Here is a 141,889-nt window from a genome sequence, read left to right as displayed (position 1 = left end):
GATTCGGAAAGATAGACAAGAAGGGAAAGGAGGTGGAGTAGCTCTGTTAATAAAGGATGATATCAGGGCAGTTGTGAGAGACAATATTGGCTCGAATGAACAAAATGTTGAATCATTGTGAGTGGAGATTAGAGATTGTAAGGGGAAAAAGTCACTGGTGGGCGTAGTTTATAAGCCCCCAAATAATAACTTCACGGTGGGGCGGACAATAACCAAGGGAATAATAGAGGCATGTGAAAAAGGAACGGCAGTAATCATGGGGGATTTTAACCTACATATCGATTGGTCAAATCAAATCGCACGGGGTAGCCTTGAGGAGGAATTCATAGAATGCATACAGGATTGTTTCTTAGAACAGTATGTTACAGAACCTACAAGGGAGCAAGCTATCTTAGATCTGGTCCTGTGTAATAAGACAGGAATAATAAACGATCTCCTTGTAAAAGATCCTCTCGGAATGAGTGATGACAGTATGGTTGAATTTGTAATACAGATTGAGGGTGAGAAAGTAGTGTCTCAAATGAGCGTACTACGCTTAAACAAAGGGGACTACAGTGGGATGAGGGCAGAATTGGCTAAAGTAGACTGGGAACACAGACTAAACGGTGGCACAAATGAGGAACAGTGGTGGACTTTTAAGGAGCTCTTTCATAGTGCTCAACAAAAATATATTCCAATGAAAAAGAAGGGCGGTAAGAGAAGGGATAACCAGCCGTGGATAACCAAGGAAATAAAGGAGAGTATCAAATTAAAAACCAATGCGTATAAGGTGGCCAAGGTTAGTGGGAAACTAGAAGATTGGGAAGATTTTAAACGACAGCAAAGAATGACTAAGAAAGCAATAAAGAAAGGAAAGATGGATTACGAAGGTAAACTTGCGCAAAACATAAAAACGGATAGTAAAAGCTTTTACAGATATATAAAACGGAAAAGAGTGACTAAAGTAAATGTTGGTCCCTTAGAAGATGAGAAGGGGGATTTAATAATGGGAAATGTGGAAATGGCTGAGACCTTAAACAATTATTTTGCTTCGATCTTCACAGTGGAAGACACAAAAACCATGCCAAAAATTGCTGGTCACAGGAATGTGGGAAGGGAGTACCTTGAGACAATCACTATCACTAGGAGGGTAGTGCTGGACAGGCTAATGGGACTCAAGGTAGACAAGTCCCCTGGTCCAGATGAAATGCATCCCAGGGTATTAAAAGAGATGGCGGAAGTTATAGCAGATGCATTCGTTATAATCTACCAAAATTCTCTGGACTCTGGGGAGTTACCAGCGGATTGGAAAGCAGCTAATGTAACGCCTCTGTTTAAAAAAGGGGGCAGACAAAAGACAGGTAACTATAGGCCGGTTAGTTTAACATCTGTAGTGGGGAAAATGCTTGAAGCAGTTTTGGTCACCTTACTTAAGGAAGGATATATTAGCTTTGGAGGGGGTACAGAGACGATTCACTAGGCTGATTCCGGAGATGAGGGGGTTACCTTATGATGATAGATTGAATAGACTGGGTCTTTACTTGTTGGAGTTCAGAAGGATGAGGGGTGATCTTATAGAAACATTTAAAATAATGAAAGGGATAGACAAGATAGAGGCAGAGAGGTTGTTTCCACTGGTCGGTGAGACTAGAACTAGGGGACACAGCCTCAAAATACGGGGGAGCCAATTTAAAACCAAGTTGAGAAGGAATTTCTTCTCCCAGAGGGTTGTGAATCTGTGGAATTCTCTGCCCAAGGAAGCAGTTGAGGCTAGCTCATTGAATGTATTCAAATCACAGATAGATAGATTTTTAACCAATAAGGGAATTAAGGGTTATGGGGAGCAGGCGGGTAAGTGGAGCTGAGTCCACGGCCAGATCAGTCATGATCTTTTTGAATGGCGGAGCAGGCTCGAGGGTAGATGGCCTACTCCTATTCCTAATTCTTATGTTCTTATGTTCTAACAAGGGAAATTAGGGATAGTGTTAAATCCAAGGAAGAGGCATATAAATTGGCCAAAAAAGCAGCAAACCTGAGGACTGGGAGAAATTTAGAATTCAGCAGAGGAGGACTAAGAGTTTAATTAGGAGGGGGAAAATAGAGTATGAGAGTAAGCTTGCAGGGAACATAAAAACTGACTGCAAAAGCTTCTATAGATATGTGAAGAAAAAAAGATTAGTGAAGACTAATGTAGGTCCCTTGCAGTCAGAATCAGGTGAATTCATAATGGAGAACAAGGAAATGGCAGATAAATTCAATAAATATTTTGGTTCTGTCTTCACTAAGGAAAACACAAATAACCTCCCGGAAATACGAGGAGACCGACGGTCTAGTGAGAAGGAGAAACTGAGGGAACTGAGGGAAAACCTTATTAGTCAGGAAATGGTGTTAGGGAAATTGATGGGATTGAAGGCCGATAAATCACCAGGGCCTGATAGTCTGCATCCCAGAGTACTTCAGGAAGTGGTGTTCGAAATAGTACATATGTTGGTGGTCATTTTCTAACATTCCATGGACTCTGGATCAGTTCCTATGGACTGGAGGGTAGCTAATGTAACCCCACTTGTTAAAAAAGGAGGGAGAGAGAAAACAAAATTATAGACCGGTTAGCCTGACATCAGTAGTGGGGAAAATGTTGGAATCAATTATTAAAGATGAAATAGCAGCGCATTTGGAAAGCAGTGACAGGATCGGTCCAAGTCAGCATGGATTTATCTTCTGGAATTTTTTGAGGATGCAACTAGTGGAGTGGACAAGGGAGAACCAGTGGATATGGTGTATTTGGACTTTCAATGGGCTTTTGACAAGGCCCCACACAAGAGATTAGTGTGCAAAATTAAAGCACATGGTATTGGGGGTAATGTATTGACGTGGAAAGAGAACTGGTTGGCAGACAGGAAGCAGAGAGTCGGGATAAATGGGTCCTTTTCAGAATGGCAGGCAGTGACTAGTGGAGTGCCACAGGGCTCAGTGCTGGGACCTTAGCTCTTTACAATATACATTAACAATTTAGATGAAGGAATTGAGTGTAATAGCTCCAAGTTTGCAGATGACACTAAACTAGATGGCGGTGTGAGCTGTGAGGAGGATGCTAAGATGCTGCAGGGTGACTTGGACAGGTTAGGTGAGTGGACAAATGCATGGCAGATGCAATATAATGTGGATAAATGTGGGGTTATCCATTTTGGGGGCAAAAACACGAAGGCAGAATATTATCTGGATGGCTGCAGATTAGGAAAAGGGGAGGTGCAACGAGACCTGGGTGTCATGGTTCATCAGTCATTGAAAGTGGGCATGCAGGTACAGTAGGCGGTGAAGAAGGCAAATGGTATGTTGGCCTTCATAGCTAGGGGATTTGAGTATAGGAGCAGGGAGGTCTTACTGTAGTTGTACAGGGCCTTAGTGAGGCCTCACCTGGAATATTGTGTTCAGTTTGGTTTCCTAATCTGAGGAAGGACGTTCTTGCTATTGAGGGAGTGCAGCGAAGGTTCACCAGACTGATTCCAGGGATGGCTGGGCTGTCATTTGAGGAGAGACTGGATCAACTCGGCCTTTATACACTGGAGTTTAAAAGGATGAGAGGGGATCTCATAGAAAAGTATAAGATTCTGACAGGACTGGACAGGTTAGATGCGGGAAGAATGTTCCCGATGTTGGGGAAGTCCAGACCAGGGGATATAGTCTTAGGATAAGGGGTAGGCCATTTAGGACAGAGATGAGGAGAAACTTCTTCACTCAGAGAGTTGTTAACCTGTGGACTTCCCTGCCGCAGAGAGTTGTTGATGCCAGATCATTAGATATATTCAAGAGGGAGTTAGATATGGCCCTTACGGCTAAGGGGATCAAGGAGTATGGAGAGAAAGCAGGAAAGGGGTACTGAGGGAATGATCAACCATGATCTTATTGAATGATGGTGCAGGCTCAAAGGGCCGAATGTCCTACTCCTGCACCTATTTTCTATATTTCTATGTTTCACACCTCCCTTCAGCTGCCAGGTTGCCCGAGGCCCAGGAAACCCGGCCAGCAGTCATTAAAAATAAAAGTTGAGTTAAAATGGAGGCACGCGGCCTCCTTAAAATATTTTAAAGACATTCCTGCCTCCTGGAGGCGGGTTGGTCATCTGCCCTACGACTTGCCTCTGTTACAACTGGAAGCAGGTGGGTTGCAGGCCGGTTGCCCATTTTTACATTTTTAACCCTCTACCCACCCTGGGGATTAAAATCACCCCTAGTGTTTCCACTTGTGAAGGTGTCCAAAATGAGGAGCCATAAATATAAGAAAGTCACAAATAAATGCCATAAGGAATTCAGGAGAACTTTTATCACCCAGAGACTGGTTAGAATTTGGAACTCGCCACCACAAGGAATAGTTGAAGCGAATCGCATAGATGCATTTAAGGGGAAGCTAGATAAAGAACATAAGAGATAGGAGCAGGAGTAGGCCATACGGCCCCTTGAGCCTGCTCCGCCATTCAATAAGATCATGGCTGATTCTGATCTTGGCCTCAACTCTACTTACCTGCCTGTTCCCCATAACCGTTGACTCCCCTGTAGTTCAAAAATCTGTCTGTCTCCGCCTTGAATATATTCAAAACTTGAGGGAGAAAGAAATAAAGCGATATGTTGATGGGGTTAGATGAAGTAAGTTGGGAGGAGGTTCGCGTGGAGCATAAATACCGGCATAGATCAGTTGGGCCCAATGTGCTGTAAATTTCTATGTCATTCTATGTAATCCTTGTGGGATCTGGGGAGCATATCAGCCACAGCGGGAGTTAAAATCAACCCTGCTCTGTTTTTGCAGAATTTTCTGGGTTTTTTAAAAATATATTCAGTGACAAGGTAAAGAAAAAGAACACAAAAGTGTAAACCTTTTTCTGAAATTGTTTCCAGTCGAGATTTTTATTTTGTAAATTTACAATTGTCGGACCCTTTGATATAATTCACAATCATAATTTATTTCAAAGGTTTTTCTTTCGTTTGCGAGAGATTCATCCTGTTTTCATCCTGCGTTAAATTCCATGGCAATTGTGTCATGATGCGACGTTCAAAGGTTGCCCCCTAGAACTGCTCTCTGATGGCACTACACAGAGACTGGGACAAACTGGCAGCATAAATACTGCCAGCAATTATCATCATCATAGGCAGTCCCTCATAGCGAGGATGACTTGCTTCCACGCCGAAAAGGGAAGAATTCACAGGTGTTTCAATGAAGGACCTAATATTCCGGATCCCGAACTACATGTTGAAGTGTGGAAGATGCCTGTGCGTGGATTTTTTTTAACGTGGGGTGGCCGTTTCACCCCAGCCACCAAACGTGCTTGACAGAGCTAGGTCTTGGTCCAGTGGCAAGGATTAGCCAAGACGACTGGAGACCTGCTCTGCTGCACGGGCCTAGTGCGCGCACATATCGCAGTGTGGGCTGGCCCGTGCTGCCCCTGGGCCCTCGCCTCTCCTGGGCCCCGATCACATCCCTCTACGAACTCTTGCCGCTCCTGCGCCCCGCTCGCGCCACTCCTGCTGTACCTGCACGCACTGCAGTCAGCCGTCACCCTCCTGCAGCAGCACATTGCCCCCTCTAATGGCCCCGGCCTGCTGATGGTCTTGCAGGGAGCAACGTGCGGCGGCCCGGCCCGGAAATCGGCACGGTGCTGGCAGCAATTAGCACAGGTGGTCGCTACGTCCAAACCCTCCGAGCCACAAAGGTAAAAGTACCTTTAGAGGATACACGGTGGGTACCCATTATATTTATTCAATGGACAGGCTTGATGAATAATGACACCGCTGATCTTGCTACGTTTGTCATGTCTGTAACCTCACATAACTGTAACCTTTATGTAACAACACTGTACACTGTATACACCTGAGAAATGCACACCTTGACCACAGGGGGTGAACTTGTGGGAGACACTCCTCACCTGGTTATCCAGGTATATAAAGGGAGGTCCCACACAGGGTCATCACTTCTTGGTCCTGTGAATAAAGGTACAGGTCACAGAGTGACCTTGTCTCCAGTATGTGCCTCGTGTTGATTTGCTGTAGTGTGTAAGGACACAACATTTGGCGACGAGAAACGGGAATCAACGACTCAAGAGAACAGCCACCGGTAGCACGGAGGAACAGGTCTGTGTTGGTGAGGACTGGGACGATTTTGTTGAGAGGCTCCAGCAGAGCTTTGTCACGAAGGACTGGCTAGGAGCGGCAGCGGCTGACAAGCGAAGGGCGCATATACTGACCAGCTGTAGACCTAAGACATATGCGCTGATGAAAGACCTGCTCGCACCCGAGAAGCCGGCAGACAAGACCTTCGAGGAGCTCAGCAAACTGATCGGTGAGCACCTCAAACCAGCGAGTAGTATACACATGGCCTGACACCGATTCTACACGCACCGACGTCGGGAAGGGCAGAACATACCGGACTTCATTGTGAACCGTCGGCACTTGGCCTGCCTCGGTAAGTTCACAGACACCTGCAGGGGGGAGATGTAACGGGATTTCTTCATTGAGGGCATTGGTCATGCTGCGATTTTTAGGAAGCTAATTGAGACCAAGGACTTGACCTTGGAAGCAGCGGCATTGATGGCTCAAACCTTCATGGCAGGGGAGGAGGAAACCAAGATCATATACGCACGCACCTCTGCTCCCAACGTGGCGATGGAGCAGGGAGTTAACATTGTAAACGCGACTCGGAACCCCACAGGCAGGCAAGGGCAATTCGACACCACCCAGGCAGTAACAGACTCTAGGATGGGCCCGCAACAGAGACAATGGCAGGTTGAATGGACATTTACACCATCACAAGGGACAATATGTCCTGGGATGGGACCATTGACGCCCACAAACAGAGTGCTCAAGAGTAATCAAAGAGACAATCAGAGAGGAATGCCTGGTAACAGCTCTTTTGTTCACAACAATCTCAGCTCATGCTGGAGGTGCGGGGCAAACAAGCTGCAAAGACCTGCCGGTTTCAACAATTCATCTGTAGAAATTGTAACTTGAGAGGACATTTAGCCAGGATGTGCAGGAAGCCCGCAGCGAGGCTGGTTTATGAAGTGGATGAACCACAAGAGGGGTCTGCAAGGCAGGGGTATGCCTGGGACACAGCAATGGATGCTGAAGTTCAGCGGGTCCAGGTGGCAAACATCCACAGCTCATACACAAAAATGCCACCTATGATGATGAAAGTCTTATTAAACGGCATCCCGGTACGCACGGAGCTGGACACAGGGGCCAGCCAGTCACTTATGAATGTCCAACAATTCGAGAAACTGTGGCCACGCAGAGCTAGCAGACCCAAACTAGAATGCATTGACACGCAATTACGGACGTACACCAAAGAGATCATCCCAGTGCTAGGCAGTGCAATGTTGGTGGTCACACATAATGGATCTTAGAACCGGCTGCCACTCTGGATTGTCCCGGGAAATGGTCCCGCACTTTTGGGGAGGAGCTGGCTAGCCGAGATGAACTGGAAATGGGGGGATGTGCACGCCATTTCATCTGTGGAGCGAAGTTCATGCTCACAGGTCCTACTAATGTTCGAGTCATTATTTCAACCTGGCGTCGGGACTTTCAAAGGCACCAAAGTAAGGATACGCATCACTCCGGACGCCACACCAGTGCACCACAAAGTCAGAGCTGTGCCATATGTGATGCGGGAGAAAATTGAGAGTGAGTTGGACAGGTTGCTAAGAGAAGGCATAATTTCGCCCGTTGAATTCAGCGACTGGGCAAGCCCCATCGTCCCTGTCCTAAAAACGGATGGCTCGGTCAGGATCTGTGGCGACTACAAGGCCACCATCAACCAAGTGTCCCTTCAGGACCAATACCCGCTTCCGAGAGCAGATGATCTTTTTGCCATGCTGACAGGTGGCAAGCTGTTCACCAAGTTGGACCTCACTTCGGCCTACGCGACCCAGGAACTGGCCGAAGAATCCAAGCTACTGACCACCATCACCACGCACAAGGGGCTGTTTGTCTACAACAGGTGTCCGTTTGGCATTCGTTCAGCAGCCGCTATCTTTCAAAGGAAGATGGAAAGCCTGCTAAAATCCATCCCCGGAACAATCGTATTTCAGGACGACATCCTTATTATCACGGGTCAAGACACCGAGGAACACCTCCACAACCTGGAGGAAATGCTACGCCGACTGGATCGGGTAGGCCTGCGACTAAAGAAGTCCAAGTGTGTATTTTTGGCCCCAGAGGTCGCGTTTTTGGGCAGGAGGGTTGCCGTAGACGGGATCTGGCCCACCGAATCCAAAACGGAGGCGATACGTCGCATGCCCAGGCCCGGCAACACATCAGAGTTGTGTTAATTTGTGGGACTATTGAACTATTTCGGGAACGATCTACCAAATTTAAGTACATTGCTGGAGCCGCTACACATGCTCCTGCGTAAGAGTTGCGATTGGTTTTGGGGAGACTGTCAGGAACGGGCTTTCAATCGGGTGTGGAACCTGCTTTTTCTAATAAGTTATTGACCCTGTACGACCCCTATAAGAAATTGGTTTTGACATGCGATGCATCATCCAATGGGGTTGGGTGCATGTTGCAGCAGAGTAATGATGAGGGCCAACTCCAACCTGTGGCTTATGCCTCCAGGTCGCTCTCCCAAGCAGAAAGGGGGTATGGGATGGTTGAAAAGGAAGCACTCGCATGCACCAGTATCTTTTTGGCAGACGGTTCAAGTTAGAAACAGATCACAAGCCGTTACCATCCCTGTTGTCCGACAGCAAAGCTGTCAATGCCAATGCATCAGCTTGCATACTGCGATGGGCTCTCACGCTCGCTGCGTATGACTACACCATACTGCACTGGCCAGGCACCAAGAATTGCACTGACGCGCTCAGCAGGCTTCCACTGACCACCACTGAGGGGGCAGCGGAGCAAAACGCAGAGATGGTCATGGCTGTTGATGCCTTTGACAGCGCAGGCTCCCCCATCACAGCCCATCAGGTCAAAACCTGGACAAACAGAGATCCCCTCCTATCTCTGATTAAGAAATGTGTCCTGACCGGGGATTGGGCGCACGCACACGGAGCATGCCCTGAACAGGTCAGACCGTTTCACAGACGGATGGCTGAACTCTCCATCCAAGCCGACTGCCTACTATGGGGCAGCTGGATAGTCATGCCCCAGAGGGGAAGGGAAGCAATCATCAGGGAACTCCACAGCGAGCACCCAGGCATCGTGCTCATGAAGGCCATTGCCCGGTCACATGTATGGTGGCCGGGAATTGATGCAGACCTGGAACATTGTCTTCGCACTGCACGATGTGTGCCCAGCTGGGCAATGCCCCCAGGGAGGCCCCACTCAGCCCATAGCCCTGGCCCACCAAGCCATGGTCACGTATTCACGTAGACTACGCGGGCCCGTTCATGGGAAAAATGTTCCTCATTGTTGTTGATGCATACTCGAAATGGATCGAGTGCATCATATTGAATTTGTGCACGACATCCACCACAGTGGAGAGTCTGTGTACGGTCTTTGCGACCCACGGCTTGCCGAACATCCTAGTTAGCGACAACGGCCCATGTTTCACTCGCTATGAATTCTGGGAGTTCATGTCGGGTAATGGCATCAAACATGTCAGGACAGCGCTGTTCAAGCCGGTTTCCAATGGCCAGGCGGAACGCGGTCCAAATCATAAAACAGGGCATGCTCCGGATTCAAGGACCCTCCCTTCAATACCGTCTATCGCGCCTCCTGCTGGCCTACAGGTCCCGACCGCACCCACTCATGGGAGTCCCGCCAGCAGAATTACTCTTGAAACGTACACTAAAAATTCGGCTGTCCCTCATTCATCCAGTCTTGTCAGACCTTGTTGAGGGCAAGCGCCAGTCCCAAAATGAGTGCTACGACCGTAACTCAAAGGGGAGATGGATAGAAATCGATGACCCTGAATTCGTTCTTTATCACGCTGTGGGGCTCAAGTGACTCGAGGGTACTGTAATTGGTAAAGAGGGGAATAGGGTCACAGTGGTCAGACTCAACAATGGGCAGATATGCCGCAAGCATCTGGACCAAGTAAAAAAAAGGTTCAGCATGGACACTGAAGAACCTGAGGAAAATCATGAGATGCTGCCCACACCACTGCCAGTGAACGAGCAACACGAACCGTCAGCAGCATGCACAATCCCTGCGGCCAGCCCGGATGAGCCGGAATCACCACAGGTGACAAAGACGCATGCCAAGGCTCAACAACCAGAGCCCCAACTGCGGCGCTCCACAAGAGAGCGTCGACCGCCTGAAAGACTCAATCTTTGACCAAAAGACGTTGGGGGGAGGTGATGTCATGTTTGTAACCCTCACATAACTGTAACCTTTACGTAACAACACTGTACACTGTATACACCTGAGAAATGCACACCTTGACCACAGGGGTGAACTTGTGGGAGACACGCCTCACCTGGTCATCCAGGTATATAAAGGGAGGTCCCACGCAGGGTCATCACTTCTTGGTCCTGTGAATAAAGGTACAGGTCACAGAGTGACCTTGTCTCGAGTATGTGCCTCGTGTTGATTTGCTGTAGTGTGTAAAGACACAACAACCACCATGTCCAGATTTTTGACTCTGTCTAATGGCTATTCATAAGAACACAAGAATTAGGAACAGAAGTAAGCCATACGGCCCCTCGAGCCTGCTCCACCATTTAATAAGATCATGGCTGATCTGATCATGGACTCAGCTCCACTTCCCTGCCCGCTCATCCCCTTATCGGTTAAGAAACTGTCTATTTCTGTCTTAAATTTATTCAATGTCCCAACTTCCACAGCTCTCTGAGGCAGCGAATTCCACAGATTTACAACCCTCTGGGAGAAGAAATTTCTCCTCATCTCTGTTTTAAATGGGCGGCCCGTTATTCTAAGACCGTGCCGTCTAGTTTTAGTCTTCCCCCATCAGTGGAAACATCCTCCCTGAATCCATCTTGTCACTTTGGTTTCTGCTGTTCTGTCATGGCTACAAAAGTCAATGCATCAATTTTACTTTGGAATTATTATAAAGCACTTGAACCTGTACATGCCGGATGTGATGTAATAATGAAAGAAAAAGAAAAAGAAAGACTTGCATTTATATAGCACCTTTCACGACCACCGGACATCTCAAAGAGCTTTGCAGCTAATGAAGTGCTTTTTGAGTGTAGTCACTGTTGTAATGTGGGAAACATTATTGTATGTAATGTGGGATATGTCATTGTATTGTGTTGAATGATTATTGAAGCTTCTGCAAGTTGGGAAGTGCAGAATTACTTGCAGCTAGTAGACTTCGACAGGAACACAGCAATAGGAGTAGGCCATTCAGCTTTTCAAGCCTTTTCCGACATTGAATTAGATTGTGGCTGATTTGCATCTTAACTCCATTTACCCGCCTTGGTTCCAGATCCCTTAATATCCTTGCCTAACAAGTTCAACAGCTGTTTGGGGGAGAGAGTTCTATATTTGCACTATCCTTTGTGTGAAGAAGTGCTTCCTGAAAGGCCTAGCTCTAATTTGAAGGTTATGCCTCCTTGTTCTGGGCTCCCCCAGCAGAGGAAACAATCTCGCTCTATCTACCCTATCAAATCCTTTAATCATCTTAAATCATCTTAAATTGCAGTTCACGAACAGCTGAATAATCAAACGCTGACTTGTACAATATAGTGCATCAATGTAATGCACTGCAGCCAGTGCATGTCAAAATGTCCCATGGAAATCACTCTCGTGGAGTTACCTGATAGGCTGAACAAAGCTACTCCTGCTGTATGATGAATTCCCAGTAAACAGTTGCTATCATCTTTCCTAGACAGGTTCATTTATCTTCATTAAACCAGCCACAGAGGATGTTTCTAATATATTCTCCATTCCTAGTAAACAAGTGAAGCAATGGAATAGCACTTCACCCTTAAAATGAAGGCATTTATTCACAGCTACACTCACGACCCTGCAAAAAGGAAATAGCATATTGAGAGAGGACTCTGGCCTCTCTAAGGTATAAAAGCTAAAAGTGAAGATCTATTCCTCCAGTTTTCACTACAACCAAATGTATTAAAAGAAAGACTTGCATTTATATAGCTCCCTTCACGTCCACCGCAATGTAAGAAACGCGGCAGCCACTTTGCGCACTGTAAGTTCCCACAAACATCAATGTGATGATGACCAGATAATCTGTTTTTGTTATGTTGATTGAGGGATAAATATTGGTCGGGACACTGGCGATAACTACCCTGCTCTTCTTTGAAATAATGCTATGGGATCTTTTACATCCACCTGAGAGATCAGACAGGGCCTCGGTTTAATAGCTCATCCGAAAGACAGCACCTCCGACCATGCAGCACTGGAGTGTCAGCCTTGATTTTTGTGTTCAAGTGTCTGAAGTGGGACTTGAACCAATAACCGTCTGACGCAGAGAGCAAAGGTGCTACCCACTGAGCCACTGCTGACACTCAACAAATGTTACATATTTTCAACTCCATTTTTATTGGTCATCAGTGCAAACAAATAGACAGCTTAAACTGTATAAATAGCACCACTGACCACCCTATCATCTTCCCCCTGTTCAGACCCTGGTCTACTTCCCCAAGCCTTGGTGGTAAGCTTTGTGAAATAAACGGGAAAGGGGAACCGAAAGGGGAAGCTACACATCTTACCCTAACAAATAGGTCAAAGGCCGCACTATTGTTGGCAGTAACATGGCTGTTGGTTATCATATGCAAATAATTTTCATTGATATATATAGAATCATAGATTGTAGCAGCACAGAAAGCAGCTATTCAACCCATCGAGTCTGCACTGGTGTTTTCCCCCATGTAAACCTTCGAGTTTAGTATACATCAATATTTAATTGGCATCCTTGTGGCCAATATTTATCCCTCAACGCACGTCATTATAGCAGATTATCTGGTAACTCTTTGTGGGAGCTTGCTGTGTGCAGGTTGGTGCCACGATTCCTACATTACAACGGTAACTAAATTTTAAACGTACTTCATTGGCTGTGAAGCACCTTGGGACATCCTGAGGTGCTATATAAATGCAAATTCTTTCTCTTTTCCCCTTTAACCTAGTCTCTTGCTTGCTTTCATAGCTTTTATTTTGCTTCTAGCAACTAGACAATTTCCTTTAAAAGTACTTTTGCTCATTGTTGCAATGACAGTTTATGGTGGAGAATTCCACAGTTTAAATGCTCTCCGCAGAAAGAAATTCTAACCTCCCCTTTAATTCTTTTAGTGTTTGTCTCAAATTTGTGCCCTCTTCTTAACATATTACCAACCAGGGGTTAGCACTGGGTCCATTATTGTTCCGGTATCTCTGGGGCCGGCGTTCAACCGGCCGAAGGGATTCCGGGGCCGGCAATTAACCGGCCGAAGGGACTCCGGAGCTGGCGACTAACTGGCCGAAGGGACTCCGGGGCCGGCGATTAACCGGCTGGAGGGACTCCGGGGCCAGCGATTAACCGGCCGAATGGATTCCGGGACCGGCGATTAACCAGCCGAAGAGACTCCGGGATTAGCGACTAACTGGCCGAAGGGACTCCGGGGCCGGCGATTAACCGGCTGGAGGTACTCCGGGGCCAGCGATTAACCGGCCGAATGGATTCCGGGACCGGCGATTAACCAGCCGAAGAGACTCCGGGATTAGCGACTAACTGGCCGAAGGGACTCCGGGGCCGGCGATTAACCGGCTGGAGGTACTCCGGGGCCAGCGATTAACCGGCCGAATGGATTCCGGGGCCGGCAATTAACCGGCCGAAGGGACTCCGGAGCTGGCGACTAACTGGCCGAAGGGACTCCGGGGCCGGCGATTAACCGGCTGGAGGGACTCCGGGGCCAGCGATTAACCGGCCGAATGGATTCCGGGGCCGGCAATTAACCGGCCGAAGGGACTCCGGAGCTGGCGACTAACTGGCCGAAGGGACTCCGGGGCCGGCGATTAACCGGCTGGAGGGACTCCGGGGCCAGCGATTAACCGGCCGAATGGATTCCGGGACCGGCGATTAACCAGCCGAAGAGACTCCGGGATTAGCGACTAACTGGCCGAAGGGACTCCGGGGCCGGCGATTAACCGGCTGGAGGTACTCCGGGGCCAGCGATTAACCGGCCGAATGGATTCCGGAACCGGCGATTAACCAGCCGAAGAGACTCCGGGATTAGCGACTAACCGGTCGAAGGGACTCCGGGGCCGGCGATTAACCGGCTGAAGGGACTCCGGGGCTGGCAACGGGATAAATGGGTCCTTTTCGGGTTGGAAATCAGTGGTTAGTGGTGTGCCACAGGGGTCGGTGCTGGGACCACGACTGTTTACAATATACATAGATGACCTGGAAGAGGGGACAGAGTGTAGTGTAACAAAATTTGCAGATGACACAAAGATTAGTGGGAAAGCGGATTGTGTAGAGGACACAGAGAGGCTGCAAAGAGATTTAGATAGGTTAAGCGAATGGGCTAAGGTTTGGCAGATGGAATACAATGTCGGAAAATGTGAGGTCATCCACCTTGGAAAAAAAAACATTAAAAGGGAATATTATTTGAATGGGGAGAAATTACAACATGCTGCGGTGCAGAGGGACCTGGGGGTCCTTGTGCATGAAACTCTTTTGAGTTTATCTGTGAAAACATAAAACATTAAACGGTGCCACCCGACCTGGGTGACACTCCAGACATTTACAAGGCCCTTTTTTTTTTCCCCCTTTTTTGTGTTTTTTTTTGTGTGTTTTTTTTTTTTTTTTTTTTTTTTTTTTTTTTTTTTTTTTTTTTTTTTGGCACTAAAATCACAATTTTTCCCCAGTGCCCCCTATAAAAGGGAAGGGGACACTAAAAGCACCGGCAATTAAGACAAATTAACTTTAAAACGTAAAATCAAATTAAAATTTGGTTGCCGGGCGTGATGATGCACTCCAGTCCCTCCGGTGCCCACCTCTCGCGGAAGGCCGCGAGCGTACCGGTGGACACCGCGTGCTCCATCTCCAAGGACACCCTGGACCGGATGTAAGAGCGGAAGAGAGGCAGGCAGTCAGGTTGAACGACCCCCTCGACCGCCCGCTGCCTGGACCGGCTGATGGCACCCTTGGCCGTGCCCAGGAGCAGTCCTACGAGGAGGCCTTCGGACCTACCCGCTCCCCTCCGCACAGGGTGCCCAAAGATCAGGAGAGTGGGACTGAAGTGCAGCCAGAATTTCAGGAGCAGCCCCTTCAAATAGTGGAACAGGGGCTGCAACCTCGTGCATTCAATAAAAACATGGAACACGGACTCCTCCAGACCGCAGAAATTGCAGGCGGCCTGGGAGTCCGTGAACCGGCTTAAAAATTTATTGCACGGCACTGCTCCGTGCACCACCCTCCAGGCCAAGTCCCCGATGAATAGTGGGAGGACCCCTGCGTAGAGTGCCCTCCATCGGGGACCCCCGCCTCCTCCGGACGGCAAGATGGTACGCCATGGCGTGTCCGGACGGCCGGCGAGGATGGCAAAGTTGAGGGTGTGCAGGAGCAGCCCGTACAGGAAACCCCTCCGCGCGGAACTGAAAGGCACGGAGGGGATTTCCCCGAGGCGGCTCAAGTTGTGAGGCGCCGGCCCCCGAGGGAGGTTCCGGGGTTTGGCGCCGATGAGGAATTCCGTCCGGACGGGGGTCAGTTCGGACGGGATCTCCCCACGTGCTTGAGCCTCCTCGATACACCTAACGGAGTCAGGGCCCAGAGCTGTTTTTAGCGACTCGATGGCATCGGCCGCGCGGCGGACGTTGGCAGAATTTAGGCGCCGCGCCAGCGTGACTGGCGCCATCCAGCCCGCTCCTCCGCCATCGAGCAGGTCCCTGACCCTGGTCACCTCACCAGCCACAGCCCTCTCTTCCGACCGCCACATAAAACCTCGGCCGTGGAGGTACGGATTCCCGAGCAGCGGCTCCTGCAGGACGGCCGCCACTCCAGCCGGTGGAGAGCTGCGCTTGGTGGAGACTTTGTTCCAGACCCTGATGAGTTCCCTGTAAAAGACAGGCAGCTCCCGGAGGGCGGTCCTGGCACCCCCCAAGTTCACAAACAGGAGCTGCGTGTCATAATTGAGGTCGAGCTGCTGGCGGAAGAAATACCTCGCCAGAGCACACCACCTAGGAGGGGGCTCGACGTAAAGGTATCTCTGCAGGGTCTGAAGACGGAAAGTCGCGAGCTGGGCGCTGACGCACACCAACGACTGACCGCCCTCCTCAAGCGGGAGACTCAAGACCGCGACAGAGACCCAGTGCTTCCTGTTGTTCCAGAAGAAGTCCACCAGCTTCTTCTGTATCTTGGCGACAAACGCAGGGGGAGGGGTCAAAGTGACCAGCCGGTACCACAGCATTGCGGCCACCAGCTGGTTTATGACTAGCGCTCGACCCCTGTAGGACAGCACTCGGAGCAGTCCTGTCCAGCGCCCTAGGCGAGCGGTGACCTTGGCCTCCAGCTCCTGCCAGTTCGCCGGCCAGGCTTCCTCGTCGGGGCTAAGGTAGACTCCCAGATAGAGGAGATGGGTCGTGCTCCAGGCAAAAGGCCTGAGCTCCTCCGGCAGGGAGTCCACCCGCCACTGACCCACCAGGAGTCCGGAACATTTCTCCCAGTTGATCCTGGCGGAGGACGCGGCCGAGTAAATCTCCTGGCACTCACGCATCCTCCGCAGGTCAGCGGGATCCTCTACCGCGAGGAGCACGTCATCGGCGTAAGCCGAGAGGACGACCTCCACGCCCGGCCCTTGCAGAGCCAGTCCCGTCAACCTCGTCCGCAAGAGGCGCAGGAAAGGCTCCACGCAAACAGCGTATAACTGGCCGGACATGGGGCATCCCTGGCGCACCCCTCTCCTAAAGCGAAGGGGCGCCGTCAAGGACCCGTTAACCTTAATCAGACACTCCGCGGCGGCGTACAAAAGTCGGATCCGGGCGACGAAATGCGTCCCGAACCCGAAAGCGCGCAGAGTTCCGAGCAGATAGTCGTGATCCACCCTGTCGAACGCCTTCTCTTGGTCGAGGGATAGGAAGGCGACCGACAGACCAGCCTCCTGGGAGCAATGGATGAGGTCCCGGACCAGATGGATGTTGTCGTGGATTGTCCGGCCCGGGACCGTGTATGACTGGTCGGGGTGGATCATGTGGTCCAGCACGGCACCAAGGCGAGCAGACATCGCCCTGGCGAAGATTTTGTAGTCCGTGCTGAGGAGGGAGACCGGGCGCCAGTTCTTAAGGAGGCGGAGATCGCCCTTCTTAGGCAGCAGGACGATGACTGCCCTGCGCCAAGAGAGGGGCATCTCCCCGGTCGCCAGACTTTCCCCCAGGACCCGCGCGTAGTCGCTCCCCAGGACGTCCCAGAACGCCCTGTGGAACTCCACGGTCAGCCCGTCCAGCCCCGGGGATTTTCCCCTCGAGAGCCGGGCGAGGGCACCGGTCAGCTCCGCCAGGCTTAGCGGAGCTTCCAGATTTTCGGCGCCCTCCGGGCTGACCTTCGGCAGGTCCTCCCACAAAACTCTACGCGCTTCCTCGCTGGACGGATCCGGAGAGAACAGAGCCCCGTAATATTCACGGACCCTGTTGTTGACGCCCTCCGGATCCGAGACGAGAGAGCCGTCGTCGGCCAGCAGCGTCAAGAGCTGCTTACGGACACTCTGCCTTTTTTCCAGCGAGTAGAAGAAGGGGGAGCCGCGGTCCAGATCCCGCAGGAACCGGATCCGCGACCTCACGAACGCGCCTCGGGACCCGACGAGCTGCAGGTCCTTCAGCGCGGCCTTCTTCGCTTCGTACACCGTCCGCAGGGCCGGGTCCTGGACGACTTGACCGAGACGGGCTTCCAGGTCGAGCACCTCTTTTTCTAGGCGCCCGACTCTGGCCGCCCGCCTCTTGGTCGACCCCCTCGCGTACTCTTGACAGAAGACGCGGACGTGAGCCTTGCCCACGTCCCACCATAGCCTCAAGGAGGGGAAGCCCCCCTGCTTCCTTCTCCAGTCGGACCAGAATCGACGGAACGAGTCCTGGAACCGCACGTCCTCCAGCAGCCGGTTGTTAAAGTGCCAGTACGCGGACCCCGTCCTCGCGCGGAGCGAAGCGAGCTCCGCCCACACCAGGTGGTGGTCCGAACACGGCACCGGCCGCATGGAGGCCGCCGGGACGCAGGAAACGTACGCCCGAGACACGTAAAGGCGGTCGACTCTAGACCATCCAACTCCAGGCCTCACCCAAGTAAAGGCGCTGGAGTCGGGGTGGAGATTTCGCCAGACGTCCACCAAGTCGAAGGACCCGACCAGGTCCCTCAACTTCTCCATCGCCGTCATGCACTGCGGGGCACCGGAGCGGTCCCTCGCCTCGAGGGTGCAGTTAAAATCCCCCCCGAGGACAATGCAGTCGCCGACGTCGACGGAGCCAAGAAGAGCGGACACCTCTTCAAAGAAGCGCGTCTGCTGCGGGCCGGGATGAGGGGCGTACACGTTCACGAGATGGAGCGGCACGTCCCCCAGGCGAACCGTTACGTGCAGCAAGCGGCCTGGCACGGGCTCCTCGACCCCCAAGATCTCCGGCTGAAAATGCGGGCCCAGCAAGATGGCCACCCCACTAGAAATGGCGGTGAGGTGGCTCATGCGGACCTCTCCTTGCCATTCCAGGAGCCACGTGGCTTCGTCTCCCGGAACGGTGTGGGTTTCTTGCAGGAAGCACACCGCATATTTCCCCTCCCGCAGGAGCGAAAAATTGTCAAATCTACGGCGTGCCCCTCTGCCGCCGTTGATGTTGAGGCTGGCTATGGTTATCTTCATGGCAAAAGCATAGTGCAACCTCTACCTTAACCTATTGTGGGGGAGGGAGCGGAGTCTTTTGTTGAACTCCGCTCCCTCCGCAGCCCAGCGAGGAGTCCCTCGAGCTCGCGCAGCTCAAGGTGCTGCTCCTTTGTCAAGGGCCCGCCCGCGGCCAAGGTTTTAACGGCGGCGCGGACGGACCCCTTGATCAGCTCCGGCTCGGACCATTTTTCCAGGGCCAGTCGGGCTTGGTCGCGGCGACCCCGGCTCTGGGCCAAAAAGTCCCGGAGTTCCTTTGCAGGAACGAGGAGGGCCTCAGCGGCGGCCGCGAGCAGATCCACCGCCTCCCTGGCGGTGGTCTCTAGGTCTTCACCCGCGTCCCCCACCGAGTCCCCGTCCTCCTCCGGGAGGTGGCCGCCAGCAGCCGGCCCATCGACCGCACAAGGTACGGCAAATGAACCGGCCGCTCCAACCGGCCCTGGCACTGCCCCGATCCCACCCCCAGGATCGTCGGCAGAGGAGTCCCCACTGGGCTCTTTTAAAAATGGTGCTGGGTCGGGAAATGACAGCGGAAGGGGTTCCCCCTCCGCCCCAGGAACCGGAGAACAAGGAGAGACCCGGCCATAGGAAATCCCCAGGCCCTCCAAGTGCTCCAGCTCCAAAGTAAGGGGCGAGGGTGGGTGTTCCTCCCCCTCCCCGCTGCCACCCCCCGGCCCAGCATCTACAGTGTCATAATTATTTAATTGTTTTTCTGCCGGGTCGAGCGACTCCCGGGGGAAGTTGGATAATAGCTGGGCGGGCTCAGGTTCGGCCTTTTCGGCCTCGCCCGCCTCAGTCCCCGGGACGCCCGGCCCGGCGGCTACGCATTCCTCCGCGGTCCCCACGCCCCCCACGACAGGCAGATCTTCCACTCCATCCCCGGGAGGCAGAGGCTGGGCAGCCTCAACTGTCTCACCCTCCCCGGGGAAAGACTCCTCGCGCCTGCAGCGCAATTTGGGGGCGCTGGTGGGGGACGCGGGACACGCGGCGGGCACCGCCTCCTCCGCGGAGGGATGTTGTTCCCCCTCCGCCTCATTGGGGCGGTGCCTCTTTTTGTTCCTGGGGGCGCGCGGAGTCAGGGAGACCTCCATGTCTGCCGAGGCCTCCCGCTCCGCCCCCCCCTTTTCCTTTTCTTGCCCGCGCCTGGGCCCCTCTGTGGTGGTATTCAAGGGCCCGGGCACGGGCTCGGGGCACCCCGCGCTCGCCGGTGACTGGGTTGGGCTGAGCGCGGTGGTCAGACTTTCCGGCGCACCGAGGGGACCCGCCTCTAGATGTTTCTCCTTCTTCCGCGCCTTCTTTCCGCTCGGACGCTCTCCCTCCCCCCCGCCGGAGGCCCTGAAAACAAAGGCCTCCGACGATGCCCGCGCACCCATGGCTCCCGGCACGCGGACGCAACTAGGGGGAGGGGTGGCGGCAGCGCCAGCCTTGGCCGCCTTCGGTGGTTTGGCGGCCTTGGGGGCGGGGCAGTTCTTGCGAACATGCCCCACCTCCCTGCAGGCATGGCACCGCACGCCGTCCGACGTCCAGAAGACGCGGTAGGCAGTCCCCTCGTGCACCACGTTAAAATCTCCCTCCGTCGTGTCCTCCCGCGCCAGCCGGACAAAGAGCTGGCGGCGGAAGGAGAACACGTGGCGCAGGCTGCTCTCCCTGAGGCCGAGCGGTATGGGGTTGATCCCTGACCTTACCTCCCCCAGTTGTTGTAGGTGAGGGAGGAGGAGCTCAGCGGGAACAAAGGGCGGGACGTTCGACACGATGACCCTCTGCGCGGTGGCCTCGAGAGGATCCACCGGCAGGAACGTCCCGCCCACCGTGAGCCCCTTTTCGAGGGCCAGGGACACCGCCCGCTCCGACCCCAGGAAGAAAACAGCCTTCCCAGACATCTTGGAGGCTGCGACAATGGCCGAGGGGCCGACTACCCCAGCCATCGCCCGCACGCACTCCTCAATGCTCATTGTGGGGTGAGTGTAGCTCTTGACCCCGTGTTTTCTAGTAATTAATCTAAATGGTGGCAGGGCAGCGGGTGGCGCAGGAGGTGCTGTGGAAGCGGTTGCCACCTGCGCATACGTCCTTGTTGGCCCTGCCACCGGCGTGGATGGGGTCGCCATCACGGGGTCCCTTTAAGGGCTACACCCACCCCAAAGTCACAGGCCTTAATGGTCTTTAATGGCCTCTTATGTTCACTGAGCAGAGGAGCCCTTAACGAGGCACCTCTCCCCTCGTTGACAATTGGGGAGAGGCCTTGCTCCCTCTGCTCAGTTGTCTTAATTGGTTTTTTTTTTAAAATTTGGAAGGAAAGGGTTCTCAGAGAGAGAGGGGAGAAACAGAGTAGCAGAGAAAAGAGAGAGGGGGGTGGGAAGGGGGGGGGGCTGCGAGGGCAGGTCTCTCCTCGCAGCTGTGGGTGGGTGCACTCCCCAGATGGCAAAACACAAAAGTCTTTGAGGTGGTCTTCAGGTGGGGGGAGAAGATGTCTTCACCTGGGGTAGCTGGAGCCACCAGGCACTCCTAACGATCTTTAATTGGGTGATTAATAACAATCTTCAGCCTGGTAGCTCCAGCTATCCCAGGCTAGGCAAATGTGGGGGGTGGGGGGGTTCCAATTGTGGGGGGGGCCTAGTTGTAAGCACAGCCCCCACGCACACTACCACACACACACACACCCCCCGCGATGTTCCGGCCCTCAGTGGTCTTCTTTCCTCCCCCCACCGATACAACAAAGTCTGTTTGGGGAAATGCACCCACACCCACCTGTAGAGTAGTTGAGTCTCCCTCCTTCCACACTGACTGGATGTTGTTGGTCTTTTCCCCCTCTCTCCAACTCCTTGCAGAAATGATAAAGTTGTTCTAAGTTTTCTGTTCTCCTCCTCTCCCTCTGGATAGAAGTTGGTGTTGAAGCCCCTTCCTTCCTTCTCTTCCTGGGCTGGTCTCAGGGCTCCCCAGGCAGGAGCTCAAGTTGCTAGCAGCTCCACTCACTGCTCACAGCTCCAACTGAGCAGGACACGCCTCCACTGCTGCACAATTGGTCCTTGTGCTTGAAACTCTTTTGAGTTTATCTGTGAAAACATAAAACATTAAACGGTGCCACCCGACCTGGGTGACACTCCAGACATTTACAAGGCCCATTTTTTTTTTTTTTTTCCCCCTTTTTTGTGTTTTTTTTTTGTGTTTTTTCTTTTTTTTTTTTGTTTTTTTTTTGGGCACTAAAATCACAATTTTTCCCCAGTGCCCCCTATAAAAGGGAAGGGGACACTAAAAGCACCGGCAATTAAAACAAATTAACTTTAAAACGTAAAATCAAATTAAAATTTGGTTGCCGGGCGTGATGATGCACTCCAGTCCCTCCGGTGCCCACCTCTCGCGGAAGGCCGCGAGCGTACCGGTGGACACCGCGTGCTCCATCTCCAAGGACACCCTGGACCGGATGTAAGAGCGGAAGAGAGGCAGGCAGTCAGGTTGAACGACCCCCTCGACCGCCCGCTGCCTGGACCGGCTGATGGCACCCTTGGCCGTGCCCAGGAGCAGTCCTACGAGGAGGCCTTCGGACCTACCCGCTCCCCTCCGCACAGGGTGCCCAAAGATCAGGAGAGTGGGACTGAAGTGCAGCCAGAATTTCAGGAGCAGCCCCTTCAAATAATGGAACAGGGGCTGCAACCTTGTGCACTCAATAAAAACATGGAACACGGACTCCTCCAGACCGCAGAAATTGCAGGCGGCCTGGGAGTCCGTGAACCGGCTTAAAAATTTGTTGCACGGCACTGCTCCGTGCACCACCCTCCAGGCCAAGTCCCCGATGAATAGTGGGAGGACCCCTGCGTAGAGTGCCCTCCATCGGGGACCCCCGCCTCCTCCGGACGGCAAGATGGTGCGCCATGGCGTGTCCGGACGGCCGGCGAGGATGGCAAAGTTGAGGGTGTGCAGGAGCAGCCCGTACAGGAAACCCCTCCGCGCGGAACTGAAAGGCACGGAGGGGATTTCCCCGAGGCGGCTCAAGTTGTGAGGCGCCGGCCCCCGAGGGAGGTTCCGGGGTTTGGCGCCGATGAGGAATTCCGTCCGGACGGGGGTCAGTTCGGACGGGATCTCCCCACGTGCTTGAGCCTCCTCGATACACCTAACGGAGTCAGGGCCCAGAGCTGTTTTTAGCGACTCGATGGCATCGGCCGCGTGGCGGACGTTGGCAGAATTTAGGCGCCGCGCCAGCGTGACTGGCGCCATCCAGCCCGCTCCTCCGCCATCGAGCAGGTCCCTGACCCTGGTCACCTCACCAGCCACAGCCCTCTCTTCCGACCGCCACATGAAGCCTCGGCCGTGGAGGTACGGATTCCCGAGCAGCGGCTCCTGCAGGACGGCCGCCACTCCAGCCGGCGGAGAGCTGCGCTTGGTGGAGACTTTGTTCCAGACCCTGATGAGTTCCCTGTAAAAGACAGGCAGCTCCCGGAGGGCGGTCCTGGCACCCCCCAAGTTCACAAACAGGAGCTGCGTGTCATAATTGAGGTCGAGCTGCTGGCGGAAGAAATACCTCGCCAGAGCACACCACCTAGGAGGGGGCTCGACGTAAAGGTATCTCTGCAGGGTCTGAAGACGGAAAGTCGCGAGCTGGGCGCTGACGCACACCAACGACTGACCGCCCTCCTCAAGCGGGAGACTCAAGACCGCGACAGAGACCCAGTGCTTCCTGTTGTTCCAGAAGAAGTCCACCAGCTTCTTCTGTATCTTGGCGACAAACGCAGGGGGAGGGGTCAAAGTGACCAGCCGGTACCACAGCATTGCGGCCACCAGCTGGTTTATGACTAGCGCTCGACCCCTGTAGGACAGCACTCGGAGCAGTCCTGTCCAGCGCCCTAGGCGAGCGGCGACCTTGGCCTCCAGCTCCTGCCAGTTCGCCGGCCAGGCTTCCTCGTCGGGGCTAAGGTAGACTCCCAGATAGAGGAGATGGGTCGTGCTCCAGGCAAAAGGCCTGAGCTCCTCCGGCAGGGAGTCCACCCGCCACTGACCCACCAGGAGTCCGGAACATTTCTCCCAGTTGATCCTGGCGGAGGACGCGGCCGAGTAAATCTCCTGGCACTCACGCATCCTCCGCAGGTCAGCGGGATCCTCTACCGCGAGGAGCACGTCATCGGCGTAAGCCGAGAGGACGACCTCCACGCCCGGCCCTTGCAGAGCCAGTCCCGTCAACCTCGTCCGCAAGAGGCGCAGGAAAGGCTCCACGCAAACAGCGTATAACTGGCCGGACATGGGGCATCCCTGGCGCACCCCTCTCCTAAAGCGAAGGGGCGCCGTCAAGGACCCGTTAACCTTAATCAGACACTCCGCGGCGGCGTACAAAAGTCGGATCCGGGCGACGAAATGCGTCCCGAACCCGAAAGCGCGCAGAGTTCCGAGCAGATAGTCGTGATCCACCCTGTCGAACGCCTTCTCTTGGTCGAGGGATAGGAAGGCGACCGACAGACCAGCCTCCTGGGAGCAATGGATGAGGTCCCGGACCAGATGGATGTTGTCGTGGATTGTCCGGCCCGGGACCGTGTATGACTGGTCGGGGTGGATCATGTGGTCCAGCACGGCACCAAGGCGAGCAGACATCGCCCTGGCGAAGATTTTGTAGTCCGTGCTGAGGAGGGAGACCGGGCGCCAGTTCTTAAGGAGGCGGAGATCGCCCTTCTTAGGCAGCAGGACGATGACTGCCCTGCGCCAAGAGAGGGGCATCTCCCCGGTCGCCAGACTTTCCCCCAGGACCCGCGCGTAGTCGCTCCCCAGGACGTCCCAGAACGCCCTGTGGAACTCCACGGTCAGCCCGTCCAGCCCCGGGGATTTTCCCCTCGAGAGCCGGGCGAGGGCACCGGTCAGCTCCGCCAGGCTTAGCGGAGCTTCCAGATTTTCGGCGCCCTCCGGGCTGACCTTCGGCAGGTCCTCCCACAAAACTCTACGCGCTTCCTCGCTGGACGGATCCGGAGAGAACAGAGCCCCGTAATATTCACGGACCCTGTTGTTGACGCCCTCCGGATCCGAGACGAGAGAGCCGTCGTCGGCCAGCAGCGTCAAGAGCTGCTTACGGACACTCTGCCTTTTTTCCAGCGAGTAGAAGAAGGGGGAGCCGCGGTCCAGATCCCGCAGGAACCGGATCCGCGACCTCACGAACGCGCCTCGGGACCCGACGAGCTGCAGGTCCTTCAGCGCGGCCTTCTTCGCTTCGTACACCGTCCGCAGGGCCGGGTCCTGGACGACTTGACCGAGACGGGCTTCCAGGTCGAGCACCTCTTTTTCTAGGCGCCCGACTCTGGCCGCCCGCCTCTTGGTCGACCCCCTCGCGTACTCTTGACAGAAGACGCGGACGTGAGCCTTGCCCACGTCCCACCATAGCCTCAAGGAGGGGAAGCCCCCCTGCTTCCTTCTCCAGTCGGACCAGAATCGACGGAACGAGTCCTGGAACCGCACGTCCTCCAGCAGCCGGTTGTTAAAGTGCCAGTACGCGGACCCCGTCCTCGCGCGGAGCGAAGCGAGCTCCGCCCACACCAGGTGGTGGTCCGAACACGGCACCGGCCGCATGGAGGCCGCCGGGACGCAGGAAACGTACGCCCGAGACACGTAAAGGCGGTCGACTCTAGACCATCCAACTCCAGGCCTCACCCAAGTAAAGGCGCTGGAGTCGGGGTGGAGATTTCGCCAGACGTCCACCAAGTCGAAGGACCCGACCAGGTCCCTCAACTTCTCCATCGCCGTCATGCACTGCGGGGCACCGGAGCGGTCCCTCGCCTCGAGGGTGCAGTTAAAATCCCCCCCGAGGACAATGCAGTCGCCGACGTCGACGGAGCCAAGAAGAGCGGACACCTCTTCAAAGAAGCGCGTCTGCTGCGGGCCGGGATGAGGGGCGTACACGTTCACGAGATGGAGCGGCACGTCCCCCAGGCGAACCGTTACGTGCAGCAAGCGGCCTGGCACGGGCTCCTCGACCCCCAAGATCTCCGGCTGAAAATGCGGGCCCAGCAAGATGGCCACCCCACTAGAAATGGCGGTGAGGTGGCTCATGCGGACCTCTCCTTGCCATTCCAGGAGCCACGTGGCTTCGTCTCCCGGAACGGTGTGGGTTTCTTGCAGGAAGCACACCGCATATTTCCCCTCCCGCAGGAGCGAAAAATTGTCAAATCTACGGCGTGCCCCTCTGCCGCCGTTGATGTTGAGGCTGGCTATGGTTATCTTCATGGCAAAAGCATAGTGCAACCTCTACCTTAACCTATTGTGGGGGAGGGAGCGGAGTCTTTTGTTGAACTCCGCTCCCTCCGCAGCCCAGCGAGGAGTCCCTCGAGCTCGCGCAGCTCAAGGTGCTGCTCCTTTGTCAAGGGCCCGCCCGCGGCCAAGGTTTTAACGGCGGCGCGGACGGACCCCTTGATCAGCTCCGGCTCGGACCATTTTTCCAGGGCCAGTCGGGCTTGGTCGCGGCGACCCCGGCTCTGGGCCAAAAAGTCCCGGAGTTCCTTTGCAGGAACGAGGAGGGCCTCAGCGGCGGCCGCGAGCAGATCCACCGCCTCCCTGGCGGTGGTCTCTAGGTCTTCACCCGCGTCCCCCACCGAGTCCCCGTCCTCCTCCGGGAGGTGGCCGCCAGCAGCCGGCCCATCGACCGCACAAGGTACGGCAAATGAACCGGCCGCTCCAACCGGCCCTGGCACTGCCCCGATCCCACCCCCAGGATCGTCGGCAGAGGAGTCCCCACTGGGCTCTTTTAAAAATGGTGCTGGGTCGGGAAATGACAGCGGAAGGGGTTCCCCCTCCGCCCCAGGAACCGGAGAACAAGGAGAGACCCGGCCATAGGAAATCCCCAGGCCCTCCAAGTGCTCCAGCTCCAAAGTAAGGGGCGAGGGTGGGTGTTCCTCCCCCTCCCCGCTGCCACCCCCCGGCCCAGCATCTACAGTGTCATAATTATTTAATTGTTTTTCTGCCGGGTCGAGCGACTCCCGGGGGAAGTTGGATAATAGCTGGGCGGGCTCAGGTTCGGCCTTTTCGGCCTCGCCCGCCTCAGTCCCCGGGACGCCCGGCCCGGCGGCTACGCATTCCTCCGCGGTCCCCACGCCCCCCACGACAGGCAGATCTTCCACTCCATCCCCGGGAGGCAGAGGCTGGGCAGCCTCAACTGTCTCACCCTCCCCGGGGAAAGACTCCTCGCGCCTGCAGCGCAATTTGGGGGCACTGGTGGGGGACGCGGGACACGCGGCGGGCACCGCCTCCTCCGCGGAGGGATGTTGTTCCCCCTCCGCCTCATTGGGGCGGTGCCTCTTTTTGTTCCTGGGGGCGCGCGGAGTCAGGGAGACCTCCATGTCTGCCGAGGCCTCCCGCTCCGCCCCCCCCTTTTCCTTTTCTTGCCCGCGCCTGGGCCCCTCTGTGGTGGTATTCAAGGGCCCGGGCACGGGCTCGGGGCACCCCGCGCTCGCCGGTGACTGGGTTGGGCTGAGCGCGGTGGTCAGACTTTCCGGCGCACCGAGGGGACCCGCCTCTAGATGTTTCTCCTTCTTCCGCGCCTTCTTTCCGCTCGGACGCTCTCCCTCCCCCCCGCCGGAGGCCCTGAAAACAAAGGCCTCCGACGATGCCCGCGCACCCATGGCTCCCGGCACGCGGACGCAACTAGGGGGAGGGGTGGCGGCAGCGCCAGCCTTGGCCGCCTTCGGTGGTTTGGCGGCCTTGGGGGCGGGGCAGTTCTTGCGAACATGCCCCACCTCCCTGCAGGCATGGCACCGCACGCCGTCCGACGTCCAGAAGACGCGGTAGGCAGTCCCCTCGTGCACCACGTTAAAATCTCCCTCCGTCGTGTCCTCCCGCGCCAGCCGGACAAAGAGCTGGCGGCGGAAGGAGAACACGTGGCGCAGGCTGCTCTCCCTGAGGCCGAGCGGTATGGGGTTGATCCCTGACCTTACCTCCCCCAGTTGTTGTAGGTGAGGGAGGAGGAGCTCAGCGGGAACAAAGGGCGGGACGTTCGACACGATGACCCTCTGCGCGGTGGCCTCGAGAGGATCCACCGGCAGGAACGTCCCGCCCACCGTGAGCCCCTTTTCGAGGGCCAGGGACACCGCCCGCTCCGACCCCAGGAAGAAAACAGCCTTCCCAGACATCTTGGAGGCTGCGACAATGGCCGAGGGGCCGACTACCCCAGCCATCGCCCGCACGCACTCCTCAATGCTCATTGTGGGGTGAGTGTAGCTCTTGACCCCGTGTTTTCTAGTAATTAATCTAAATGGTGGCAGGGCAGCGGGTGGCGCAGGAGGTGCTGTGGAAGCGGTTGCCACCTGCGCATACGTCCTTGTTGGCCCTGCCACCGGCGTGGATGGGGTCGCCATCACGGGGTCCCTTTAAGGGCTACACCCACCCCAAAGTCACAGGCCTTAATGGTCTTTAATGGCCTCTTATGTTCACTGAGCAGAGGAGCCCTTAACGAGGCACCTCTCCCCTCGTTGACAATTGGGGAGAGGCCTTGCTCCCTCTGCTCAGTTGTCTTAATTGGTTTTTTTTTTAAAATTTGGAAGGAAAGGGTTCTCAGAGAGAGAGGGGAGAAACAGAGTAGCAGAGAAAAGAGAGAGGGGGGTGGGAAGGGGGGGGGGCTGCGAGGGCAGGTCTCTCCTCGCAGCTGTGGGTGGGTGCACTCCCCAGATGGCAAAACACAAAAGTCTTTGAGGTGGTCTTCAGGTGGGGGGAGAAGATGTCTTCACCTGGGGTAGCTGGAGCCACCAGGCACTCCTAACGATCTTTAATTGGGTGATTAATAACAATCTTCAGCCTGGTAGCTCCAGCTATCCCAGGCTAGGCAAATGTGGGGGGTGGGGGGGTTCCAATTGTGGGGGGGGCCTAGTTGTAAGCACAGCCCCCACGCACACTACCACACACACACACACCCCCCGCGATGTTCCGGCCCTCAGTGGTCTTCTTTCCTCCCCCCACCGATACAACAAAGTCTGTTTGGGGAAATGCACCCACACCCACCTGTAGAGTAGTTGAGTCTCCCTCCTTCCACACTGACTGGATGTTGTTGGTCTTTTCCCCCTCTCTCCAACTCCTTGCAGAAATGATAAAGTTGTTCTAAGTTTTCTGTTCTCCTCCTCTCCCTCTGGATAGAAGTTGGTGTTGAAGCCCCTTCCTTCCTTCTCTTCCTGGGCTGGTCTCAGGGCTCCCCAGGCAGGAGCTCAAGTTGCTAGCAGCTCCACTCACTGCTCACAGCTCCAACTGAGCAGGACACGCCTCCACTGCTGCACAATTGGTCCTTGTGCTTGAAACTCTTTTGAGTTTATCTGTGAAAACATAAAACATTAAACGGTGCCACCCGACCTGGGTGACACTCCAGACATTTACAAGGCCCTTTTTTCCTTTTTTTGTTTTTTTTTTGTTTTTTTTTGTGTTTTTTGTTTTTTTTTTTGGTTTTTTTTTTGGGCACTAAAATCACAATTTCTCCGGTGCCCCCTATAAAAGGGAAGGGGACACTAAAAGCACCGGCAATTAAAACAAATTAAACTTTAAAACGTAAAATCAAATTAAAATTTGGTTGCCGGGCGTGATGATGCACTCCAGTCCCTCCGGTGCCCACCTCTCGCGGAAGGCCGCGAGCGTACCGGTGGACACCGCGTGCTCCATCTCCAAGGACACCCTGGACCGGATGTAAGAGCGGAAGAGAGGCAGGCAGTCAGGTTGAACGACCCCCTCGACCGCCCGCTGCCTGGACCGGCTGATGGCACCCTTGGCCGTGCCCAGGAGCAGTCCTACGAGGAGGCCTTCGGACCTACCCGCTCCCCTCCGCACAGGGTGCCCAAAGATCAGGAGAGTGGGACTGAAGTGCAGCCAGAATTTCAGGAGCAGCCCCTTCAAATAATAAAACAGGGGCTGCAACCTCGTGCATTCCATAAAAACATGGAACACGGACTCCTCCAGACCGCAGAAATTGCAGGCGGCCTGGGAGTCCGTGAACCGGCTTAAAAATTTGTTGCACGGCACTGCTCCGTGCACCACCCTCCAGGCCAAGTCCCCGATGAATAGTGGGAGGACCCCTGCGTAGAGGGCCCTCCATCGGGGACCCCCGCCTCCTCCGGACGGCAAGATGGTACGCCATGGCGTGTCCGGACGGCCGGCGAGGATGGCAAAGTTGAGGGTGTGCAGGAGCAGCCCGTACAGGAAACCCCTCCGCGCGGAACTGAAAGGCACGGAGGGGATTTCCCCGAGGCGGCTCAAGTTGTGAGGCGCCGGCCCCCGAGGGAGGTTCCGGGGTTTGGCGCCGATGAGGAATTCCGTCCGGACGGGGGTCAGTTCGGACGGGATCTCCCCACGTGCTTGAGCCTCCTCGATACACCTAACGGAGTCAGGGCCCAGAGCTGTTTTTAGCGACTCGATGGCATCGGCCGCGCGGCGGACGTTGGCAGAATTTAGGCGCCGCGCCAGCGTGACTGGCGCCATCCAGCCCGCTCCTCCGCCATCGAGCAGGTCCCTGACCCTGGTCACCTCACCAGCCACAGCCCTCTCTTCCGACCGCCACATGAAGCCTCGGCCGTGGAGGTACGGATTCCCGAGCAGCGGCTCCTGCAGGACGGCCGCCACTCCAGCCGGCGGAGAGCTGCGCTTGGTGGAGACTTTGTTCCAGACCCTGATGAGTTCCCTGTAAAAGACAGGCAGCTCCCGGAGGGCGGTCCTGGCACCCCCCAAGTTCACAAACAGGAGCTGCGTGTCATAATTGAGGTCGAGCTGCTGGCGGAAGAAATACCTCGCCAGAGCACACCACCTAGGAGGGGGCTCGACGTAAAGGTATCTCTGCAGGGTCTGAAGACGGAAAGTCGCGAGCTGGGCGCTGACGCACACCAACGACTGACCGCCCTCCTCAAGCGGGAGACTCAAGACCGCGACAGAGACCCAGTGCTTCCTGTTGTTCCAGAAGAAGTCCACCAGCTTCTTCTGTATCTTGGCGACAAACGCAGGGGGAGGGGTCAAAGTGACCAGCCGGTACCACAGCATTGCGGCCACCAGCTGGTTTATGACTAGCGCTCGACCCCTGTAGGACAGCACTCGGAGCAGTCCTGTCCAGCGCCCTAGGCGAGCGGCGACCTTGGCCTCCAGCTCCTGCCAGTTCGCCGGCCAGGCTTCCTCGTCGGGGCTAAGGTAGACTCCCAGATAGAGGAGATGGGTCGTGCTCCAGGCAAAAGGCCTGAGCTCCTCCGGCAGGGAGTCCACCCGCCACTGACCCACCAGGAGTCCGGAACATTTCTCCCAGTTGATCCTGGCGGAGGACGCGGCCGAGTAAATCTCCTGGCACTCACGCATCCTCCGCAGGTCAGCGGGATCCTCTACCGCGAGGAGCACGTCATCGGCGTAAGCCGAGAGGACGACCTCCACGCCCGGCCCTTGCAGAGCCAGTCCCGTCAACCTCGTCCGCAAGAGGCGCAGGAAAGGCTCCACGCAAACGGCGTATAACTGGCCGGACATGGGGCATCCCTGGCGTACCCCTCTCCTAAAGCGAAGGGGCGCCGTCAAGGACCCGTTAACCTTAATCAGACACTCCGCGGCGGCGTACAAAAGTCGGATCCGGGCGACGAAATGCGTCCCGAACCCGAAAGCGCGCAGAGTTCCGAGCAGATAGTCGTGATCCACCCTGTCGAACGCCTTCTCTTGGTCGAGGGATAGGAAGGCGACCGACAGACCAGCCTCCTGGGAGCAATGGATGAGGTCCCGGACCAGATGGATGTTGTCGTGGATTGTCCGGCCCGGGACCGTGTATGACTGGTCGGGGTGGATCATGTGGTCCAGCACGGCACCAAGGCGAGCAGACATCGCCCTGGCGAAGATTTTGTAGTCCGTGCTGAGGAGGGAGACCGGGCGCCAGTTCTTAAGGAGGCGGAGATCGCCCTTCTTAGGCAGCAGGACGATGACTGCCCTGCGCCAAGAGAGGGGCATCTCCCCGGTCGCCAGACTTTCCCCCAGGACCCGCGCGTAGTCGCCCCCCAGGACGTCCCAGAACGCCCTGTGGAACTCCACGGTCAGCCCGTCCAGCCCCGGGGATTTTCCCCTCGAGAGCCGGGCGAGGGCACCGGTCAGCTCCGCCAGGCTTAGCGGAGCTTCCAGATTTTCGGCGCCCTCCGGGCCGACCTTCGGCAGGTCCTCCCACAAAACTCTACGCGCTTCCTCGCTGGACGGATCCGGAGAGAACAGAGCCCCGTAATATTCACGGACCCTGTTGTTGACGCCCTCCGGATCCGAGACGAGAGAGCCGTCGTCGGCCAGCAGCGTCAAGAGCTGCTTACGGACACTCTGCCTTTTTTCCAGCGAGTAGAAGAAGGGGGAGCCGCGGTCCAGATCCCGCAGGAACCGGATCCGCGACCTCACGAACGCGCCTCGGGACCCGACGAGCTGCAGGTCCTTCAGCGCGGCCTTCTTCGCTTCGTACACCGTCCGCAGGGCCGGGTCCTGGACGACTTGACCGAGACGGGCTTCCAGGTCGAGCACCTCTTTTTCTAGGCGCCCGACTCTGGCCGCCCGCCTCTTGGTCGACCCCCTCGCGTACTCTTGACAGAAGACGCGGACGTGAGCCTTGCCCACGTCCCACCATAGCCTCAAGGAGGGGAAGCCCCCCTGCTTCCTTCTCCAGTCGGACCAGAATCGACGGAACGAGTCCTGGAACCGCACGTCCTCCAGCAGCCGGTTGTTAAAGTGCCAGTACGCGGACCCCGTCCTCGCGCGGAGCGAAGCGAGCTCCGCCCACACCAGGTGGTGGTCCGAACACGGCACCGGCCGCATGGAGGCCGCCGGGACGCAGGAAACGTACGCCCGAGACACGTAAAGGCGGTCGACTCTAGACCATCCAACTCCAGGCCTCACCCAAGTAAAGGCGCTGGAGTCGGGGTGGAGATTTCGCCAGACGTCCACCAAGTCGAAGGACCCGACCAGGTCCCTCAACTTCTCCATCGCCGTCATGCACTGCGGGGCACCGGAGCGGTCCCTCGCCTCGAGGGTGCAGTTAAAATCCCCCCCGAGGACAATGCAGTCGCCGACGTCGACGGAGCCAAGAAGAGCGGACACCTCTTCAAAGAAGCGCGTCTGCTGCGGGCCGGGATGAGGGGCGTACACGTTCACGAGATGGAGCGGCACGTCCCCCAGGCGAACCGTTACGTGCAGCAAGCGGCCTGGCACGGGCTCCTCGACCCCCAAGATCTCCGGCTGAAAATGCGGGCCCAGCAAGATGGCCACCCCACTAGAAATGGCGGTGAGGTGGCTCATGCGGACCTCTCCTTGCCATTCCAGGAGCCACGTGGCTTCGTCTCCCGGAACGGTGTGGGTTTCTTGCAGGAAGCACACCGCATATTTCCCCTCCCGCAGGAGCGAAAAATTGTCAAATCTACGGCGTGCCCCTCTGCCGCCGTTGATGTTGAGGCTGGCTATGGTTATCTTCATGGCAAAAGCATAGTGCAACCTCTACCTTAACCTATTGTGGGGGAGGGAGCGGAGTCTTTTGTTGAACTCCGCTCCCTCCGCAGCCCAGCGAGGAGTCCCTCGAGCTCGCGCAGCTCAAGGTGCTGCTCCTTTGTCAAGGGCCCGCCCGCGGCCAAGGTTTTAACGGCGGCGCGGACGGACCCCTTGATCAGCTCCGGCTCGGACCATTTTTCCAGGGCCAGTCGGGCTTGGTCGCGGCGACCCCGGCTCTGGGCCAAAAAGTCCCGGAGTTCCTTTGCAGGAACGAGGAGGGCCTCAGCGGCGGCCGCGAGCAGATCCACCGCCTCCCTGGCGGTGGTCTCTAGGTCTTCACCCGCGTCCCCCACCGAGTCCCCGTCCTCCTCCGGGAGGTGGCCGCCAGCAGCCGGCCCATCGACCGCACAAGGTACGGCAAATGAACCGGCCGCTCCAACCGGCCCTGGCACTGCCCCGATCCCACCCCCAGGATCGTCGGCAGAGGAGTCCCCACTGGGCTCTTTTAAAAATGGTGCTGGGTCGGGAAATGACAGCGGAAGGGGTTCCCCCTCCGCCCCAGGAACCGGAGAACAAGGAGAGACCCGGCCATAGGAAATCCCCAGGCCCTCCAAGTGCTCCAGCTCCAAAGTAAGGGGCGAGGGTGGGTGTTCCTCCCCCTCCCCGCTGCCACCCCCCGGCCCAGCATCTACAGTGTCATAATTATTTAATTGTTTTTCTGCCGGGTCGAGCGACTCCCGGGGGAAGTTGGATAATAGCTGGGCGGGCTCAGGTTCGGCCTTTTCGGCCTCGCCCGCCTCAGTCCCCGGGACGCCCGGCCCGGCGGCTACGCATTCCTCCGCGGTCCCCACGCCCCCCACGACAGGCAGATCTTCCACTCCATCCCCGGGAGGCAGAGGCTGGGCAGCCTCAACTGTCTCACCCTCCCCGGGGAAAGACTCCTCGCGCCTGCAGCGCAATTTGGGGGCGCTGGTGGGGGACGCGGGACACGCGGCGGGCACCGACTCCTCCGCGGAGGGATGTTGTTCCCCCTCCGCGTCATTGGGGCGGTGCCTCTTTTTGTTCCTGGGGGCGCGCGGAGTCAGGGAGACCTCCATGTCTGCCGAGGCCTCCCGCTCCGCCCCCCCCTTTTCCTTTTCTTGCCCGCGCCTGGGCCCCTCTGTGGTGGTATTCAAGGGCCCGGGCACGGGCTCGGGGCACCCCGCGCTCGCCGGTGACTGGGTTGGGCTGAGCGCGGTGGTCAGACTTTCCGGCGCACCGAGGGGACCCGCCTCTAGATGTTTCTCCTTCTTCCGCGCCTTCTTTCCGCTCGGACGCTCTCCCTCCCCCCCGCCGGAGGCCCTGAAAACAAAGGCCTCCGACGATGCCCGCGCACCCATGGCTCCCGGCACGCGGACGCAACTAGGGGGAGGGGTGGCGGCAGCGCCAGCCTTGGCCGCCTTCGGTGGTTTGGCGGCCTTGGGGGCGGGGCAGTTCTTGCGAACATGCCCCACCTCCCTGCAGGCATGGCACCGCACGCCGTCCGACGTCCAGAAGACGCGGTAGGCAGTCCCCTCGTGCACCACGTTAAAATCTCCCTCCGTCGTGTCCTCCCGCGCCAGCCGGACAAAGAGCTGGCGGCGGAAGGAGAACACGTGGCGCAGGCTGCTCTCCCTGAGGCCGAGCGGTATGGGGTTGATCCCTGACCTTACCTCCCCCAGTTGTTGTAGGTGAGGGAGGAGGAGCTCAGCGGGAACAAAGGGCGGGACGTTCGACACGATGACCCTCTGCGCGGTGGCCTCGAGAGGATCCACCGGCAGGAACGTCCCGCCCACCGTGAGCCCCTTTTCGAGGGCCAGGGACACCGCCCGCTCCGACCCCAGGAAGAAAACAGCCTTCCCAGACATCTTGGAGGCTGCGACAATGGCCGAGGGGCCGACTACCCCAGCCATCGCCCGCACGCACTCCTCAATGCTCATTGTGGGGTGAGTGTAGCTCTTGACCCCGTGTTTTCTAGTAATTAATCTAAATGGTGGCAGGGCAGCGGGTGGCGCAGGAGGTGCTGTGGAAGCGGTTGCCACCTGCGCATACGTCCTTGTTGGCCCTGCCACCGGCGTGGATGGGGTCGCCATCACGGGGTCCCTTTAAGGGCTACACCCACCCCAAAGTCACAGGCCTTAATGGTCTTTAATGGCCTCTTATGTTCACTGAGCAGAGGAGCCCTTAACGAGGCACCTCTCCCCTCGTTGACAATTGGGGAGAGGCCTTGCTCCCTCTGCTCAGTTGTCTTAATTGGTTTTTTTTTTTAAATTTGGAAGGAAAGGGTTCTCAGAGAGAGAGGGGAGAAACAGAGTAGCAGAGAAAAGAGAGAGGGGGGTGGGAAGGGGGGGGGGCTGCGAGGGCAGGTCTCTCCTCGCAGCTGTGGGTGGGTGCACTCCCCAGATGGCAAAACACAAAAGTCTTTGAGGTGGTCTTCAGGTGGGGGGAGAAGATGTCTTCACCTGGGGTAGCTGGAGCCACCAGGCACTCCTAACGATCTTTAATTGGGTGATTAATAACAATCTTCAGCCTGGTAGCTCCAGCTATCCCAGGCTAGGCAAATGTGGGGGGTGGGGGGGTTCCAATTGTGGGGGGGGCCTAGTTGTAAGCACAGCCCCCACGCACACTACCACACACACACACACCCCCCGCGATGTTCCGGCCCTCAGTGGTCTTCTTTCCTCCCCCCACCGATACAACAAAGTCTGTTTGGGGAAATGCACCCACACCCACCTGTAGAGTAGTTGAGTCTCCCTCCTTCCACACTGACTGGATGTTGTTGGTCTTTTCCCCCTCTCTCCAACTCCTTGCAGAAATGATAAAGTTGTTCTAAGTTTTCTGTTCTCCTCCTCTCCCTCTGGATAGAAGTTGGTGTTGAAGCCCCTTCCTTCCTTCTCTTCCTGGGCTGGTCTCAGGGCTCCCCAGGCAGGAGCTCAAGTTGCTAGCAGCTCCACTCACTGCTCACAGCTCCAACTGAGCAGGACACGCCTCCACTGCTGCACAATTGGTCCTTGTGCTTGAAACTCTTTTTGGAGTTCACCTGCAAAAACATAAAACATGTATCCGTGCCACCCGACCTGGATGACACACACAAGACATTTACAAGGCCCCTTTTTTATTTATTTTTTTGTGTTTTTTTTTTGGGGCACTAAAATCAAATTTTCCTTTTTCCAGTGCCCCCTATAAAAGGAGAGGGGGACACTAAAAGCACCGGCAATTAAAACAAATTAAACTTTAAAACGTAAAATCAAATTAAAATTTGGTTGCCGGGCGTGATGATGCACTCCAGTCCCTCCGGTGCCCACCTCTCGCGGAAGGCCGCGAGCGTACCGGTGGACACCGCGTGCTCCATCTCCAAGGACACCCTGGACCGGATGTAAGAGCGGAAGAGAGGCAGGCAGTCAGGTTGAACGACCCCCTCGACCGCCCGCTGCCTGGACCGGCTGATGGCACCCTTGGCCGTGCCCAGGAGCAGTCCTACGAGGAGGCCCTCGGACCTACCCGCTCCCCTCCGCACAGGGTGCCCAAAGATCAGGAGAGTGGGACTGAAGTGCAGCCAGAATTTCAGGAGCAGCCCCTTCAAATAGTGGAACAGGGGCTGCAACCTCGTGCATTCAATAAAAACATGGAACACGGACTCCTCCAGACCGCAGAAATTGCAGGCGGCCTGGGAGTCCGTGAACCGGCTTAAAAATTTGTTGCACGGCACTGCTCCGTGCACCACCCTCCAGGCCAAGTCCCCGATGAATAGTGGGAGGACCCCTGCGTAGAGTGCCCTCCATCGGGGACCCCCGCCTCCTCCGGACGGCAAGATGGTACGCCATGGCGTGTCCGGACGGCCGGCGAGGATGGCAAAGTTGAGGGTGTGCAGGAGCAGCCCGTACAGGAAACCCCTCCGCGCGGAACTGAAAGGCACGGAGGGGATTTCCCCGAGGCGGCTCAAGTTGTGAGGCGCCGGCCCCCGAGGGAGGTTCCGGGGTTTGGCGCCGATGAGGAATTCCGTCCGGACGGGGGTCAGTTCGGACGGGATCTCCCCACGTGCTTGAGCCTCCTCGATACACCTAACGGAGTCAGGGCCCAGAGCTGTTTTTAGCGACTCGATGGCATCGGCCGCGCGGCGGACGTTGGCAGAATTTAGGCGCCGCGCCAGCGTGACTGGCGCCATCCAGCCCGCTCCTCCGCCATCGAGCAGGTCCCTGACCCTGGTCACCTCACCAGCCACAGCCCTCTCTTCCGACCGCCACATGAAGCCTCGGCCGTGGAGGTACGGATTCCCGAGCAGCGGTTCCTGCAGGACGGCCGCCACTCCAGCCGGCGGAGAGCTGCGCTTGGTGGAGACTTTGTTCCAGACCCTGATGAGTTCCCTGTAAAAGACAGGCAGCTCCCGGAGGGCGGTCCTGGCACCCCCCAAGTTCACAAACAGGAGCTGCGTGTCATAATTGAGGTCGAGCTGCTGGCGGAAGAAATACCTCGCCAGAGCACACCACCTAGGAGGGGGCTCGACGTAAAGGTATCTCTGCAGGGTCTGAAGACGGAAAGTCGCGAGCTGGGCGCTGACGCACACCAACGACTGACCGCCCTCCTCAAGCGGGAGACTCAAGACCGCGACAGAGACCCAGTGCTTCCTGTTGTTCCAGAAGAAGTCCACCAGCTTCTTCTGTATCTTGGCGACAAACGCAGGGGGAGGGGTCAAAGTGACCAGCCGGTACCACAGCATTGCGGCCACCAGCTGGTTTATGACTAGCGCTCGACCCCTGTAGGACAGCACTCGGAGCAGTCCTGTCCAGCGCCCTAGGCGAGCGGCGACCTTGGCCTCCAGCTCCTGCCAGTTCGCCGGCCAGGCTTCCTCGTCGGGGCTAAGGTAGACTCCCAGATAGAGGAGATGGGTCGTGCTCCAGGCAAAAGGCCTGAGCTCCTCCGGCAGGGAGTCCACCCGCCACTGACCCACCAGGAGTCCGGAACATTTCTCCCAGTTGATCCTGGCGGAGGACGCGGCCGAGTAAATCTCCTGGCACTCACGCATCCTCCGCAGGTCAGCGGGATCCTCTACCGCGAGGAGCACGTCATCGGCGTAAGCCGAGAGGACGACCTCCACGCCCGGCCCTTGCAGAGCCAGTCCCGTCAACCTCGTCCGCAAGAGGCGCAGGAAAGGCTCCACGCAAACGGCGTATAACTGGCCGGACATGGGGCATCCCTGGCGCACCCCTCTCCTAAAGCGAAGGGGCGCCGTCAAGGACCCGTTAACCTTAATCAGACACTCCGCGGCGGCGTACAAAAGTCGGATCCGGGCGACGAAATGCGTCCCGAACCCGAAAGCGCGCAGAGTTCCGAGCAGATAGTCGTGATCCACCCTGTCGAACGCCTTCTCTTGGTCGAGGGATAGGAAGGCGACCGACAGACCAGCCTCCTGGGAGCAATGGATGAGGTCCCGGACCAGATGGATGTTGTCGTGGATTGTCCGGCCCGGGACCGTGTATGACTGGTCGGGGTGGATCATGTGGTCCAGCACGGCACCAAGGCGAGCAGACATCGCCCTGGCGAAGATTTTGTAGTCCGTGCTGAGGAGGGAGACCGGGCGCCAGTTCTTAAGGAGGCGGAGATCGCCCTTCTTAGGCAGCAGGACGATGACTGCCCTGCGCCAAGAGAGGGGCATCTCCCCGGTCGCCAGACTTTCCCCCAGGACCCGCGCGTAGTCGCCCCCCAGGACGTCCCAGAACGCCCTGTGGAACTCCACGGTCAGCCCGTCCAGCCCCGGGGATTTTCCCCTCGAGAGCCGGGCGAGGGCACCGGTCAGCTCCGCCAGGCTTAGCGGAGCTTCCAGATTTTCGGCGCCCTCCGGGCCGACCTTCGGCAGGTCCTCCCACAAAACTCTACGCGCTTCCTCGCTGGACGGATCCGGAGAGAACAGAGCCCCGTAATATTCACGGACCCTGTTGTTGACGCCCTCCGGATCCGAGACGAGAGAGCCGTCGTCGGCCAGCAGCGTCAAGAGCTGCTTACGGACACTCTGCCTTTTTTCCAGCGAGTAGAAGAAGGGGGAGCCGCGGTCCAGATCCCGCAGGAACCGGATCCGCGACCTCACGAACGCGCCTCGGGACCCGACGAGCTGCAGGTCCTTCAGCGCGGCCTTCTTCGCTTCGTACACCGTCCGCAGGGCCGGGTCCTGGACGACTTGACCGAGACGGGCTTCCAGGTCGAGCACCTCTTTTTCTAGGCGCCCGACTCTGGCCGCCCGCCTCTTGGTCGACCCCCTCGCGTACTCTTGACAGAAGACGCGGACGTGAGCCTTGCCCACGTCCCACCATAGCCTCAAGGAGGGGAAGCCCCCCTGCTTCCTTCTCCAGTCGGACCAGAATCGACGGAACGAGTCCTGGAATCGCACGTCCTCCAGCAGCCGGTTGTTAAAGTGCCAGTACGCGGACCCCGTCCTCGCGCGGAGCGAAGCGAGCTCCGCCCACACCAGGTGGTGGTCCGAGCACGGCACCGGCCGCATGGAGGCCGCCGGGACGCAGGAAACGTACGCCCGAGACACGTAAAGGCGGTCGACCCTAGACCATCCAACTCCAGGCCTCACCCAAGTAAAGGCGCTGGAGTCGGGGTGGAGATTTCGCCAGACGTCCACCAAGTCGAAGGACCCGACCAGGTCCCTCAACTTCTCCATCGCCGTCATGCACTGCGGGGCACCGGAGCGGTCCCTCGCCTCGAGGGTGCAGTTAAAATCCCCCCCGAGGACAATGCAGTCGCCGACGTCGACGGAGCCAAGAAGAGCGGACACCTCTTCAAAGAAGCGCGTTTGCTGCGGGCCGGGATGAGGGGCGTACACGTTCACGAGATGGAGCGGCACGTCCCCCAGGCGAACCGTTACGTGCAGCAAGCGGCCTGGCACGGGCTCCTCGACCCCCAAGATCTCCGGCTGAAAATGCGGGCCCAGCAAGATGGCCACCCCACTTGAAATGGCGGTGAGGTGGCTCATGCGGACCTCTCCTTGCCATTCCAGGAGCCACGTGGCTTCGTCTCCCGGAACGGTGTGGGTTTCTTGCAGGAAGCACACCGCATATTTCCCCTCCCGCAGGAGCGAAAAATTGTCAAATCTACGGCGTGCCCCTCTGCCGCCGTTGATGTTGAGGCTGGCTATGGTTATCTTCATGGCAAAAGCATAGTGCAACCTCTACCTTAACCTATTGTGGGGGAGGGAGCGGAGTCTTTTGTTGAACTCCGCTCCCTCCGCAGCCCAGCGAGGAGTCCCTCGAGCTCGCGCAGCTCAAGGTGCTGCTCCTTTGTCAAGGGCCCGCCCGCGGCCAAGGTTTTAACGGCGGCGCGGACGGACCCCTTGATCAGCTCCGGCTCGGACCATTTTTCCAGGGCCAGTCGGGCTTGGTCGCGGCGACCCCGGCTCTGGGCCAAAAAGTCCCGGAGTTCCTTTGCAGGAACGAGGAGGGCCTCAGCGGCGGCCGCGAGCAGATCCACCGCCTCCCTGGCGGTGGTCTCTAGGTCTTCACCCGCGTCCCCCACCGAGTCCCCGTCCTCCTCCGGGAGGTGGCCGCCAGCAGCCGGCCCATCGACCGCACAAGGTACGGCAAATGAACCGGCCGCTCCAACCGGCCCTGGCACTGCCCCGATCCCACCCCCAGGATCGTCGGCAGAGGAGTCCCCACTGGGCTCTTTTAAAAATGGTGCCGGGTCGGGAAATGACAGCGGAAGGGGTTCCCCCTCCGCCCCAGGAACCGGAGAACAAGGAGAGACCCGGCCATAGGAAATCCCCAGGCCCTCCAAGTGCTCCAGCTCCAAAGTAAGGGGCGAGGGTGGGTGTTCCTCCCCCTCCCCGCTGCCACCCCCCGGCCCAGCATCTACAGTGTCATAATTATTTGTTTCATTCTCTGCCGGGTCGAGCAAATCCCGGGGGAAGTTGGGTAATAGCTGGGCGGGCTCAGGTTCGGCCTTTTCGGCCTCGCCCGCCTCAGTCCCCGGGACGCCCGGCCCGGCGGCTACGCATTCCTCCGCGGTCCCCACGCCCCCCACGACAGGCAGATCTTCCACTCCATCCCCGGGAGGCAGAGGCTGGGCAGCCTCAACTGTCTCACCCTCCCCGGGGAAAGACTCCTCGCGCCTGCAGCGCAATTTGGGGGCGCTGGTGGGGGACGCGGGACACGCGGCGGGCACCGCCTCCTCCGCGGAGGGATGTTGTTCCCCCTCCGCCTCATTGGGGCGGTGCCTCTTTTTGTTCCTGGGGGCGCGCGGAGTCAGGGAGACCTCCATGTCTGCCGAGGCCTCCCGCTCCGCCCCCCCCTTTTCCTTTTCTTGCCCGCGCCTGGGCCCCTCTGTGGTGGTATTCAAGGGCTCGGGCACGGGCTCGGGGCACCCCGCGCTCGCCGGTGACGGGGTTGGGCTGAGCGCGGTGGTCAAATTATCCGGCGCACTGAGGGGACCCGCCTCTTGATGTTTTGTCTTCTTCCGCGCCTTCTTTCCGGTCGGACGCTCTCCCTCCCCCCCGCCGGAGGCCCTGAAAACAAAGGCCTCCGACGATGCCCGCGCACCCATGGCTCCCGGCACGCGGACGCAACTAGGGGGAGGGGTGGCGGCGGCGCCAGCCTTGGCCGCCTTCGGTGGTTTGGCGGCCTTGGAGGCGGGGCAGTTCTTGCGAACGTGCCCCACCTCCCTGCAGGCATGGCACCGCACGCCGTCCGACGTCCAGAAGACGCGGTAGGCAGTCCCCTCGTGCACCACATTAAAATGACCTTCCGTCGTCTCCTCCCGCGCCAGCCGGACAAAGAGCTGGCGGCGGAAGGAGAACACGTGGCGCAGGCTGTTCTCCCTGAGGCCGAGCGGTATGGGGTTGATCCCTGACCTTACCTCCCCCAGTTGTTGTAGGTGAGGGAGGAGGAGCTCAGCGGAAACAAAGGGCGGGACGTTTGAAACGATGACCCTCTGCGCGGTGGCCTCGAGAGGGTCCACCGGCAGGAACGTCCCGCCCACCGTGAGCCCCTTTTCAAGGGCCAGGGACACCGCCCGCTCCGACCCCAGGAAGAACACGGCCTTCCCAGACATCTTGGAGGCTGCGACAATGGCCGAGGGGCCGACTACCCCAGCCATCGCCCGCACGCACTCCTCAATGCTCATTGTGGGGTGAGTGTAGCTCTTGACCCCGTGTTTCCTGGTTATAAGTCTGAATGGTGGCAGGGCAGCGGGTGGCGCAGGAGGTGCCGTGGATGTGGACACCGCCTGCGCATACGTCCTTGCTGGCCCTGCCACCGGCGTGGATGGGGTCGCCATCACGGGGTCCCTTTAAGGGCTACACCCACCCCAAAGTCACAGGCCTTAATGGTCTTTATTAGGCCTCTTGTAGATTGACTGAGCAGAGGAGCCCTTAATGAGGTACCTCTCCCCTAGTTGACAATTGGGGAGGGGCCTTGCTCCCTCTGCTCAGTTGTCTTAAATGTTTTTTTTTTTTTTAATTAAATTTGGAAGAAAGAGGCTCTCAGAGAGAGAGGGGAGAAACAGAGTAACAGAGAAAGAGAGAGGGGGGGTGGGAAGGGGGGGACTGCGAGGGCAGGTCTCCCCTCGCAGCTGTGGGTGGGTGCACTCCCCAGATGGCAAAACACAAAAGTCTTTGGGGTGGTCTTCAGGTGGGGGGAGAAGATGTCTTCACCTGGGGTAGCTGGAGCCACCAGGCACTCCTAACGATCTTTAATTGGGTGATTGATGACAATCTTCAGCCTGGTAGCTCCAGCTATCCCAGGCTAGGCTAATGTGGGGGGTGGGGGGGTTCCAATTGTGGGGGGGCCCAGTTGTAAGCACGGCCCCCACGCACACTACCACACACACACACACCCCCCGCGATGTTCCGGCCCTCAGTGGTCTTCTTTCCTCCCCCCACCGATACAACAAAGTCTTTTTGGGAAATGCACCCACACCCACCTGTAGAGTAGTTGAGTCTCCCTCCTTCCACACTGACTGGATGTTGTTGGTCTTTTCCCCCTCTCTCCAACTCCTTGCAGAAATGATAAAGTTGTTCTAAGTTTTCTGTTCTCCTCCTCTCCCTCTGGATAGAAGTTGGTGTTGAAGCCCCTTCCTTCCTTCTCTTCCTGGGCTGGTCTCAGGGCTCCCCAGGCAGGAGCTCAAGTTGCTAGCAGCTCCACTCACTGCTCACAGCTCCAACTGAGCAGGACACGCCTCCACTGCTGCACAATTGGTCCTTGTGCTTGAAACTCTTTTAGAGTCTACCTGTGAAAACATAAAACAATAACGGTGCCACCCAACCTGGGTGACACTCCAGACATTTACAAGGCCCTTTTTTTCCCCCCCCTTTTTTTGTTTTTTTTTGTGTTTTTCTTTTTTTGGTTTTTTTTTTGGGCACTAAAATCACAATTTTTCCCCAGTGCCCCCTATAAAAGGGAAGGGGACACTAAAAGCACCGGCAATTAAAACAAATTAACTTTAAAACGTAAAATCAAATTAAAATTTGGTTGCCGGGCGTGATGATGCACTCCAGTCCCTCCGGTGCCCACCTCTCGCGGAAGGCCGCGAGCGTACCGGTGGACACCGCGTGCTCCATCTCCAAGGACACCCTGGACCGGATGTAAGAGCGGAAGAGAGGCAGGCAGTCAGGTTGAACGACCCCCTCGACCGCCCGCTGCCTGGACCGGCTGATGGCACCCTTGGCCGTGCCCAGGAGCAGTCCTACGAGGAGGCCTTCGGACCTACCCGCTCCCCTCCGCACAGGGTGCCCAAAGATCAGGAGGGTGGGACTGAAGTGCAGCCAGAATTTCAGGAGCAGCCCCTTCAAATAATGGAACAGGGGCTGCAACCTCGTGCACTCAATAAAAACATGGAACACGGACTCCTCCAGACCGCAGAAATTGCAGGCGGCCTGGGAGTCCGTGAACCGGCTTAAAAATTTGTTGCACGGCACTGCTCCGTGCACCACCCTCCAGGCCAAGTCCCCGATGAATAGTGGGAGGACCCCTGCGTAGAGTGCCCTCCATCGGGGACCCCCGCCTCCTCCGGACGGCAAGATGGTACGCCATGGCGTGTCCGGACGGCCGGCGAGGATGGCAAAGTTGAGGGTGTGCAGGAGCAGCCCGTACAGGAAACCCCTCCGCGCGGAACTGAAAGGCACGGAGGGGATTTCCCCGAGGCGGCTCAAGTTGTGAGGCGCCGGCCCCCGAGGGAGGTTCCGGGGTTTGGCGCCGATGAGGAATTCCGTCCGGACGGGGGTCAGTTCGGACGGGATCTCCCCACGTGCTTGAGCCTCCTCGATACACCTAACGGAGTCAGGGCCCAGAGCTGTTTTTAGCGACTCGATGGCATCGGCCGCGCGGCGGACGTTGGCAGAATTTAGGCGCCGCGCCAGCGTGACTGGCGCCATCCAGCCCGCTCCTCCGCCATCGAGCAGGTCCCTGACCCTGGTCACCTCACCAGCCACAGCCCTCTCTTCCGACCGCCACATGAAGCCTCGGCCGTGGAGGTACGGATTCCCGAGCAGCGGTTCCTGCAGGACGGCCGCCACTCCAGCCGGCGGAGAGCTGCGCTTGGTGGAGACTTTGTTCCAGACCCTGATGAGTTCCCTGTAAAAGACAGGCAGCTCCCGGAGGGCGGTCCTGGCACCCCCCAAGTTCACAAACAGGAGCTGCGTGTCATAATTGAGGTCGAGCTGCTGGCGGAAGAAATACCTCGCCAGAGCACACCACCTAGGAGGGGGCTCGACGTAAAGGTATCTCTGCAGGGTCTGAAGACGGAAAGTCGCGAGCTGGGCGCTGACGCACACCAACGACTGACCGCCCTCCTCAAGCGGGAGACTCAAGACCGCGACAGAGACCCAGTGCTTCCTGTTGTTCCAGAAGAAGTCCACCAGCTTCTTCTGTATCTTGGCGACAAACGCAGGGGGAGGGGTCAAAGTGACCAGCCGGTACCACAGCATTGCGGCCACCAGCTGGTTTATGACTAGCGCTCGACCCCTGTAGGACAGCACTCGGAGCAGTCCTGTCCAGCGCCCTAGGCGAGCGGCGACCTTGGCCTCCAGCTCCTGCCAGTTCGCCGGCCAGGCTTCCTCGTCGGGGCTAAGGTAGACTCCCAGATAGAGGAGATGGGTCGTGCTCCAGGCAAAAGGCCTGAGCTCCTCCGGCAGGGAGTCCACCCGCCACTGACCCACCAGGAGTCCGGAACATTTCTCCCAGTTGATCCTGGCGGAGGACGCGGCCGAGTAAATCTCCTGGCACTCACGCATCCTCCGCAGGTCAGTGGGATCCTCTACCGCGAGGAGCACGTCATCGGCGTAAGCCGAGAGGACGACCTCCACGCCCGGCCCTTGCAGAGCCAGTCCCGTCAACCTCGTCCGCAAGAGGCGCAGGAAAGGCTCCACGCAAACGGCGTATAACTGGCCGGACATGGGGCATCCCTGGCGCACCCCTCTCCTAAAGCGAAGGGGCGCCGTCAAGGACCCGTTAACCTTAATCAGACACTCCGCGGCGGCGTACAAAAGTCGGATCCGGGCGACGAAATGCGTCCCGAACCCGAAAGCGCGCAGAGTTCCGAGCAGATAGTCGTGATCCACCCTGTCGAACGCCTTCTCTTGGTCGAGGGATAGGAAGGCGACCGACAGACCAGCCTCCTGGGAGCAATGGATGAGGTCCCGGACCAGATGGATGTTGTCGTGGATTGTCCGGCCCGGGACCGTGTATGACTGGTCGGGGTGGATCATGTGGTCCAGCACGGCACCAAGGCGAGCAGACATCGCCCTGGCGAAGATTTTGTAGTCCGTGCTGAGGAGGGAGACCGGGCGCCAGTTCTTAAGGAGGCGGAGATCGCCCTTCTTAGGCAGCAGGACGATGACTGCCCTGCGCCAAGAGAGGGGCATCTCCCCGGTCGCCAGACTTTCCCCCAGGACCCGCGCGTAGTCGCCCCCCAGGACGTCCCAGAACGCCCTGTGGAACTCCACGGTCAGCCCGTCCAGCCCCGGGGATTTTCCCCTCGAGAGCCGGGCGAGGGCACCGGTCAGCTCCGCCAGGCTTAGCGGAGCTTCCAGATTTTCGGCGCCCTCCGGGCCGACCTTCGGCAGGTCCTCCCACAAAACTCTACGCGCTTCCTCGCTGGACGGATCCGGAGAGAACAGAGCCCCGTAATATTCACGGACCCTGTTGTTGACGCCCTCCGGATCCGAGACGAGAGAGCCGTCGTCGGCCAGCAGCGTCAAGAGCTGCTTACGGACACTCTGCCTTTTTTCCAGCGAGTAGAAGAAGGGGGAGCCGCGGTCCAGATCCCGCAGGAACCGGATCCGCGACCTCACGAACGCGCCTCGGGACCCGACGAGCTGCAGGTCCTTCAGCGCGGCCTTCTTCGCTTCGTACACCGTCCGCAGGGCCGGGTCCTGGACGACTTGACCGAGACGGGCTTCCAGGTCGAGCACCTCTTTTTCTAGGCGCCCGACTCTGGCCGCCCGCCTCTTGGTCGACCCCCTCGCGTACTCTTGACAGAAGACGCGGACGTGAGCCTTGCCCACGTCCCACCATAGCCTCAAGGAGGGGAAGCCCCCCTGCTTCCTTCTCCAGTCGGACCAGAATCGACGGAACGAGTCCTGGAACCGCACGTCCTCCAGCAGCCGGTTGTTAAAGTGCCAGTACGCGGACCCCGTCCTCGCGCGGAGCGAAGCGAGCTCCGCCCACACCAGGTGGTGGTCCGAGCACGGCACCGGCCGCATGGAGGCCGCCGGGACGCAGGAAACGTACGCCCGAGACACGTAAAGGCGGTCGACTCTAGACCATCCAACTCCAGGCCTCACCCAAGTAAAGGCGCTGGAGTCGGGGTGGAGATTTCGCCAGACGTCCACCAAGTCGAAGGACCCGACCAGGTCCCTCAACTTCTCCATCGCCGTCATGCACTGCGGGGCACCGGAGCGGTCCCTCGCCTCGAGGGTGCAGTTAAAATCCCCCCCGAGGACAATGCAGTCGCCGACGTCGACGGAGCCAAGAAGAGCGGACACCTCTTCAAAGAAGCGCGTCTGCTGCGGGCCGGGATGAGGGGCGTACACGTTCACGAGATGGAGCGGCACGTCCCCCAGGCGAACCGTTACGTGCAGCAAGCGGCCTGGCACGGGCTCCTCGACCCCCAAGATCTCCGGCTGAAAATGCGGGCCCAGCAAGATGGCCACCCCACTTGAAATGGCGGTGAGGTGGCTCATGCGGACCTCTCCTTGCCATTCCAGGAGCCACGTGGCTTCGTCTCCCGGAACGGTGTGGGTTTCTTGCAGGAAGCACACCGCATATTTCCCCTCCCGCAGGAGCGAAAAATTGTCAAATCTACGGCGTGCCCCTCTGCCGCCGTTGATGTTGAGGCTGGCTATGGTTATCTTCATGGCAAAAGCATAGTGCAACCTCTACCTTAACCTATTGTGGGGGAGGGAGCGAAGTCTTTTGTTGAACTCCGCTCCCTCCGCAGCCCAGCGAGGAGTCCCTCGAGCTCGCGCAGCTCAAGGTGCTGCTCCTTTGTCAAGGGCCCGCCCGCGGCCAAGGTTTTAACGGCGGCGCGGACGGACCCCTTGATCAGCTCCGGCTCGGACCATTTTTCCAGGGCCAGTCGGGCTTGGTCGCGGCGACCCCGGCTCTGGGCCAAAAAGTCCCGGAGTTCCTTTGCAGGAACGAGGAGGGCCTCAGCGGCGGCCGCGAGCAGATCCACCGCCTCCCTGGCGGTGGTCTCTAGGTCTTCACCCGCGTCCCCCACCGAGTCCCCGTCCTCCTCCGGGAGGTGGCCGCCAGCAGCCGGCCCATCGACCGCACAAGGTACGGCAAATGAACCGGCCGCTCCAACCGGCCCTGGCACTGCCCCGATCCCACCCCCAGGATCGTCGGCAGAGGAGTCCCCACTGGGCTCTTTTAAAAATGGTGCCGGGTCGGGAAATGACAGCGGAAGGGGTTCCCCCTCCGCCCCAGGAACCGGAGAACAAGGAGAGACCCGGCCATAGGAAATCCCCAGGCCCTCCAAGTGCTCCAGCTCCAAAGTAAGGGGCGAGGGTGGGTGTTCCTCCCCCTCCCCGCTGCCACCCCCCGGCCCAGCATCTACAGTTTCATTAAAAACAGTAAATTGTGTTTCTGCCGGGTCGAGCGTCTCCCGGGGGAAGTTGGGTATTGGCTGGGCGGGCTCAGGTTCGGCCTTTTCGGCCTCGCCCGCCTCAGTCCCCGGGACGCCCGGCCCGGTGGCTACGCATTGCTCCGCGGTCCCCACGCCCCCCACGACAGGCAGATCTTCCACTCCATCCCCGGGAGGCAGAGGCTGGGCAGCCTCAACTGTCTCACCCTCCCCGGGGAAAGACTCCTCGCGCCTGCAGCGCAATTTGGGGGCGCTGGTGGGGGACGCGGGACACGCGGCGGGCACCGACTCCTCCGCGGAGGGATGTTGTTCCCCCTCCGCGTCATTGGGGCGGTGCCTCTTTTTGTTCCTGGGGGCGCGCGGAGTCAGGGAGACCTCCATGTCTGCCGAGGCCTCCCGCTCCGCCCCCCCCTTTTCCTTTTCTTGCCCGCGCCCGGGCCCCTCTGCGGTATTGGTCAAGGGCTCGGGCACGGGCTCGGGGCACCCCGCGCTCGCCGGTGGCTGGGTTGGGCCGAGCGCGGTGGTCAATCCTTCTGGCGCACTGAGGGGACCCGCCTCTAGATGTTTCTTCTTGTTCCGCGCCTTCTTTCCGCTCGGACGCTCTCCCTCCCCCCCGCCGGAGGCCCTGAAAACAAAGGCCTCCGACGATGCCCGCGCACCTACGGCTCCCGGCACGCGGACGCAACTAGGGGGAGGGGTGGCGGCGGCGCCAGCCTTGGCCGCCTTCGATGGTTTGGCGGCCTTGGAGGCGGGGCAGTTCTTGCGAACGTGCCCCACCTCCCTGCAGGCATGGCACCGCACGCCGTCCGACGTCCAGAAGACGCGGTAGGCAGTCCCCTCGTGCACCACATTAAAATCTCCCTCCGTCGTGTCCTCCCGCGCCAGCCGGACAAAGAGCTGGCGGCGGAAGGAGAACACGTGGCGCAGGCTGTTCTCCCTGAGGCCGAGCGGTATGGGGTTGATCCCCGACCTTACCTCCCCCAGTTGTTGTAGGTGAGGGAGGAGGAGCTCAGCGGGAACAAAGGGCGGGACGTTCGACACGATGACCCTCTGCGCGGTGGCCTCGAGAGGATCCACCGGCAGGAACGTCCCGCCCACCGTGAGCCCCCTTTCGAGGGCCAGGGACACCGCCCGCTCCGACCCCAGGAAGAACACGGCCTTCCCAGACATCTTGGAGGCTGCGACAATGGCCGAGGGGCCGACTACCCCAGCCATCGCCCGCACGCACTCCTCGATGGTCATTGTGGGGTGAGTGTAGCTCTTGACCCCGTGTTTTCTAGTAATTAATCTAAATGGTGGCAGGGCAGCGGGTGGCGCAGGAGGGGCCGTGGAAGCGGTTGCCACCTGCGCATACGTCCTTGCTGGCCCTGCCACCGGCGTGGATGGGGTCGCCATCACGGGGTCCCTTTAAGGGCCACACCCACCCCAAAGTCACAGGCCTTAATGGTCTTAATTGGCCTCTTGTATAATGACTGAGCAGAGGAGCCCTTAATGAGGCACACCTCTCCCCTAGTTGGCAATTGGGGAGGGGCCTTGCTCCCTCTGCTCAGTTGTCTTAAATTGTTTGTTTTTTAAATTAAATTTGGAAGGAAAGGGTTCTCAGAGAGAGAGGGGAGAAACAGAGTAGCAGAGAAAAGAGAGAGGGGGGTGGGAAGGGGGGGGGGCTGCGAGGGCAGGTCTCTCCTCGCAGCTGTGGGTGGGTGCACTCCCCAGATGGCAAAACACAAAAGTCTTTGAGGTGGTCTTCAGGTGGGGGGAGAAGATGTCTTCACCTGGGGTAGCTGGAGCCACCAGGCACTCCTAACGATCTTTAATTGGGTGATTAATAACAATCTTCAGCCTGGTAGCTCCAGCTATCCCAGGCTAGGCAAATGTGGGGGGTGGGGGGGTTCCAATTGTGGGGGGGGCCTAGTTGTAAGCACAGCCCCCACGCACACTACCACACACACACACACCCCCCGCGATGTTCCGGCCCTCAGTGGTCTTCTTTCCTCCCCCCACCGATACAACAAAGTCTGTTTGGGGAAATGCACCCACACCCACCTGTAGAGTAGTTGAGTCTCCCTCCTTCCACACTGACTGGATGTTGTTGGTCTTTTCCCCCTCTCTCCAACTCCTTGCAGAAATGATAAAGTTGTTCTAAGTTTTCTGTTCTCCTCCTCTCCCTCTGGATAGAAGTTGGTGTTGAAGCCCCTTCCTTCCTTCTCTTCCTGGGCTGGTCTCAGGGCTCCCCAGGCAGGAGCTCAAGTTGCTAGCAGCTCCACTCACTGCTCACAGCTCCAACTGAGCAGGACACGCCTCCACTGCTGCACAATTGGTCCTTGTGCTTGAAACTCTTTTAGAGTCTACCTGTGAAAACATAAAACAATAACGGTGCCACCCGACCTGGGTGACACTCCAGACATTTACAAGGCCCTTTTTTTCCCCCCTTTTTTTTGTTTTTTTTTTGTGTTTTTCTTTTTTTTTGGTTTTTTTTTGGGCACTAAAATCACAATTTTCCCTAGTGCCCCCTATAAAAGGGAAGGGGGACACTAAAATCACCGGCAATTAAAACAAATTAAACTTAAAAAACGTAAAATCAAATTAAAATTTGGTTGCCGGGCGTGATGATGCACTCCAGTCCCTCCGGTGCCCACCTCTCGCGGAAGGCCGCGAGCGTACCGGTGGACACCGCGTGCTCCATCTCCAAGGACACCCTGGACCGGATGTAAGAGCGGAAGAGAGGCAGGCAGTCAGGTTGAACGACCCCCTCGACCGCCCGCTGCCTGGACCGGCTGATGGCACCCTTGGCCGTGCCCAGGAGCAGTCCTACGAGGAGGCCTTCGGACCTACCCGCTCCCCTCCGCACAGGGTGCCCAAAGATCAGGAGAGTGGGACTGAAGTGCAGCCAGAATTTCAGGAGCAGCCCCTTCAAATAATGGAACAGGGGCTGCAACCTTGTGCACTCCATAAAAACATGGAACACGGACTCCTCCAGACCGCAGAAATTGCAGGCGGCCTGGGAGTCCGTGAACCGGCTTAAAAATTTGTTGCACGGCACTGCTCCGTGCACCACCCTCCAGGCCAAGTCCCCGATGAATAGTGGGAGGACCCCTGCGTAGAGTGCCCTCCATCGGGGACCCCCGCCTCCTCCGGACGGCAAGATGGTACGCCATGGCGTGTCCGGACGGCCGGCGAGGATGGCAAAGTTGAGGGTGTGCAGGAGCAGCCCGTACAGGAAACCCCTCCGCGCGGAACTGAAAGGCACGGAGGGGATTTCCCCGAGGCGGCTCAAGTTGTGAGGCGCCGGCCCCCGAGGGAGGTTCCGGGGTTTGGCGCCGATGAGGAATTCCGTCCGGACGGGGGTCAGTTCGGACGGGATCTCCCCACGTGCTTGAGCCTCCTCGATACACCTAACGGAGTCAGGGCCCAGAGCTGTTTTTAGCGACTCGATGGCATCGGCCGCGCGGCGGACGTTGGCAGAATTTAGGCGCCGCGCCAGCGTGACTGGCGCCATCCAGCCCGCTCCTCCGCCATCGAGCAGGTCCCTGACCCTGGTCACCTCACCAGCCACAGCCCTCTCTTCCGACCGCCACATGAAGCCTCGGCCGTGGAGGTACGGATTCCCGAGCAGCGGTTCCTGCAGGACGGCCGCCACTCCAGCCGGCGGAGAGCTGCGCTTGGTGGAGACTTTGTTCCAGACCCTGATGAGTTCCCTGTAAAAGACAGGCAGCTCCCGGAGGGCGGTCCTGGCACCCCCCAAGTTCACAAACAGGAGCTGCGTGTCATAATTGAGGTCGAGCTGCTGGCGGAAGAAATACCTCGCCAGAGCACACCACCTAGGAGGGGGCTCGACGTAAAGGTATCTCTGCAGGGTCTGAAGACGGAAAGTCGCGAGCTGGGCGCTGACGCACACCAACGACTGACCGCCCTCCTCAAGCGGGAGACTCAAGACCGCGACAGAGACCCAGTGCTTCCTGTTGTTCCAGAAGAAGTCCACCAGCTTCTTCTGTATCTTGGCGACAAACGCAGGGGGAGGGGTCAAAGTGACCAGCCGGTACCACAGCATTGCGGCCACCAGCTGGTTTATGACTAGCGCTCGACCCCTGTAGGACAGCACTCGGAGCAGTCCTGTCCAACGCCCTAGGCGAGCGGCGACCTTGGCCTCCAGCTCCTGCCAGTTCGCCGGCCAGGCTTCCTCGTCGGGGCTAAGGTAGACTCCCAGATAGAGGAGATGGGTCGTGCTCCAGGCAAAAGGCCTGAGCTCCTCCGGCAGGGAGTCCACCCGCCACTGACCCACCAGGAGTCCGGAACATTTCTCCCAGTTGATCCTGGCGGAGGACGCGGCCGAGTAAATCTCCTGGCACTCACGCATCCTCCGCAGGTCAGCGGGATCCTCTACCGCGAGGAGCACGTCATCGGCGTAAGCCGAGAGGACGACCTCCACGCCCGGCCCTTGCAGAGCCAGTCCCGTCAACCTCGTCCGCAAGAGGCGCAGGAAAGGCTCCACGCAAACGGCGTATAACTGGCCGGACATGGGGCATCCCTGGCGCACCCCTCTCCTAAAGCGAAGGGGCGCCGTCAAGGACCCGTTAACCTTAATCAGACACTCCGCGGCGGCGTACAAAAGTCGGATCCGGGCGACGAAATGCGTCCCGAACCCGAAAGCGCGCAGAGTTCCGAGCAGATAGTCGTGATCCACCCTGTCGAACGCCTTCTCTTGGTCGAGGGATAGGAAGGCGACCGACAGACCAGCCTCCTGGGAACAATGGATGAGGTCCCGGACCAGATGGATGTTGTCGTGGATCGTCCGGCCCGGGACCGTGTATGACTGGTCGGGGTGGATCATGTGGTCCAGCACGGCACCAAGGCGAGCAGACATCGCCCTGGCGAAGATTTTGTAGTCCGTGCTGAGGAGGGAGACCGGGCGCCAGTTCTTAAGGAGGCGGAGATCGCCCTTCTTAGGCAGCAGGACGATGACTGCCCTGCGCCAAGAGAGGGGCATCTCCCCGGTCGCCAGACTTTCCCCCAGGACCCGCGCGTAGTCGCTCCCCAGGACGTCCCAGAACGCCCTGTGGAACTCCACGGTCAGCCCGTCCAGCCCCGGGGATTTTCCCCTCGAGAGCCGGGCGAGGGCACCGGTCAGCTCCGCCAGGCTTAGCGGAGCTTCCAGATTTTCGGCGCCCTCCGGGCCGACCTTCGGCAGGTCCTCCCACAAAACTCTACGCGCTTCCTCGCTGGACGGATCCGGAGAGAACAGAGCCCCGTAATATTCACGGACCCTGTTGTTGACGCCCTCCGGATCCGAGACGAGAGAGCCGTCGTCGGCCAGCAGCGTCAAGAGCTGCTTACGGACACTCTGCCTTTTTTCCAGCGAGTAGAAGAAGGGGGAGCCGCGGTCCAGATCCCGCAGGAACCGGATCCGCGACCTCACGAACGCGCCTCGGGACCCGACGAGCTGCAGGTCCTTCAGCGCGGCCTTCTTCGCTTCGTACACCGTCCGCAGGGCCGGGTCCTGGACGACTTGACCGAGACGGGCTTCCAGGTCGAGCACCTCTTTTTCTAGGCGCCCGACTCTGGCCGCCCGCCTCTTGGTCGACCCCCTCGCGTACTCTTGACAGAAGACGCGGACGTGAGCCTTGCCCACGTCCCACCATAGCCTCAAGGAGGGGAAGCCCCCCTGCTTCCTTCTCCAGTCGGACCAGAATCGACGGAACGAGTCCTGGAACCGCACGTCCTCCAGCAGCCGGTTGTTAAAGTGCCAGTACGCGGACCCCGTCCTCGCGCGGAGCGAAGCGAGCTCCGCCCACACCAGGTGGTGGTCCGAACACGGCACCGGCCGCATGGAGGCCGCCGGGACGCAGGAAACGTACGCCCGAGACACGTAAAGGCGGTCGACTCTAGACCATCCAACTCCAGGCCTCACCCAAGTAAAGGCGCTGGAGTCGGGGTGGAGATTTCGCCAGACGTCCACCAAGTCGAAGGACCCGACCAGGTCCCTCAACTTCTCCATCGCCGTCATGCACTGCGGGGCACCGGAGCGGTCCCTCGCCTCGAGGGTGCAGTTAAAATCCCCCCCGAGGACAATGCAGTCGCCGACGTCGACGGAGCCAAGAAGAGCGGACACCTCTTCAAAGAAGCGCGTTTGCTGCGGGCCGGGATGAGGGGCGTACACGTTCACGAGGTGGAGCGGCACGTCCCCCAGGCGAACCGTTACGTGCAGCAAGCGGCCTGGCACGGGCTCCTCGACCCCCAAGATCTCCGGCTGAAAATGCGGGCCCAGCAAGATGGCCACCCCACTAGAAATGGCGGTGAGGTGGCTCATGCGGACCTCTCCTTGCCATTCCAGGAGCCACGTGGCTTCGTCTCCCGGAACGGTGTGGGTTTCTTGCAGGAAGCACACCGCATATTTTCCCTCCCGCAGGAGCGAAAAATTGTCAAATCTACGGCGTGCCCCTCTGCCGCCGTTGATGTTGAGGCTGGCTATGGTTATCTTCATGGCAAAAGCATAGTGCAACCTCTACCTTAACCTATTGTGGGGGAGGGAGCGGAGTCTTTTGTTGAACTCCGCTCCCTCCGCAGCCCAGCGAGGAGTCCCTCGAGCTCGCGCAGCTCAAGGTGCTGCTCCTTTGTCAAGGGCCCGCCCGCGGCCAAGGTTTTAACGGCGGCGCGGACGGACCCCTTGATCAGCTCCGGCTCGGACCATTTTTCCAGGGCCAGTCGGGCTTGGTCGCGGCGACCCCGGCTCTGGGCCAAAAAGTCCCGGAGTTCCTTTGCAGGAACGAGGAGGGCCTCAGCGGCGGCCGCGAGCAGATCCACCGCCTCACTGGCGGTGGTCTCTAGGTCTTCACCCGCGTCCCCCACCGAGTCCCCGTCCTCCTCCGGGAGGTGGCCGCCAGCAGCCGGCCCATCGACCGCACAAGGTACGGCAAATGAACCGGCCGCTCCAACCGGCCCTGGCACTGCCCCGATCCCACCCCCAGGATCGTCGGCAGAGGAGTCCCCACTGGGCTCTTTTAAAAATGGTGCTGGGTCGGGAAATGACAGCGGAAGGGGTTCCCCCTCCGCCCCAGGAACCGGAGAACAAGGAGAGACCCGGCCATAGGAAATCCCCAGGCCCTCCAAGTGCTCCAGCTCCAAAGTAAGGGGCGAGGGTGGGTGTTCCTCCCCCTCCCCGCTGCCACCCCCCGGCCCAGCATCTACAGTGTCATAATTATTTGTTTCATTCTCTGCCGCGTCGAGCAAATCCCGGGGGAAGTTGGGTAATAGCTGGGCGGGCTCAGGTTCGGCCTTTTCGGCCTCGCCCGCCTCAGTCCCCGGGACGCCCGGCCCGGCGGCTACGCATTCCTCCGCGGTCCCCACGCCCCCCACGACAGGCAGATCTTCCACTCCATCCCTGGGAGGCAGAGGCTGGGCAGCCTCAACTGTCTCACCCTCCCCGGGGAAAGACTCCTCGCGCCTGCAGCGCAATTTGGGGGCGCTGGTGGGGGACGCGGGACACGCGGCGGGCACCGACTCCTCCGCGGAGGGATATTGTTCCCCCTCCGCGTCATTGGGGCGGTGCCTCTTTTTGTTCCTGGGGGCGCGCGGAGTCAGGGAGACCTCCATGTCTGCCGAGGCCTCCCGCTCCGCCCCCCCCTTTTCCTTTTCTTGCCCGCGCCTGGGCCCCTCTGTGGTGGTATTCAAGGGCCCGGGCACGGGCTCGGGGCACCCCGCGCTCGCCGGTGACTGGGTTGGGCTGAGCGCGGTGGTCAGACTTTCCGGCGCTCCGAGGGGACCCGCCTCGAGATGTTTCGCCTTCTTCCGCGCCTTCTTTCCGGTCGAACGCTCTCCCTCCCCCCCGCCGGAGGCCCTGAAAACAAAGGCCTCCGACGATGCCCGCGCACCCATGGCTCCCGGCACGCGGACGCAACTAGGGGGAGGGGTGGCGGCGGTGCCAGCCTTGGCCGCCTTCGGTGGTTTGGCGGCCTTGGAGGCGGGGCAGTTCTTACGAACATGCCCCACCTCCCTACAGGCATGGCACCGCACGCCGTCCGACGTCCAGAAGACGCGGTAGGCAGTCCCCTCGTGCACCACATTAAAGCTCCCCTCCGTCGTCTCCTCCCGCGCCAGCCGGACAAAGAGCTGGCGGCGGAAGGAGAACACGTGGCGCAGGCTGTTCTCCCTGAGGCCGAGCGGTATGGGGTTGATCCCCGACCTTACCTCCCCCAGTTGGTGTAGGTGAGGGAGGAGGAGCTCAGCGGGAACAAAGGGCGGGACGTTTGAAATGATGACCCTCTGCGCGGTGGCCTCGAGAGGGTCCACCGGCAGGAACGTCCCGCCCACCGTGAGCCCCTTTTCAAGGGCCAGGGACACCGCCCGCTCCGACCCCAGGAAGAACACGGCCCTCCCAGACATCTTGGAGGCTGCGACAATGGCCGAGGGGCCGACTACCCCAGCCATCGCCCGCACGCACTCCTCGATGCTCATTGTGGGGTGAGTGTAGCTCTTGACCCCGTGTTTTTTTGTTATTAGTCTGAAAGGTGGCAGGGCAGCGGCTGGCGCAGGAGGTGCCGTGGATGTGGACACCGCCTGCGCATACGACCTTGCTGGCCCTGCCACCGGCGTGGATGGGGTCGCCATCACGGGGTCCCTTTAAGGGCTACACCCACCCCAAAGTCACAGGCCTTAATGGTCTTTATTAGGCCTCTTGTAGATTGACTGAGCAGAGGAGCCCTTAATGAGGTACCTCTCCCCTAGTTGGCAATTGGGGAGGGGCCTTGCTCCCTCTGCTCAGTTGTCTTAAATGTTTTTTTTTTAAATTAAATTTGGAAGAAAGAGGCTCTCAGAGAGAGAGGGGAGAAACAGAGTAACAGAGAAAGAGAGAGGGGGGGTGGGAAGGGGGGGACTGCGAGGGCAGGTCTCCCCTCGCAGCTGTGGGTGGGTGCACTCCCCAGATGGCAAAACACAAAAGTCTTTGGGGTGGTCTTCAGGTGGGGGGAGAAGATGTCTTCACCTGGGGTAGCTGGAGCCACCAGGCACTCCTAACGATCTTTAATTGGGTGATTTGTAAACAATCTTCAGCCTGGTAGCTCCAGCTATCCCAGGCTAGGCAAATGTGGGGGGGGGGGTGGGGGGGGTTCTCCAATTGTGGGGGGGGCCTAGTTGTAAGCAAGGCCCCCACACACACTACCACACACACACACACCCCCCGCGATGTTCCGGCCCTCAGTGGTCTTCTTTCCTCCCCCCACCGAAACAACAAAGTCTTTTGGGGAAATGCACCAACACCCACCTGTAGAATTGTAGAGTCTCCCTCCTTCCACACTGACTGGATGTTGTTGGTCTTTTCCCCCTCTCTCCAACTCCTTGCAGAAATGATAAAGTTGTTCTAAGTTTTCTGTTCTCCTCCTCTCCCTCTGGATAGAAGTTGGTGTTGAAGCCCCTTCCTTCCTTCTCTTCCTGGGCTGGTCTCAGGGCTCCCCAGGCAGGAGCTCAAGTTGCTAGCAGCTCCACTCACTGCTCACAGCTCCAACTGAGCAGGACACGCCTCCACTGCTGCACAATTGGTCCTTGTGCTTGAAACTCTTTTGAGTTCACCTGTGAAAACATAAAAACAATAAACGGTGCCACCCGACCTGGGTGACACTCCAGACATTTTCAAGGCCCTTTTTTTTTCCCCCCTTTTTTTTGGTTTTTTTTTTGTGTTTTTCTTTTTTTTTGGTTTTTTTTTTTTTTTTTTGGGCACTAAAATCACAATTTTCCCCAGTGCCCCCTATAAAAGGAGAGGGGGACACTAAAAGCACCGGCAATTAAAACAAATTAAACTTTAAAACGTAAAATCAAATTAAAATTTGGTTGCCGGGCGTGATGATGCACTCCAGTCCCTCCGGTGCCCACCTCTCGCGGAAGGCCGCGAGCGTACCGGTGGACACCGCGTGCTCCATCTCCAAGGACACCCTGGACCGGATGTAAGAGCGGAAGAGAGGCAGGCAGTCAGGTTGAACGACCCCCTCGACCGCCCGCTGCCTGGACCGGCTGATGGCACCCTTGGCCGTGCCCAGGAGCAGTCCTACGAGGAGGCCCTCGGACCTACCCGCTCCCCTCCGCTCAGGGTGCCCAAAGATCAGGAGTGTGGGACTGAAGTGCAGCCAGAATTTCAGGAGCAGCCCCTTCAAATAATGGAACAGGGGCTGCAACCTCGTACACTCAATAAAAACATGGAACACGGACTCCTCCAGACCGCAGAAATTGCAGGCGGCCTGGGAGTCCGTGAACCGGCTTAAAAATTTGTTGCACGGCACTGCTCCGTGCACCACCCTCCAGGCCAAGTCCCCGATGAATAGTGGGAGGACCCCTGCGTAGAGTGCCCTCCATCGGGGACCCCCGCCTCCTCCGGACGGCAAGATGGTACGCCATGGCGTGTCCGGACGGCCGGCGAGGATGGCAAAGTTGAGGGTGTGCAGGAGCAGCCCGTACAGGAAACCCCTCCGCGCGGAACTGAAAGGCACGGAGGGGATTTCCCCGAGGCGGCTCAAGTTGTGAGGCGCCGGTCCCCGAGGGAGGTTCCGGGGTTTGGCGCCGATGAGGAATTCCGTCCGGACGGGGGTCAGTTCGGACGGGATCTCCCCACGTGCTTGAGCCTCCTCGATACACCTAACGGAGTCAGGGCCCAGAGCTGTTTTTAGCGACTCGATGGCATCGGCCGCGCGGCGGACGTTGGCAGAATTTAGGCGCCGCGCCAGCGTGACTGGCGCCATCCAGCCCGCTCCTCCGCCATCGAGCAGGTCCCTGACCCTGGTCACCTCACCAGCCACAGCCCTCTCTTCCGACCGCCACATGAAGCCTCGGCCGTGGAGGTACGGATTCCCGAGCAGCGGTTCCTGCAGGACGGCCGCCACTCCAGCCGGCGGAGAGCTGCGCTTGGTGGAGACTTTGTTCCAGACCCTGATGAGTTCCCTGTAAAAGACAGGCAGCTCCCGGAGGGCGGTCCTGGCACCCCCCAAGTTCACAAACAGGAGCTGCGTGTCATAATTGAGGTCGAGCTGCTGGCGGAAGAAATACCTCGCCAGAGCACACCACCTAGGAGGGGGCTCGACGTAAAGGTATCTCTGCAGGGTCTGAAGACGGAAAGTCGCGAGCTGGGCGCTGACGCACACCAACGACTGACCGCCCTCCTCAAGCGGGAGACTCAAGACCGCGACAGAGACCCAGTGCTTCCTGTTGTTCCAGAAGAAGTCCACCAGCTTCTTCTGTATCTTGGCGACAAACGCAGGGGGAGGGGTCAAAGTGACCAGCCGGTACCACAGCATTGCGGCCACCAGCTGGTTTATGACTAGCGCTCGACCCCTGTAGGACAGCACTCGGAGCAGTCCTGTCCAGCGCCCTAGGCGAGCGGCGACCTTGGCCTCCAGCTCCTGCCAGTTCGCCGGCCAGGCTTCCTCGTCGGGGCTAAGGTAGACTCCCAGATAGAGGAGATGGGTCGTGCTCCAGGCAAAAGGCCTGAGCTCCTCCGGCAGGGAGTCCACCCGCCACTGACCCACCAGGAGTCCGGAACATTTCTCCCAGTTGATCCTGGCGGAGGACGCGGCCGAGTAAATCTCCTGGCACTCACGCATCCTCCGCAGGTCAGCGGGATCCTCTACCGCGAGGAGCACGTCATCGGCGTAAGCCGAGAGGACGACCTCCACGCCCGGCCCTTGCAGAGCCAGTCCCGTCAACCTCGTCCGCAAGAGGCGCAGGAAAGGCTCCACGCAAACGGCGTATAACTGGCCGGACATGGGGCATCCCTGGCGCACCCCTCTCCTAAAGCGAAGGGGCGCCGTCAAGGACCCGTTAACCTTAATCAGACACTCCGCGGCGGCGTACAAAAGTCGGATCCGGGCGACGAAATGCGTCCCGAACCCGAAAGCGCGCAGAGTTCCGAGCAGATAGTCGTGATCCACCCTGTCGAACGCCTTCTCTTGGTCGAGGGATAGGAAGGCGACCGACAGACCAGCCTCCTGGGAGCAATGGATGAGGTCCCGGACCAGATGGATGTTGTCGTGGATTGTCCGGCCCGGGACCGTGTATGACTGGTCGGGGTGGATCATGTGGTCCAGCACGGCACCAAGGCGAGCAGACATCGCCCTGGCGAAGATTTTGTAGTCCGTGCTGAGGAGGGAGACCGGGCGCCAGTTCTTAAGGAGGCGGAGATCGCCCTTCTTAGGCAGCAGGACGATGACTGCCCTGCGCCAAGAGAGGGGCATCTCCCCGGTCGCCAGACTTTCCCCCAGGACCCGCGCGTAGTCGCCCCCCAGGACGTCCCAGAACGCCCTGTGGAACTCCACGGTCAGCCCGTCCAGCCCCGGGGATTTTCCCCTCGAGAGCCGGGCGAGGGCACCGGTCAGCTCCGCCAGGCTTAGCGGAGCTTCCAGATTTTCGGCGCCCTCCGGGCTGACCTTCGGCAGGTCCTCCCACAAAACTCTACGCGCTTCCTCGCTGGACGGATCCGGAGAGAACAGAGCCCCGTAATATTCACGGACCCTGTTGTTGACGCCCTCCGGATCCGAGACGAGAGAGCCGTCGTCGGCCAGCAGCGTCAAGAGCTGCTTACGGACACTCTGCCTTTTTTCCAGCGAGTAGAAGAAGGGGGAGCCGCGGTCCAGATCCCGCAGGAACCGGATCCGCGACCTCACGAACGCGCCTCGGGACCCGACGAGCTGCAGGTCCTTCAGCGCGGCCTTCTTCGCTTCGTACACCGTCCGCAGGGCCGGGTCCTGGACGACTTGACCGAGACGGGCTTCCAGGTCGAGCACCTCTTTTTCTAGGCGCCCGACTCTGGCCGCCCGCCTCTTGGTCGACCCCCTCGCGTACTCTTGACAGAAGACGCGGACGTGAGCCTTGCCCACGTCCCACCATAGCCTCAAGGAGGGGAAGCCCCCCTGCTTCCTTCTCCAGTCGGACCAGAATCGACGGAACGAGTCCTGGAACCGCACGTCCTCCAGCAGCCGGTTGTTAAAGTGCCAGTACGCGGACCCCGTCCTCGCGCGGAGCGAAGCGAGCTCCGCCCACACCAGGTGGTGGTCCGAACACGGCACCGGCCGCATGGAGGCCGCCGGGACGCAGGAAACGTACGCCCGAGACACGTAAAGGCGGTCGACTCTAGACCATCCAACTCCAGGCCTCACCCAAGTAAAGGCGCTGGAGTCGGGGTGGAGATTTCGCCAGACGTCCACCAAGTCGAAGGACCCGACCAGGTCCCTCAACTTCTCCATCGCCGTCATGCACTGCGGGGCACCGGAGCGGTCCCTCGCCTCGAGGGTGCAGTTAAAATCCCCCCCGAGGACAATGCAGTCGCCGACGTCGACGGAGCCAAGAAGAGCGGACACCTCTTCAAAGAAGCGCGTCTGCTGCGGGCCGGGATGAGGGGCGTACACGTTCACGAGATGGAGCGGCACGTCCCCCAGGCGAACCGTTACGTGCAGCAAGCGGCCTGGCACGGGCTCCTCGACCCCCAAGATCTCCGGCTGAAAATGCGGGCCCAGCAAGATGGCCACCCCACTTGAAATGGCGGTGAGGTGGCTCATGCGGACCTCTCCTTGCCATTCCAGGAGCCACGTGGCTTCGTCTCCCGGAACGGTGTGGGTTTCTTGCAGGAAGCACACCGCATATTTCCCCTCCCGCAGGAGCGAAAAATTGTCAAATCTACGGCGTGCCCCTCTGCCGCCGTTGATGTTGAGGCTGGCTATGGTTATCTTCATGGCAAAAGCATAGTGCAACCTCTACCTTAACCTATTGTGGGGGAGGGAGCGAAGTCTTTTGTTGAACTCCGCTCCCTCCGCAGCCCAGCGAGGAGTCCCTCGAGCTCGCGCAGCTCAAGGTGCTGCTCCTTTGTCAAGGGCCCGCCCGCGGCCAAGGTTTTAACGGCGGCGCGGACGGACCCCTTGATCAGCTCCGGCTCGGACCATTTATCCAGGGCCAGTCGGGCTTGGTCGCGGCGACCCCGGCTCTGGGCCAAAAAGTCCCGGAGTTCCTTTGCAGGAACGAGGAGGGCCTCAGCGGCGGCCGCGAGCAGATCCACCGCCTCACTGGCGGTGGTCTCTAGGTCTTCACCCGCGTCCCCCACCGAGTCCCCGTCCTCCTCCGGGAGGTGGCCGCCAGCAGCCGGCCCATCGACCGCACAAGGTACGGCAAATGAACCGGCCGCTCCAACCGGCCCTGGCACTGCCCCGATCCCACCCCCAGGATCGTCGGCAGAGGAGTCCCCACTGGGCTCTTTTAAAAATGGTGCTGGGTCGGGAAATGACAGCGGAAGGGGTTCCCCCTCCGCCCCAGGAACCGGAGAACAAGGAGAGACCCGGCCATAGAAAATCCCCAGGCCCTCCAAGCGCTCCAGCTCCAAAGTAAGGGGCGAGGGTGGGTGTTCCTCCCCCTCCCCGCTGCCACCCCCCGGCCCAGCATCTACAGTTTCATTAAAATCAACAAATTGTTTTTCTGCCGGGTCGAGCAACTCCCGGGGGAAGTTGGGTAATAGCTGGGCGGGCTCAGGTTCGGCCTTTTCGGCCTCGCCCGCCTCAGTCCCCGGGACGCCCGGCCCGGCGGCTACGCATTCCTCCGCGGTCCCCACGCCCCCCACGACAGGCAGATCTTCCACTCCATCCCCGGGAGGCAGAGGCTGGGCAGCCTCAACTGTCTCACCCTCCCCGGGGAAAGACTCCTCGCGCCTGCAGCGCAATTTGGGGGCGCTGGTGGGGGACGCGGGACACGCGGCGGGCACCGCCTCCTCCGCGGAGGGATGTTGTTCCCCCTCCGCCTCATTGGGGCGGTGCCTCTTTTTGTTCCTGGGGGCGCGCGGAGTCAGGGAGACCTCCATGTCTGCCGAGGCCTCCCGCTCCGCCCCCCCCTTTTCCTTTTCTTGCCCGCGCCTGGGCCCCTCTGTGGTGGTATTCAAGGGCCCGGGCACGGGCTCGGGGCACCCCGCGCTCGCCGGTGACTGGGTTGGGCTGAGCGCGGTGGTCAGACTTTCCGGCGCACCGAGGGGACCCGCCTCTAGATGTTTCTCCTTCTTCCGCGCCTTCTTTCCGCTCGGACGCTCTCCCTCCCCCCCGCCGGAGGCCCTGAAAACAAAGGCCTCCGACGATGCCCGCGCACCCATGGCTCCCGGCACGCGGACGCAACTAGGGGGAGGGGTGGCGGCAGCGCCAGCCTTGGCCGCCTTCGGTGGTTTGGCGGCCTTGGAGGCGGGGCAGTTCTTGCGAACGTGCCCCACCTCCCTGCAGGCATGGCACCGCACGCCGTCCGACGTCCAGAAGACGCGGTAGGCAGTCCCCTCGTGCACCACATTAAAGTGCCCTTCTGTCAGGTCCTCCCGCGCCAGCCGGACAAAGAGCTGGCGGCGGAAGGAGAACACGTGGCGCAGGCTGTTCTCCCTGAGGCCGAGCGGTATGGGGTTGATCCCCGACCTTACCTCCCCCAGTTGTTGTAGGTGAGGGAGGAGGAGCTCAGCGGAAACAAAGGGCGGGACGTTTGAAATGATGACCCTCTGCGCGGTGGCCTCGAGAGGGTCCACCGGCAGGAACGTCCCGCCCACCGTGAGCCCCTTTTCAAGGGCCAGGGACACCGCCCGCTCCGACCCCAGGAAGAACACGGCCTTCCCAGACATCTTGGAGGCTGCGACAATGGCCGAGGGGCCGACTACCCCAGCCATCGCCCGCACGCACTCCTCAATGCTCATTGTGGGGTGAGTGTAGCTCTTGACCCCGTGTTTCCTGGTTATAAGTCTGAACGGTGGCAGGGCAGCGGGTGGCGCAGGAGGTGCCGTGGATGTGGACACCGCCTGCGCATACGTCCTTGCTGGCCCTGCCACCGGCGTGGATGGGGTCGCCATCACGGGGTCCCTTTAAGGGCTACACCCACCCCAAAGTCACAGGCCTTAATGGTCTTTAATGGCCTCTTATGTTAACTGAGCAGAGGAGCCCTTAACGAGGCACCTCTCCCCTCGTTGACAATTGGGGAGAGGCCTTGCTCCCTCTGCTCAGTTGTCTTAATTGGTTTTTTTTTTGCAAATTTGGAAGGAAGAGGCCTCAGAGAGAGAGGGGAGAAACAGAGTAGCAGAGAAAGAGAGAGGGGGGTGGGAAGGGGGGGGGCTGCGAGGGCAGGTCTCTCCTCGCAGCTGTGGGTGGGTGCACTCCCCAGATGGCAAAATACAAAAGTCTTTGGGGTGGTCTTCAGGTGGGGGGAGAAGATGTCTTCACCTGGGGTAGCTGGAGCCACCAGGCACTCCTAACGATCCCTAATTGGGTGATTAATGAAAATCTTCAGCCTGGTAGCTCCAGCTATCCCAGGCTAGGCAAATGTGGGGGGGGGTGGGGGGGGTTCCAATTGTGGGGGGGGGCCCAGTTGTAAGCACGGCCCCCACACACACTACCACACACACACACACCCCCCGCGATGTTCCGGCCCTCAGTGGTCTTCTTTCCTCCCCCCACCGATACAACAAAGTCTTTTTGGGAAATGCACCCACACCCACCTGTAGAAATGTAGAGTCTCCCTCCTTCCACACTGGATGGTTGTTTTTGGCTTTTCCCCCTCTCTCCAACTCTTTGCAGAATGGTAAAGTTGATGAAAGTTTTCTGCTTTTTCCTCCTCTCCCTCTGGATAGAAGTTGTAGGTGAAGCCCCTTCCTTCCTTCTCTTCCTGGGCTGGTCTCAGGGCTCCCCAGGCAGGAGCTCAAGTTGCTAGCAGCTCCACTCACTGCTCACAGCTCCAACTGAGCAGGACACGCCTCCACTGCTGCACAATTGGTCCTTGTGCTTGAAACTCTTTTGAGTTTATCTGTGAAAACATAAAACATTAAACGGTGCCACCCGACCTGGGTGACACTCCAGACATTTACAAGGCCCATTTTTTTTTCCCCCCTTTTTTGTGTTTTTTTTTGTGTTTTTTCTTTTTTTTTTGTTTTTTTTTTGGGCACTAAAATCACAATTTTTCCCCAGTGCCCCCTATAAAAGGGAAGGGGACACTAAAAGCACCGGCAATTAAAACAAATTAACTTTAAAACGTAAAATCAAATTAAAATTTGGTTGCCGGGCGTGATGATGCACTCCAGTCCCTCCGGTGCCCACCTCTCGCGGAAGGCCGCGAGCGTACCGGTGGACACCGCGTGCTCCATCTCCAAGGACACCCTGGACCGGATGTAAGAGCGGAAGAGAGGCAGGCAGTCAGGTTGAACGACCCCCTCGACCGCCCGCTGCCTGGACCGGCTGATGGCACCCTTGGCCGTGCCCAGGAGCAGTCCTACGAGGAGGCCTTCGGACCTACCCGCTCCCCTCCGCACAGGGTGCCCAAAGATCAGGAGAGTGGGACTGAAGTGCAGCCAGAATTTCAGGAGCAGCCCCTTCAAATAATGGAACAGGGGCTGCAACCTCGTGCATTCCATAAAAACATGGAACACGGACTCCTCCAGACCGCAGAAATTGCAGGCGGCCTGGGAGTCCGTGAACCGGCTTAAAAATTTGTTGCACGGCACTGCTCCGTGCACCACCCTCCAGGCCAAGTCCCCGATGAATAGTGGGAGGACCCCTGCGTAGAGTGCCCTCCATCGGGGACCCCCGCCTCCTCCGGACGGCAAGATGGTACGCCATGGCGTGTCCGGACGGCCGGCGAGGATGGCAAAGTTGAGGGTGTGCAGGAGCAGCCCGTACAGGAAACCCCTCCGCGCGGAACTGAAAGGCACGGAGGGGATTTCCCCGAGGCGGCTCAAGTTGTGAGGCGCCGGCCCCCGAGGGAGGTTCCGGGGTTTGGCGCCGATGAGGAATTCCGTCCGGACGGGGGTCAGTTCGGACGGGATCTCCCCACGTGCTTGAGCCTCCTCGATACACCTAACGGAGTCAGGGCCCAGAGCTGTTTTTAGCGACTCGATGGCATCGGCCGCGCGGCGGACGTTGGCAGAATTTAGGCGCCGCGCCAGCGTGACTGGCGCCATCCAGCCCGCTCCTCCGCCATCGAGCAGGTCCCTGACCCTGGTCACCTCACCAGCCACAGCCCTCTCTTCCGACCGCCACATGAAGCCTCGGCCGTGGAGGTACGGATTCCCGAGCAGCGGCTCCTGCAGGACGGCCGCCACTCCAGCCGGCGGAGAGCTGCGCTTGGTGGAGACTTTGTTCCAGACCCTGATGAGTTCCCTGTAAAAGACAGGCAGCTCCCGGAGGGCGGTCCTGGCACCCCCCAAGTTCACAAACAGGAGCTGCGTGTCATAATTGAGGTCGAGCTGCTGGCGGAAGAAATACCTCGCCAGAGCACACCACCTAGGAGGGGGCTCGACGTAAAGGTATCTCTGCAGGGTCTGAAGACGGAAAGTCGCGAGCTGGGCGCTGACGCACACCAACGACTGACCGCCCTCCTCAAGCGGGAGACTCAAGACCGCGACAGAGACCCAGTGCTTCCTGTTGTTCCAGAAGAAGTCCACCAGCTTCTTCTGTATCTTGGCGACAAACGCAGGGGGAGGGGTCAAAGTGACCAGCCGGTACCACAGCATTGCGGCCACCAGCTGGTTTATGACTAGCGCTCGACCCCTGTAGGACAGCACTCGGAGCAGTCCTGTCCAGCGCCCTAGGCGAGCGGCGACCTTGGCCTCCAGCTCCTGCCAGTTCGCCGGCCAGGCTTCCTCGTCGGGGCTAAGGTAGACTCCCAGATAGAGGAGATGGGTCGTGCTCCAGGCAAAAGGCCTGAGCTCCTCCGGCAGGGAGTCCACCCGCCACTGACCCACCAGGAGTCCGGAACATTTCTCCCAGTTGATCCTGGCGGAGGACGCGGCCGAGTAAATCTCCTGGCACTCACGCATCCTCCGCAGGTCAGCGGGATCCTCTACCGCGAGGAGCACGTCATCGGCGTAAGCCGAGAGGACGACCTCCACGCCCGGCCCTTGCAGAGCCAGTCCCGTCAACCTCGTCCGCAAGAGGCGCAGGAAAGGCTCCACGCAAACGGCGTATAACTGGCCGGACATGGGGCATCCCTGGCGCACCCCTCTCCTAAAGCGAAGGGGCGCCGTCAAGGACCCGTTAACCTTAATCAGACACTCCGCGGCGGCGTACAAAAGTCGGATCCGGGCGACGAAATGCGTCCCGAACCCGAAAGCGCGCAGAGTTCCGAGCAGATAGTCGTGATCCACCCTGTCGAACGCCTTCTCTTGGTCGAGGGATAGGAAGGCGACCGACAGACCAGCCTCCTGGGAACAATGGATGAGGTCCCGGACCAGATGGATGTTGTCGTGGATTGTCCGGCCCGGGACCGTGTATGACTGGTCGGGGTGGATCATGTGGTCCAGCACGGCACCAAGGCGAGCAGACATCGCCCTGGCGAAGATTTTGTAGTCCGTGCTGAGGAGGGAGACCGGGCGCCAGTTCTTAAGGAGGCGGAGATCGCCCTTCTTAGGCAGCAGGACGATGACTGCCCTGCGCCAAGAGAGGGGCATCTCCCCGGTCGCCAGACTTTCCCCCAGGACCCGCGCGTAGTCGCTCCCCAGGACGTCCCAGAACGCCCTGTGGAACTCCACGGTCAGCCCGTCCAGCCCCGGGGATTTTCCCCTCGAGAGCCGGGCGAGGGCACCGGTCAGCTCCGCCAGGCTTAGCGGAGCTTCCAGATTTTCGGCGCCCTCCGGGCCGACCTTCGGCAGGTCCTCCCACAAAACTCTACGCGCTTCCTCGCTGGACGGATCCGGAGAGAACAGAGCCCCGTAATATTCTCGGACCCTGTTGTTGACGCCCTCCGGATCCGAGACGAGAGAGCCGTCGTCGGCCAGCAGCGTCAAGAGCTGCTTACGGACACTCTGCCTTTTTTCCAGCGAGTAGAAGAAGGGGGAGCCGCGGTCCAGATCCCGCAGGAACCGGATCCGCGACCTCACGAACGCGCCTCGGGACCCGACGAGCTGCAGGTCCTTCAGCGCGGCCTTCTTCGCTTCGTACACCGTCCGCAGGGCCGGGTCCTGGACGACTTGACCGAGACGGGCTTCCAGGTCGAGCACCTCTTTTTCTAGGCGCCCGACTCTGGCCGCCCGCCTCTTGGTCGACCCCCTCGCGTACTCTTGACAGAAGACGCGGACGTGAGCCTTGCCCACGTCCCACCATAGCCTCAAGGAGGGGAAGCCCCCCTGCTTCCTTCTCCAGTCGGACCAGAATCGACGGAACGAGTCCTGGAACCGCACGTCCTCCAGCAGCCGGTTGTTAAAGTGCCAGTACGCGGACCCCGTCCTCGCGCGGAGCGAAGCGAGCTCCGCCCACACCAGGTGGTGGTCCGAACACGGCACCGGCCGCATGGAGGCCGCCGGGACGCAGGAAACGTACGCCCGAGACACGTAAAGGCGGTCGACTCTAGACCATCCAACTCCAGGCCTCACCCAAGTAAAGGCGCTGGAGTCGGGGTGGAGATTTCGCCAGACGTCCACCAAGTCGAAGGACCCGACCAGGTCCCTCAACTTCTCCATCGCCGTCATGCACTGCGGGGCACCGGAGCGGTCCCTCGCCTCGAGGGTGCAGTTAAAATCCCCCCCGAGGACAATGCAGTCGCCGACGTCGACGGAGCCAAGAAGAGCGGACACCTCTTCAAAGAAGCGCGTTTGCTGCGGGCCGGGATGAGGGGCGTACACGTTCACGAGATGGAGCGGCACGTCCCCCAGGCGAACCGTTACGTGCAGCAAGCGGCCTGGCACGGGCTCCTCGACCCCCAAGATCTCCGGCTGAAAATGCGGGCCCAGCAAGATGGCCACCCCACTTGAAATGGCGGTGAGGTGGCTCATGCGGACCTCTCCTTGCCATTCCAGGAGCCACGTGGCTTCGTCTCCCGGAACGGTGTGGGTTTCTTGCAGGAAGCACACCGCATATTTCCCCTCCCGCAGGAGCGAAAAATTGTCAAATCTACGGCGTGCCCCTCTGCCGCCGTTGATGTTGAGGCTGGCTATGGTTATCTTCATGACAAAAGCATAGTGCAACCTCTACCTTAACCTATTGTGGGGGAGGGAGCGGAGTCTTTTGTTGAACTCCGCTCCCTCCGCAGCCCAGCGAGGAGTCCCTCGAGCTCGCGCAGCTCAAGGTGCTGCTCCTTTGTCAAGGGCCCGCCCGCGGCCAAGGTTTTAACGGCGGCGCGGACGGACCCCTTGATCAGCTCCGGCTCGGACCATTTTTCCAGGGCCAGTCGGGCTTGGTCGCGGCGACCCCGGCTCTGGGCCAAAAAGTCCCGGAGTTCCTTTGCAGGAACGAGGAGGGCCTCAGCGGCGGCCGCGAGCAGATCCACCGCCTCCCTGGCGGTGGTCTCTAGGTCTTCACCCGCGTCCCCCACCGAGTCCCCGTCCTCCTCCGGGAGGTGGCCGCCAGCAGCCGGCCCATCGACCGCACAAGGTACGGCAAATGAACCGGCCGCTCCAACCGGCCCTGGCACTGCCCCGATCCCACCCCCAGGATCGTCGGCAGAGGAGTCCCCACTGGGCTCTTTTAAAAATGGTGCCGGGTCGGGAAATGACAGCGGAAGGGGTTCCCCCTCCGCCCCAGGAACCGGAGAACAAGGAGAGACCCGGCCATAGGAAATCCCCAGGCCCTCCAAGTGCTCCAGCTCCAAAGTAAGGGGCGAGGGTGGGTGTTCCTCCCCCTCCCCGCTGCCACCCCCCGGCCCAGCATCTACAGTTTCATTAAAAACAGTAAATTGTGTTTCTGCCGGGTCGAGCGTCTCCCGGGGGAAGTTGGGTATTGGCTGGGCGGGCTCAGGTTCGGCCTTTTCGGCCTCGCCCGCCTCAGTCCCCGGGACGCCCGGCCCGGCGGCTACGCATTGCTCCGCGGTCCCCACGCCCCCCACGACAGGCAGATCTTCCACTCCATCCCCGGGAGGCAGAGGCTGGGCAGCCTCAACTGTCTCACCCTCCCCGGGGAAAGACTCCTCGCGCCTGCAGCGCAATTTGGGGGCGCTGGTGGGGGACGCGGGACACGCGGCGGGCACCGACTCCTCCGCGGAGGGATGTTGTTCCCCCTCCGCGTCATTGGGGCGGTGCCTCTTTTTGTTCCTGGGGGCGCGCGGAGTCAGGGAGACCTCCATGTCTGCCGAGGCCTCCCGCTCCGCCCCCCCCTTTTCCTTTTCTTGCCCGCGCCCGGGCCCCTCTGCGGTATTGGTCAAGGGCTCGGGCACGGGCTCGGGGCACCCCGCGCTCGCCGGTGGCTGGGTTGGGCCGAGCGCGGTGGTCAATCCTTCTGGCGCACTGAGGGGACCCGCCTCTAGATGTTTCTTCTTGTTCCGCGCCTTCTTTCCGCTCGGACGCTCTCCCTCCCCCCCGCCGGAGGCCCTGAAAACAAAGGCCTCCGACGATGCCCGCGCACCTACGGCTCCCGGCACGCGGACGCAACTAGGGGGAGGGGTGGCGGCGGCGCCAGCCTTGGCCGCCTTCGATGGTTTGGCGGCCTTGGAGGCGGGGCAGTTCTTGCGAACGTGCCCCACCTCCCTGCAGGCATGGCACCGCACGCCGTCCGACGTCCAGAAGACGCGGTAGGCAGTCCCCTCGTGCACCACATTAAAATGACCTTCCGTCGTCTCCTCCCGCGCCAGCCGGACAAAGAGCTGGCGGCGGAAGGAGAACACGTGGCGCAGGCTGTTCTCCCTGAGGCCGAGCGGTATGGGGTTGATCCCTGACCTTACCTCCCCCAGTTGTTGTAGGTGAGGGAGGAGGAGCTCAGCGGAAACAAAGGGCGGGACGTTTGAAACGATGACCCTCTGCGCGGTGGCCTCGAGAGGGTCCACCGGCAGGAACGTCCCGCCCACCGTGAGCCCCTTTTCAAGGGCCAGGGACACCGCCCGCTCCGACCCCAGGAAGAACACGGCCTTCCCAGACATCTTGGAGGCTGCGACAATGGCCGAGGGGCCGACTACCCCAGCCATCGCCCGCACGCACTCCTCAATGCTCATTGTGGGGTGAGTGTAGCTCTTGACCCCGTGTTTCCTGGTTATAAGTCTGAATGGTGGCAGGGCAGCGGGTGGCGCAGGAGGTGCCGTGGATGTGGACACCGCCTGCGCATACGTCCTTGCTGGCCCTGCCACCGGCGTGGATGGGGTCGCCATCACGGGGTCCCTTTAAGGGCTACACCCACCCCAAAGTCACAGGCCTTAATGGTCTTTATTAGGCCTCTTGTAGATTGACTGAGCAGAGGAGCCCTTAATGAGGTACCTCTCCCCTAGTTGGCAATTGGGGAGGGGCCTTGCTCCCTCTGCTCAGTTGTCTTAAATGTTTTTTTTTTTAAATTAAATTTGGAAGAAAGAGGCTCTCAGAGAGAGAGGGGAGAAACAGAGTAGCAGAGAAAGAGAGAGGGGGGTGGGAAGGGGGGGGGGACTGCGAGGGCAGGTCTCCCCTCGCAGCTGTGGGTGGGTGCACTCCCCAGATGGCAAAACACAAAAGTCTTTGGGGTGGTCTTCAGGTGGGGGGAGAAGATGTCTTCACCTGGGGTAGCTGGAGCCACCAGGCACTCCTAACGATCTTTAATTGGGTGTTTAAGAAAAACAACAATCTTCAGCCTGGTAGCTCCAGCTATCCCAGGCTAGGCAAATGTGGGGGGTGGGGGGGGGGTTCCAATTGTGGGGGGGGGCCTAGTTGTAAGCAAGGCCCCCACACACACTACCACACACACACACACCCCCCGCGATGTTCCGGCCCTCAGTGGTCTTCTTTCCTCCCCCCACCGAAACAACAAAGTCTTTTTGGGGAAATGCACCCACACCCACCTGTAGAATGTTGAGTCTCCCTCCTTCCACACTGGATGGTTGTTGTGGTTTTTCCCCCTCTCTCCAACTCTTTGCAGAAATGATAAAGTTGTTGAAATGTTTTCTGTTCTCCTCCTCTCCCTCTGGATAAAGTTGTAGGTGAAGCCCCTTCCTTCCTTCTCTTCCTGGCTGGTCTCAGGGCTCTACAGGCAGGAGCTCAAGTTGCTAGCAGCTCCACTCACTGCTCACAGCTCCAACTGAGCAGGACACGCCTCCACTGCTGCACAATTGGTCCTTGTGCTTGAAACTCTTTTGAGTTTATCTGCGAAAACATAAAACATTAAACGGTGCCACCCGACCTGGGTGACACTCCAGACATTTACAAGGCCCTTTTTTCCTTTTTTTGTTTTTTTTTTTTGTTTTTTTTTTGTGTTTTTTGTTTTTTTTTTGGTTTTTTTTTTTGGGCACTAAAATCACAATTTCTCCGGTGCCCCCTATAAAAGGGAAGGGGACACTAAAAGCACCGGCAATTAAAACAAATTAAACTTTAAAACGTAAAATCAAATTAAAATTTGGTTGCCGGGCGTGATGATGCACTCCAGTCCCTCCGGTGCCCACCTCTCGCGGAAGGCCGCGAGCGTACCGGTGGACACCGCGTGCTCCATCTCCAAGGACACCCTGGACCGGATGTAAGAGCGGAAGAGAGGCAGGCAGTCAGGTTGAACGACCCCCTCGACCGCCCGCTGCCTGGACCGGCTGATGGCACCCTTGGCCGTGCCCAGGAGCAGTCCTACGAGGAGGCCTTCGGACCTACCCGCTCCCCTCCGCACAGGGTGCCCAAAGATCAGGAGAGTGGGACTGAAGTGCAGCCAGAATTTCAGGAGCAGCCCCTTCAAATAATAAAACAGGGGCTGCAACCTCGTGCATTCCATAAAAACATGGAACACGGACTCCTCCAGACCGCAGAAATTGCAGGCGGCCTGGGAGTCCGTGAACCGGCTTAAAAATTTGTTGCACGGCACTGCTCCGTGCACCACCCTCCAGGCCAAGTCCCCGATGAATAGTGGGAGGACCCCTGCGTAGAGGGCCCTCCATCGGGGACCCCCGCCTCCTCCGGACGGCAAGATGGTACGCCATGGCGTGTCCGGACGGCCGGCGAGGATGGCAAAGTTGAGGGTGTGCAGGAGCAGCCCGTACAGGAAACCCCTCCGCGCGGAACTGAAAGGCACGGAGGGGATTTCCCCGAGGCGGCTCAAGTTGTGAGGCGCCGGCCCCCGAGGGAGGTTCCGGGGTTTGGCGCCGATGAGGAATTCCGTCCGGACGGGGGTCAGTTCGGACGGGATCTCCCCACGTGCTTGAGCCTCCTCGATACACCTAACGGAGTCAGGGCCCAGAGCTGTTTTTAGCGACTCGATGGCATCGGCCGCGCGGCGGACGTTGGCAGAATTTAGGCGCCGCGCCAGCGTGACTGGCGCCATCCAGCCCGCTCCTCCGCCATCGAGCAGGTCCCTGACCCTGGTCACCTCACCAGCCACAGCCCTCTCTTCCGACCGCCACATGAAGCCTCGGCCGTGGAGGTACGGATTCCCGAGCAGCGGTTCCTGCAGGACGGCCGCCACTCCAGCCGGCGGAGAGCTGCGCTTGGTGGAGACTTTGTTCCAGACCCTGATGAGTTCCCTGTAAAAGACAGGCAGCTCCCGGAGGGCGGTCCTGGCACCCCCCAAGTTCACAAACAGGAGCTGCGTGTCATAATTGAGGTCGAGCTGCTGGCGGAAGAAATACCTCGCCAGAGCACACCACCTAGGAGGGGGCTCGACGTAAAGGTATCTCTGCAGGGTCTGAAGACGGAAAGTCGCGAGCTGGGCGCTGACGCACACCAACGACTGACCGCCCTCCTCAAGCGGGAGACTCAAGACCGCGACAGAGACCCAGTGCTTCCTGTTGTTCCAGAAGAAGTCCACCAGCTTCTTCTGTATCTTGGCGACAAACGCAGGGGGAGGGGTCAAAGTGACCAGCCGGTACCACAGCATTGCGGCCACCAGCTGGTTTATGACTAGCGCTCGACCCCTGTAGGACAGCACTCGGAGCAGTCCTGTCCAGCGCCCTAGGCGAGCGGCGACCTTGGCCTCCAGCTCCTGCCAGTTCGCCGGCCAGGCTTCCTCGTCGGGGCTAAGGTAGACTCCCAGATAGAGGAGATGGGTCGTGCTCCAGGCAAAAGGCCTGAGCTCCTCCGGCAGGGAGTCCACCCGCCACTGACCCACCAGGAGTCCGGAACATTTCTCCCAGTTGATCCTGGCGGAGGACGCGGCCGAGTAAATCTCCTGGCACTCACGCATCCTCCGCAGGTCAGCGGGATCCTCTACCGCGAGGAGCACGTCATCGGCGTAAGCCGAGAGGACGACCTCCACGCCCGGCCCTTGCAGAGCCAGTCCCGTCAACCTCGTCCGCAAGAGGCGCAGGAAAGGCTCCACGCAAACGGCGTATAACTGGCCGGACATGGGGCATCCCTGGCGTACCCCTCTCCTAAAGCGAAGGGGCGCCGTCAAGGACCCGTTAACCTTAATCAGACACTCCGCGGCGGCGTACAAAAGTCGGATCCGGGCGACGAAATGCGTCCCGAACCCGAAAGCGCGCAGAGTTCCGAGCAGATAGTCGTGATCCACCCTGTCGAACGCCTTCTCTTGGTCGAGGGATAGGAAGGCGACCGACAGACCAGCCTCCTGGGAGCAATGGATGAGGTCCCGGACCAGATGGATGTTGTCGTGGATTGTCCGGCCCGGGACCGTGTATGACTGGTCGGGGTGGATCATGTGGTCCAGCACGGCACCAAGGCGAGCAGACATCGCCCTGGCGAAGATTTTGTAGTCCGTGCTGAGGAGGGAGACCGGGCGCCAGTTCTTAAGGAGGCGGAGATCGCCCTTCTTAGGCAGCAGGACGATGACTGCCCTGCGCCAAGAGAGGGGCATCTCCCCGGTCGCCAGACTTTCCCCCAGGACCCGCGCGTAGTCGCCCCCCAGGACGTCCCAGAACGCCCTGTGGAACTCCACGGTCAGCCCGTCCAGCCCCGGGGATTTTCCCCTCGAGAGCCGGGCGAGGGCACCGGTCAGCTCCGCCAGGCTTAGCGGAGCTTCCAGATTTTCGGCGCCCTCCGGGCCGACCTTCGGCAGGTCCTCCCACAAAACTCTACGCGCTTCCTCGCTGGACGGATCCGGAGAGAACAGAGCCCCGTAATATTCACGGACCCTGTTGTTGACGCCCTCCGGATCCGAGACGAGAGAGCCGTCGTCGGCCAGCAGCGTCAAGAGCTGCTTACGGACACTCTGCCTTTTTTCCAGCGAGTAGAAGAAGGGGGAGCCGCGGTCCAGATCCCGCAGGAACCGGATCCGCGACCTCACGAACGCGCCTCGGGACCCGACGAGCTGCAGGTCCTTCAGCGCGGCCTTCTTCGCTTCGTACACCGTCCGCAGGGCCGGGTCCTGGACGACTTGACCGAGACGGGCTTCCAGGTCGAGCACCTCTTTTTCTAGGCGCCCGACTCTGGCCGCCCGCCTCTTGGTCGACCCCCTCGCGTACTCTTGACAGAAGACGCGGACGTGAGCCTTGCCCACGTCCCACCATAGCCTCAAGGAGGGGAAGCCCCCCTGCTTCCTTCTCCAGTCGGACCAGAATCGACGGAACGAGTCCTGGAACCGCACGTCCTCCAGCAGCCGGTTGTTAAAGTGCCAGTACGCGGACCCCGTCCTCGCGCGGAGCGAAGCGAGCTCCGCCCACACCAGGTGGTGGTCCGAGCACGGCACCGGCCGCATGGAGGCCGCCGGGACGCAGGAAACGTACGCCCGAGACACGTAAAGGCGGTCGACTCTAGACCATCCAACTCCAGGCCTCACCCAAGTAAAGGCGCTGGAGTCGGGGTGGAGATTTCGCCAGACGTCCACCAAGTCGAAGGACCCGACCAGGTCCCTCAACTTCTCCATCGCCGTCATGCACTGCGGGGCACCGGAGCGGTCCCTCGCCTCGAGGGTGCAGTTAAAATCCCCCCCGAGGACAATGCAGTCGCCGACGTCGACGGAGCCAAGAAGAGCGGACACCTCTTCAAAGAAGCGCGTCTGCTGCGGGCCGGGATGAGGGGCGTACACGTTCACGAGATGGAGCGGCACGTCCCCCAGGCGAACCGTTACGTGCAGCAAGCGGCCTGGCACGGGCTCCTCGACCCCCAAGATCTCCGGCTGAAAATGCGGGCCCAGCAAGATTGCCACCCCACTTGAAATGGCGGTGAGGTGGCTCATGCGGACCTCTCCTTGCCATTCCAGGAGCCACGTGGCTTCGTCTCCCGGAACGGTGTGGGTTTCTTGCAGGAAGCACACCGCATATTTCCCCTCCCGCAGGAGCGAAAAATTGTCAAATCTACGGCGTGCCCCTCTGCCGCCGTTGATGTTGAGGCTGGCTATGGTTATCTTCATGGCAAAAGCATAGTGCAACCTCTACCTTAACCTATTGTGGGGGAGGGAGCGAAGTCTTTTGTTGAACTCCGCTCCCTCCGCAGCCCAGCGAGGAGTCCCTCGAGCTCGCGCAGCTCAAGGTGCTGCTCCTTTGTCAAGGGCCCGCCCGCGGCCAAGGTTTTAACGGCGGCGCGGACGGACCCCTTGATCAGCTCCGGCTCGGACCATTTTTCCAGGGCCAGTCGGGCTTGGTCGCGGCGACCCCGGCTCTGGGCCAAAAAGTCCCGGAGTTCCTTTGCAGGAACGAGGAGGGCCTCAGCGGCGGCCGCGAGCAGATCCACCGCCTCCCTGGCGGTGGTCTCTAGGTCTTCACCCGCGTCCCCCACCGAGTCCCCGTCCTCCTCCGGGAGGTGGCCGCCAGCAGCCGGCCCATCGACCGCACAAGGTACGGCAAATGAACCGGCCGCTCCAACCGGCCCTGGCACTGCCCCGATCCCACCCCCAGGATCGTCGGCAGAGGAGTCCCCACTGGGCTCTTTTAAAAATGGTGCCGGGTCGGGAAATGACAGCGGAAGGGGTTCCCCCTCCGCCCCAGGAACCGGAGAACAAGGAGAGACCCGGCCATAGGAAATCCCCAGGCCCTCCAAGTGCTCCAGCTCCAAAGTAAGGGGCGAGGGTGGGTGTTCCTCCCCCTCCCCGCTGCCACCCCCCGGCCCAGCATCTACAGTTTCATTAAAAACAGTAAATTGTGTTTCTGCCGGGTCGAGCGTCTCCCGGGGGAAGTTGGGTATTGGCTGGGCGGGCTCAGGTTCGGCCTTTTCGGCCTCGCCCGCCTCAGTCCCCGGGACGCCCGGCCCGGCGGCTACGCATTGCTCCGCGGTCCCCACGCCCCCCACGACAGGCAGATCTTCCACTCCATCCCCGGGAGGCAGAGGCTGGGCAGCCTCAACTGTCTCACCCTCCCCGGGGAAAGACTCCTCGCGCCTGCAGCGCAATTTGGGGGCGCTGGTGGGGGACGCGGGACACGCGGCGGGCACCGACTCCTCCGCGGAGGGATGTTGTTCCCCCTCCGCGTCATTGGGGCGGTGCCTCTTTTTGTTCCTGGGGGCGCGCGGAGTCAGGGAGACCTCCATGTCTGCCGAGGCCTCCCGCTCCGCCCCCCCCTTTTCCTTTTCTTGCCCGCGCCCGGGCCCCTCTGCGGTATTGGTCAAGGGCTCGGGCACGGGCTCGGGGCACCCCGCGCTCGCCGGTGGCTGGGTTGGGCCGAGCGCGGTGGTCAATCCTTCTGGCGCACTGAGGGGACCCGCCTCTAGATGTTTCTTCTTGTTCCGCGCCTTCTTTCCGCTCGGACGCTCTCCCTCCCCCCCGCCGGAGGCCCTGAAAACAAAGGCCTCCGACGATGCCCGCGCACCTACGGCTCCCGGCACGCGGACGCAACTAGGGGGAGGGGTGGCGGCGGCGCCAGCCTTGGCCGCCTTCGATGGTTTGGCGGCCTTGGAGGCGGGGCAGTTCTTGCGAACGTGCCCCACCTCCCTGCAGGCATGGCACCGCACGCCGTCCGACGTCCAGAAGACGCGGTAGGCAGTCCCCTCGTGCACCACATTAAAATGACCTTCCGTCGTCTCCTCCCGCGCCAGCCGGACAAAGAGCTGGCGGCGGAAGGAGAACACGTGGCGCAGGCTGTTCTCCCTGAGGCCGAGCGGTATGGGGTTGATCCCTGACCTTACCTCCCCCAGTTGTTGTAGGTGAGGGAGGAGGAGCTCAGCGGAAACAAAGGGCGGGACGTTTGAAACGATGACCCTCTGCGCGGTGGCCTCGAGAGGGTCCACCGGCAGGAACGTCCCGCCCACCGTGAGCCCCTTTTCAAGGGCCAGGGACACCGCCCACTCCGACCCCAGGAAGAACACGGCCTTCCCAGACATCTTGGAGGCTGCGACAATGGCCGAGGGGCCGACTACCCCAGCCATCGCCCGCACGCACTCCTCAATGCTCATTGTGGGGTGAGTGTAGCTCTTGACCCCGTGTTTCCTGGTTATAAGTCTGAATGGTGGCAGGGCAGCGGGTGGCGCAGGAGGTGCCGTGGATGTGGACACCGCCTGCGCATACGTCCTTGCTGGCCCTGCCACCGGCGTGGATGGGGTCGCCATCACGGGGTCCCTTTAAGGGCTACACCCACCCCAAAGTCACAGGCCTTAATGGTCTTTATTAGGCCTCTTGTAGATTGACTGAGCAGAGGAGCCCTTAATGAGGTACCTCTCCCCTAGTTGGCAATTGGGGAGGGGCCTTGCTCCCTCTGCTCAGTTGTCTTAAATGTTTTTTTTTTTAAATTAAATTTGGAAGAAAGAGGCTCTCAGAGAGAGAGGGGAGAAACAGAGTAGCAGAGAAAGAGAGAGGGGGGTGGGAAGGGGGGGGGGACTGCGAGGGCAGGTCTCCCCTCGCAGCTGTGGGTGGGTGCACTCCCCAGATGGCAAAACACAAAAGTCTTTGGGGTGGTCTTCAGGTGGGGGGAGAAGATGTCTTCACCTGGGGTAGCTGGAGCCACCAGGCACTCCTAACGATCTTTAATTGGGTGTTTAAGAAAAACAACAATCTTCAGCCTGGTAGCTCCAGCTATCCCAGGCTAGGCAAATGTGGGGGGTGGGGGGGGGGTTCCAATTGTGGGGGGGGGCCTAGTTGTAAGCAAGGCCCCCACACACACTACCACACACACACACACCCCCCGCGATGTTCCGGCCCTCAGTGGTCTTCTTTCCTCCCCCCACCGAAACAACAAAGTCTTTTTGGGGAAATGCACCCACACCCACCTGTAGAATGTTGAGTCTCCCTCCTTCCACACTGGATGGTTGTTGTGGTTTTTCCCCCTCTCTCCAACTCTTTGCAGAAATGATAAAGTTGTTGAAATGTTTTCTGTTCTCCTCCTCTCCCTCTGGATAAAGTTGTAGGTGAAGCCCCTTCCTTCCTTCTCTTCCTGGCTGGTCTCAGGGCTCTACAGGCAGGAGCTCAAGTTGCTAGCAGCTCCACTCACTGCTCACAGCTCCAACTGAGCAGGACACGCCTCCACTGCTGCACAATTGGTCCTTGTGCTTGAAACTCTTTTGAGTTTATCTGTGGAAACATAAAACATTAAACGGTGCCACCCGACCTGGGTGACACTCCAGACATTTACAAGGCCCTTTTTTTCCCCCTTTTTTGTGTTTTTTTTTTGTGTTTTTTCTTTTTTTTTTGGTTTTTTTTTTGGGCACTAAAATCACAATTTTTCCCCAGTGCCCCCTATAAAAGGGAAGGGGACACTAAAAGCACCGGCAATTAAAACAAATTAACTTTAAAACGTAAAATCAAATTAAAATTTGGTTGCCGGGCGTGATGATGCACTCCAGTCCCTCCGGTGCCCACCTCTCGCGGAAGGCCGCGAGCGTACCGGTGGACACCGCGTGCTCCATCTCCAAGGACACCCTGGACCGGATGTAAGAGCGGAAGAGAGGCAGGCAGTCAGGTTGAACGACCCCCTCGACCGCCCGCTGCCTGGACCGGCTGATGGCACCCTTGGCCGTGCCCAGGAGCAGTCCTACGAGGAGGCCTTCGGACCTACCCGCTCCCCTCCGCACAGGGTGCCCAAAGATCAGGAGAGTGGGACTGAAGTGCAGCCAGAATTTCAGGAGCAGCCCCTTCAAATAGTGGAACAGGGGCTGCAACCTCGTGCATTCAATAAAAACATGGAACACGGACTCCTCCAGACCGCAGAAATTGCAGGCGGCCTGGGAGTCCGTGAACCGGCTTAAAAATTTATTGCACGGCACTGCTCCGTGCACCACCCTCCAGGCCAAGTCCCCGATGAATAGTGGGAGGACCCCTGCGTAGAGTGCCCTCCATCGGGGACCCCCGCCTCCTCCGGACGGCAAGATGGTACGCCATGGCGTGTCCGGACGGCCGGCGAGGATGGCAAAGTTGAGGGTGTGCAGGAGCAGCCCGTACAGGAAACCCCTCCGCGCGGAACTGAAAGGCACGGAGGGGATTTCCCCGAGGCGGCTCAAGTTGTGAGGCGCCGGCCCCCGAGGGAGGTTCCGGGGTTTGGCGCCGATGAGGAATTCCGTCCGGACGGGGGTCAGTTCGGACGGGATCTCCCCACGTGCTTGAGCCTCCTCGATACACCTAACGGAGTCAGGGCCCAGAGCTGTTTTTAGCGACTCGATGGCATCGGCCGCGCGGCGGACGTTAGCAGAATTTAGGCGCCGCGCCAGCGTGACTGGCGCCATCCAGCCCGCTCCTCCGCCATCGAGCAGGTCCCTGACCCTGGTCACCTCACCAGCCACAGCCCTCTCTTCCGACCGCCACATAAAACCTCGGCCGTGGAGGTACGGATTCCCGAGCAGCGGCTCCTGCAGGACGGCCGCCACTCCAGCCGGTGGAGAGCTGCGCTTGGTGGAGACTTTGTTCCAGACCCTGATGAGTTCCCTGTAAAAGACAGGCAGCTCCCGGAGGGCGGTCCTGGCACCCCCCAAGTTCACAAACAGGAGCTGCGTGTCATAATTGAGGTCGAGCTGCTGGCGGAAGAAATACCTCGCCAGAGCACACCACCTAGGAGGGGGCTCGACGTAAAGGTATCTCTGCAGGGTCTGAAGACGGAAAGTCGCGAGCTGGGCGCTGACGCACACCAACGACTGACCGCCCTCCTCAAGCGGGAGACTCAAGACCGCGACAGAGACCCAGTGCTTCCTGTTGTTCCAGAAGAAGTCCACCAGCTTCTTCTGTATCTTGGCGACAAACGCAGGGGGAGGGGTCAAAGTGACCAGCCGGTACCACAGCATTGCGGCCACCAGCTGGTTTATGACTAGCGCTCGACCCCTGTAGGACAGCACTCGGAGCAGTCCTGTCCAGCGCCCTAGGCGAGCGGCGACCTTGGCCTCCAGCTCCTGCCAGTTCGCCGGCCAGGCTTCCTCGTCGGGGCTAAGGTAGACTCCCAGATAGAGGAGATGGGTCGTGCTCCAGGCAAAAGGCCTGAGCTCCTCCGGCAGGGAGTCCACCCGCCACTGACCCACCAGGAGTCCGGAACATTTCTCCCAGTTGATCCTGGCGGAGGACGCGGCCGAGTAAATCTCCTGGCACTCACGCATCCTCCGCAGGTCAGCGGGATCCTCTACCGCGAGGAGCACGTCATCGGCGTAAGCCGAGAGGACGACCTCCACGCCCGGCCCTTGCAGAGCCAGTCCCGTCAACCTCGTCCGCAAGAGGCGCAGGAAAGGCTCCACGCAAACGGCGTATAACTGGCCGGACATGGGGCATCCCTGGCGCACCCCTCTCCTAAAGCGAAGGGGCGCCGTCAAGGACCCGTTAACCTTAATCAGACACTCCGCGGCGGCGTACAAAAGTCGGATCCGGGCGACGAAATGCGTCCCGAACCCGAAAGCGCGCAGAGTTCCGAGCAGATAGTCGTGATCCACCCTGTCGAACGCCTTCTCTTGGTCGAGGGATAGGAAGGCGACCGACAGACCAGCCTCCTGGGAGCAATGGATGAGGTCCCGGACCAGATGGATGTTGTCGTGGATTGTCCGGCCCGGGACCGTGTATGACTGGTCGGGGTGGATCATGTGGTCCAGCACGGCACCAAGGCGAGCAGACATCGCCCTGGCGAAGATTTTGTAGTCCGTGCTGAGGAGGGAGACCGGGCGCCAGTTCTTAAGGAGGCGGAGATCGCCCTTCTTAGGCAGCAGGACGATGACTGCCCTGCGCCAAGAGAGGGGCATCTCCCCGGTCGCCAGACTTTCCCCCAGGACCCGCGCGTAGTCGCTCCCCAGGACGTCCCAGAACGCCCTGTGGAACTCCACGGTCAGCCCGTCCAGCCCCGGGGATTTTCCCCTCGAGAGCCGGGCGAGGGCACCGGTCAGCTCCGCCAGGCTTAGCGGAGCTTCCAGATTTTCGGCGCCCTCCGGGCTGACCTTCGGCAGGTCCTCCCACAAAACTCTACGCGCTTCCTCGCTGGACGGATCCGGAGAGAACAGAGCCCCGTAATATTCACGGACCCTGTTGTTGACGCCCTCCGGATCCGAGACGAGAGAGCCGTCGTCGGCCAGCAGCGTCAAGAGCTGCTTACGGACACTCTGCCTTTTTTCCAGCGAGTAGAAGAAGGGGGAGCCGCGGTCCAGATCCCGCAGGAACCGGATCCGCGACCTCACGAACGCGCCTCGGGACCCGACGAGCTGCAGGTCCTTCAGCGCGGCCTTCTTCGCTTCGTACACCGTCCGCAGGGCCGGGTCCTGGACGACTTGACCGAGACGGGCTTCCAGGTCGAGCACCTCTTTTTCTAGGCGCCCGACTCTGGCCGCCCGCCTCTTGGTCGACCCCCTCGCGTACTCTTGACAGAAGACGCGGACGTGAGCCTTGCCCACGTCCCACCATAGCCTCAAGGAGGGGAAGCCCCCCTGCTTCCTTCTCCAGTCGGACCAGAATCGACGGAACGAGTCCTGGAACCGCACGTCCTCCAGCAGCCGGTTGTTAAAGTGCCAGTACGCGGACCCCGTCCTCGCGCGGAGCGAAGCGAGCTCCGCCCACACCAGGTGGTGGTCCGAACACGGCACCGGCCGCATGGAGGCCGCCGGGACGCAGGAAACGTACGCCCGAGACACGTAAAGGCGGTCGACTCTAGACCATCCAACTCCAGGCCTCACCCAAGTAAAGGCGCTGGAGTCGGGGTGGAGATTTCGCCAGACGTCCACCAAGTCGAAGGACCCGACCAGGTCCCTCAACTTCTCCATCGCCGTCATGCACTGCGGGGCACCGGAGCGGTCCCTCGCCTCGAGGGTGCAGTTAAAATCCCCCCCGAGGACAATGCAGTCGCCGACGTCGACGGAGCCAAGAAGAGCGGACACCTCTTCAAAGAAGCGCGTCTGCTGCGGGCCGGGATGAGGGGCGTACACGTTCACGAGATGGAGCGGCACGTCCCCCAGGCGAACCGTTACGTGCAGCAAGCGGCCTGGCACGGGCTCCTCGACCCCCAAGATCTCCGGCTGAAAATGCGGGCCCAGCAAGATGGCCACCCCACTTGAAATGGCGGTGAGGTGGCTCATGCGGACCTCTCCTTGCCATTCCAGGAGCCACGTGGCTTCGTCTCCCGGAACGGTGTGGGTTTCTTGCAGGAAGCACACCGCATATTTCCCCTCCCGCAGGAGCGAAAAATTGTCAAATCTACGGCGTGCCCCTCTGCCGCCGTTGATGTTGAGGCTGGCTATGGTTATCTTCATGGCAAAAGCATAGTGCAACCTCTACCTTAACCTATTGTGGGGGAGGGAGCGAAGTCTTTTGTTGAACTCCGCTCCCTCCGCAGCCCAGCGAGGAGTCCCTCGAGCTCGCGCAGCTCAAGGTGCTGCTCCTTTGTCAAGGGCCCGCCCGCGGCCAAGGTTTTAACGGCGGCGCGGACGGACCCCTTGATCAGCTCCGGCTCGGACCATTTTTCCAGGGCCAGTCGGGCTTGGTCGCGGCGACCCCGGCTCTGGGCCAAAAAGTCCCGGAGTTCCTTTGCAGGAACGAGGAGGGCCTCAGCGGCGGCCGCGAGCAGATCCACCGCCTCCCTGGCGGTGGTCTCTAGGTCTTCACCCGCGTCCCCCACCGAGTCCCCGTCCTCCTCCGGGAGGTGGCCGCCAGCAGCCGGCCCATCGACCGCACAAGGTACGGCAAATGAACCGGCCGCTCCAACCGGCCCTGGCACTGCCCCGATCCCACCCCCAGGATCGTCGGCAGAGGAGTCCCCACTGGGCTCTTTTAAAAATGGTGCCGGGTCGGGAAATGACAGCGGAAGGGGTTCCCCCTCCGCCCCAGGAACCGGAGAACAAGGAGAGACCCGGCCATAGGAAATCCCCAGGCCCTCCAAGTGCTCCAGCTCCAAAGTAAGGGGCGAGGGTGGGTGTTCCTCCCCCTCCCCGCTGCCACCCCCCGGCCCAGCATCTACAGTGTCATAATTATTTGTTTCATTCTCTGCCGGGTCGAGCAAATCCCGGGGGAAGTTGGGTAATAGCTGGGCGGGCTCAGGTTCGGCCTTTTCGGCCTCGCCCGCCTCAGTCCCCGGGACGCCCGGCCCGGCGGCTACGCATTCCTCCGCGGTCCCCACGCCCCCCACGACAGGCAGATCTTCCACTCCATCCCCGGGAGGCAGAGGCTGGGCAGCCTCAACTGTCTCACCCTCCCCGGGGAAAGACTCCTCGCGCCTGCAGCGCAATTTGGGGGCGCTGGTGGGGGACGCGGGACACGCGGCGGGCACCGCCTCCTCCGCGGAGGGATGTTGTTCCCCCTCCGCCTCATTGGGGCGGTGCCTCTTTTTGTTCCTGGGGGCGCGCGGAGTCAGGGAGACCTCCATGTCTGCCGAGGCCTCCCGCTCCGCCCCCCCCTTTTCCTTTTCTTGCCCGCGCCCGGGCCCCTCTGTGGTGTTGTTCAAGGGCTCGGGCACGGGCTCGGGGCACCCCGCGCTCGCCGGTGACGGGGTTGGGCTGAGCGCGGTGGTCAAATTATCCGGCGCACTGAGGGGACCCGCCTCTTGATGTTTTGTCTTCTTCCGCGCCTTCTTTCCGGTCGGACGCTCTCCCTCCCCCCCGCCGGAGGCCCTGAAAACAAAGGCCTCCGACGATGCCCGCGCACCCATGGCTCCCGGCACGCGGACGCAACTAGGGGGAGGGGTGGCGGCGGCGCCAGCCTTGGCCGCCTTCGGTGGTTTGGCGGCCTTGGAGGCGGGGCAGTTCTTGCGAACGTGCCCCACCTCCCTGCAGGCATGGCACCGCACGCCGTCCGACGTCCAGAAGACGCGGTAGGCAGTCCCCTCGTGCACCACATTAAAATGACCTTCCGTCGTCTCCTCCCGCGCCAGCCGGACAAAGAGCTGGCGGCGGAAGGAGAACACGTGGCGCAGGCTGTTCTCCCTGAGGCCGAGCGGTATGGGGTTGATCCCCGACCTTACCTCCCCCAGTTGTTGTAGGTGAGGGAGGAGGAGCTCAGCGGAAACAAAGGGCGGGACGTTTGAAACGATGACCCTCTGCGCGGTGGCCTCGAGAGGGTCCACCGGCAGGAACGTCCCGCCCACCGTGAGCCCCTTTTCAAGGGCCAGGGACACCGCCCGCTCCGACCCCAGGAAGAACACGGCCTTCCCAGACATCTTGGAGGCTGCGACAATGGCCGAGGGGCCGACTACCCCAGCCATCGCCCGCACGCACTCCTCAATGCTCATTGTGGGGTGAGTGTAGCTCTTGACCCCGTGTTTCCTGGTTATAAGTCTGAATGGTGGCAGGGCAGCGGGTGGCGCAGGAGGTGCCGTGGATGTGGACACCGCCTGCGCATACGTCCTTGCTGGCCCTGCCACCGGCGTGGATGGGGTCGCCATCACGGGGTCCCTTTAAGGGCTACACCCACCCCAAAGTCACAGGCCTTAATGGTCTTAATTAGGCCTCTTATCTAAAAGACTGAAGCAGAGGAGCTCTTAACGAGGTACCTCTCCCCTCGTTGACAATTGGGGAGAGGCCTTGCTCCCTCTGCTCAGTTGTCTTAATTGGTTTTGTTTTTTTGTTTTTTTTTGTAAATTTGGAAGGAAGAGGCCTCAGAGAGAGAGGGGAGAAACAGAGTAGCAGAGAAAGAGAGAGGGGGGGTGGGAAGGGGGGGGGGGGACTGCGAGGGCAGGTCTCCCCTCGCAGCTGTGGGTGGGTGCACTCCCCAGATGGCAAAACACAAAAGTCTTTGGGGTGGTCTTCAGGTGGGGGGAGAAGATGTCTTCACCTGGGGTAGCTGGAGCCACCAGGCACTCCTAACGATCTTTAATTGGGTGTTTAAGAAAAACAACAATCTTCAGCCTGGTAGCTCCAGCTATCCCAGGCTAGGCAAATGTGGGGGGTGGGGGGGGTTCCAATTGTGGGGGGGGGCCTAGTTGTAAGCAAGGCCCCCACACACACTACCACACACACACACACCCCCCGCGATGTTCCGGCCCTCAGTGGTCTTCTTTCCTCCCCCCACCGATATAACAAAGTCTTTTTTGGGAAATGCACCCACACCCACCTGTAGAGTAGTTGAGTCTCCCTCCTTCCACACTGGATGTTGTTGGTGGTTTTTCCCCCTCTCTCCAACTCTTTGCAGAATGATGAAGTTGTTTAAAGTTTTCTGCTTTTTCCTCCTCTCCCTCTGGGTTAAAGTTGGTGTTGAAGCCCCTTTCTTCCTTCTCTTCCTGGGCTGGTCTCAGGGCTCTCCAGGCAGGAGCTCAAGTTGCTAGCAGCTCCACTCACTGCTCACAGCTCCAACTGAGCAGGACACGCCTCCACTGCTGCACAATTGGTCCTTGTGCTTGAAACTCTTTTTGGAGTTCACCTGCAAAAACATAAAACATGTATCCGTGCCACCCGACCTGGATGACACACACAAGACATTTACAAGGCCCCTTTTTTATTTATTTTTTTTGTGTTTTTTTTTTGGGGCACTAAAATCAAATTTTTCCTTTTTCCAGTGCCCCCTATAAAAGGAGAGGGGGACACTAAAAGCACCGGCAATTAAAACAAATTAAACTTTAAAACGTAAAATCAAATTAAAATTTGGTTGCCGGGCGTGATGATGCACTCCAGTCCCTCCGGTGCCCACCTCTCGCGGAAGGCCGCGAGCGTACCGGTGGACACCGCGTGCTCCATCTCCAAGGACACCCTGGATCGGATGTAAGAGCGGAAGAGAGGCAGGCAGTCAGGTTGAACGACCCCCTCGACCGCCCGCTGCCTGGACCGGCTGATGGCACCCTTGGCCGTGCCCAGGAGCAGTCCTACGAGGAGGCCCTCGGACCTACCCGCTCCCCTCCGCACAGGGTGCCCAAAGATCAGGAGAGTGGGACTGAAGTGCAGCCAGAATTTCAGGAGCAGCCCCTTCAAATAGTGGAACAGGGGCTGCAACCTTGTGCATTCAATAAAAACATGGAACACGGACTCCTCCAGACCGCAGAAATTGCAGGCGGCCTGGGAGTCCGTGAACCGGCTTAAAAATTTGTTGCACGGCACTGCTCCGTGCACCACCCTCCAGGCCAAGTCCCCGATGAATAGTGGGAGGACCCCTGCGTAGAGTGCCCTCCATCGGGGACCCCCGCCTCCTCCGGACGGCAAGATGGTACGCCATGGCGTGTCCGGACGGCCGGCGAGGATGGCAAAGTTGAGGGTGTGCAGGAGCAGCCCGTACAGGAAACCCCTCCGCGCGGAACTGAAAGGCACGGAGGGGATTTCCCCGAGGCGGCTCAAGTTGTGAGGCGCCGGCCCCCGAGGGAGGTTCCGGGGTTTGGCGCCGATGAGGAATTCCGTCCGGACGGGGGTCAGTTCGGACGGGATCTCCCCACGTGCTTGAGCCTCCTCGATACACCTAACGGAGTCAGGGCCCAGAGCTGTTTTTAGCGACTCGATGGCATCGGCCGCGCGGCGGACGTTGGCAGAATTTAGGCGCCGCGCCAGCGTGACTGGCGCCATCCAGCCCGCTCCTCCGCCATCGAGCAGGTCCCTGACCCTGGTCACCTCACCAGCCACAGCCCTCTCTTCCGACCGCCACATGAAGCCTCGGCCGTGGAGGTACGGATTCCCGAGCAGCGGTTCCTGCAGGACGGCCGCCACTCCAGCCGGTGGAGAGCTGCGCTTGGTGGAGACTTTGTTCCAGACCCTGATGAGTTCCCTGTAAAAGACAGGCAGCTCCCGGAGGGCGGTCCTGGCACCCCCCAAGTTCACAAACAGGAGCTGCGTGTCATAATTGAGGTCGAGCTGCTGGCGGAAGAAATACCTCGCCAGAGCACACCACCTAGGAGGGGGCTCGACGTAAAGGTATCTCTGCAGGGTCTGAAGACGGAAAGTCGCGAGCTGGGCGCTGACGCACACCAACGACTGACCGCCCTCCTCAAGCGGGAGACTCAAGACCGCGACAGAGACCCAGTGCTTCCTGTTGTTCCAGAAGAAGTCCACCAGCTTCTTCTGTATCTTGGCGACAAACGCAGGGGGAGGGGTCAAAGTGACCAGCCGGTACCACAGCATTGCGGCCACCAGCTGGTTTATGACTAGCGCTCGACCCCTGTAGGACAGCACTCGGAGCAGTCCTGTCCAGCGCCCTAGGCGAGCGGCGACCTTGGCCTCCAGCTCCTGCCAGTTCGCCGGCCAGGCTTCCTCGTCGGGGCTAAGGTAGACTCCCAGATAGAGGAGATGGGTCGTGCTCCAGGCAAAAGGCCTGAGCTCCTCCGGCAGGGAGTCCACCCGCCACTGACCCACCAGGAGTCCGGAACATTTCTCCCAGTTGATCCTGGCGGAGGACGCGGCCGAGTAAATCTCCTGGCACTCACGCATCCTCCGCAGGTCAGCGGGATCCTCTATCGCGAGGAGCACGTCATCGGCGTAAGCCGAGAGGACGACCTCCACGCCCGGCCCTTGCAGAGCCAGTCCCGTCAACCTCGTCCGCAAGAGGCGCAGGAAAGGCTCCACGCAAACGGCGTATAACTGGCCGGACATGGGGCATCCCTGGCGCACCCCTCTCCTAAAGCGAAGGGGCGCCGTCAAGGACCCATTAACCTTAATCAGACACTCCGCGGCGGCGTACAAAAGTCGGATCCGGGCGACGAAATGCGTCCCGAACCCGAAAGCGCGCAGAGTTCCGAGCAGATAGTCGTGATCCACCCTGTCGAACGCCTTCTCTTGGTCGAGGGATAGGAAGGCGACCGACAGACCAGCCTCCTGGGAACAATGGATGAGGTCCCGGACCAGATGGATGTTGTCGTGGATTGTCCGGCCCGGGACCGTGTATGACTGGTCGGGGTGGATCATGTGGTCCAGCACGGCACCAAGGCGAGCAGACATCGCCCTGGCGAAGATTTTGTAGTCCGTGCTGAGGAGGGAGACCGGGCGCCAGTTCTTAAGGAGGCGGAGATCGCCCTTCTTAGGCAGCAGGACGATGACTGCCCTGCGCCAAGAGAGGGGCATCTCCCCGGTCGCCAGACTTTCCCCCAGGACCCGCGCGTAGTCGCTCCCCAGGACGTCCCAGAACGCCCTGTGGAACTCCACGGTCAGCCCGTCCAGCCCCGGGGATTTTCCCCTCGAGAGCCGGGCGAGGGCACCGGTCAGCTCCGCCAGGCTTAGCGGAGCTTCCAGATTTTCGGCGCCCTCCGGGCTGACCTTCGGCAGGTCCTCCCACAAAACTCTACGCGCTTCCTCGCTGGACGGATCCGGAGAGAACAGAGCCCCGTAATATTCACGGACCCTGTTGTTGACGCCCTCCGGATCCGAGACGAGAGAGCCGTCGTCGGCCAGCAGCGTCAAGAGCTGCTTACGGACACTCTGCCTTTTTTCCAGCGAGTAGAAGAAGGGGGAGCCGCGGTCCAGATCCCGCAGGAACCGGATCCGCGACCTCACGAACGCGCCTCGGGACCCGACGAGCTGCAGGTCCTTCAGCGCGGCCTTCTTCGCTTCGTACACCGTCCGCAGGGCCGGGTCCTGGACGACTTGACCGAGACGGGCTTCCAGGTCGAGCACCTCTTTTTCTAGGCGCCCGACTCTGGCCGCCCGCCTCTTGGTCGACCCCCTCGCGTACTCTTGACAGAAGACGCGGACGTGAGCCTTGCCCACGTCCCACCATAGCCTCAAGGAGGGGAAGCCCCCCTGCTTCCTTCTCCAGTCGGACCAGAATCGACGGAACGAGTCCTGGAACCGCACGTCCTCCAGCAGCCGGTTGTTAAAGTGCCAGTACGCGGACCCCGTCCTCGCGCGGAGCGAAGCGAGCTCCGCCCACACCAGGTGGTGGTCCGAACACGGCACCGGCCGCATGGAGGCCGCCGGGACGCAGGAAACGTACGCCCGAGACACGTAAAGGCGGTCGACTCTAGACCATCCAACTCCAGGCCTCACCCAAGTAAAGGCGCTGGAGTCGGGGTGGAGATTTCGCCAGACGTCCACCAAGTCGAAGGACCCGACCAGGTCCCTCAACTTCTCCATCGCCGTCATGCACTGCGGGGCACCGGAGCGGTCCCTCGCCTCGAGGGTGCAGTTAAAATCCCCCCCGAGGACAATGCAGTCGCCGACGTCGACGGAGCCAAGAAGAGCGGACACCTCTTCAAAGAAGCGCGTTTGCTGCGGGCCGGGATGAGGGGCGTACACGTTCACGAGATGGAGCGGCACGTCCCCCAGGCGAACCGTTACGTGCAGCAAGCGGCCTGGCACGGGCTCCTCGACCCCCAAGATCTCCGGCTGAAAATGCGGGCCCAGCAAGATGGCCACCCCACTAGAAATGGCGGTGAGGTGGCTCATGCGGACCTCTCCTTGCCATTCCAGGAGCCACGTGGCTTCGTCTCCCGGAACGGTGTGGGTTTCTTGCAGGAAGCACACCGCATATTTCCCCTCCCGCAGGAGCGAAAAATTGTCAAATCTACGGCGTGCCCCTCTGCCGCCGTTGATGTTGAGGCTGGCTATGGTTATCTTCATGGCAAAAGCATAGTGCAACCTCTACCTTAACCTATTGTGGGGGAGGGAGCGGAGTCTTTTGTTGAACTCCGCTCCCTCCGCAGCCCAGCGAGGAGTCCCTCGAGCTCGCGCAGCTCAAGGTGCTGCTCCTTTGTCAAGGGCCCGCCCGCGGCCAAGGTTTTAACGGCGGCGCGGACGGACCCCTTGATCAGCTCCGGCTCGGACCATTTTTCCAGGGCCAGTCGGGCTTGGTCGCGGCGACCCCGGCTCTGGGCCAAAAAGTCCCGGAGTTCCTTTGCAGGAACGAGGAGGGCCTCAGCGGCGGCCACGAGCAGATCCACCGCCTCACTGGCGGTGGTCTCTAGGTCTTCACCCGCGTCCCCCACCGAGTCCCCGTCCTCCTCCGGGAGGTGGCCGCCAGCAGCCGGCCCATCGACCGCACAAGGTACGGCAAATGAACCGGCCGCTCCAACCGGCCCTGGCACTGCCCCGATCCCACCCCCAGGATCGTCGGCAGAGGAGTCCCCACTGGGCTCTTTTAAAAATGGTGCCGGGTCGGGAAATGACAGCGGAAGGGGTTCCCCCTCCGCCCCAGGAACCGGAGAACAAGGAGAGACCCGGCCATAGGAAATCCCCAGGCCCTCCAAGTGCTCCAGCTCCAAAGTAAGGGGCGAGGGTGGGTGTTCCTCCCCCTCCCCGCTGCCACCCCCCGGCCCAGCATCTACAGTTTCATTAAAAACAGTAAATTGTGTTTCTGCCGGGTCGAGCGTCTCCCGGGGGAAGTTGGGTATTGGCTGGGCGGGCTCAGGTTCGGCCTTTTCGGCCTCGCCCGCCTCAGTCCCCGGGACGCCCGGCCCGGCGGCTACGCATTGCTCCGCGGTCCCCACGCCCCCCACGACAGGCAGATCTTCCACTCCATCCCCGGGAGGCAGAGGCTGGGCAGCCTCAACTGTCTCACCCTCCCCGGGGAAAGACTCCTCGCGCCTGCAGCGCAATTTGGGGGCGCTGGTGGGGGACGCGGGACACGCGGCGGGCACCGACTCCTCCGCGGAGGGATGTTGTTCCCCCTCCGCGTCATTGGGGCGGTGCCTCTTTTTGTTCCTGGGGGCGCGCGGAGTCAGGGAGACCTCCATGTCTGCCGAGGCCTCCCGCTCCGCCCCCCCCTTTTCCTTTTCTTGCCCGCGCCCGGGCCCCTCTGCGGTATTGGTCAAGGGCTCGGGCACGGGCTCGGGGCACCCCGCGCTCGCCGGTGGCTGGGTTGGGCCGAGCGCGGTGGTCAATCCTTCTGGCGCACTGAGGGGACCCGCCTCTAGATGTTTCTTCTTGTTCCGCGCCTTCTTTCCGCTCGGACGCTCTCCCTCCCCCCCGCCGGAGGCCCTGAAAACAAAGGCCTCCGACGATGCCCGCGCACCTACGGCTCCCGGCACGCGGACGCAACTAGGGGGAGGGGTGGCGGCGGCGCCAGCCTTGGCCGCCTTCGATGGTTTGGCGGCCTTGGAGGCGGGGCAGTTCTTGCGAACGTGCCCCACCTCCCTGCAGGCATGGCACCGCACGCCGTCCGACGTCCAGAAGACGCGGTAGGCAGTCCCCTCGTGCACCACATTAAAATGACCTTCCGTCGTCTCCTCCCGCGCCAGCCGGACAAAGAGCTGGCGGCGGAAGGAGAACACGTGGCGCAGGCTGTTCTCCCTGAGGCCGAGCGGTATGGGGTTGATCCCTGACCTTACCTCCCCCAGTTGTTGTAGGTGAGGGAGGAGGAGCTCAGCGGAAACAAAGGGCGGGACGTTTGAAACGATGACCCTCTGCGCGGTGGCCTCGAGAGGGTCCACCGGCAGGAACGTCCCGCCCACCGTGAGCCCCTTTTCAAGGGCCAGGGACACCGCCCGCACCGACCCCAGGAAGAACACGGCCTTCCCAGACATCTTGGAGGCTGCGACAATGGCCGAGGGGCCGACTACCCCAGCCATCGCCCGCACGCACTCCTCAATGCTCATTGTGGGGTGAGTGTAGCTCTTGACCCCGTGTTTCCTGGTTATAAGTCTGAATGGTGGCAGGGCAGCGGGTGGCGCAGGAGGTGCCGTGGATGTGGACACCACCTGCGCATACGTCCTTGCTGGCCCTGCCACCGGCGTGGATGGGGTCGCCATCACGGGGTCCCTTTAAGGGCTACACCCACCCCAAAGTCACAGGCCTTAATGGTCTTTATTAGGCCTCTTGTAGATTGACTGAGCAGAGGAGCCCTTAATGAGGTACCTCTCCCCTAGTTGGCAATTGGGGAGGGGCCTTGCTCCCTCTGCTCAGTTGTCTTAAATGTTTTTTTTTTTAAATTAAATTTGGAAGAAAGAGGCTCTCAGAGAGAGAGGGGAGAAACAGAGTAGCAGAGAAAGAGAGAGGGGGGTGGGAAGGGGGGGGGGACTGCGAGGGCAGGTCTCCCCTCGCAGCTGTGGGTGGGTGCACTCCCCAGATGGCAAAACACAAAAGTCTTTGGGGTGGTCTTCAGGTGGGGGGAGAAGATGTCTTCACCTGGGGTAGCTGGAGCCACCAGGCACTCCTAACGATCTTTAATTGGGTGTTTAAGAAAAACAACAATCTTCAGCCTGGTAGCTCCAGCTATCCCAGGCTAGGCAAATGTGGGGGGTGGGGGGGGGGTTCCAATTGTGGGGGGGGGCCTAGTTGTAAGCAAGGCCCCCACACACACTACCACACACACACACACCCCCCGCGATGTTCCGGCCCTCAGTGGTCTTCTTTCCTCCCCCCACCGAAACAACAAAGTCTTTTTGGGGAAATGCACCCACACCCACCTGTAGAATGTTGAGTCTCCCTCCTTCCACACTGGATGGTTGTTGTGGTTTTTCCCCCTCTCTCCAACTCTTTGCAGAAATGATAAAGTTGTTGAAATGTTTTCTGTTCTCCTCCTCTCCCTCTGGATAAAGTTGTAGGTGAAGCCCCTTCCTTCCTTCTCTTCCTGGCTGGTCTCAGGGCTCTACAGGCAGGAGCTCAAGTTGCTAGCAGCTCCACTCACTGCTCACAGCTCCAACTGAGCAGGACACGCCTCCACTGCTGCACAATTGGTCCTTGTGCTTGAAACTCTTTTGAGTTTATCTGTGGAAACATAAAACATTAAACGGTGCCACCCGACCTGGGTGACACTCCAGACATTTACAAGGCCCTTTTTTTCCCCCTTTTTTGTGTTTTTTTTTTGTGTTTTTTCTTTTTTTTTTGGTTTTTTTTTTGGGCACTAAAATCACAATTTTTCCCCAGTGCCCCCTATAAAAGGGAAGGGGACACTAAAAGCACCGGCAATTAAAACAAATTAACTTTAAAACGTAAAATCAAATTAAAATTTGGTTGCCGGGCGTGATGATGCACTCCAGTCCCTCCGGTGCCCACCTCTCGCGGAAGGCCGCGAGCGTACCGGTGGACACCGCGTGCTCCATCTCCAAGGACACCCTGGACCGGATGTAAGAGCGGAAGAGAGGCAGGCAGTCAGGTTGAACGACCCCCTCGACCGCCCGCTGCCTGGACCGGCTGATGGCACCCTTGGCCGTGCCCAGGAGCAGTCCTACGAGGAGGCCTTCGGACCTACCCGCTCCCCTCCGCACAGGGTGCCCAAAGATCAGGAGAGTGGGACTGAAGTGCAGCCAGAATTTCAGGAGCAGCCCCTTCAAATAGTGGAACAGGGGCTGCAACCTCGTGCATTCAATAAAAACATGGAACACGGACTCCTCCAGACCGCAGAAATTGCAGGCGGCCTGGGAGTCCGTGAACCGGCTTAAAAATTTATTGCACGGCACTGCTCCGTGCACCACCCTCCAGGCCAAGTCCCCGATGAATAGTGGGAGGACCCCTGCGTAGAGTGCCCTCCATCGGGGACCCCCGCCTCCTCCGGACGGCAAGATGGTACGCCATGGCGTGTCCGGACGGCCGGCGAGGATGGCAAAGTTGAGGGTGTGCAGGAGCAGCCCGTACAGGAAACCCCTCCGCGCGGAACTGAAAGGCACGGAGGGGATTTCCCCGAGGCGGCTCAAGTTGTGAGGCGCCGGCCCCCGAGGGAGGTTCCGGGGTTTGGCGCCGATGAGGAATTCCGTCCGGACGGGGGTCAGTTCGGACGGGATCTCCCCACGTGCTTGAGCCTCCTCGATACACCTAACGGAGTCAGGGCCCAGAGCTGTTTTTAGCGACTCGATGGCATCGGCCGCGCGGCGGACGTTAGCAGAATTTAGGCGCCGCGCCAGCGTGACTGGCGCCATCCAGCCCGCTCCTCCGCCATCGAGCAGGTCCCTGACCCTGGTCACCTCACCAGCCACAGCCCTCTCTTCCGACCGCCACATAAAACCTCGGCCGTGGAGGTACGGATTCCCGAGCAGCGGCTCCTGCAGGACGGCCGCCACTCCAGCCGGTGGAGAGCTGCGCTTGGTGGAGACTTTGTTCCAGACCCTGATGAGTTCCCTGTAAAAGACAGGCAGCTCCCGGAGGGCGGTCCTGGCACCCCCCAAGTTCACAAACAGGAGCTGCGTGTCATAATTGAGGTCGAGCTGCTGGCGGAAGAAATACCTCGCCAGAGCACACCACCTAGGAGGGGGCTCGACGTAAAGGTATCTCTGCAGGGTCTGAAGACGGAAAGTCGCGAGCTGGGCGCTGACGCACACCAATGACTGACCGCCCTCCTCAAGCGGGAGACTCAAGACCGCGACAGAGACCCAGTGCTTCCTGTTGTTCCAGAAGAAGTCCACCAGCTTCTTCTGTATCTTGGCGACAAACGCAGGGGGAGGGGTCAAAGTGACCAGCCGGTACCACAGCATTGCGGCCACCAGCTGGTTTATGACTAGCGCTCGACCCCTGTAGGACAGCACTCGGAGCAGTCCTGTCCAGCGCCCTAGGCGAGCGGCGACCTTGGCCTCCAGCTCCTGCCAGTTCGCCGGCCAGGCTTCCTCGTCGGGGCTAAGGTAGACTCCCAGATAGAGGAGATGGGTCGTGCTCCAGGCAAAAGGCCTGAGCTCCTCCGGCAGGGAGTCCACCCGCCACTGACCCACCAGGAGTCCGGAACATTTCTCCCAGTTGATCCTGGCGGAGGACGCGGCCGAGTAAATCTCCTGGCACTCACGCATCCTCCGCAGGTCAGCGGGATCCTCTACCGCGAGGAGCACGTCATCGGCGTAAGCCGAGAGGACGACCTCCACGCCCGGCCCTTGCAGAGCCAGTCCCGTCAACCTCGTCCGCAAGAGGCGCAGGAAAGGCTCCACGCAAACGGCGTATAACTGGCCGGACATGGGGCATCCCTGGCGCACCCCTCTCCTAAAGCGAAGGGGCGCCGTCAAGGACCCGTTAACCTTAATCAGACACTCCGCGGCGGCGTACAAAAGTCGGATCCGGGCGACGAAATGCGTCCCGAACCCGAAAGCGCGCAGAGTTCCGAGCAGATAGTCGTGATCCACCCTGTCGAACGCCTTCTCTTGGTCGAGGGATAGGAAGGCGACCGACAGACCAGCCTCCTGGGAGCAATGGATGAGGTCCCGGACCAGATGGATGTTGTCGTGGATTGTCCGGCCCGGGACCGTGTATGACTGGTCGGGGTGGATCATGTGGTCCAGCACGGCACCAAGGCGAGCAGACATCGCCCTGGCGAAGATTTTGTAGTCCGTGCTGAGGAGGGAGACCGGGCGCCAGTTCTTAAGGAGGCGGAGATCGCCCTTCTTAGGCAGCAGGACGATGACTGCCCTGCGCCAAGAGAGGGGCATCTCCCCGGTCGCCAGACTTTCCCCCAGGACCCGCGCGTAGTCGCTCCCCAGGACGTCCCAGAACGCCCTGTGGAACTCCACGGTCAGCCCGTCCAGCCCCGGGGATTTTCCCCTCGAGAGCCGGGCGAGGGCACCGGTCAGCTCCGCCAGGCTTAGCGGAGCTTCCAGATTTTCGGCGCCCTCCGGGCTGACCTTCGGCAGGTCCTCCCACAAAACTCTACGCGCTTCCTCGCTGGACGGATCCGGAGAGAACAGAGCCCCGTAATATTCACGGACCCTGTTGTTGACGCCCTCCGGATCCGAGACGAGAGAGCCGTCGTCGGCCAGCAGCGTCAAGAGCTGCTTACGGACACTCTGCCTTTTTTCCAGCGAGTAGAAGAAGGGGGAGCCGCGGTCCAGATCCCGCAGGAACCGGATCCGCGACCTCACGAACGCGCCTCGGGACCCGACGAGCTGCAGGTCCTTCAGCGCGGCCTTCTTCGCTTCGTACACCGTCCGCAGGGCCGGGTCCTGGACGACTTGACCGAGACGGGCTTCCAGGTCGAGCACCTCTTTTTCTAGGCGCCCGACTCTGGCCGCCCGCCTCTTGGTCGACCCCCTCGCGTACTCTTGACAGAAGACGCGGACGTGAGCCTTGCCCACGTCCCACCATAGCCTCAAGGAGGGGAAGCCCCCCTGCTTCCTTCTCCAGTCGGACCAGAATCGACGGAACGAGTCCTGGAACCGCACGTCCTCCAGCAGCCGGTTGTTAAAGTGCCAGTACGCGGACCCCGTCCTCGCGCGGAGCGAAGCGAGCTCCGCCCACACCAGGTGGTGGTCCGAACACGGCACCGGCCGCATGGAGGCCGCCGGGACGCAGGAAACGTACGCCCGAGACACGTAAAGGCGGTCGACTCTAGACCATCCAACTCCAGGCCTCACCCAAGTAAAGGCGCTGGAGTCGGGGTGGAGATTTCGCCAGACGTCCACCAAGTCGAAGGACCCGACCAGGTCCCTCAACTTCTCCATCGCCGTCATGCACTGCGGGGCACCGGAGCGGTCCCTCGCCTCGAGGGTGCAGTTAAAATCCCCCCCGAGGACAATGCAGTCGCCGACGTCGACGGAGCCAAGAAGAGCGGACACCTCTTCAAAGAAGCGCGTCTGCTGCGGGCCGGGATGAGGGGCGTACACGTTCACGAGATGGAGCGGCACGTCCCCCAGGCGAACCGTTACGTGCAGCAAGCGGCCTGGCACGGGCTCCTCGACCCCCAAGATCTCCGGCTGAAAATGCGGGCCCAGCAAGATGGCCACCCCACTTGAAATGGCGGTGAGGTGGCTCATGCGGACCTCTCCTTGCCATTCCAGGAGCCACGTGGCTTCGTCTCCCGGAACGGTGTGGGTTTCTTGCAGGAAGCACACCGCATATTTCCCCTCCCGCAGGAGCGAAAAATTGTCAAATCTACGGCGTGCCCCTCTGCCGCCGTTGATGTTGAGGCTGGCTATGGTTATCTTCATGGCAAAAGCATAGTGCAACCTCTACCTTAACCTATTGTGGGGGAGGGAGCGAAGTCTTTTGTTGAACTCCGCTCCCTCCGCAGCCCAGCGAGGAGTCCCTCGAGCTCGCGCAGCTCAAGGTGCTGCTCCTTTGTCAAGGGCCCGCCCGCGGCCAAGGTTTTAACGGCGGCGCGGACGGACCCCTTGATCAGCTCCGGCTCGGACCATTTTTCCAGGGCCAGTCGGGCTTGGTCGCGGCGACCCCGGCTCTGGGCCAAAAAGTCCCGGAGTTCCTTTGCAGGAACGAGGAGGGCCTCAGCGGCGGCCGCGAGCAGATCCACCGCCTCCCTGGCGGTGGTCTCTAGGTCTTCACCCGCGTCCCCCACCGAGTCCCCGTCCTCCTCCGGGAGGTGGCCGCCAGCAGCCGGCCCATCGACCGCACAAGGTACGGCAAATGAACCGGCCGCTCCAACCGGCCCTGGCACTGCCCCGATCCCACCCCCAGGATCGTCGGCAGAGGAGTCCCCACTGGGCTCTTTTAAAAATGGTGCCGGGTCGGGAAATGACAGCGGAAGGGGTTCCCCCTCCGCCCCAGGAACCGGAGAACAAGGAGAGACCCGGCCATAGGAAATCCCCAGGCCCTCCAAGTGCTCCAGCTCCAAAGTAAGGGGCGAGGGTGGGTGTTCCTCCCCCTCCCCGCTGCCACCCCCCGGCCCAGCATCTACAGTGTCATAATTATTTGTTTCATTCTCTGCCGGGTCGAGCAAATCCCGGGGGAAGTTGGGTAATAGCTGGGCGGGCTCAGGTTCGGCCTTTTCGGCCTCGCCCGCCTCAGTCCCCGGGACGCCCGGCCCGGCGGCTACGCATTCCTCCGCGGTCCCCACGCCCCCCACGACAGGCAGATCTTCCACTCCATCCCCGGGAGGCAGAGGCTGGGCAGCCTCAACTGTCTCACCCTCCCCGGGGAAAGACTCCTCGCGCCTGCAGCGCAATTTGGGGGCGCTGGTGGGGGACGCGGGACACGCGGCGGGCACCGACTCCTCCGCGGAGGGATGTTGTTCCCCCTCCGCGTCATTGGGGCGGTGCCTCTTTTTGTTCCTGGGGGCGCGCGGAGTCAGGGAGACCTCCATGTCTGCCGAGGCCTCCCGCTCCGCCCCCCCCTTTTCCTTTTCTTGCCCGCGCCCGGGCCCCTCTGTGGTGTTGTTCAAGGGCTCGGGCACGGGCTCGGGGCACCCCGCGCTCGCCGGTGACGGGGTTGGGCTGAGCGCGGTGGTCAAATTATCCGGCGCACTGAGGGGACCCGCCTCTTGATGTTTTGTCTTCTTCCGCGCCTTCTTTCCGGTCGGACGCTCTCCCTCCCCCCCGCCGGAGGCCCTGAAAACAAAGGCCTCCGACGATGCCCGCGCACCCATGGCTCCCGGCACGCGGACGCAACTAGGGGGAGGGGTGGCGGCGGCGCCAGCCTTGGCCGCCTTCGGTGGTTTGGCGGCCTTGGAGGCGGGGCAGTTCTTGCGAACGTGCCCCACCTCCCTGCAGGCATGGCACCGCACGCCGTCCGACGTCCAGAAGACGCGGTAGGCAGTCCCCTCGTGCACCACATTAAAATGACCTTCCGTCGTCTCCTCCCGCGCCAGCCGGACAAAGAGCTGGCGGCGGAAGGAGAACACGTGGCGCAGGCTGTTCTCCCTGAGGCCGAGCGGTATGGGGTTGATCCCCGACCTTACCTCCCCCAGTTGTTGTAGGTGAGGGAGGAGGAGCTCAGCGGAAACAAAGGGCGGGACGTTTGAAACGATGACCCTCTGCGCGGTGGCCTCGAGAGGGTCCACCGGCAGGAACGTCCCGCCCACCGTGAGCCCCTTTTCAAGGGCCAGGGACACCGCCCGCTCCGACCCCAGGAAGAACACGGCCTTCCCAGACATCTTGGAGGCTGCGACAATGGCCGAGGGGCCGACTACCCCAGCCATCGCCCGCACGCACTCCTCAATGCTCATTGTGGGGTGAGTGTAGCTCTTGACCCCGTGTTTCCTGGTTATAAGTCTGAATGGTGGCAGGGCAGCGGGTGGCGCAGGAGGTGCCGTGGATGTGGACACCGCCTGCGCATACGTCCTTGCTGGCCCTGCCACCGGCGTGGATGGGGTCGCCATCACGGGGTCCCTTTAAGGGCTACACCCACCCCAAAGTCACAGGCCTTAATGGTCTTAATTAGGCCTCTTATCTAAAAGACTGAAGCAGAGGAGCTCTTAACGAGGTACCTCTCCCCTCGTTGACAATTGGGGAGAGGCCTTGCTCCCTCTGCTCAGTTGTCTTAATTGGTTTTGTTTTTTTGTTTTTTTTTGTAAATTTGGAAGGAAGAGGCCTCAGAGAGAGAGGGGAGAAACAGAGTAGCAGAGAAAGAGAGAGGGGGGGTGGGAAGGGGGGGGGGGGACTGCGAGGGCAGGTCTCCCCTCGCAGCTGTGGGTGGGTGCACTCCCCAGATGGCAAAACACAAAAGTCTTTGGGGTGGTCTTCAGGTGGGGGGAGAAGATGTCTTCACCTGGGGTAGCTGGAGCCACCAGGCACTCCTAACGATCTTTAATTGGGTGTTTAAGAAAAACAACAATCTTCAGCCTGGTAGCTCCAGCTATCCCAGGCTAGGCAAATGTGGGGGGTGGGGGGGGTTCCAATTGTGGGGGGGGGCCTAGTTGTAAGCAAGGCCCCCACACACACTACCACACACACACACACCCCCCGCGATGTTCCGGCCCTCAGTGGTCTTCTTTCCTCCCCCCACCGATATAACAAAGTCTTTTTTGGGAAATGCACCCACACCCACCTGTAGAGTAGTTGAGTCTCCCTCCTTCCACACTGGATGTTGTTGGTGGTTTTTCCCCCTCTCTCCAACTCTTTGCAGAATGATGAAGTTGTTTAAAGTTTTCTGCTTTTTCCTCCTCTCCCTCTGGGTTAAAGTTGGTGTTGAAGCCCCTTTCTTCCTTCTCTTCCTGGGCTGGTCTCAGGGCTCTCCAGGCAGGAGCTCAAGTTGCTAGCAGCTCCACTCACTGCTCACAGCTCCAACTGAGCAGGACACGCCTCCACTGCTGCACAATTGGTCCTTGTGCTTGAAACTCTTTTGAGTTTATCTGTGAAAACATAAAAACATTAAACGGTGCCACCCGACCTGGGTGACACTCCAGACATTTACAAGGCCCATTTTTTTTTTCCCCCTTTTTTGTGTTTTTTTTTTTTTGTGTTTTTTTCTTTTTTTTTTGTTTTTTTTTTGGGCACTAAAATCACAATTTTTCCCCAGTGCCCCCTATAAAAGGGAAGGGGACACTAAAAGCACCGGCAATTAAAACAAATTAACTTTAAAACGTAAAATCAAATTAAAATTTGGTTGCCGGGCGTGATGATGCACTCCAGTCCCTCCGGTGCCCACCTCTCGCGGAAGGCCGCGAGCGTACCGGTGGACACCGCGTGCTCCATCTCCAAGGACACCCTGGATCGGATGTAAGAGCGGAAGAGAGGCAGGCAGTCAGGTTGAACGACCCCCTCGACCGCCCGCTGCCTGGACCGGCTGATGGCACCCTTGGCCGTGCCCAGGAGCAGTCCTACGAGGAGGCCCTCGGACCTACCCGCTCCCCTCCGCACAGGGTGCCCAAAGATCAGGAGAGTGGGACTGAAGTGCAGCCAGAATTTCAGGAGCAGCCCCTTCAAATAGTGGAACAGGGGCTGCAACCTTGTGCATTCAATAAAAACATGGAACACGGACTCCTCCAGACCGCAGAAATTGCAGGCGGCCTGGGAGTCCGTGAACCGGCTTAAAAATTTGTTGCACGGCACTGCTCCGTGCACCACCCTCCAGGCCAAGTCCCCGATGAATAGTGGGAGGACCCCTGCGTAGAGTGCCCTCCATCGGGGACCCCCGCCTCCTCCGGACGGCAAGATGGTACGCCATGGCGTGTCCGGACGGCCGGCGAGGATGGCAAAGTTGAGGGTGTGCAGGAGCAGCCCGTACAGGAAACCCCTCCGCGCGGAACTGAAAGGCACGGAGGGGATTTCCCCGAGGCGGCTCAAGTTGTGAGGCGCCGGCCCCCGAGGGAGGTTCCGGGGTTTGGCGCCGATGAGGAATTCCGTCCGGACGGGGGTCAGTTCGGACGGGATCTCCCCACGTGCTTGAGCCTCCTCGATACACCTAACGGAGTCAGGGCCCAGAGCTGTTTTTAGCGACTCGATGGCATCGGCCGCGCGGCGGACGTTGGCAGAATTTAGGCGCCGCGCCAGCGTGACTGGCGCCATCCAGCCCGCTCCTCCGCCATCGAGCAGGTCCCTGACCCTGGTCACCTCACCAGCCACAGCCCTCTCTTCCGACCGCCACATGAAGCCTCGGCCGTGGAGGTACGGATTCCCGAGCAGCGGTTCCTGCAGGACGGCCGCCACTCCAGCCGGCGGAGAGCTGCGCTTGGTGGAGACTTTGTTCCAGACCCTGATGAGTTCCCTGTAAAAGACAGGCAGCTCCCGGAGGGCGGTCCTGGCACCCCCCAAGTTCACAAACAGGAGCTGCGTGTCATAATTGAGGTCGAGCTGCTGGCGGAAGAAATACCTCGCCAGAGCACACCACCTAGGAGGGGGCTCGACGTAAAGGTATCTCTGCAGGGTCTGAAGACGGAAAGTCGCGAGCTGGGCGCTGACGCACACCAACGACTGACCGCCCTCCTCAAGCGGGAGACTCAAGACCGCGACAGAGACCCAGTGCTTCCTGTTGTTCCAGAAGAAGTCCACCAGCTTCTTCTGTATCTTGGCGACAAACGCAGGGGGAGGGGTCAAAGTGACCAGCCGGTACCACAGCATTGCGGCCACCAGCTGGTTTATGACTAGCGCTCGACCCCTGTAGGACAGCACTCGGAGCAGTCCTGTCCAGCGCCCTAGGCGAGCGGCGACCTTGGCCTCCAGCTCCTGCCAGTTCGCCGGCCAGGCTTCCTCGTCGGGGCTAAGGTAGACTCCCAGATAGAGGAGATGGGTCGTGCTCCAGGCAAAAGGCCTGAGCTCCTCCGGCAGGGAGTCCACCCGCCACTGACCCACCAGGAGTCCGGAACATTTCTCCCAGTTGATCCTGGCGGAGGACGCGGCCGAGTAAATCTCCTGGCACTCACGCATCCTCCGCAGGTCAGCGGGATCCTCTACCGCGAGGAGCACGTCATCGGCGTAAGCCGAGAGGACGACCTCCACGCCCGGCCCTTGCAGAGCCAGTCCCGTCAACCTCGTCCGCAAGAGGCGCAGGAAAGGCTCCACGCAAACGGCGTATAACTGGCCGGACATGGGGCATCCCTGGCGCACCCCTCTCCTAAAGCGAAGGGGCGCCGTCAAGGACCCGTTAACCTTAATCAGACACTCCGCGGCGGCGTACAAAAGTCGGATCCGGGCGACGAAAAGCGTCCCGAACCCGAAAGCGCGCAGAGTTCCGAGCAGATAGTCGTGATCCACCCTGTCGAACGCCTTCTCTTGGTCGAGGGATAGGAAGGCGACCGACAGACCAGCCTCCTGGGAGCAATGGATGAGGTCCCGGACCAGATGGATGTTGTCGTGGATCGTCCGGCCCGGGACCGTGTATGACTGGTCGGGGTGGATCATGTGGTCCAGCACGGCACCAAGGCGAGCAGACATCGCCCTGGCGAAGATTTTGTAGTCCGTGCTGAGGAGGGAGACCGGGCGCCAGTTCTTAAGGAGGCGGAGATCGCCCTTCTTAGGCAGCAGGACGATGACTGCCCTGCGCCAAGAGAGGGGCATCTCCCCGGTCGCCAGACTTTCCCCCAGGACCCGCGCGTAGTCGCTCCCCAGGACGTCCCAGAACGCCCTGTGGAACTCCACGGTCAGCCCGTCCAGCCCCGGGGATTTTCCCCTCGAGAGCCGGGCGAGGGCACCGGTCAGCTCCGCCAGGCTTAGCGGAGCTTCCAGATTTTCGGCGCCCTCCGGGCTGACCTTCGGCAGGTCCTCCCACAAAACTCTACGCGCTTCCTCGCTGGACGGATCCGGAGAGAACAGAGCCCCGTAATATTCACGGACCCTGTTGTTGACGCCCTCCGGATCCGAGACGAGAGAGCCGTCGTCGGCCAGCAGCGTCAAGAGCTGCTTACGGACACTCTGCCTTTTTTCCAGCGAGTAGAAGAAGGGGGAGCCGCGGTCCAGATCCCGCAGGAACCGGATCCGCGACCTCACGAACGCGCCTCGGGACCCGACGAGCTGCAGGTCCTTCAGCGCGGCCTTCTTCGCTTCGTACACCGTCCGCAGGGCCGGGTCCTGGACGACTTGACCGAGACGGGCTTCCAGGTCGAGCACCTCTTTTTCTAGGCGCCCGACTCTGGCCGCCCGCCTCTTGGTCGACCCCCTCGCGTACTCTTGACAGAAGACGCGGACGTGAGCCTTGCCCACGTCCCACCATAGCCTCAAGGAGGGGAAGCCCCCCTGCTTCCTTCTCCAGTCGGACCAGAATCGACGGAACGAGTCCTGGAACCGCACGTCCTCCAGCAGCCGGTTGTTAAAGTGCCAGTACGCGGACCCCGTCCTCGCGCGGAGCGAAGCGAGCTCCGCCCACACCAGGTGGTGGTCCGAACACGGCACCGGCCGCATGGAGGCCGCCGGGACGCAGGAAACGTACGCCCGAGACACGTAAAGGCGGTCGACTCTAGACCATCCAACTCCAGGCCTCACCCAAGTAAAGGCGCTGGAGTCGGGGTGGAGATTTCGCCAGACGTCCACCAAGTCGAAGGACCCGACCAGGTCCCTCAACTTCTCCATCGCCGTCATGCACTGCGGGGCACCGGAGCGGTCCCTCGCCTCGAGGGTGCAGTTAAAATCCCCCCCGAGGACAATGCAGTCGCCGACGTCGACGGAGCCAAGAAGAGCGGACACCTCTTCAAAGAAGCGCGTCTGCTGCGGGCCGGGATGAGGGGCGTACACGTTCACGAGATGGAGCGGCACGTCCCCCAGGCGAACCGTTACGTGCAGCAAGCGGCCTGGCACGGGCTCCTCGACCCCCAAGATCTCCGGCTGAAAATGCGGGCCCAGCAAGATGGCCACCCCACTTGAAATGGCGGTGAGGTGGCTCATGCGGACCTCTCCTTGCCATTCCAGGAGCCACGTGGCTTCGTCTCCCGGAACGGTGTGGGTTTCTTGCAGGAAGCACACCGCATATTTCCCCTCCCGCAGGAGCGAAAAATTGTCAAATCTACGGCGTGCCCCTCTGCCGCCGTTGATGTTGAGGCTGGCTATGGTTATCTTCATGGCAAAAGCATAGTGCAACCTCTACCTTAACCTATTGTGGGGGAGGGAGCGAAGTCTTTTGTTGAACTCCGCTCCCTCCGCAGCCCAGCGAGGAGTCCCTCGAGCTCGCGCAGCTCAAGGTGCTGCTCCTTTGTCAAGGGCCCGCCCGCGGCCAAGGTTTTAACGGCGGCGCGGACGGACCCCTTGATCAGCTCCGGCTCGGACCATTTTTCCAGGGCCAGTCGGGCTTGGTCGCGGCGACCCCGGCTCTGGGCCAAAAAGTCCCGGAGTTCCTTTGCAGGAACGAGGAGGGCCTCAGCGGCGGCCGCGAGCAGATCCACCGCCTCCCTGGCGGTGGTCTCTAGGTCTTCACCCGCGTCCCCCACCGAGTCCCCGTCCTCCTCCGGGAGGTGGCCGCCAGCAGCCGGCCCATCGACCGCACAAGGTACGGCAAATGAACCGGCCGCTCCAACCGGCCCTGGCACTGCCCCGATCCCACCCCCAGGATCGTCGGCAGAGGAGTCCCCACTGGGCTCTTTTAAAAATGGTGCCGGGTCGGGAAATGACAGCGGAAGGGGTTCCCCCTCCGCCCCAGGAACCGGAGAACAAGGAGAGACCCGGCCATAGGAAATCCCCAGGCCCTCCAAGTGCTCCAGCTCCAAAGTAAGGGGCGAGGGTGGGTGTTCCTCCCCCTCCCCGCTGCCACCCCCCGGCCCAGCATCTACAGTGTCATAATTATTTGTTTCATTCTCTGCCGGGTCGAGCAAATCCCGGGGGAAGTTGGGTAATAGCTGGGCGGGCTCAGGTTCGGCCTTTTCGGCCTCGCCCGCCTCAGTCCCCGGGACGCCCGGCCCGGCGGCTACGCATTCCTCCGCGGTCCCCACGCCCCCCACGACAGGCAGATCTTCCACTCCATCCCCGGGAGGCAGAGGCTGGGCAGCCTCAACTGTCTCACCCTCCCCGGGGAAAGACTCCTCGCGCCTGCAGCGCAATTTGGGGGCGCTGGTGGGGGACGCGGGACACGCGGCGGGCACCGACTCCTCCGCGGAGGGATGTTGTTCCCCCTCCGCGTCATTGGGGCGGTGCCTCTTTTTGTTCCTGGGGGCGCGCGGAGTCAGGGAGACCTCCATGTCTGCCGAGGCCTCCCGCTCCGCCCCCCCCTTTTCCTTTTCTTGCCCGCGCCCGGGCCCCTCTGTGGTGTTGTTCAAGGGCTCGGGCACGGGCTCGGGGCACCCCGCGCTCGCCGGTGACGGGGTTGGGCTGAGCGCGGTGGTCAAATTATCCGGCGCACTGAGGGGACCCGCCTCTTGATGTTTTGTCTTCTTCCGCGCCTTCTTTCCGGTCGGACGCTCTCCCTCCCCCCCGCCGGAGGCCCTGAAAACAAAGGCCTCCGACGATGCCCGCGCACCCATGGCTCCCGGCACGCGGACGCAACTAGGGGGAGGGGTGGCGGCGGCGCCAGCCTTGGCCGCCTTCGGTGGTTTGGCGGCCTTGGAGGCGGGGCAGTTCTTGCGAACGTGCCCCACCTCCCTGCAGGCATGGCACCGCACGCCGTCCGACGTCCAGAAGACGCGGTAGGCAGTCCCCTCGTGCACCACATTAAAATGACCTTCCGTCGTCTCCTCCCGCGCCAGCCGGACAAAGAGCTGGCGGCGGAAGGAGAACACGTGGCGCAGGCTGTTCTCCCTGAGGCCGAGCGGTATGGGGTTGATCCCCGACCTTACCTCCCCCAGTTGTTGTAGGTGAGGGAGGAGGAGCTCAGCGGAAACAAAGGGCGGGACGTTTGAAACGATGACCCTCTGCGCGGTGGCCTCGAGAGGGTCCACCGGCAGGAACGTCCCGCCCACCGTGAGCCCCTTTTCAAGGGCCAGGGACACCGCCCGCTCCGACCCCAGGAAGAACACGGCCTTCCCAGACATCTTGGAGGCTGCGACAATGGCCGAGGGGCCGACTACCCCAGCCATCGCCCGCACGCACTCCTCAATGCTCATTGTGGGGTGAGTGTAGCTCTTGACCCCGTGTTTCCTGGTTATAAGTCTGAATGGTGGCAGGGCAGCGGGTGGCGCAGGAGGTGCCGTGGATGTGGACACCGCCTGCGCATACGTCCTTGCTGGCCCTGCCACCGGCGTGGATGGGGTCGCCATCACGGGGTCCCTTTAAGGGCTACACCCACCCCAAAGTCACAGGCCTTAATGGTCTTAATTAGGCCTCTTATCTAAAAGACTGAAGCAGAGGAGCTCTTAACGAGGTACCTCTCCCCTCGTTGACAATTGGGGAGAGGCCTTGCTCCCTCTGCTCAGTTGTCTTAATTGGTTTTGTTTTTTTGTTTTTTTTTGTAAATTTGGAAGGAAGAGGCCTCAGAGAGAGAGGGGAGAAACAGAGTAGCAGAGAAAGAGAGAGGGGGGGTGGGAAGGGGGGGGGGGGACTGCGAGGGCAGGTCTCCCCTCGCAGCTGTGGGTGGGTGCACTCCCCAGATGGCAAAACACAAAAGTCTTTGGGGTGGTCTTCAGGTGGGGGGAGAAGATGTCTTCACCTGGGGTAGCTGGAGCCACCAGGCACTCCTAACGATCTTTAATTGGGTGTTTAAGAAAAACAACAATCTTCAGCCTGGTAGCTCCAGCTATCCCAGGCTAGGCAAATGTGGGGGGTGGGGGGGGTTCCAATTGTGGGGGGGGGCCTAGTTGTAAGCAAGGCCCCCACACACACTACCACACACACACACACCCCCCGCGATGTTCCGGCCCTCAGTGGTCTTCTTTCCTCCCCCCACCGATATAACAAAGTCTTTTTTGGGAAATGCACCCACACCCACCTGTAGAGTAGTTGAGTCTCCCTCCTTCCACACTGGATGTTGTTGGTGGTTTTTCCCCCTCTCTCCAACTCTTTGCAGAATGATGAAGTTGTTTAAAGTTTTCTGCTTTTTCCTCCTCTCCCTCTGGGTTAAAGTTGGTGTTGAAGCCCCTTTCTTCCTTCTCTTCCTGGGCTGGTCTCAGGGCTCTCCAGGCAGGAGCTCAAGTTGCTAGCAGCTCCACTCACTGCTCACAGCTCCAACTGAGCAGGACACGCCTCCACTGCTGCACAATTGGTCCTTGTGCTTGAAACTCTTTTGAGTTTATCTGTGAAAACATAAAACATTAAACGGTGCCACCCGACCTGGGTGACACTCCAGACATTTACAAGGCCCATTTTTTTCCCCCCTTTTTTGTGTTTTTTTTTGTGTTTTTTCTTTTTTTTTTTGTTTTTTTTTGGGCACTAAAATCACAATTTTTCCCCAGTGCCCCCTATAAAAGGGAAGGGGACACTAAAAGCACCGGCAATTAAAACAAATTAACTTTAAAACGTAAAATCAAATTAAAATTTGGTTGCCGGGCGTGATGATGCACTCCAGTCCCTCCGGTGCCCACCTCTCGCGGAAGGCCGCGAGCGTACCGGTGGACACCGCGTGCTCCATCTCCAAGGACACCCTGGACCGGATGTAAGAGCGGAAGAGAGGCAGGCAGTCAGGTTGAACGACCCCCTCGACCGCCCGCTGCCTGGACCGGCTGATGGCACCCTTGGCCGTGCCCAGGAGCAGTCCTACGAGGAGGCCTTCGGACCTACCCGCTCCCCTCCGCACAGGGTGCCCAAAGATCAGGAGAGTGGGACTGAAGTGCAGCCAGAATTTCAGGAGCAGCCCCTTCAAATAATGGAACAGGGGCTGCAACCTCGTGCACTCAATAAAAACATGGAACACGGACTCCTCCAGACCGCAGAAATTGCAGGCGGCCTGGGAGTCCGTGAACCGGCTTAAAAATTTGTTGCACGGCACTGCTCCGTGCACCACCCTCCAGGCCAAGTCCCCGATGAATAGTGGGAGGACCCCTGCGTAGAGTGCCCTCCATCGGGGACCCCCGCCTCCTCCGGACGGCAAGATGGTGCGCCATGGCGTGTCCGGACGGCCGGCGAGGATGGCAAAGTTGAGGGTGTGCAGGAGCAGCCCGTACAGGAAACCCCTCCGCGCGGAACTGAAAGGCACGGAGGGGATTTCCCCGAGGCGGCTCAAGTTGTGAGGCGCCGGCCCCCGAGGGAGGTTCCGGGGTTTGGCGCCGATGAGGAATTCCGTCCGGACGGGGGTCAGTTCGGACGGGATCTCCCCACGTGCTTGAGCCTCCTCGATACACCTAACGGAGTCAGGGCCCAGAGCTGTTTTTAGCGACTCGATGGCATCGGCCGCGCGGCGGACGTTGGCAGAATTTAGGCGCCGCGCCAGCGTGACTGGCGCCATCCAGCCCGCTCCTCCGCCATCGAGCAGGTCCCTGACCCTGGTCACCTCACCAGCCACAGCCCTCTCTTCCGACCGCCACATGAAGCCTCGGCCGTGGAGGTACGGATTCCCGAGCAGCGGCTCCTGCAGGACGGCCGCCACTCCAGCCGGCGGAGAGCTGCGCTTGGTGGAGACTTTGTTCCAGACCCTGATGAGTTCCCTGTAAAAGACAGGCAGCTCCCGGAGGGCGGTCCTGGCACCCCCCAAGTTCACAAACAGGAGCTGCGTGTCATAATTGAGGTCGAGCTGCTGGCGGAAGAAATACCTCGCCAGAGCACACCACCTAGGAGGGGGCTCGACGTAAAGGTATCTCTGCAGGGTCTGAAGACGGAAAGTCGCGAGCTGGGCGCTGACGCACACCAACGACTGACCGCCCTCCTCAAGCGGGAGACTCAAGACCGCGACAGAGACCCAGTGCTTCCTGTTGTTCCAGAAGAAGTCCACCAGCTTCTTCTGTATCTTGGCGACAAACGCAGGGGGAGGGGTCAAAGTGACCAGCCGGTACCACAGCATTGCGGCCACCAGCTGGTTTATGACTAGCGCTCGACCCCTGTAGGACAGCACTCGGAGCAGTCCTGTCCAGCGCCCTAGGCGAGCGGCGACCTTGGCCTCCAGCTCCTGCCAGTTCGCCGGCCAGGCTTCCTCGTCGGGGCTAAGGTAGACTCCCAGATAGAGGAGATGGGTCGTGCTCCAGGCAAAAGGCCTGAGCTCCTCCGGCAGGGAGTCCACCCGCCACTGACCCACCAGGAGTCCGGAACATTTCTCCCAGTTGATCCTGGCGGAGGACGCGGCCGAGTAAATCTCCTGGCACTCACGCATCCTCCGCAGGTCAGCGGGATCCTCTACCGCGAGGAGCACGTCATCGGCGTAAGCCGAGAGGACGACCTCCACGCCCGGCCCTTGCAGAGCCAGTCCCGTCAACCTCGTCCGCAAGAGGCGCAGGAAAGGCTCCACGCAAACGGCGTATAACTGGCCGGACATGGGGCATCCCTGGCGCACCCCTCTCCTAAAGCGAAGGGGCGCCGTCAAGGACCCGTTAACCTTAATCAGACACTCCGCGGCGGCGTACAAAAGTCGGATCCGGGCGACGAAATGCGTCCCGAACCCGAAAGCGCGCAGAGTTCCGAGCAGATAGTCGTGATCCACCCTGTCGAACGCCTTCTCTTGGTCGAGGGATAGGAAGGCGACCGACAGACCAGCCTCCTGGGAACAATGGATGAGGTCCCGGACCAGATGGATGTTGTCGTGGATTGTCCGGCCCGGGACCGTGTATGACTGGTCGGGGTGGATCATGTGGTCCAGCACGGCACCAAGGCGAGCAGACATCGCCCTGGCGAAGATTTTGTAGTCCGTGCTGAGGAGGGAGACCGGGCGCCAGTTCTTAAGGAGGCGGAGATCGCCCTTCTTAGGCAGCAGGACGATGACTGCCCTGCGCCAAGAGAGGGGCATCTCCCCGGTCGCCAGACTTTCCCCCAGGACCCGCGCGTAGTCGCTCCCCAGGACGTCCCAGAACGCCCTGTGGAACTCCACGGTCAGCCCGTCCAGCCCCGGGGATTTTCCCCTCGAGAGCCGGGCGAGGGCACCGGTCAGCTCCGCCAGGCTTAGCGGAGCTTCCAGATTTTCGGCGCCCTCCGGGCCGACCTTCGGCAGGTCCTCCCACAAAACTCTACGCGCTTCCTCGCTGGACGGATCCGGAGAGAACAGAGCCCCGTAATATTCACGGACCCTGTTGTTGACGCCCTCCGGATCCGAGACGAGAGAGCCGTCGTCGGCCAGCAGCGTCAAGAGCTGCTTACGGACACTCTGCCTTTTTTCCAGCGAGTAGAAGAAGGGGGAGCCGCGGTCCAGATCCCGCAGGAACCGGATCCGCGACCTCACGAACGCGCCTCGGGACCCGACGAGCTGCAGGTCCTTCAGCGCGGCCTTCTTCGCTTCGTACACCGTCCGCAGGGCCGGGTCCTGGACGACTTGACCGAGACGGGCTTCCAGGTCGAGCACCTCTTTTTCTAGGCGCCCGACTCTGGCCGCCCGCCTCTTGGTCGACCCCCTCGCGTACTCTTGACAGAAGACGCGGACGTGAGCCTTGCCCACGTCCCACCATAGCCTCAAGGAGGGGAAGCCCCCCTGCTTCCTTCTCCAGTCGGACCAGAATCGACGGAACGAGTCCTGGAACCGCACGTCCTCCAGCAGCCGGTTGTTAAAGTGCCAGTACGCGGACCCCGTCCTCGCGCGGAGCGAAGCGAGCTCCGCCCACACCAGGTGGTGGTCCGAACACGGCACCGGCCGCATGGAGGCCGCCGGGACGCAGGAAACGTACGCCCGAGACACGTAAAGGCGGTCGACTCTAGACCATCCAACTCCAGGCCTCACCCAAGTAAAGGCGCTGGAGTCGGGGTGGAGATTTCGCCAGACGTCCACCAAGTCGAAGGACCCGACCAGGTCCCTCAACTTCTCCATCGCCGTCATGCACTGCGGGGCACCGGAGCGGTCCCTCGCCTCGAGGGTGCAGTTAAAATCCCCCCCGAGGACAATGCAGTCGCCGACGTCGACGGAGCCAAGAAGAGCGGACACCTCTTCAAAGAAGCGCGTTTGCTGCGGGCCGGGATGAGGGGCGTACACGTTCACGAGATGGAGCGGCACGTCCCCCAGGCGAACCGTTACGTGCAGCAAGCGGCCTGGCACGGGCTCCTCGACCCCCAAGATCTCCGGCTGAAAATGCGGGCCCAGCAAGATGGCCACCCCACTAGAAATGGCGGTGAGGTGGCTCATGCGGACCTCTCCTTGCCATTCCAGGAGCCACGTGGCTTCGTCTCCCGGAACGGTGTGGGTTTCTTGCAGGAAGCACACCGCATATTTCCCCTCCCGCAGGAGCGAAAAATTGTCAAATCTACGGCGTGCCCCTCTGCCGCCGTTGATGTTGAGGCTGGCTATGGTTATCTTCATGGCAAAAGCATAGTGCAACCTCTACCTTAACCTATTGTGGGGGAGGGAGCGGAGTCTTTTGTTGAACTCCGCTCCCTCCGCAGCCCAGCGAGGAGTCCCTCGAGCTCGCGCAGCTCAAGGTGCTGCTCCTTTGTCAAGGGCCCGCCCGCGGCCAAGGTTTTAACGGCGGCGCGGACGGACCCCTTGATCAGCTCCGGCTCGGACCATTTTTCCAGGGCCAGTCGGGCTTGGTCGCGGCGACCCCGGCTCTGGGCCAAAAAGTCCCGGAGTTCCTTTGCAGGAACGAGGAGGGCCTCAGCGGCGGCCGCGAGCAGATCCACCGCCTCCCTGGCGGTGGTCTCTAGGTCTTCACCCGCGTCCCCCACCGAGTCCCCGTCCTCCTCCGGGAGGTGGCCGCCAGCAGCCGGCCCATCGACCGCACAAGGTACGGCAAATGAACCGGCCGCTCCAACCGGCCCTGGCACTGCCCCGATCCCACCCCCAGGATCGTCGGCAGAGGAGTCCCCACTGGGCTCTTTTAAAAATGGTGCTGGGTCGGGAAATGACAGCGGAAGGGGTTCCCCCTCCGCCCCAGGAACCGGAGAACAAGGAGAGACCCGGCCATAGGAAATCCCCAGGCCCTCCAAGTGCTCCAGCTCCAAAGTAAGGGGCGAGGGTGGGTGTTCCTCCCCCTCCCCGCTGCCACCCCCCGGCCCAGCATCTACAGTGTCATAATTATTTGTTTCATTCTCTGCCGGGTCGAGCAAATCCCGGGGGAAGTTGGGTAATAGCTGGGCGGGCTCAGGTTCGGCCTTTTCGGCCTCGCCCGCCTCAGTCCCCGGGACGCCCGGCCCGGCGGCTACGCATTCCTCCGCGGTCCCCACGCCCCCCACGACAGGCAGATCTTCCACTCCATCCCCGGGAGGCAGAGGCTGGGCAGCCTCAACTGTCTCACCCTCCCCGGGGAAAGACTCCTCGCGCCTGCAGCGCAATTTGGGGGCGCTGGTGGGGGACGCGGGACACGCGGCGGGCACCGCCTCCTCCGCGGAGGGATGTTGTTCCCCCTCCGCCTCATTGGGGCGGTGCCTCTTTTTGTTCCTGGGGGCGCGCGGAGTCAGGGAGACCTCCATGTCTGCCGAGGCCTCCCGCTCCGCCCCCCCCTTTTCCTTTTCTTGCCCGCGCCTGGGCCCCTCTGTGGTGGTATTCAAGGGCTCGGGCACGGGCTCGGGGCACCCCGCGCTCGCCGGTGACGGGGTTGGGCTGAGCGCGGTGGTCAAATTATCCGGCGCACTGAGGGGATCCGCCTCTTGATGTTTTGTCTTCTTCCGCGCCTTCTTTCCGGTCGGACGCTCTCCCTCCCCCCCGCCGGAGGCCCTGAAAACAAAGGCCTCCGACGATGCCCGCGCACCCATGGCTCCCGGCACGCGGACGCAACTAGGGGGAGGGGTGGCGGCGGCGCCAGCCTTGGCCGCCTTCGGTGGTTTGGCGGCCTTGGAGGCGGGGCAGTTCTTGCGAACGTGCCCCACCTCCCTGCAGGCATGGCACCGCACGCCGTCCGACGTCCAGAAGACGCGGTAGGCAGTCCCCTCGTGCACCACATTAAAATGACCTTCCGTCGTCTCCTCCCGCGCCAGCCGGACAAAGAGCTGGCGGCGGAAGGAGAACACGTGGCGCAGGCTGTTCTCCCTGAGGCCGAGCGGTATGGGGTTGATCCCTGACCTTACCTCCCCCAGTTGTTGTAGGTGAGGGAGGAGGAGCTCAGCGGAAACAAAGGGCGGGACGTTTGAAACGATGACCCTCTGCGCGGTGGCCTCGAGAGGGTCCACCGGCAGGAACGTCCCGCCCACCGTGAGCCCCTTTTCAAGGGCCAGGGACACCGCCCGCTCCGACCCCAGGAAGAACACGGCCTTCCCAGACATCTTGGAGGCTGCGACAATGGCCGAGGGGCCGACTACCCCAGCCATCGCCCGCACGCACTCCTCAATGCTCATTGTGGGGTGAGTGTAGCTCTTGACCCCGTGTTTTTTGGTTATAAGTCTGAACGGTGGCAGGGCAGCGGGTGGCGCAGGAGGTGCTGTGGAAGCGGTTGCCACCTGCGCATACGTCCTTGCTGGCCCTGCCACCGGCGTGGATGGGGTTGCCATCACGGGGTCCCTTTAAGGGCTACACCCACCCCAGAGTCACAGGCCTTAATGGTCTTTAATGGCCTCGTATGTTAACTGAGCAGAGGAGCCCTTAACGAGGCACCTCTCCCCTCGTTGACAATTGGGGAGAGGCCTTGCTCCCTCTGCTCAGTTGTCTTAATTGGTTTTTTTTTGCAAATTTGGAAGGAAGAGGCCTCAGAGAGAGAGGGGAGAAACAGAGTAGCAGAGAAAGAGAGAGGGGGGTGGGAAGGGGTGGGGGGGACTGCGAGGGCAGGTCTCCCCTCGCAGCTGTGGGTGGGTGCACTCCCCAGATGGCAAAAACACAAAAGTCCTTGGGGTGGTCTTCAGGTGGGGGGAGAAGATGTCTTCACCTGGGGTAGCTGGAGCCACCAGGCACTCCTAACGATCTTTAATTGGGTGATTAATAACAATCTTCAGCCTGGTAGCTCCAGCTATCCCAGGCTAGGCAAATGTGGGGGGTGGGGGGGGTTCCAATTGTGGGGGGGGCCTAGTTGTAAGCACAGCCCCCACGCACACTACCACACACACACACACACCCCCCGCGATGTTCCGGCCCTCAGTGGTCTTCTTTCCTCCCCCCACCGAAACAACAAAGTCTTTTTGGGAAATGCACCCACACCCACCTGTAGAATGTAGAGTCTCCCTCCTTCCACACTGGATGTTGTTGTGGTTTTTCCCCCTCTCTCCAACTCTTTGCAGAATGATAAAGTTGTAAAAGTTTTCTGTTCTCTTCCTCTCCCTCTGGATAAAAGTTTGAAGGTGAAGCCCCTTCCTTCCTTCTCTTCCTGGGCTGGTCTCAGGGCTCTCCAGGCAGGAGCTCAAGTTGCAAGCTGCTGCTCTCACTGCTCACAGCTCCAACTGTGCAGGACACGCCTCCACTGCTGCACAATTGGTCCTTGTGCTTGAAACTCTTTTAGAGTCTACCTGTGAAAACATAAAACAATAACGGTGCCACCCAACCTGGGTGACACTCCAGACATTTACAAGGCCCTTTTTTTCCCCCCCTTTTTTTTTTTTTGTGTTTTTCTTTTTTTGGTTTTTTTTTTTGGGCACTAAAATCACAATTTTCCCCAGTGCCCCCTATAAAAGGGAAGGGGGACACTAAAATCACCGGCAATTAAAACAAATTAAACTTAAAAAACGTAAAATCAAATTAAAATTTGGTTGCCGGGCGTGATGATGCACTCCAGTCCCTCCGGTGCCCACCTCTCGCGGAAGGCCGCGAGCGTACCGGTGGACACCGCGTGCTCCATCTCCAAGGACACCCTGGACCGGATGTAAGAGCGGAAGAGAGGCAGGCAGTCAGGTTGAACGACCCCCTCGACCGCCCGCTGCCTGGACCGGCTGATGGCACCCTTGGCCGTGCCCAGGAGCAGTCCTACGAGGAGGCCTTCGGACCTACCCGCTCCCCTCCGCACAGGGTGCCCAAAGATCAGGAGAGTGGGACTGAAGTGCAGCCAGAATTTCAGGAGCAGCCCCTTCAAATAATAAAACAGGGGCTGCAACCTCGTGCATTCCATAAAAACATGGAACACGGACTCCTCCAGACCGCAGAAATTGCAGGCGGCCTGGGAGTCCGTGAACCGGCTTAAAAATTTGTTGCACGGCACTGCTCCGTGCACCACCCTCCAGGCCAAGTCCCCGATGAATAGTGGGAGGACCCCTGCGTAGAGGGCCCTCCATCGGGGACCCCCGCCTCCTCCGGACGGCAAGATGGTACGCCATGGCGTGTCCGGACGGCCGGCGAGGATGGCAAAGTTGAGGGTGTGCAGGAGCAGCCCGTACAGGAAACCCCTCCGCGCGGAACTGAGAGGCACGGAGGGGATTTCCCCGAGGCGGCTCAAGTTGTGAGGCGCCGGCCCCCGAGGGAGGTTCCGGGGTTTGGCGCCGATGAGGAATTCCGTCCGGACGGGGGTCAGTTCGGACGGGATCTCCCCACGTGCTTGAGCCTCCTCGATACACCTAACGGAGTCAGGGCCCAGAGCTGTTTTTAGCGACTCGATGGCTTCGGCCGCGCGGCGGACGTTGGCAGAATTTAGGCGCCGCGCCAGCGTGACTGGCGCCATCCAGCCCGCTCCTCCGCCATCGAGCAGGTCCCTGACCCTGGTCACCTCACCAGCCACAGCCCTCTCTTCCGACCGCCACATGAAGCCTCGGCCGTGGAGGTACGGATTCCCGAGCAGCGGCTCCTGCAGGACGGCCGCCACTCCAGCCGGCGGAGAGCTGCGCTTGGTGGAGACTTTGTTCCAGACCCTGATGAGTTCCCTGTAAAAGACAGGCAGCTCCCGGAGGGCGGTCCTGGCACCCCCCAAGTTCACAAACAGGAGCTGCGTGTCATAATTGAGGTCGAGCTGCTGGCGGAAGAAATACCTCGCCAGAGCACACCACCTAGGAGGGGGCTCGACGTAAAGGTATCTCTGCAGGGTCTGAAGACGGAAAGTCGCGAGCTGGGCGCTGACGCACACCAACGACTGACCGCCCTCCTCAAGCGGGAGACTCAAGACCGCGACAGAGACCCAGTGCTTCCTGTTGTTCCAGAAGAAGTCCACCAGCTTCTTCTGTATCTTGGCGACAAACGCAGGGGGAGGGGTCAAAGTGACCAGCCGGTACCACAGCATTGCGGCCACCAGCTGGTTTATGACTAGCGCTCGACCCCTGTAGGACAGCACTCGGAGCAGTCCTGTCCAGCGCCCTAGGCGAGCGGCGACCTTGGCCTCCAGCTCCTGCCAGTTCGCCGGCCAGGCTTCCTCGTCGGGGCTAAGGTAGACTCCCAGATAGAGGAGATGGGTCGTGCTCCAGGCAAAAGGCCTGAGCTCCTCCGGCAGGGAGTCCACCCGCCACTGACCCACCAGGAGTCCGGAACATTTCTCCCAGTTGATCCTGGCGGAGGACGCGGCCGAGTAAATCTCCTGGCACTCACGCATCCTCCGCAGGTCAGCGGGATCCTCTACCGCGAGGAGCACGTCATCGGCGTAAGCCGAGAGGACGACCTCCACGCCCGGCCCTTGCAGAGCCAGTCCCGTCAACCTCGTCCGCAAGAGGCGCAGGAAAGGCTCCACGCAAACGGCGTATAACTGGCCGGACATGGGGCATCCCTGGCGCACCCCTCTCCTAAAGCGAAGGGGCGCCGTCAAGGACCCGTTAACCTTAATCAGACACTCCGCGGCGGCGTACAAAAGTCGGATCCGGGCGACGAAATGCGTCCCGAACCCGAAAGCGCGCAGAGTTCCGAGCAGATAGTCGTGATCCACCCTGTCGAACGCCTTCTCTTGGTCGAGGGATAGGAAGGCGACCGACAGACCAGCCTCCTGGGAACAATGGATGAGGTCCCGGACCAGATGGATGTTGTCGTGGATTGTCCGGCCCGGGACCGTGTATGACTGGTCGGGGTGGATCATGTGGTCCAGCACGGCACCAAGGCGAGCAGACATCGCCCTGGCGAAGATTTTGTAGTCCGTGCTGAGGAGGGAGACCGGGCGCCAGTTCTTAAGGAGGCGGAGATCGCCCTTCTTAGGCAGCAGGACGATGACTGCCCTGCGCCAAGAGAGGGGCATCTCCCCGGTCGCCAGACTTTCCCCCAGGACCCGCGCGTAGTCGCTCCCCAGGACGTCCCAGAACGCCCTGTGGAACTCCACGGTCAGCCCGTCCAGCCCCGGGGATTTTCCCCTCGAGAGCCGGGCGAGGGCACCGGTCAGCTCCGCCAGGCTTAGCGGAGCTTCCAGATTTTCGGCGCCCTCCGGGCCGACCTTCGGCAGGTCCTCCCACAAAACTCTACGCGCTTCCTCGCTGGACGGATCCGGAGAGAACAGAGCCCCGTAATATTCACGGACCCTGTTGTTGACGCCCTCCGGATCCGAGACGAGAGAGCCGTCGTCGGCCAGCAGCGTCAAGAGCTGCTTACGGACACTCTGCCTTTTTTCCAGCGAGTAGAAGAAGGGGGAGCCGCGGTCCAGATCCCGCAGGAACCGGATCCGCGACCTCACGAACGCGCCTCGGGACCCGACGAGCTGCAGGTCCTTCAGCGCGGCCTTCTTCGCTTCGTACACCGTCCGCAGGGCCGGGTCCTGGACGACTTGACCGAGACGGGCTTCCAGGTCGAGCACCTCTTTTTCTAGGCGCCCGACTCTGGCCGCCCGCCTCTTGGTCGACCCCCTCGCGTACTCTTGACAGAAGACGCGGACGTGAGCCTTGCCCACGTCCCACCATAGCCTCAAGGAGGGGAAGCCCCCCTGCTTCCTTCTCCAGTCGGACCAGAATCGACGGAACGAGTCCTGGAACCGCACGTCCTCCAGCAGCCGGTTGTTAAAGTGCCAGTACGCGGACCCCGTCCTCGCGCGGAGCGAAGCGAGCTCCGCCCACACCAGGTGGTGGTCCGAACACGGCACCGGCCGCATGGAGGCCGCCGGGACGCAGGAAACGTACGCCCGAGACACGTAAAGGCGGTCGACTCTAGACCATCCAACTCCAGGCCTCACCCAAGTAAAGGCGCTGGAGTCGGGGTGGAGATTTCGCCAGACGTCCACCAAGTCGAAGGACCCGACCAGGTCCCTCAACTTCTCCATCGCCGTCATGCACTGCGGGGCACCGGAGCGGTCCCTCGCCTCGAGGGTGCAGTTAAAATCCCCCCCGAGGACAATGCAGTCGCCGACGTCGACGGAGCCAAGAAGAGCGGACACCTCTTCAAAGAAGCGCGTTTGCTGCGGGCCGGGATGAGGGGCGTACACGTTCACGAGATGGAGCGGCACGTCCCCCAGGCGAACCGTTACGTGCAGCAAGCGGCCTGGCACGGGCTCCTCGACCCCCAAGATCTCCGGCTGAAAATGCGGGCCCAGCAAGATGGCCACCCCACTAGAAATGGCGGTGAGGTGGCTCATGCGGACCTCTCCTTGCCATTCCAGGAGCCACGTGGCTTCGTCTCCCGGAACGGTGTGGGTTTCTTGCAGGAAGCACACCGCATATTTCCCCTCCCGCAGGAGCGAAAAATTGTCAAATCTACGGCGTGCCCCTCTGCCGCCGTTGATGTTGAGGCTGGCTATGGTTATCTTCATGGCAAAAGCATAGTGCAACCTCTACCTTAACCTATTGTGGGGGAGGGAGCGGAGTCTTTTGTTGAACTCCGCTCCCTCCGCAGCCCAGCGAGGAGTCCCTCGAGCTCGCGCAGCTCAAGGTGCTGCTCCTTTGTCAAGGGCCCGCCCGCGGCCAAGGTTTTAACGGCGGCGCGGACGGACCCCTTGATCAGCTCCGGCTCGGACCATTTTTCCAGGGCCAGTCGGGCTTGGTCGCGGCGACCCCGGCTCTGGGCCAAAAAGTCCCGGAGTTCCTTTGCAGGAACGAGGAGGGCCTCAGCGGCGGCCGCGAGCAGATCCACCGCCTCCCTGGCGGTGGTCTCTAGGTCTTCACCCGCGTCCCCCACCGAGTCCCCGTCCTCCTCCGGGAGGTGGCCGCCAGCAGCCGGCCCATCGACCGCACAAGGTACGGCAAATGAACCGGCCGCTCCAACCGGCCCTGGCACTGCCCCGATCCCACCCCCAGGATCGTCGGCAGAGGAGTCCCCACTGGGCTCTTTTAAAAATGGTGCTGGGTCGGGAAATGACAGCGGAAGGGGTTCCCCCTCCGCCCCAGGAACCGGAGAACAAGGAGAGACCCGGCCATAGGAAATCCCCAGGCCCTCCAAGTGCTCCAGCTCCAAAGTAAGGGGCGAGGGTGGGTGTTCCTCCCCCTCCCCGCTGCCACCCCCCGGCCCAGCATCTACAGTGTCATAATTATTTGTTTCATTCTCTGCCGGGTCGAGCAAATCCCGGGGGAAGTTGGGTAATAGCTGGGCGGGCTCAGGTTCGGCCTTTTCGGCCTCGCCCGCCTCAGTCCCCGGGACGCCCGGCCCGGCGGCTACGCATTCCTCCGCGGTCCCCACGCCCCCCACGACAGGCAGATCTTCCACTCCATCCCCGGGAGGCAGAGGCTGGGCAGCCTCAACTGTCTCACCCTCCCCGGGGAAAGACTCCTCGCGCCTGCAGCGCAATTTGGGGGCGCTGGTGGGGGACGCGGGACACGCGGCGGGCACCGCCTCCTCCGCGGAGGGATGTTGTTCCCCCTCCGCCTCATTGGGGCGGTGCCTCTTTTTGTTCCTGGGGGCGCGCGGAGTCAGGGAGACCTCCATGTCTGCCGAGGCCTCCCGCTCCGCCCCCCCCTTTTCCTTTTCTTGCCCGCGCCTGGGCCCCTCTGTGGTGGTATTCAAGGGCTCGGGCACGGGCTCGGGGCACCCCGCGCTCGCCGGTGACGGGGTTGGGCTGAGCGCGGTGGTCAAATTATCCGGCGCACTGAGGGGACCCGCCTCTTGATGTTTTGTCTTCTTCCGCGCCTTCTTTCCGGTCGGACGCTCTCCCTCCCCCCCGCCGGAGGCCCTGAAAACAAAGGCCTCCGACGATGCCCGCGCACCCATGGCTCCCGGCACGCGGACGCAACTAGGGGGAGGGGTGGCGGCGGCGCCAGCCTTGGCCGCCTTCGGTGGTTTGGCGGCCTTGGAGGCGGGGCAGTTCTTGCGAACGTGCCCCACCTCCCTGCAGGCATGGCACCGCACGCCGTCCGACGTCCAGAAGACGCGGTAGGCAGTCCCCTCGTGCACCACATTAAAATGACCTTCCGTCGTCTCCTCCCGCGCCAGCCGGACAAAGAGCTGGCGGCGGAAGGAGAACACGTGGCGCAGGCTGTTCTCCCTGAGGCCGAGCGGTATGGGGTTGATCCCTGACCTTACCTCCCCCAGTTGTTGTAGGTGAGGGAGGAGGAGCTCAGCGGAAACAAAGGGCGGGACGTTTGAAACGATGACCCTCTGCGCGGTGGCCTCGAGAGGGTCCACCGGCAGGAACGTCCCGCCCACCGTGAGCCCCTTTTCAAGGGCCAGGGACACCGCCCGCTCCGACCCCAGGAAGAACACGGCCTTCCCAGACATCTTGGAGGCTGCGACAATGGCCGAGGGGCCGACTACCCCAGCCATCGCCCGCACGCACTCCTCAATGCTCATTGTGGGGTGAGTGTAGCTCTTGACCCCGTGTTTTTTGGTTATAAGTCTGAACGGTGGCAGGGCAGCGGGTGGCGCAGGAGGTGCTGTGGAAGCGGTTGCCACCTGCGCATACGTCCTTGCTGGCCCTGCCACCGGCGTGGATGGGGTTGCCATCACGGGGTCCCTTTAAGGGCTACACCCACCCCAGAGTCACAGGCCTTAATGGTCTTTAATGGCCTCGTATGTTAACTGAGCAGAGGAGCCCTTAACGAGGCACCTCTCCCCTCGTTGACAATTGGGGAGAGGCCTTGCTCCCTCTGCTCAGTTGTCTTAATTGGTTTTTTTTTGCAAATTTGGAAGGAAGAGGCCTCAGAGAGAGAGGGGAGAAACAGAGTAGCAGAGAAAGAGAGAGGGGGGTGGGAAGGGGTGGGGGGGACTGCGAGGGCAGGTCTCCCCTCGCAGCTGTGGGTGGGTGCACTCCCCAGATGGCAAAAACACAAAAGTCCTTGGGGTGGTCTTCAGGTGGGGGGAGAAGATGTCTTCACCTGGGGTAGCTGGAGCCACCAGGCACTCCTAACGATCTTTAATTGGGTGATTAATAACAATCTTCAGCCTGGTAGCTCCAGCTATCCCAGGCTAGGCAAATGTGGGGGGTGGGGGGGGTTCCAATTGTGGGGGGGGCCTAGTTGTAAGCACAGCCCCCACGCACACTACCACACACACACACACACCCCCCGCGATGTTCCGGCCCTCAGTGGTCTTCTTTCCTCCCCCCACCGAAACAACAAAGTCTTTTTGGGAAATGCACCCACACCCACCTGTAGAATGTAGAGTCTCCCTCCTTCCACACTGGATGTTGTTGTGGTTTTTCCCCCTCTCTCCAACTCTTTGCAGAATGATAAAGTTGTAAAAGTTTTCTGTTCTCTTCCTCTCCCTCTGGATAAAAGTTTGAAGGTGAAGCCCCTTCCTTCCTTCTCTTCCTGGGCTGGTCTCAGGGCTCTCCAGGCAGGAGCTCAAGTTGCAAGCTGCTGCTCTCACTGCTCACAGCTCCAACTGTGCAGGACACGCCTCCACTGCTGCACAATTGGTCCTTGTGCTTGAAACTCTTTTAGAGTCTACCTGTGAAAACATAAAACAATAACGGTGCCACCCAACCTGGGTGACACTCCAGACATTTACAAGGCCCTTTTTTTCCCCCCCTTTTTTTTTTTGTGTTTTTCTTTTTTTTTGGTTTTTTTTTTTGGGCACTAAAATCACAATTTTTCCCCAGTGCCCCCTATAAAAGGGAAGGGGACACTAAAAGCACCGGCAATTAAAACAAATTAACTTTAAAACGTAAAATCAAATTAAAATTTGGTTGCCGGGCGTGATGATGCACTCCAGTCCCTCCGGTGCCCACCTCTCGCGGAAGGCCGCGAGCGTACCGGTGGACACCGCGTGCTCCATCTCCAAGGACACCCTGGACCGGATGTAAGAGCGGAAGAGAGGCAGGCAGTCAGGTTGAACGACCCCCTCGACCGCCCGCTGCCTGGACCGGCTGATGGCACCCTTGGCCGTGCCCAGGAGCAGTCCTACGAGGAGGCCTTCGGACCTACCCGCTCCCCTCCGCACAGGGTGCCCAAAGATCAGGAGGGTGGGACTGAAGTGCAGCCAGAATTTCAGGAGCAGCCCCTTCAAATAATGGAACAGGGGCTGCAACCTCGTGCACTCAATAAAAACATGGAACACGGACTCCTCCAGACCGCAGAAATTGCAGGCGGCCTGGGAGTCCGTGAACCGGCTTAAAAATTTGTTGCACGGCACTGCTCCGTGCACCACCCTCCAGGCCAAGTCCCCGATGAATAGTGGGAGGACCCCTGCGTAGAGTGCCCTCCATCGGGGACCCCCGCCTCCTCCGGACGGCAAGATGGTACGCCATGGCGTGTCCGGACGGCCGGCGAGGATGGCCAAAAAGTTAGTTTGCAGGTGCAGCGGGTAATCAGGAAGGTGAATGGAATGTTGGCCTTCATTGCGAGAGGGATGGAGTACAAAAGCAGGGAGGTCCTACTGCAACTGTACAGGGTATTGGTGAGGCCGCACCTGGAGTACTGCGTGCAGTTTTGGTCACCTTACTTAAGGAAGGATATACTAGCTTTGGAGGGGGTACAGAGATGATTCACTAGGCTGATTCCAGAGATGAGGGGGTTACCTTATGATGATAGATTGAGTAGACTGGGTCTTTACTCGTTGGTGTTCAGAAGGATGAGGGGTGATCTTAGAGAAACATTTAAAATAATGAAAGGGATAGACAAGATAGAGGCAGAGAGGTTGTTTCCACTGATAGGGGAGACTAGAACTAGGGGGCACAGCCTCAAAATACGGGGGAGCCAATTTAAAAGCGAGTTAAGAAGGAATTTCTTCTCCCAGAGGGTTGTGAATCTGTGGAATTCTCTGTCCAAGGAAGCAGTTGAGGCTAGCTCATTGAATGTATTCAAATCACAGATAGATAGATTTTTAACCAATAAGGGAATTAAGGGTTACGGGGAGCAGGCGGGTAAGTGGAGCTGAGTCCACGGCCAGATCAGCCATGATCTTGTTGAATGGCGGAGCAGGCTCGAGGGGCTAGATGGCCTACTCCTGTTCCTAATTCTTATGTTCTTATGTTCTTATTATGTTAACCGGCCGAAGGGACTCCGGGACCGGTCTAGGGCAACACAGTAAACTACCCAAAACTACTGCTCAACACGCCCAGCTTGCGCTTGGGCCCCCGGCGGCATCCAGGCCTCACCCGGGGGCGTCCGGGCGTTCGGGCCCCCTTTGGGGACGACTGGGCCTCTGCTTCCCCGCGGTGCTCCGGGTGTGACCTGGAAGGGCTTTGTGCAACTGCAGAGGGCTGGCAGCGCCCATGGAGCAGTGCCAAGGGAGTAACCTACTTACATCTTCAACTTTTAATCAACTTTTAAACTCTTAATCAACTTGAGATACTTGTTAAACAATTTGGAAACGTTTAAACTTTTAAACAACCAGGAGAAATTTATTTTAAAATCCTCTGGAGAAACTTTTAAATAACTTTGGAAAACTTTTTTTTTGAACTTTTGAAGCAACTTTTAAAACTTCCCTCGGAACTCCAGCGGACAATTGACCTGCTTAATGCTTGCCCCCCAACCAAGTCTCGGGCCACCTAACATCAAGGGCACTACTCAGCGCCGAGCTTGCGGCCAACATCTCGACGTAGGCAATTAGGCTTATAGAGCTGTGCCTGGTCTCCAGTCATCTTGGACCCCCTTGCCACTGGACCAACACCTTGCTCAGCTAAGCCCGTGTGGTAGCCGGTGTGCAACGAACCCCCCACGTTAAAATAATTCACGCATAGGCATCTTCCACTCCGTTAACATGAAGTTCGGGACCTGGAACGTGAAGACCATCATGGACAACCCCAACAGCGACAGGCTGGAACGCCGCACCACCATAGTTGCCCGGGAACTTAGATGCTTTGACATTGACATGGCCGCCATAAGCGAGACCCGGCGGGCAGGGAAAGGCCAGCTCAAGAAACAAGGTGGAGGTTACGCCTTTTTCTGGAAAGGAAAACCAGAGGAAGAACGCTGCCTTCACCGAGTCGGCTTCGCCATCAAAAATGAGCTGGTCGGCCGCCTCAAAGACTCCCCCTGCGGGGTTAACGAACGCCTCATGACTCTTCAACTCACCCTATTCAGGAACCAATGCGCCACAGTCATCAGTGCGTACGCCCCAACACTCGATGCAATGGATGAGACCAAAGAGGGTTTTTATACCAACCTTGAAACATCCCTGTCTCACGTCCCCGCGGGAGACAAATTGATCCTCCTCAGTGACTTCAACGCCAGGGTCGGCAAAGACATAACCCTCTGGGGAGGCGTGATTGGCAGAGAGGGGGTAGGGAAAGCCAACACCAGTGATACTCTACTCCTGACAAAATGTCTAGAACATGAACTCCTCATCACCAGAGGGACAAATAAAAGGCATCGTGGCAACACCCACGCTCAAAACACTGGCACCTGCTAGACTATGTCATCATCCGAGCCAGGGATCGCAAGGATGTGCGCATCACCCACGCCATGACAGGAGTTGACAACTGCTGGACGGACCACCGCCTAATCCAATCTATCATCCACATTAAAATGCCCCAAAGCAGAGGGGACAGCAGAAGCAGTGACGCAAAAAAGTCAATGCCGGGGCACTTAAAGACCCAGCTAAGCGCCTCACAGCTAACCTGCTGTGCCTTGATGACCCTGAGATGCTGAATGCCCACAGTGCTTGGTCTGCCCTCCAGGCCTCCATAACCAGTGCCTGTGAAGAGAAACTTGGTCACTCAACCAGAAAACATCAGGACTGGGTTTGATGAGAATGATCAGGAATCCAAGAATTAATAGATCGCAAGCGCAGAGCATTTCTGAACCTCAAGCAACAACCCAACTCGGGAGCTGCAAAGCAGCATTATAGACGGCTCAAGGCTGAGGTCCAACAAAAAACCCGGGACCTAAAGAACAGGTGGTGGATGGAGAAGGCACAGGAGATACAACAACTAGCAACAGCCATGATATGCGAGGATTCTTCATCGCAGTCAAGGTCACCTACGGTCCAAACTCCCACAGCCCCACCCCACTGCTGGCCAAGAACGGGGAAACACTCATCAAGGACACTGAGACTGTCAGGACCCGCTGGAAGAAGCACATCGAAGATTTCCTCAATCGAGACTCTGCCTTTGACTCGAGTGTTCTCGACTCCATCCCGCAGCATGCGACCCGCCACCACCTCAGTGAAACCCCAACATTGCACGAGGTAGGCAAAGCCATAAAACAGCTCAAGAATAACAAGGCTACGGGAGCGGATGGAATCCCTGCTGAGGCACTAAAATATGGAGGAGAGGCGCTGTTGGCGCGGATACATGACCTCATCTCTCTCATCTGGAGGGAGGAGAACATGCCGGAAGATCTCAGAGATGTAGTGATCGTGACCATCTTTAAAAAAGGGTACAAGTCCGACTGCGGCAACTACTGAGAAATATCCCTGCTATCAGCCCCTGGGAAAGTTGTCGCTAGAGTTCTCCTCAACCGTTTTCTCCCTGTGGCTGAGGAGCTCCGCCCGGAGTCACAGTACAGATTTCGTCCCCTACGGGGGATAACGGACATGATCTTTGCAGTGTGACATCTGCAGGAAAAATGCCTTTGACACTGACAACCGCGAGGGTCTATGGAGCGTCCTCCTCCGTTTCGGATGCCCCCAAAAGTTTGTCAACATCTTTTGCCTGCTCCACGACAACATGCAGGCCGTGATCCTTACTAACGGATCCATTACAGACCCAATCCACGTCCGGACCTGGGTCAAACAGGGCTGCGTCATGGCCCCAACCCTCTTCTCAATCTTCCTCGCTGCCATGCTACACCTCACAGTCAACAAGCTCCCCACTGGAGTGGAACTAAACTACAGAACCAGTGGGAAGCTGTTCAACCTTCGCCGTCTCCAGGCCAGGTCCAAGACCACCCCGACTTCTGTCGTTGAACTACAGTACGCGAACGATGCCTGCGTCTACGCACATTCTGAGGCTGAACTCCAGGATATAGTCAACGTATTTAATGAGGCATACGAAAGCATGGAACTTACGCTTAACATCCGTAAGACAAAGGTCCTCCACCAGCCTGTCCTTGCCGTACAGCACTGCCCTCCAGTCATCAAGATCCACGACGCAGCCCTCGACAACGTAAACCATTTCCCATACCTCGGGAACCTCTTATCAACAAAAGCAGATATTGATGTGGAGATTTAACACCGCCTCCAGTGCGCCAGTGCAGCCTTTGGCTGCCTGAGGAAAAGAATGTTCGAAGACCAGACCCTCAAATGTATCACCAAGCTCATGGTCTACAGGGCTGTAATAATACCCGCCCTCCTTATTGCTCAGAGGCATGGACGATGTACAGAAGACACCTCAAGCCGCTGAAGATATATCACCAATGATGTCTCCGCAAGATCCTACAAATACCCTGCGAGGACAGGTGCACCAACATCAGTGTCCTGGTCCAGGCTAACATCCCCAGCATTGAAGCACTGACCACACTCAATCAGTTTCGCTGGGCAGGTCACATAGTTCGCATGCAAGACATGAGACTTCCAAAGCAAATGCTCTATGCAGAGCTCCTTCACGGCAAATGAGCCAAAGGTGGGCAGCGGGAACGTTACAAGGACATGCTCAAAGCCTCCCTGAAAAAGTGCGACATCACCACTGACACCTGGGAGTCCCTGGACAAAGACTGCCCTAAATGGAGAAAGTGCATCCGGGAGGGCGTTGAGCACTTCGAGTCTCAACACCGAGCGCATGCAGAAATCAAGCGCAGACAGCAGAAAGAGCGTGCGGCAAACCAGACTCCCCACCCACCCCTTCCCTCAACGTCTATCTGCCCCAGCTGTGACAGGGTCTGTGGCTCTCGTATTGGACTATTCAGTCACTAAAAAAACTCACTTCAGGAGTGGAAGCAAGTCTTCCTCGATTCCAAGGGACTGCCTATGATGATGATCTATAAATGGACTTGGACATAGGAGCACAATCTTGAAATTTGCAAATACACAAAAGTAGAGTACTTGGCAAACGATGTGGAGGACTGCAAAATACTTCAGGACGACATAGACAGGCTAATGAAATGGGCAGACAGGTGGCAGAAGCAATTTAATACCCAGGGTAAACATTTCATGAAAGTGCAATTGCAGGTAGATACATCTATAATAAAGACCAATCGCATTATTATGAGGCAAATAAGTAATGATAATCTTGTAGTGATTAGGCTAGAGTTGGAGTACTGTGTGCAGTTTCATGGGCCCAAATTTACTCCTCTACAGCGTGGGAACCGATGTCCCGCCCCTATCCCAGGCCGAGTGGCGTCACAAGAGAAGTCAGCAATCCCTCGGAGAGAGAAGTCACCAGTCCCTCGGAGAGAGAAGTCACCAGTCCCTCGGAGGAGATGTTACCAGTCCCTCGGGGGGCGATATCCACCAGTCCCTCGGAGAGAGAAGTCAGCAGTCCCTCAGAGAGAGAAGTCAGCAGTCACTCGGAGAGAGAAGTCACCAGTCCCTCGGAGGAGATGTTACCAGTCCCTCGGAGAGAGAAGTCACCAGTCCCTCGGAGGAGATGTTACCAGTCCCTCGGAGAGAGAAGTCACCAGTCCCTCGGAGGAGATGTTACCAGTCCCTCGGAGAGAGAAGTCAGCAGTCACTCGGAGGAGATGTTACCAGTCCCTCGGAGAGAGAAGTCAGCAGTCCCTCGGAGGGAGAAGTCCACCAGACCCTCAGAGAGAGAAGTCTGCATTCCCTCGGAGTTGACTCCTGCAGCCTCCGTATTCTGCGAGCCCAGCCTGCTGTGTGTTGTGTGTGGCCAGTTACGTGCGCTCTCTCTCCCGCCCCGGCGACCCACCCACCCGCAGCTATCCCCAATAGAGTGGCCTCTCGCACCGGCTGGATATCAGAGCAAATCATTGTAAGTGTGACGTACTTTGCAAGTGCTAGATGCAAGACTTATTACATGTATAAAATATAGCTTTTATTTTAATTTATTCTTCGCTAGGTCTTTAGATAGAGCATTATATTGGTGTGTATCATTTCATCTTGGATAAGAGAAAGAGGCATATCGGGATCTGCCTGTTTGCAACTCTTAGTGTATGTGTGTATATAAGACTTTTCTTTCTACTCTGTCCTCTCTTAAATCTTGTACCCCACATATCATTCCAAACCAACGGGAGGCCTCCAGAAAGGTTGCTTTATTGGATAAGGGCAGTATAGGATGGTGTGCTGGTTATTTTTTTAACTGGCTCCTGCAGCCTGTGTGTTCTGCAAGCCCAGCCTGCTGGGTGTTGTGTGTGGCCAGTTCCCTGTGTGCTCTCTCTCCCACCCGCACCTATCCCCGGCCGAGTGGCCTCTCGCACCGGCAGGTCCGCTGACTTACCGGGCCGAGTTATGAAGGTAGGACTAAAGTTTTATTTTTCATTTTTAAAATGTGTTTTTTTAAAATTTATTATTGATGGGTTTTATGCTTCTTGAATGTTGTGAAGGTGTTTAGTGCTTTGCAAGGTCCTCTCCGCTTCCCTCCTCCCCCCACCCCCCCCACATCTCTGGCTACCTGCGCTGATTTCTTAACTCTCCGCAAGGGTTTTCTGTGTGGCCACAAGTGGCCACGTATGCTGGCCTAAGTTAGTTTGGAGCAACTATTAGCTGTCCAAACTGGCTTAAATGGCCAAAACTGGCGTAGGTGGCTGGTAACGCCCCCTTTTGAAAAAAAAAAACAAAATTTTAAAAAATCCTAACTAACTCACTCACACTGGCGCAAATTAATTGTGCAGAATGGGGATTTTTAAGATATTCCAGAAAAATCAAGCTGCTCCAAAACAAATGGAGCAACTCCTGGGCAAATTTGGGCCCACAGAAAGAACACTAAAGCTATGGAGAGCATACAGCATAGATTCACTAGGATATTGTGCCAGGGATGGAAACCTATAGCTATGAGGAGGGAATTGGATGAAAGAATGAAAGAACGAAAGAAAGAAAAGAACAAAGAGATCTTGCATACAGTGTCCTTTACAACCTCAAGTCCCAAAACGCTGTTCAACCGACAAAGTACTTTTTGAACTGCAGTCACTGTAGTGTCAGAGCTATATCCATTAATAGATAGAATTGAATTTTTTTTAATTATGAAGAGTTTTGATAGAGTGAATTAGGGACTATTTCTTCTGGCTGAGGATTCAGTAATGAGGTGTCACGAATTGAAAATGATCACTGAAAGTGTGGAGAGCGATTAGGAGAAATTTATTCATGCAAAGAGATGTTGGAGCATGGTGTGTTTTGCCATAGGAGGTGGTTGAAGCAGAGACTATTGTATCTATTAAGGGAAGATTGGATAAATATTTGAAGCAAAGGAAGATACTCAACTAATGCGAGAAAGTCAGTGGGATTAGTTTAGGCTTGCTCCTGCACAGAGCTCACACAGACACGATGAGCCAAATGGCTTTCTTTTGTTCTTCTATTGTTCCTTCTATCTCCAAATCCACATAATTTCTACATATGTAATAAGTATAAGCACAATCCCAACAGAAACCCCTGTGGAACATCATCAGCACATCTTTGCAGGCTGAGACATTTCCTTTGCCCCTACATTTTGCTTTACATCTTCCAACCAACCATTTCTCTATCTATGTGACCAGATTCCACAAGCCATTATCTTTACCACAAGTCTCTCATGTGGTACCTTCTCCAATACCTTTTTTTTAAAGCTATATAAACCACATCCACTGCATTTCCTTTATCGATCCTCTCTGATATTTCTCCAAAGAATTCTATATGGTTGATCAAGTGACCTTTCTCTCAGAAATAATAGGTACTGTAATGCATTTGGAGAGGACTAATGAGAGAATACACAATAAATTATAAGATATTGAGAAGTGTAGAGGAACAGAGGAACCTTGCAGGTAAATAAAGAGGTTATGAAGGCATATGGAATACTTGCCACTACTAGCTGAGGCTTAGAATATAAGAACAGGGAGGTTATGCCTGAACTGACCCTTGACCTCCAGAATCACAGGAATCGAACGTTGCCATGCCGCTCCTAAAGACGGCCACACTTTACGGCAGAAGGTCAAAAAAATTTAACGCTACCGCCCATTTTATATCGCTCGCGGTAACGGTCATTTTCAAAAGTTAAGACTTGGTGGTTTGAGAATGGGCGAGAAGCTGGTGATCTGAAAACCCATTTTTACTGCCCATGCTGGAAATATAACCACAAAAGTGGAGGTTCTAGCCTATGTCCCCTCGTTTTAGTTCCCCCATGAGTCCTCTCTTTCCGCAGGTGGAAATGGCGCATAACACAAGGGAGAAGAGTAAGACCAGGGATGGAACACCCAGCAGTCTGGCCCTCGCCCAGATGGAGCAGGAAGCACTGGAAACCTGTGGCCCATTCCATGGGCAATGAACATTTGAAGCTGTCGTGTCCTCAGGCAGATGCAGAAAACTCACTCTTGGCCTCACTCATTCCACCTAGGGAGAAAGGAAATAAAAATAAGGCAGCGCGCATCTGTAAGAGGCTCTTACACATCTCCAACCAGTGGGTAAAAGGTCACTGCTGGCAGTGGCCTGGAACCAGGTCACTTCTGGAACGGGGAATGGCACAGAGAGCCTGAAACTAAAAGAAGGAAGACAATATTTTTTTTTAACCGACAAATATGGCTTGTTACTAGCTAGTTCAGATTTACAAAAGTTGCTGCTATGTGTCATTGCTGGGGTGAATGTTATTTGTGCTGTGAAAAGTGCATGATTTAAAAAAAAACCAATACCGCTGCTGGTCAATCTGAATTGCAGTCCTCTTGGTGCGAGATGGAGATCTCAAATCACTGGGATTTGCCTCAAGCCTGCACTGTTACCTGGCAACAGATGATGCAGCCTGGAGAATAAGAAATCGAGCAGGAATAAAACTGGGAGGAAAAGTTTAACACTAAACTAAAAGGACAAGCTTGGTCTCGAGGTAGAAAATGAGCAAGATAGCAATTATTTATTTGAGGGAGCTCTTTTCATTTTAAATGTCAACTTGGGAATTTCATATCTCTTGAAGTTATTAAAATTAAAATCCATCCTCAGCGAAGACAAGCCAAAGCGCTTCAGCAGTTGGTAATGAGGCTGCAATTAAATGTCAAGAATTGATCCAAGGCATAATCCAGTAAATTATAGGCCAGTTAGTCTTAATTCCTATTGATCAATTTACGACCTGCTGCTATCAGAAATTCAGATGCAGTGTGGGTTTAGTTTGTGATGGGCAGTGCTGTGAGGGAAAGCTCCCTGCCAGCAGTGTAATGCTGGAATATTACTCCTCTGGAGAGTATAATATAGAATGGAATTACTAAGCACTTGGAGAAACATGATTTATTCAGTTCCAGTCATAATGGATTTATAGGATCATAAAATCATAGAGGTTTACAGCACAGAAGGAGGCCATTCAGCCCATCGTGTCCGCACTGGTCGATAAAAAGCCATCCAGCCTAATCCCACTTCCCAGCTCTTGGTCTGTAGCCCTGTAGGTTACAGCACTTCAAGTGTACATCCAAGTACATTTTAAATGTGATGAGGGTTTCTGCCTCTACCACCCTTTCAGGCAGTGAGTTCCAGACCCCCACCACCCTCTGGGTGAAAAAAATGCTCCTTATCTCCCCTCTAATTCTTCTATCAATTACTTTAATTCTATGCCACCTGGTTATTGACCCCTCTGCTAGGTCCTTCCTATCAACTCCAACACGGCCCCTCATCATTGTATATACCTCAATTAAATCTTCTCTCACCCTCCTCTGTTCGACCGAAAACAATCCCAGCCTATCCAATCTTCCCTCATCGTGAAAATTCTCCAGTCCAGGCAAAATCCTCGTGAACCTCCTCTGCATCCGTTCTAATGCAATCACACCTTTCCTGTAATATGGTGACTAGAACTGCACGGATTAATCTAGCTGTGGTCTAACTAGCTCCTCTCCCACCTCACTGCTCTCTCCAGTGTCAGTCTGCACAGTGTGCTATGATGCCTCCTCCTATCTGCATTATAGGCCAAATTCAGTCAAATATGTGGCTGGTAACAGCTACTTTTTGTTTCCCTATTTGCTGTGAAGCTCTAAAGTCTCCCTCCTTCCTCCCAAAGCAGCCACACCACACCCAGCCATGCCTTCAGTTCCTCTGAGCTCCCTCTCTCTCTGTCTCTTCTTCTGCGCATGTCATGGTGACCCTTGACCTCCAGAATCATGGGAATCGAGTAACGCTGGGGTGATTTGACACAGGGAGGGCGTGGGAAGCCCACCCCAAAGGCATACCAGAAGATATGAACTGAGATAGCAGAGGTGGTCTTGTCGACCAACGAGATGCCTGAGGGCCAGCAATGCCGCAAATGATGGAACAACCTTGTGGGATCCGCAAGAGTAAGTATTACATTGATTTACATGTACTTATGTATTTATATAATATTATTTGTAACAGTCATAGTGACTATCAGCAGATGTGAGGCCTTGCAATTTTACCGGAAATGTTTTACTCAAAGCCTGCTGTCACGGTGTACATCTTTAGGTAAAGAATGATAATTGTCATAATAATCATGATTACATCTGTCGTTTATGTGTTGTATCAGTCTCTGTGATAGTACCGAGCAATGATATCATGCAATGATCTCATGCCATGTCGTCCTGTCACCTTTTACAGAAGAAGCTATCGACGATGAGGTCCGTGCAGAGGCGAACGGGTGGGGGGCCACCAGTCCCCAGCGACATCACTGACATGGAGGAGCGTGTGCTCACACTCGTGGGGAAGCACCTCCGGACAGCCACAGACACATCTGCAGAGCCTTAGGTGATGGCATGTGAGTAAAGCTTACACCATTGCGTAATGTAAAGTCTATAGATGCCACACCCACTCATATCCGAACAATCATATATGATAGATGATTTCTAAAATTGCCATACAAATAGTGTTGGTCGAATGAAAATAATTGCAATGCACAATGTGTTGATTGTCATGAAATGTGATGTCTGTGATGATTTTGAGAGCGGTGGTGCTTTTGTCGTGTATATGCTGTGTGTAGAGCTGGACTCACCTTGTCACCCTAGCACCCCCTTCTCCTCTAATAACCTCATTTGTGTCTTGCAGCTCATCCAGCAGCGTGGCCCCAGGCAAGACCACAGAGGCCAGAAGTTGGGGGCGCGGGACAGGAGTCGGCAGATGATCCCACTACATCTGGTGCTGAGGAGCTCCGATTGTCGCCCGTCAATCCGCTGGGTATGTTCTCCACGGATGAGAGCGCATACTTCGAAGGACCTGCATCGCCATGCTCCAGAAGCCATTCCACCCCAAGGCCATCTAGTGGTCCTCTGGTCATTCCTCTGGAGGTACCGGCCCCAAGCACCTCGCCACAGGGCACACCATTTGTCCCCAGGATGGTGCCGACCCCGCGGAGGCCTCGTGGACATGGCAGGTCTGTTCCACGAGCGCGACATGACAGCGGAGAGATGGTACAGTTGTCCAGGAGGACTGTAGACATTGGTGACCAGCTCATTGAAGCATTGGGGGGCATATCCCGACAGCTGGCCACCATGACCGAATACATTCCACGCATGGCAGAGGCCCTGGATGCGATAGCCAGGAACACGGCTGCCACAGGCCTCCCAGTGGTCCCTGAGTGCGGCACTCCACACCTAGGTTCCGCACCACCACTGCGAACGACAGATGAGAGCAAGGACCAAGATCCTGCTTCTGCATCAGGGAATGTTGCCCTCTCGGCATCCCCTGCTCCTGTACCCGTGCAACGCACGTATCTGCCTTCATGCCCCCCAATAAGGCACCGCCTGAGGAGTTCCTCGGTCAGACGCCGTGGAGCGAGGAGGGGAAGGGGTAGATGTGGGGAGAACAATGGGAGGGGGGAAGGAAAGTGAGGTGCATGTGCGCAGGTGACGGCTGTGTTATATCTCCATCTGGGTGTATGCAATTTATTGCAATGTATGGGGGCAGGGGACCACGCTCCTGCTTTTCCTTTGAATTCTGTGTTGCTGGACATGTTGAACATGCGATTTATGTCAATGGTGGAAAAAGTGGGGTGTGGGCGGGGATTGGGTGTTATTGGCTGTAATACATATGATTTCAGACCAATGTTGGTATTACATTTTTGTTATTGAACATAACCTTGTTGCGCATTGTCTCAGATAGCTGGACCGTTACACACTGGCGATTCCTTAACATGAAAGGGTGAACTACAACTTAACATCAATCAATGTAAACTTTAACTGGCACCAAGGTGATGGGCATCATTGATGCCCGAGCTGCACACACAGCAGTGTGTCAGCGTTGTCACTCACATCAGCGCACTTTCAGTCAAATCTTTCCAATATCAGCTCCTCACGTAAGAGTGAGATTTAACAAATGCCAGCCACACCGCTGGCATTCGTTCAGAACAGTTGCACTTTTTGTGGGCAGTTTATTGGGTGAGCGATATTGTGGGCGATATGTGTGCGAGGTGGTGAAATTGACGCTGGGCGATCTCACGGCTGCTAGTTTGGGTAAATATGCTCTTTATGACAAAAAACAGTGGGCGGGCGTTAATATTGAATCTCGGCATTAATTGCATGCGGAAAGTAACGCTGGGTGATATTATGGGCGTTGATTTCTCCCATTCTGATGATTCCGACCAAAAAAGGTAGGCGGGCGGTCATATTTTTTCCCGGCGTTAAGCACATGGGGAAAGTAATGCTCGGCAATAAGTTTCCTAAAAATGGGCGTCAGTTTTCATTTTATGTCAAAATGGGCGAAATATGGGCGTTATATGTCATTTCAGCAGAAAAATGGGTTTAAGTGGGCATTAAGCATGCAAACAAAATGGAGTTTTTACCCCATGGTCTCAGAATAAGGGCCGCCCGTTTGAAACTGAGATGAGGAGGAATTTCTTCTCTCAGAGGGTTGTAAATCTATGGAATTCTCTCCCCCAGAGAGCTGTGGATGCGGGATCATTGAATATATTTAAGGCGGCGATAGACAGATTTTTCAGCGATAAGGGAGTAAAGGGTTATGGGGAGCGGGCAGGGAAGTGGAATTGAGTTCATGATCAGATCAGCCATGATCTTATTGAATGGAGGAGCAGGCTCGATGGGCTGAATGGCCTAATCCTGCTCCTATTTCTTATGTTCTTACGTAGGACAAGCGTTAGTGAGTGGCTAGTGCAAAGGAAAGTGCACATGTGCAGGCCTTTTGAAAGTAGTGTGTATGCTAAGTGATGTAAGCATGAGGGGGTAACATTTAGTGAAAAGCAAATGTTGCAGGAAGAAGTCATGAGAGGAGTTTCTGGTTCTGCGATTGCTACCATGTGAGAATAGAATGCTGCCAGTACCTGCTGTGAAGACAAGCAGAGAAGAGATGAATGTGTCAAAATACTGCGGAAGCCGGAATCTAAAATAAAAACAGAAAATGCTGGAAATCTCAACAGGTCAGGCAGCGTCTCTGGAGAGAAACCGAGTTAATGTGCATTTGGAATGTGTTATGTATGGAGAAAGAGTCAGACTGAACACTGTGAGCTCAAAGTAAAGTGTGACCGTAGTCTTTTATTGCAGGTCTCCAGAGTTGCTCTCCAACCTGTGAGGCCTCCTTAAATACCTGTGCTCCCAAGGGATTGTGGGATCCCTTGGGACACCAGGGGATGAGCCCTCTGGTGGCTGTACAGAGTATATACAAGTTTACATATATAACAACACTCCCCACCGCCGCCCCCCCCCCCACCCCAAAGTCAATCATGTAACTATTTACAATGTGAGTTGATCTGGGACCCTTCTTGCCCTGGTTGATCGTCTCGGTGTGAAAGCTGGTATTGTGAGTCAACTGTTGGGCCCTCGCTGGACTGTTGTGCAGCTGGCCTTGCTGGGCTGCCTGGTGTGGTGAGTCCTGCTGGGCTGCTGTGGATGATGGGTTCTGCTTTGTGGCCAACCGTGGTGCCGGTTGTCACTAGTGTGTATGTTGGGGGGTCAAAAAAGGTAGGGTCCAAAGTGGGTTGCTCAGAGTAGTCTGTGAATCTGAGTTTGATTTGGTCCAAGTGTTTCCGGTGAATGAGTCCATTTGAAAGGTTGACCGGAAACACCCTGCTCCCCTCTTTGGCCACGAAGCCACTTGGGACCTTGTCCATAATTCAATACAAATACAGGATCATTGATTTCAATCCAGCGTGACACATTGGCGCTATCATAGAATGTACTTTGTTGAATTCGCCTGCTCTCTATCTGTTCATGTAGATCAGGGTGAACTAACGAGAGCCTTGACTTAAGTGCTCTTTTCATGAGCAGTTCAGCAGGTGGGATCCCAGTGAGCGAATGGGGTCTCGTGCGGTAGCTAAGAGGACTCGGGATAGGCAAGTCTGCAGTGTGCCTTCCGTTACCCTTGATGGTTTGCACTGCTCCCTCTGCCTGGCCATTGGATGCTGGTTTAAACGGGGCAGATGTAACATGTTTGATCCCGTTGCGGGTCATGAATTCTTTGAACTCAGCACTGGTAAAACATGGCACGTTGTTGCTCACCAGGGCTTGCAGGCCATTTGTGGCAAACATGGCCCGCAGGCTTTCAGCAGTGGCAGCAGACGTGCTAGCCGACATTATATGACATTCAATCCATTTGGAGTACGCATCTACAATCACAAGGAACATTTTGCCCAAGAACGGGCTTGCATATTCGACATGTACTCTAGACCATGGTTTGGAGGGCCAAGACCATAAACATAGTGGCGCTTCCCTGGGTGCATTGCTTAAATGCGAGCATGTATTACATCTATGAACGCAGGACTCTAAGTCCACATCAATACCGGGCCACCACACGTGGGATCTGGCGATCGCTTTCATCATTACGATGCCTGGGTGGGTACTGTGTAAGTCATTGATGAAGGTGGCTCTGCCCTTATTGGGAACCACTGCACGATTTCCCCACAGGAGGTAGTCTGCCTGTATGGATATTTTATCATTGCGCCGCTGGAATGGCTTTATCTCTTCCTGCATTTCCACTGGGACACTGGACCAGCTCCCGTGAAACACACAGCTTTTGACTAGGGACAATAAAGGGTCCTGGCTCATCCAGGTTTTGATCTGCTGGGCAGTGACAGGTGATTGCTCACTCTCAAATGCTTCCATAACCATGGCTAAATCTGCGGGCTGTGGCATTTCCACCCCCGTGGTGGGCAATGGCAGCTTACTGAGAGCATCGGCGCAGTGTTCTGTGCCTGGCCTTGGCGGATGGCGTAGCTGTATGCGGACAACGTGAGCACCCATCTCTGGATGCAGGCCGATGCATTGGTATTTATCTCCTTACTCTCGGAAAAGAGGGATATCAGTGGCTTATGGTCAGTTTTCAATTCGAATTTTAGCCCAAACAGATATAGAAACATAGAAACATAGAAAATAGGTGCAGGAGTAGGCCATTCGGCACTTCGAGCCTGCACCACCATTCAATATGATCATGGCTGATCATTCACCTCAGTACCCCTTTCCCGCTTTCTCTCCATACCCCTTGATCCCTTTAGCCATAAGGGCCACATCTAACTCCCTCTTGAATATATCCAATGAACTCTCTGCGGCAGGGAATTCCACAGGTTAACAACTCTCTGAGTGAAGAAGTTTCTCCTCATCTCAGTCCTAAATGGCCTACCCCTTATCCTAAGACTGTGTCCCCTGGTTCTGGACTTCCCCAACATCGGGAACATTCTTCCCGCATCTAACCTGTCCCGTCCCGTCTGAATCTTATATGTTTCTATGAGATCCCCTCTCATCCTTCTAAACTCCAGTGAATGCAGGCCCAGTCGATCCAGTCTCTCCTCATATGTCAGTCCAGCCATCCCTGGAATCAGTCTGGTGAACCTTCGCTGCACTCCCTCAATAGCAAGAACGTCCTTCCTCAGATCAGGTGACCAAAACCGAACACAATATTCCAGGTGAGGCCTCACCAAGGCCCTGTACAATTGCAGTAAGACCTCCCTGCTCATATACGCAAATCCCCTAGCTACGAAGGCCAACATTGGCCTTTTTCACCGACTGCTGTACCTGCATGCCAACTTTCAATGACTGATGAATCATGACACCCAGGTCTCGATGCACCTCCCCTTTTCCTAATCTGCCGCCATTCAGATAATATTCTGCCTTCGTGTTTTTGCCACCAAAGTGGATAACCTCACATTTATCCACATTATATTGCATCTGCCATGCATTTGCCCACTCTCCTAACCTGTCCAAATCACCCTGCAGCCTCTTAGCATCCTCCTCACAGCTCACACCACCACCCAGTTTAGTGTCATCTGCCAACTTGGAGATATTACCCTCAATTCCTTCATCCAAATCATTAATGTATATTGTGAAGAGCTGGGGTCCCAGCACTGAGCCCTGCGGTACTCCACATATTGATGTATTTTCTTTACCCATAGACACACGTGAACGCTTCTTTTTCAGTCATGTTGTAGGCTCTCTCAGCCTTAGACAGACTCCTGGATGCATAAGCAACTGGTTGCAATTTCCCAAAATCATTAACTTGTTGCAATACACATCCGATGCCATATGAAGACGCATCACATGCTAGTACCAAACGCTTACATGGATCATACAACACAAGCAATTTGTTTGAGCATAACAATTTTCTCGCTTTTACAAAGGCATTTTCTTGGATTTTGCCCCATGCCCATTCGTCCCCTTTACGCAATAAAACGTGCAGTGGTTCTAACAGTGTACTGAGACCCGGTAAGAAGTTACCAAAGTAGTTCAGGAGTACGAGAAACGACCGCAGCTCCATCACGTTCTGTGGCCTCTGATCGTTCTCGATTGCCTCCGTCTTCACGTTGGTGGGCCTGATGCCGTCAGCCGCGATCCTCTTCCCCAGGAACTCCACTTCAGGCGCCAGGAAAACGCACTTCGAGCGTTTTAACCTGAGCCCCATGCGGTTGAGTTGACAAAGAACCTCCTCCAAGTTCTGCAGATGCTTGACTGTGTTCCAACCTGTGACCAAGATGTCGTCCTGGAAGACCACGGTGTGCGGGACTGACTTCAGTAAACTTTCCATGTTTCTCTGGAAAATCGCTGCCGCTGATCGGATTCCAAATGGGCATCTGTTATGAACAAAAAGACCTTTATGCGTGTTGATGCAGGTGAGGCCCTTCAATGATTCCTCCAGTTCCTGCGTCATGTAGGCTGAAGTCAAATCCAGCTTCATGAACATCTTTCCTCCCGCCAGCATTGCAAAGAAGTCGTCGGCCTTTGGTAGTGGGTATTGGTCCTGCAGGGAGAAACGATTGATAGTTACTTTGTAATCGCCACAGATTCAGATGGTGCCATCTCCCTTGAGGACTGGGACAATGGGACTGGTCCACTCGTTGAACTCGATTGGTGAAATGATGCCCTCTCGTTGCAGTGGGTCTAGCTCGACCTTTACCCTTTCTCTCATCATGTACGGTACTGCTCTCACCTTGTGATGGATGGGTCGAGCCCCTAGAATTAGGTGCATCTGCACTTTTGCTCCTTGGAATTTCCCGATGCCTGCTTCAAACAGCGAAGGGAACTTCTTTAAGACCTGGGCACACGAAGTGTCATCAGCGGGCGATAGCGCTCGGAGGTCGTCCCAGTTCCAGCATATCTTTCCCAGCCACCTCCTGCTGAGCAGTGTGGGACCATCGCCTGGTACCACCCAGAGTGGTAGCTTGTGCACCGTTCCATCGTAGGAGACCTTTACAATAGCACCACTGATTACGGGAATCAGGTCTTTTGTGTAAGTTCTTAGTTTCATACGATCTGGAGTTAAGACTGACCTTGAGGCTTTGCTGCACCACAATCTTTCAAAAGTCTTTTTGCCCATGGTGGACTGGCTTGCGCCCGTATCCAGCTCCATTGACACCGGGAGTCCATTTAGTTCAACATTCAGCGTTATAGGGGGACAATTTTTGGTAAATGTGTGCACCCCATGTACCTCTGCCTCCTCAGCCTGAGGCTCTGGTTCGTCGTGATCCTCCGTGGATCTGTCCTCTTCTGCAACATGGTGGTTTGCAGGTTTAACAGGATTTGAAGCTCACCTGCACACTCATTGGAGGTGTCCCATTGTTCCACAGTCCTTGCAAACGTACCCTTTCAAGCAGCATGAATGGAAATGATGATCACCCCCGCAGCACCAACAAGTTGTTAATGGCCTTGCATTCACCACCCTTGATGGTGGACTCTGAGACATCTGCGGACGTGCAGCTGCAGTCATGTGTGACCTGCCCTGTACATTGCAATTTGAAAACAACATCACTTTGTTCACAGTACTTTTAGCAGCACTTGTATGCTGATAGATTTGCTTAGTATTGTCACTGGTGGCAATGAACACCTGGTCTATCGCTATGGCCTTACTCAAGGTTGTGGTCTCTACAGTCAGAAGTTTGCAAAGTATGGTTTCGTGACCAATGCCAAGTACGAAAAAGTCTCTAAGCATGTGCTCCAAATCTCCTTCAAATCCGCAATGTTCTGCAAGGCGTCTTAGCTCAGCGACATAACTCGCCTTTTCCTGGCCTTCAGACCTCTTGTACGTGTAGAACCGATACCTCGCCATCAGAACGCTTTCCTTCGGGTTCAAATGCTCCCAGACCAGTGTACACAAGTCATCATACGATTTGTCTATGGGTTTCGCTGGAGTAAGCAAATTTTTCATGAGACCATATGTTGACGCCCCACAGACGCTGAGGAGGATCGCCCTTCATTTGGCAGCGTTCTCTTCTCCATCCAGCTCGTTGGCTACGAAGTACTGGTTGAGTC

The sequence above is a fragment of the Pristiophorus japonicus genome, chromosome 1 (assembly GCF_044704955.1).
Source record: "Pristiophorus japonicus isolate sPriJap1 chromosome 1, sPriJap1.hap1, whole genome shotgun sequence".
NCBI classification, from domain to species: Eukaryota; Metazoa; Chordata; class Chondrichthyes; family Pristiophoridae; genus Pristiophorus; species Pristiophorus japonicus.
The sequence above is the reverse complement of the archived record's forward strand: the minus strand, read 5'-3'. Positions refer to the sequence as shown.